This window comes from Pinus tabuliformis, chromosome 6, assembly GCF_031772625.1.
Source record: "Pinus tabuliformis cultivar Carrire ecotype Pingquan chromosome 6, CPIR1, whole genome shotgun sequence".
Lineage (NCBI taxonomy): Eukaryota > Viridiplantae > Streptophyta > Pinopsida > Pinales > Pinaceae > Pinus > Pinus tabuliformis.
The window spans coordinates 1,970,626,131-1,970,770,309 of record NC_142292.1 but is presented as its reverse complement, the minus strand read 5'-3'; the positions used below and the strand labels follow the sequence as shown (position 1 = coordinate 1,970,770,309).

General features: G+C 38.8%; 2 protein-coding genes and 1 pseudogene across 2 annotated transcripts; 2 read left to right on the top strand and 1 right to left on the bottom strand.

Moving 5' to 3' along the window:
* Window positions 1-31,902: 31,902 nt before the first annotated feature.
* LOC149267094 (uncharacterized) lies at window positions 31,903-85,145 on the top strand. Its single transcript, XM_089410188.1, has 3 exons — window positions 31,903-32,029; window positions 83,400-84,718; window positions 84,843-85,145. Exons 1-3 carry the CDS (start codon window positions 31,903-31,905, stop codon window positions 85,035-85,037), a joined length of 1,641 nt encoding a protein of 546 aa, XP_089266314.1. The 3' UTR covers window positions 85,038-85,145.
* Window positions 85,146-100,913: 15,768 nt separating this feature from the next.
* Window positions 100,914-102,071, bottom strand: LOC149267093 (F-box only protein 6-like). The gene has a single exon (XM_089410186.1). The coding sequence runs from the start codon at window positions 102,069-102,071 to the stop codon at window positions 100,914-100,916; it is 1,158 nt and encodes a 385-aa protein (XP_089266312.1).
* A 3,320-nt stretch (window positions 102,072-105,391) lies between these two features.
* Window positions 105,392-105,501, top strand: LOC149267092 (U6 spliceosomal RNA; annotated as a pseudogene).
* Window positions 105,502-144,179: the final 38,678 nt, after the last annotated feature.

Here is a 144,179-nt window from a genome sequence, read left to right as displayed (position 1 = left end):
CTGTAAAATCATCCATATAAACCTCTACACAATCATGGATTAGATTAGAAAAGATTCCTAGTACTGCCCTTTGAAATGTTGCGGGTGCATTACAAAATCCAAAAGGAAGCACTCGGTAAGCAAAAGTTGCCCATGGACAGGTAAATGTGGTCTTATCTTGATCTTCAGGTGCTACCTGAATCTGATTATAGCCACTAAAACCATCCAAAAATGAAAAGTACTTTTTTCCTACTAAAGTATCTAATACCTGATCGATAATGGTAAAGGAAAGTGATCCTTCAGAGTTGCTTTGTTCAATACCCTGTAATCAATGCATACCCTCCATTTACCATTCGTTTTAGGTACTATAACCAAAGGAGAAACCCATCAGCTATCTGAAATTGGATAAATGAAGTTTACATTGAGTAGTTTTTGGAGCTCTTCTTTCACTATCTCCCTAAGGTTTGGATTCATCCTTCTCTGAGGTTGTCTGATTGGTCTACTGTTTTTCTCAATGTAGATATGATGAATGCAAGTCTTAGGCTCAATACCTTTCATATCAGTATACTCCCATGCAAATGAAGTAGAATGTTTTTGCAAGATTTTGGTTAGCTCTCCCTGTTGTGATTTTTCCAAGTTTTTGTTGATATTCAATGTTTTACCTGGAAATATCTCAATGGTGGAACTACCAAACTCTTCCATAGAGTAAAGAGACATTTGTCTAGATGATAGATACTCAATGTCAGAATCTAACTGAAATTGTGTGTGGTCATATTATGAAGATGCTTCAAAGTTTTCTAATGTGTTCAGAATTTGACTATCTTCACTGATTTTAGAAATGGTAAAGACAGGTTGTATAGTATCCTCATCATCAACCTAATCATTATCTCCTACTTCTGTAATTTCTTTTGTTGGAGGATACAGATTGAATTTCTTTGTTGAATTACCATCAGAAATATACATATCCCCAGATCTACAACTGATAAAAGCATCAGCTGTGGCTAGCAAAGGTCTTCCTAAAATGAGTGGGTGTCCTCCTAGATTACTCTTGGGAGTTAAAATCATGAAATATACTGGATATTCCCAAGAATCTAAGGAGACCGAAATGTTTTTTAATACACCATCTAGTTTAATAATTGATCGATCTGCAAGTTGCAGTAAAGTAGGTGTAAAAAGAAGATTAGGAAGTTTTAGCTGTTCCATAGTCTATCTACTTATAATGTTGATAGCAGCCCCTAAATCAATCAAAGTATTTGGAATCTCTACCCCATTGATATGTGTTTTGAAAATTGGACTACCAGGATCTACATACTTCTGCATAGTAATTTTTCCCATCATGATATCTGCAATTTTTCCTACCAGGTGGATTCTTCTTGTATCTCTTGGTTTCCTTCCTAGTCTTTTAAGACTCAACTCCTTTATTGTTTTTGCTAGAATAGAAATCTCTCTAATGGCTTGTAACAATGGAATCTTGAAATAGACATTCTTTAATTCATCTAGAAAATCATAGTCAGGCAACAAGATTTGTTTTTCCACCCCTTTGTCAATTTGTAATATTTCAGGAAAAGGAGGTGTGGATGAAGATGCAGGTTGCTCGACTATAGGAGTTGTGGGGGTTGACTCTTTTTATTTTTCTTTTTGAGTGCTTGGGTTTTGAAGAGGTGCTTTAGAACCTTTATTGGCTTCAAGAGAATCTTCCTCAAAAATGCTTTTCTTTTGAGCATCTATAGAAGGCTTGTCTAAAACTCTACCAGATCTGAGTTGTACATCATTAAGAGGAACAATCATATAGGTAGGAAATTGTTGTCCTTCTACCATGTAAGCATTTTGAGGGTTTTTATTGTTGGGGTTCGGCAATGGCTGGGAAGGTAGTTGATTTGTCTTCTGTTGGAATGGAAGCAAGAGTTGAGAATTTGGATTTTGTTGAGAAGGTTGTTGTTTTTGTGGAAATGGCAATGATAGTTGTGGATTTTGATTTGGAAGTTGTGGAGCTTGTTGATTTTGAAAAGATGGAGGATATTGATAAAATTGAGCAAATCTCCCATAAGGATTTTGCATACCTTGTACCCATGATTGAAAAGGATTTTGACGTTGGGACCAAGGTTGTTGCCAAGGATTCCAATTTGGTGGGGGCTGAAAGTTCATAGAGTTATTAAAACCTAGATTTTGTTGCTCCTGCCAAGGTCTCCTTGCAACAAAACAAAGAGACTCAATTGAATTTGGATCTTCTTGAAAGACAACATTGAGCCCAGGAATTGAAGGACAATCCTTGGTCTCATGGTTTTATGAACAAATCACACATGTTTCTACAACTTTTGCATCCAAGGGACATTTCCTTAGAGCATTTTTCTTCCTACATTTTGGACAAAAGATGGCCAAAGCTTTAGCTTCTGTTTTCTGCTTGTTTTGTATCTTAAGGGTGTCTAGTTGCTCACTAAGACTCCCTAAAATATCAGTTTTGAATTCATCAAGCATGTTTCCAATCTCAGCCCTACTTACTGATCCAGTTGCAGATTTGTTTGCTCTAATGAGAGAAGGATCTCTAGGTCCTTTTCCAGTTTTAGAATTTCCTCTTGAGAGATGGACACATAGCTTTTCTATATCATGAAGTGGAAGTTGAGATATATCTCCTTTTCCCATCATGTTCAAAATATCTATCCATTCATCTCTAATGGCTTTTAATAGAAGGGCTTTCAAGGTTTCCTCATCTAAGTTATTCATTTTTGCTCTTTTCAAGTTGTATTGAAATATTTCAAGTAAATCCTCCAAGTTTTCATCTTCTTTTTGCACCATTTTGAATACCTCATCCTTGTGATTGGTGGGCATACAATAGTCCAGGTATCTATCAAAAAATGTTTGTTTCATATCATTCCAAGTCCTAATGGATTGAGTGACTAATCCCATGAACCATTTCAAAGCAGCTCCCTTTAATGTTGAAGGAAACAATTTGAGTTTTTGAGAGTCTTCCAGATAATCATAAGTTCGACACACGACTTCAAACTCAAATAGAAATGTTTAAGGATCCTCATTTCGTAACCCATGAAAATTTGGGAGGACAGATGGTGAGATGTTTTTCATTGTTGCTCGAGAATCCTCATCAACTATAGGAAATCTGAATGGGTTATCTCCATCCCTATTTCCCCCATTTTTACCTCTACCTCCTCCATTGTTTCCTCTTCCTCCTCTACCTCTACCTCTACCAAATCCGTTTACTACTTCCTTTGCCATGATAGTTTCCTCAGAGACTTCAGAGTCCTCTTTTTCCTCTACTAATGGCGAACGAGGATGAATTTATCCCTCTTCTTCTTCAGGTGATTCTACTTCCTCAATTAGAATGTGTTTTCCTGTAGAAGTAAAGAAAGGGTCTTTTCCTAATTCAGATTTGGTGGATAGTGTGGGAGAGTCTCCTAATTCAACTACTGCCTCTTGAATTCCAGGAATCCTAAGGCTAGGAGTGTGAGTTGGAGATGATGGAGGTGTTTCTTGTATATTCCTTGAAGTAGATGGAGTTGTAAAAATCGAACTCTTGGCCCTAGCTAAAAACCTTCCCCTAGAATCTCTTGCTGTATGCATGTCAATTTTTTTATTTTTCTTCAAGTCGCGCTAATAATTGTCTTTCTGATCTTCCAGGTCACTCTAGGTGCAAGAAGAGAGCATACTCAAGAAATTATTAAACCAATAACTCTCTTTTCTGATCCTCCAGATCACACTAGGTGCAAGAGGAGAGCATACTTTGAGAAGTTTATTAATTTTTACCTTCCTTGAATATTTTTTTTTTTAAGAAATTGGCTACCTAGTTTCACTTCCCCGGCAACGGTGCCAAAATGTTTGGTCAATTTAGTGTGTCCTAAATTGCTATTTAAAATGTCAATCCGAGAGTCGTAAACTGCTGAAGTGAAGTGCACTGTATATGCAAGATAACCAATTTCTTATTTCTTTGTCGTTTTTGAGTTTTTGGTTTGTTTTTGGGTTTATCTTCTGTTGATTCCCTAATGTGAGATGGCAGAATTGAAATTCAAGTATGGATGGCAATGGTGACTTCTACAATGATTTTCCAAACTTTAAAGTTCTCAAAAAGGTTTCAAACTTGCTGTGATGAAATCAATTCCCAAAAGAAAATAAAAATGTACCAAAACAGTGAGCTAGTGACAATGAAGCCCAGTATCCTTACTGCTGTATAAAAAGAAAATAAAAACTGAACTCAAAGCAATTCAAAGACTGTAAGCAAAGCAAACTAAATCACACTACTTCAACTCATATTCTGACCCCTCACCTTTCGACTCGCTCTGGCTATAGGAGGTAATCATAAACAAATTGAGTAATCTGATATCTAAATTGCAGGAAATGAAATTGCATAAAATGAAACTAAGATTAAACTACACATTCATATTTCAATTCTTGAAAATGACATGAGTAATCTAATCACTAACTTGCAGAAAAGTAAACTAACTCATACTACATCAACTAATATTCTGATTCCTCACTATTTGAGTCGCTTGGCTATAGGAGGTAATCATAAACAAATGGAGTAATATGATATCTAAATTGCATGAAAGTAAATGAGCAAAACAGAACTGAAAGAAATGACAATGCTGGAATTAAAACTCAGAATCATAAATCAGTAGAAGGACAAGATGATTTCATGTCATTAGTCATTAAAAACTATGTAAATTGCCCGGGATGTCTACAAGAACCTGAAAGAAAAACATTGATCAGTTAACAATCATGAGAAAGCATAAAAGAAAATATGGACATCAGTTAACATGAATATTAGGACTGTGTAATATATACAAGCAAATGATTATAAAAGCAGTAACATAATGAAAGAAAGCAAGAAACTATACAGTAGATACAGAGCCTTGGTGTACAGGGCCCTCTGCAACCTTGGCCAATCAATACTCAGTCACGAATTGAACTTAAGAATGTTGTCTTCTCGTATATTAAAATGTTGTTATAAGATAAAGATATAGCACGGCACAATGGGCTTGTAAAAACAGTCAAGATTACATATGAAAAGCTAACTATCAAGCGTATGATAACGCGTTATTTATAACTGAGGATGCTATAACTAATTCCTAAATTCTGCGCTGCCAAACAGACACGTGAATGACCACGTCTTGAGATCTAGCATTATGGTAGCTGTGACAATTAAATCTATGGAGTGGTGGCTGTTCGATTTGGTTCACGGATCGATCCACATGTGTTAGCACACCTTCGGAGATTGAGGAACTTGCCACGCAAAACTTCACGTGGTAAAAACAGAGTCGTGCCACTGCAAAACTCTTGGTTTGACCACTGCTTTGACTGCCCTTGACCGTGGCTGTTTGTGAGTGATTTGGCTGAACCAAGGGGACACACTCCATGTACACATCATTTGCAGCTTGCCCATGTGGCCGGATTCTCTAGTGGACACATGTAACATAGTCTTCAACAAAATGGCTGCAGAAACTTGAGCTGACTGCGGAAAGTGACAAGTTTCCGCAGTTGATTGAACAAAAATCTAAATCAAACATCAGTCACAAGACATAGTTAGGAAACCATTTTATAAGCTTTTTTAAACTAATAAGCAATGATTTGACAGCTTGGTGGGTCAAGTAAATGGAAAAGAAGGCTGAAAAGGTGTATAGGGAAGATGCAAGTTTGGGACTCAACACTACCCAATGAAGGGAATTTAAGTACATAAGAGCTGGCTCTTATCAGATCACTCCTTAACCAAGAAGAACCTATAGTGGAGCTAGAGCCGGAACAAGAATATGAGGAAGAATACCAAGTAGAAGAGAACTTGGAATAAGAATCTCAAATCAACGTACTGTGGGATTTCTATACAAATGAGAATGATGATGACCAAGGAGACAATATGGCAGAGATCCACACTAATGAAATCCACACATGAAGAAAATGACCACTTATTGGTGTGATGAAGCCTGTAGATCAGACCAAGAAAGATGCCCGCCCTGTGAAGTCACCAACTCTCAAAGTTCCTGTTGAGAAGGGTAGACCTAGTGGTCAATCCAAGAATACCCCAGTGGCAAACCATCCAGAGAAAGAAAATGCATCTCGCACTGCAACGAAGGTGACTCAAAATGGTAAACTCCCAGCTAAGAATGGGAAAACCAGTATGTCTACTCTGCCCTATTTGGTTTATAACATTGATTACAATATTGCGGATGATCTTAAGAAATCTAAGGCTAATATACACATACTTTGATTTGTTGAAATTAACGCAGCAAAGAGATTTGCTCTTGAAAACTATGAACGAGCGAAATTACAAAACTCCTGCCACCCCAAGTATCCAAACCCAGAAGTCAGTCTCCAGACCTGTTACTACTCCTATCTTAGCCCAAAATCCAGCAGCCATGGAAGCCACCCTATCAAAAATGAATCGAAAACCCTAAGGAAATCAAAATCCATGACTCCCCCTTTCCTTATCACATTTGAAATCTTCAACATGAATGTGAAAAATTGCTTGGTAGACTTAAGTGCCTAGTCCATTGTGATGCCTTACGTTGTTGCTAAAAGACTCCTTGTGATACCTGAGAAAATTGGGACTCGAATCATGCAATTAGACAGGACAAATGTGAAAGTAATTAGGGAATTGAAAGATGTATTGATCTGGATGACTGCTAAACCACAATACACACAAGTCATTGATATAACATAGTCGAGATACCCGAGGCTTATGGAATGCTGCTTAGTAGGGATTGGTTAGCAAAACTGAATGGATACTTCTCAACTGATTGGTCCCATCTCTTGCTGCCTCAGAAGCGAAAGGGTGATATGCTGAGAGTTGATCGTGAAAGGTACATGAAGTATGTAGTGATGGAGCTAAACGGTCCCAACAAACCTGTAATGTTTACCAACTCTATCCTTGGGAATTATAGTTTCAATGTTTGTGCCACAAAAACCTGTTTTGGAGAATTCCATGCAGAAACAGTTGAAGAAACTTTGACATACACACAGTTGGAAGCTCCCTCCCACAATCCAACTGATGAACTATCTTGTATTATAGTAGATGATAGGACTAATTTCTTAGATAGTAGTTCAATTGATGTAGCATTAGATTCTACATTCTGGACACTCTATTTTGATGGCTCTAACTGCCTTGAAGGTGCAGGTGTTGGGAGCATTCTCATTGACCTGCGAGGGAACCAACACTTGATGACCAACTAGTTGGAGTTTTCATGCACCAACAATGCAGCAGAATATGAAGGCTTGCTGCAGGGCTTGAAGAAAGCCATCGATATGAAGGTAGAAAATCTTAAAGTTTTTGGTGACTCACAGATAATCGCAGATCAGGTAAGGAAAAGGATACATTGCAATTCACCACACTTGGTAAGGTACCAACATGAGGCATGGAACTTAATTGACAATTTTGATTCTTTTAATATCACATAAATACCTCGAGGGCAAAACCAAGATGCTGATATGATGGCTAATATGGCTACTAAACTTCTGCCTGATTTTAGATTGAAGAAAAATAAATGTTCTGTTGAATTGATTTTCTGACCATCTGTTCCTGATAACATCTCAAATTGGCAGGTGTTCAAAGATGATGAGAAAATCCTTGAGTTCTTGCACTGTGAGAATATATTCAAGAATGCATTCATTGATAAAAAGGAGCACGACAAGCTTATGAATGAGAGGGAAGGTGAGGAAAAGGATCAGCCCAATGTGATTCCCAAGTCAGTTGTTAAGATGGAGCACTTGTATGACTTGCATGATAAATTCAAGAAGTCGACTAACTAAAAACTGCATAGCTCATCCATGGAGTATGAATCGGTCAACCTTGGGACCAAAGAAGACCCGAAAAATGTTAATCTGGGCTCGGGGTGCTCTCCACAAGAAAAGGTTGCATTTGTCAAGTTGTTTAAAGAATACAAGGACGTATTTGCATGGACATATGAAGACCTAAAGACCTTTTATACCAGTCTTATTCAGCAAGTAATCCCTTTGGAAAAGGAGGCCAGGCCCTACCAACAAAAGTTGCGTAAGATGCATCCAAGCCTAGAACCACTGGTGAAGAAATAATTAAACAAAATGTTGGATACTAAAATCATCTTTCTTGTCAGACACACACACTAGGTAGCTAATCTCATGCCAGTGAGAAAGAAAAATGGAGACATCAGGCTATGTATTAACTTCAGAAACCTGAACAAAGCATCACAAAAGGATAACTATCATGTCCCTTCTATGGAGCACATTCTTCAGTGTGTTGCTAGGATTGAAATGTTGTCCCTATTAGACAGGTTTTCAGGGTACAATCAAGTGTTAGTATCTAATGGGGATCAGCTTAAGACAACCTTCAACACTAAATGCGGCACTTACGCATATAGCAAAATGCCTTTTGGACTCATTAATGCGGGCGCCATATTCCATAGAGATATGGCTATAGCTTTCTGAGGGTTGATTAACAGATCATTAGTGGTTTACATGGATGACATTACAGTGTATTCATATCATGGAAGGGATAATATTTTTCACCTGAAACAAATCTTCAAAAGATGCCGAAGATACGGGATATCATTGAATCCCAAGAAGAGTGTCTTTGCAGACACAAAGGGGAAACTATTGAGTCATATCCTCTCTAAAGAAGGGATTGTTATTGACCCTGAAAGAATAGAGACTATCATGAGAATACAACCCCTTGCAAATAAAAAGGCCTTGCAATCTTTCTTCGGGAAGATCAATTTCATCAGGAAATTTGTCTTAGGTTTCGCTGAAATAGTGCACCCTATGCAGCTAATGATGAAGAAAGACGTTGTGTACAAGTGGAGCAAGGAAGCCAAGAAAGCATTTCGGCGAATCAAGGAAGCCATCACTGAAGCTCCTGCATTGGTCAGCCCCGATTTCGGCAAGGATTTCTTCTTATACACTTTTGCTTTTGATGTTTCATATGCCGCAACACTCACTCAGAAAATAAACGAAGGTAACCAAGTCCCTATTTCTTATATGAGCTCTAATCTCCAAGGGGTAGAACTCAATTACCCAGACATGGAGAAACAGGGCTTTGCAGTTTTCAAGGCCGTAAAACATTTTTGCCCTAATTTACTAAATGCCAGGACCAAAGTGATCGTTCCCCATCCTATTGTAAGAGCTCTCTTCGTGCAGAAGAAAATGGGTGAACGAAGAGGGAATTGGATAACCACCCTTCAAGAGTTTGACCTCGAGATTAAGCTGGCATAGGTAGTTCAATGGGAGGGACTTTGCAGGTTAGTAGCAGAAGCCTTGGCGGATAAAGAAGGAGCGTCCGAAGAACCAGAAATGCAGAGCATGCAATATGCACAAATGGAATTCAGGGAGGAGCCCCTAAGAATTAACGAAGTCCTGATGTATAAGCGAGAAACGTCGGAAGCCTTTTTGGACCCTGAGTCATGGTACCATGGCATACGCTTCTATCTGATACGAGGATCATGCCCTGAACACATGGATGCATCACAAAGGAAAGCACTCAGATTGAAATCCAATCAGTATCATTTGGCCAATAACATATCGTACAGGAAAAATCATGATGGAATCTAGCTGAGGTGTTTGGAAAAGGATGATGCCGACCATGTCTTGAAAGAAATGCATAACGGCTCAGTAGGTGGTCACTATGGCGGAGAGACCACTGCCCATAAATTACTAAGAGCCAGATATTATTGGCCACAGTGTTCAGAGACTCGCATGCCTATGCTTGCAAATGCAAGGGGTGTCAAACCTTCGCAGGACGAGAAAGAAAGCCTATTGTTCCCCTCAGGCCTGTTATGATTTGTCGTCCATTCCAGAAATGGGGCCTAGATGTCATAGGCGAAATCACTCCAAATTATTCGTAGCAACATAAGTACATACTCATAGCGACCAACTACTTCACCACATGGACCAAAGCCATCCCACTTCGGAAGGTGAACGAGGATGATATAATATCGTTATTGAGAAATTCATTATTAACAGGTATGGCATTCCTATTGATAATGCCTCTTTCTTTTCTTCATTGAAATTCACTGAGTTTTCTATTGATAAATCAATCCACATGAGGTATTTTTAAAACTATTACCCCCAGGGAAACGGGGTTGCAGAGTCCTCAAATAAAAACCTTATCCGCATAATCCACAAGTTTGTCACTGATAACCAGTGGAAATGGCACAACGCCCTAACAAATGCCCTTTGGGCCGATAGGGTCACCCCAAAAGTGGCCTTACGAAACTCCCCATACTTCCTCGTCTATGGACAAGAAGCCATCCTGCCTCCCAACGTTACCCTTCCCTCTTTACAGCTCTCCCAAGCTTCAAGAGGAACCCCTTCGGCCCTACTCCAAGAGAGGATCAACCAACTGATGAAGTTGGAAGAATTGAGAGATAAAGCTAGAAATAAATTCAGAAATCACCAAATAATTGTAAAAAAGTGGTTTGATCATCATCTGTCAAGAGTTAAAGATTTCCAAGTAGGGGAGCTAGTCCTGAAATGCGACAAGCTGAGTGAGCCAAAAGGTAAACACACGAAATTCCAACACTTATGGCTGGGCCCATTCCAAGTTGTGGACAAATTTGGTCAAGGAACTTACAGGTTGAAAACTTTACAAGGAAAGACTAAAAAACTCCCTGTTAATGGCCAACATTTGAAGAGATACTTCCAGTAGCCACCACATGGTGGTTACCTCCTTAGTAGGTTAGAAGTCATTTTAGCTTTGTTATTAGTTTAGTTTCACTTCTATCTTTTCCTTTTTGTTTTTCTGCAAAGTTTATTTTCTTGTTGTTTTGGAATTGCAGTCCTTTTTAGCCAACCGATTTCGGTCCTCCCGTCTTGTTTTTCCTTTCTCATATTTTCCCTCATTCACCACCTTCAGCCTTTCCCTTCCTCATTAACCTGCTAATGATTCTGTTGTTTCTAAATCCATCATTACCTTGCAAATCAAACAAATTTTCAATCAGCCCATGAGAACTTGAAAATCAGCTGTGGAGTTCAAACCAAAACCACTCATTGGCATCTGTTGGGAACTGGGTAAGATCTGTTGATAACTTGGATATCTGAAGCATGTAGGGGCATATTTATAAAACAAAATGTGTAACTACAACTGAATTGGCATGGAGGGACGTTGCATTTTGAATAAATCCCACTCAGACCTAGCCTATACTTAGTTGTAAGGTTTGCAGTCATTCTCCATTGGTTCCATCCACCACACTAAATTGTCCAATACTTGTTATCTACAAGTAAATCTCCTTTCATGGGCTAAACTCACTGTCATATACCATGTGGCAAATCCAATTGTGCTCTAGTCCTTGTGCCTAGAACAAGAAGGACTTATTTAAAAGAAAATGAAATATCAAGTCCTTGTGCCAATCTGGAAGGACGGGTTGTTTGGGAAGTTGGTTAGAGTAAGGATTGTTGCTGGGTTCAGAGTACCAATTGATATAGCAAGCCAAACCTTGCTTAAGCAGTTTAAAAATATGGCATGATCCATGACTGCGCCCCATTCAATCAATGAAAATATAGCACTAAAATTCTCATATAAAGTGTAGATAAACATATCTACATCAAGCTTAATGAGCAATAAAGAGTTGAGGTACACACCTAAACAAGTATTGAAAGACCATTGATGGCCCCGAAAGGATATTTGAATGCAGGAAATAGGTAAAGGAAGGTCAATAAATTCCATAAAATCACCATTGGAGAATGCCTGTCAAAACCCTATCTGTAAGTAGAAGCTATTTGTCTTCATCCCACCTGAAGCAATTAATGTTGAAGTGGAACCGATGCCTTTTTATTTGTACATTTTGCATTTCAAGTTTATCTTAACACCTTGATGTTTTATTGATCTGAGGCTTATTTGGAAATAGAGATAACTAGTTCGCCCTGCGGTTCACCATTTGTTGTGGCCACAACTACCACACTATCAAAACTTGCCTTGGCAGCAATTCTGAATGGATCCCTTAAAAGTTGGCCTTCTACCTCTCCGAATGATATGTTTAGTCCCAGAGACTTTTCCTCATTGCTGAGCCAAATTTTCAGTGCTTAATGGTCAAGCCCCCCCTTTTAATCCCTGTTGCATGGTCCATTCATCACCTAGCCTAGCCCTCCATTCATTCCCTCCATCGAAACCTTTTTAGCCCTCAAAACCTTCTATCACATCATTATTCCCATCATAACCCTTTATAGCGGAAATACTTTGCAAAATATGCATAAATCCATTTTTTTTTGGCCTATCACAATTAACACTGGACACTTTTTTCCTTCCGAACCCGACGGCATTATCAACCCAAATTCATAATTTTTGGGTGTGGAACCAGGGCGCAAGTCATTATTGGTCGGGCCCTAGGCCTATGCATATTGTGATATGCGGTATGGCGGACCCGCCGATTTGATTAAACATAATATATATGCCATCGGGTCCGCCCCTCCCTTGTCACAAATTGCTATCGTCGGGGTCTAGCACTCATGTATAAGGTGTGACACCATACGCCGGACCCGCCAATGATTTTAGGCTCGGACATATAAAATTTGAAGTCCAACTATACGTCCCGGGTGCAGGTTTCTCCCGTGTTTCTTGTGTATTTGGTAACATGCTATGGTCGCATTTTTTTATGGAAAATACCATATGGTGGACTCGATAGGGTATAGTTTCCCACGCACAGTATTTCAAGTTCGTGTTTTGGGTTCCGCTCTGTGTTTTGCAAGAATTTGCAATGTAAAGCAGATTTATGTTCACAGGGCTTAATCAGTGCATAAGTTAAAAGGAAGGGGGGATTATTTCACATTTGATGATTTAAATGCGAGATTCGTGTTTTGTAGGCCTGTTTTCCATATGTCTCGCAGTCATAGCTGATATAAATTATTTTGTAGGCAAATTCGAGCAGACTTGGTAACAGATAAAGATGAGTTGTATCTAGATGACACCTTTGCTCCACTGATGTCATCATTGCAAAACACACTCTGCGAAAGGGAAGCCGTACTGCCAAAGTGCATAATGGAGGCACTCCTTCAGTTTAGTAGAAGCCCTCATAACAACATTAGTCCATCAAATGTCATCATTGCCAGATACATCACAAAGCATGCCAGATGTGGGATGATGAGCACAACATCTTCAGTTTCCTTTAGGAAATGACAGAGAATGATAGCTACTCCATACAGGTGCTAAGAAATGATACGCAGTCCTCATCTATTCCAAAGGCATCCATTCATTTCCCTAGGAAGGAGAACGCTCCACCAAGGGTGACCTTGGTGTGTCAGCAATTTCACCAACCGTTCTCATCTGTATACGCTTATTTGTGTAATCAAATGGGGAAAAAGAAAGGTCATGGGAGATCGAGGGTGATTGAGGGCTGCATAAGTATTACCTCCAAATAGGAGAGGGGGGATTTTTGTTTTGGGGAAGAACATCTTTGATTATTGTGAATAAAGAGAGACTGTTTAGCTCAATAAGAAGCTGGTGTTTTAGATTGATTTTCCTCTTTTATCATGTGTTTTGATCAGAATGTTGTCGTTGGTATAAATGCAAATGTATATTTGCTTTTGTGAATATTGATGACTTACAGTTCACGGTTATGCATGGTTATTTGAATATGATTCAATATAATGGTTAAATCATGGAAGGTTACTGACTCAAAACTTTGTTGGACATTAGTTGCAAGCTTCTCTTCTATAAAATGGAATGTGTATTCCTGTATGAATGATTGGATTGTAATTAAGTATTAATACAACCTTGTTCTTATGAGAACCAGTAATTGATTCACTTAGACTTGGTATTCATATATGATGTTCAACCTCCCTGTTGTCATGCCCCTATAGGATAGATTAGGATAGTTAGGACACAGACTAGAGTGGTTAGAAGAGGTGTAGATAGGATTCAATACATAGATATTAGTTGTTTTATTTTGTTTATGTAATTGAAGTATTCTTCTCAGAAGCAATCTTTCAACTCATTTAACAGTTTACGGGGTCCCTTAAGACCCGTTGGAAATAACCATTCCAAACAAAAGCAGATCTAATTGGGCTTACGATCGGGTTAGTTCCCCTTATTGGTATAGGGAACATTCACCATGTCAACACCCTCCATAATAGAAGAACCTTGACACGCATACAACCGAGCACTCACCAGGAAGACTCACTTGTTTTTAGAAGGCACACATGCATTCCTCTGTCTTGCTAACAGTTGGAGCCAAGGAAAATCTTTAAGAAAATGGTAACTGAGTCGATTCTGGATGGGGATCCTATCCCAAACAATGTGAGGTCTAATTGGTATCACATATCGAGGAGACCCCTTGAATGTTAGCAGGTCCAAACTGTCAATATTTATGGCGCTAGAAGGAGGGCAACTAGATTGTTGATCAACATTGCTATTGATGTCAATATGGCAATATTCTTGGATACTGAATGATGATATGAAGCCAAGGAGAAGCAGAGTAGATCTGTGAAGAAATAGGAGAAAGAAGCCAAGGATCAAAGCCATCAGGGAAGCCATTGGAAAGACATTGGAAGCCATTGGAAGTCAAGAATAGGAGCAGTCAAAGAAGAGCTATTGGAAGAGTTCATCGGAAGCAGTTTATTAGAAGCCATCATGAAGCCAAAGCGTAAGAGGAAGAGGTCATTGGAAGCCACGAGAAGCAAAGAGGAACACATCGGTGGAAGTGCATAAACAGAGTTATTGGAGGTCACAAGAAGATAATCCATAGGAGCAACAACAGAGCGGAAGAGTGAGGAGAAGTCACAGGAGCAAGAAGCCAAGGATGAAAGCCATCAAGGAAGCCATCAGAAGTCAAGAACAAGAGCTATCAAAGAAAAGCTATCAGAAGTCAAAGAGAAGCATATCAGAAGCAAGAGAAGCAGTTTATTGGAGCATATCCCATATGCCCAAAGGGAAGCGCTAAAGGGAAGAACAATGACACTTATCACATATACCCAAGAGTAAGTGCTAAAGGAAGAAAACAGTGAAATCAGAGGAGCTTTGCGGACCCGACGACTCTGTTACAATATGCCTCTGTTGAAATATCGCATCCACCACACCACGAGTCTTGAAGCCTTGTTGTTACCCTGAAACCCTAGATTGCGATTTGATATGTGGACCCGACCGCTCCATTAGAATACACTATTATGTTATATCGCGTCCACCTTATTGGAACTTTCACATCGCAATGGAGTTATGGACCCAACAGATATATTGACGATTGTTTAATATTATATCACGTCCATTTCATCAGAAAAATGAATATCAACCATGTTACATCGGTGATGTTAAGAGTTGTGATTGCGGGACCTTCAAAAGTTGCGATTGCGATTGATGACGTGGTTGTGGGACCTCATTGGGTATGGTCTCTCCTATGAAATCCTTCATAAATAATAATTCCATTGGATGAATTTTAAAAAAGGGCCTCTCTGATATAATTTTAATATGAGACATCATAAGTCGACTTCTCTTCCAAATGAATGTATCTTTTGAGTATTAGTGAACTCGAAGAGACATAGGAAGCTGAAGGTCAAGCGAGCGAAGAAGGAAGCCGAAAGGTCCAGCGGAAGAAGAAGTGGAAGCCAAAGGTCGAGTGAGCGAAGAAGGAAGCCGAAAGGTCGAGCGAATGAAGAAAGAAGCCAAAAGCTCCAACGAAAGAGGAAGGAAGCCGAAGGTCGAACAGTTAGTTGACTGGGTTATTTATTGAAATGATCAGACCTGTGTTTCAAAGTGATTTCAGATAACAGTTCAAAAGAACACTCTGCGGATCTAAGAAGATTATCTAAGTATGAACAAGGTAGGGTTGTTTTGTTAATTGAACGCACAATATGAAACTACGACAGTCACTGCTCTAAAGAAGTCATTCTTGAAGCAGTTACTCCTGAAGCAGTTACTGTGACAATAAGAACAGAGGGTCGAAACAAAGTTGTTTTGAAAAGACATTGAGGAAGATTATCTAAATATGAACAGGGCAGGGTTTTTTTCTAATTGAACGCAGAATATGAAACTGTGACAGTCACTCCTCTGAAGAAGTCATTCTTGAAGAAGTTACTCCTGAAGCCTCACTCCTGAAGCAGTTACTATGACAATAAGAACAGAGGGTCGAAACAGAGTTGTTTTGAAAAGACATTGAGGCCTAACGCAGATATCTTGTTGATAAGTATCAGTAGATATTGAAGATCATGATGCATTGTTGAAATCATCATGAGGTAAACTTTGCAAACTTTGTTGGTAAATATGAAGAATTGTGAAGACTCCTTCATATGAAGACGGGTTGTCATTGATGTAGCAATGAAGCTATAGATTGACAGAACACAGTGAAGAAGATTTTGAGAGTAGTGTAATACAATCAAAACATCTCTTGACAAAGCAAAACTATAGGGTTGGAGCCCGTGGGGTTGGTGCCTTAGAATTGGAAGGATTGGTGTCCTTGGAGTTGGTGCTCCTAAATCCAAGGTTGGTGCCTTGACAAGACAAGGTTGGTGCCTTGACAAGACAGGGTTGGTGCCCTGGAGGTTGGAGCCTCACAAAAAGTCCAAGTTGGTGTTTGGAAATAGATTGAAGCCTTTATATATATATATATATATCGTATCTGATTTGTTGTGAAGATTATATTAATAAAGCATTTATTCCTATTGTTCCTTTTGTGTTCTAAATATAAATGATTTAACTGGTAAAAATAACAATTGAAAAGGAATATTGATTCATCCCCCCCTCAGTATTTCCAAAAATTGGTATCAGAGCCAGTACCTTCACTCAAAGCCTAGCAGATTGAAGTTTGATCATTAAAACACAAATGGCGAAGCCAAGGAAGAAAGTCTTCAATCCTATTAAAGATGTGTCTCCCTCAACGATCGAAATTGAAGTCAATCAATTTGTGACAGCTCCATGGTTCACAGGAAACTTTGATATGGGAAGCAAGAATGAGGAATTTCTTAAAGACTCAAGGCATTGAAGTATGGGAATCAGTAATTACTGATAACATGATGAATAGAGAATCCAAGGAGTACAATGCAAAAGCGATGAAGGCAATCTTGAATGGGCTACCTGATTCTATAAAGAACAATTTAGGAAAATGTTCGTCAGTGAAGGGTATATGGGACAAACTTCATGACCTTCACTCAGAAGGAGAATTGACAATGACCACTAGTCAAGAAGATGGAAACTAAGAAGGAAATCCAGAACCCATCATAGAAGCTGAAAATGGGAATGATGACATCAAGGCTAAAGAAGACCTAGAAGATGAAGAGAATGAAAAAGATTTTGTAGAATATCTCCTCACTAAAATTATGGTTGCCATGGAAGAGATTATCAATTTGAAAAAGGAAAACGAGGAACTTAATAAGAAAGCACTAGCTGGTGACCAAGACCAAACAAGGAAGGAATTTGACCTTGTCAAGCTTCAAGTACAAGAAAGAGATGAAGAGCTCGCCAAGCTTAAGAAGGAATTTCATCAAAGCAAAAGAAAGCATCATGAAGAAGTCATGTCCATGACAATTCAATTGGATAAAGCAAAGAAACAGGAAGATATCTTGTCAAGTTAGTTTGAACAAGGGCACAAGAGCTTGAACACACTTGAAGAAGAGATTGGTTAGGACAAGGTAGAAGTCTCCTCTCTCAAATATCAACTACAAGAAGCAAGAAAGTTAGCACAAGGAGTTGAGAAGACAATGGAAGCATTGGTAATCATAGAAGGACAAGTTGATGAAGCAGAAAATGAGAGAAACACCATGATATGTCAACTAAAAGCAAAGGATGGAGAAATATTCAAACTAAAATCTAACGTCAACCTTCTCAAGGTTGAAACATGTAAAGCTACAAGAATCAAGGAAGAAATGGAGAGCAGTCTAGCAAAAGAAAATGAAGAAATATTCAAAACAAATTTAGATATCATCTCCCTTAAAATAGAAGCAAATGAAGTTGCTCGTATCAAGGAAGAAACTGAGAAACAACTTGCTAAGAAGAATAATGATTGTGAAATATTGGGAAGAAGAGATTGTCTCCCTCAGGAAAAAGGTTGAAGGGATGAACAAAATCTTGAAGAGTTCTCAAGCCTTGGATGACAAGCTTAGCCATCAAAGATTCCCATTTGATAAATCGGGTCTTGGCTATGAAGGAGAATCCTGAAGCAAGAAGGATAATGCTTTAAACAAAAAGGATGTGTGGAAGCCAAAAAGAAATGTTGATGCTCCCAGTTCCAGCAAAGCCGAGGAGAAGAGTCAAGGCAACAATGGAAGAAATCCTGCTCCAAGAAGAAATGTAGATGATGTCAAGGATGCGAGAAGCAATGGTTATCATCAAAGGATCTCAAGGCAGAATTACTTCAGAAGTACATCAAGGAAATCTCCATCTCCCATTTACCAAAGTTTATTTCTTGGTTATTGTTATGCTTGTACAAACTTTGGACACATGGCAAAAGATTGTAGGTCATATCATAAAGATAGAAATTATGGTCCCCAACAATCTCCGAGGAACAATTTTGCAAGAAGAATTCATGAATTCTTATTCATGAACAACATAGAATGCTTCAAGTGTCATAACATTGGTCATATGGCACGTAATTGTAACCTAACTTGGGCACCTACTCAAGCTAGAACTATGCCAGATAAGAAAGTTACACTAGTATGGAGAAAAAAGAAAATACAATTCGAAAGTCCCTTGAACTCTCCAGCCAACAACACATGTTGTTGACCTGATCTTTGGCAATTTAAGCATTTGATGGGGAGACTCTGCCAAAAGGAAGATCATGCATACAGTTAGGGGGAGCTTATGATGATTAAGCATTCTTGTAGAAGCCATCTATGAATGGGCCTTATGTAATCCTTGATGAGCTATATTGACAATAATTCTTTGATGGATCATTTTCTCAGGAACACTCCTTTGAAATAACATGAGCTCTTAACTATCCAATGGATTGTTGTTGAAGATGTTTTTCACTTGATCATTAAGAAAAAATTGGAGTAGCAGAGAAGGCCATCTAATGCTAATAAGGAAAAGAACTATGTTGCTACTATTACAGAAGTTGAATGTCTCGACTTAGGGATATGATGTAAGAATAGGTAAATTATGGACACAAATAGAAGCAACATTCAAATAAACAGATACATCTGGGAATGGAGCTTGAAGCAAGAGTAGTTGTCAAGTAGTAGAAAGAATTTAAAAGATAGTCACAGATCGGATATCAAAATCTGCTAGTGGAGATAACTTGCAAGAACACAAAAAAAAGAGGGGGGGCTCATCAAAAGGATTGTAGCAAGGAGAATGTTGTGCAGTCAAATATAACTCAAGTTGATACTAGTCACTTAGCAAAATAGAAACAGTGAGGCACAACCTATCGGTATTTCATCCAAATGCAATGATGTTGAAATGTTGGATGGCAGTGACTTAAGGAGAAGCACAAAGACACAAAGGAACTCGGATCTGAAGAGAGATAGCAGGAAATACAATTTGAGTGGAATTTTCTCTTGATTCGGACTATGAAGGCCTCTTAATTCTGACTGTGGAGACAACATAATATGGATTGAAGCATAAAAACTTGGACTTGAACATTTGATGTGTGGCTATTTGCAATCTGTTTGGATTCACTAAGTTGCAGGAAACGTGGGTAGAGGGTTTGTTTCCGTACGGAAACAAAATGGAAACAGGGAAACCCATACGATATAGCCCAAAAACACGTTTCCAGCCATGCTGGCCCATCTCTCGAGGAGGAAACGTGGCCAGTACGGCCGGAAACACGTTTCTGGGCTATACGACGGCGTTTCCTCTTGTAACTAGACTTTTTCTTATATTTTTATTTTTTATTTTTTCGCTTCTAATTTTTTATTGGGCAACTCAAATATCCTATAGATGCCTCTAGATGTCTCTCAAGTTATAAAATGACTCAGGATGTTTGAGAGTGGTTTTTCCCTCATTGGATTTCATATGGAGAAAGTAAAATTTTAGATCTCACTCAAAATCCAGCAGACTCATCTGTTTTTCAGGATTTCAAGATTGGGGGGTTTGCAATGTTTCCATTGGATTTTGTCATGTATTAGGGTATGGAACTTGTATTTAATCAAGAGAACCAAGCCCTCTATGCATGGGAGACTCCCAATAATCAAGAGCATGTAGGGTAATAGGGTATGAAACTTGTATTTAATCAAAAGCACTAAGGTTGTTCGACTATGTAGGAGGAGACTCCCAATCAAGCACGAGACAAGAAATTAGAAATTTCTCATGGCTAATTTTGGATATTTCTATTTTCATTATGTGATCATTCATGAGTAAATGTGATGTAAATTTAGAGACTTATAGTTTATGCATTAACAATTGACAATTTAATCATAATGTAATAAATTAGAATGTATCATATATGCTTTATGATTGCACATATTTCTTAAATGTCCTAATATATATATATATATATATATATATATATATATATATATATATATATATATATATGTATATATATATATATATATATATGTATATATATATATGTATATATATATATATATATATATATATATATATATATATATATATATATATATATATGTATATATATATATATATATATATATATATATATATATATATATATATATATATATATATATATATATATAGCGTTTCCCCGTTTCCGAAATTTGGGGGGGTCACGTTTTGTACATGTGCTCGCTTCGAAAACTCGTACTTGTTTCCCTGTTTCGTGCAACTTAGGTTTGGAAGCATTGAAGTGGAGCATCTTTAAGCATTGTTGAAGCCATGATAAAGTAGTTTTTTTTTTAGACATGAAGAAGGGATAATGTGCTAGTTGATGATAAGGAATCAATCCTTCTATCTTGAGTAAAGAAAAGAGCACTATGACAGGGGGAGTAACATACCCATGAAGATCTACTATTCATAAAGAACAGAAGCAGTTTGATAGGGGGAGCAGTTCGACAGGGGGAGTCCCTGAGCACTCCTTTGCCGTTGATGTCAAAGGGGGAGAGAAGAAGAATATTTCCATCAATGACAAAGGGGGAGATTGTTGATCTAGATTGTCATTGATGTTAATATGGAAATATTCTTGGATACTAAATGATGATATGAAGCCAAGGATAAGTAGAGCAGATCCGTGAAGAAATGGGAGCAATAAGCCAAGGAGCAAAACAATTAGGGAAGCCATTGAAAAGACATTGGAAGCCATTGGAAGTCAAGAACACGAGTAGTCAAAGAAGAGCTATCGAAAGAGTTCATCATGAAGCAGAAGCATAAGTGGAAGTGGTCATTGGAAGCCACGAGAAGCAAAGAGGAACACATCGGCAGAGGTGCATAAACAGAGTTATCAGAGGTCACAGGAAGATAAGCCACAGGAGCAAAAACTATCGGAAGAGCGGAAGAGTGAAGAGAAGTCACAGGAGCAAGAACCCAAGGACGAAAGCCATCAGGGAAGTCAAGAACAAGAGCTATCAAAGAAAAGCTATCGGAAGTCAAAGAGAAGCATATCGGAAGCAAGAGAAGTAGTTTATCGGAGCATATCCCATATGCCCAAAGGTAAGTGCTAAAGGGAAGAACAGCGACACTTATTACATATACCCGAGTAAGTGCTAAAGGAAGAAAATAGTAAAATCAGAGAAGCTTTACGGACCTGATGGCTCTGTTACAATACGCCTTTATTGAACGCATCCACCTTATCACGAGTCTTGAAGCCTTGTTGTTACCCTGAAACCCCTGATTGCGATTTGATATGCGGACCCGACCGCTCCATTAGAATACACTGTTATGTTATATCACGTCCACCTTATCGGAACTTTCGTGTCACAAGTTATGAAGGCTTGTCACATTAAATCCCCCGACTGCGATATAAGGTTGTGGACCCGACGAGTTTATTAACAACTTCTTAAGATCATATTGCATCTGCCATATCACAAGTCTTATAGGGTTGTCATGGTAAAACCTTCGATCGTGATATTATTACGGACCCGATTGCTCCATTATAACACGCCCTATTGTAATATCGCATCTGTTGTATCAAAACCTTCGCATCGCAAGTCTTAAAGGAATGTCACACTAAAATTGCGATTGCGATAAGACTTGTGGGCCTGACAGAATGCCGATTGCGATGGAGCTATGGACCCAACAGATATATTGACGATTGTTTAATGTTATATTGCGTCCATTTCATTGGCAGTATGAATATCGACCATGTTACATTGGTGATGTTAAGAGTTGTGATTGCAGGACCTCCAAAAGTTGCGATTGCGATTGATGACATGGATGTGGGACCTCATTGGGTACGGTCTCTCCTATGAAATCCTCCATAAACAATAAGTTTATTGGATGAATATTAAAAAAGGGCCTCTCTGATATAATTTTAATATGCGACATCATAAGTCGGCCTCTCTTCCAAAGGAATGTATCTTTTGAGTATTGGTGAACTCGAAGAGACAGAGGAAGCTGAAGATCAGGAAGTCAAAGGTTGAGCGAGCAAAGAAGGAATTCGAAAGGTCCGGCGAAAGAAGAAGTGGAAGCCGAAGGTCGAGCGAGCGAAGAAGGAAGCCGAAAGGTCGAGCGAGTGAAGAAGGAAGCTGAAAGGTCCAGCAGAAGAAGATGGAAGCAGAAGGTCGAATAATCGATTGACTAGGTTATTTATTGAAATGATTGGACCTGTGTTTCAAAGTGATTTCAGATAACAGTTCAAAGGAACGCTCTATGGATCTAAGAAGATTATCTGAGTATGAATAGGGCAGGGTTGTTTTTTAATTGAATGCACAATATGAAACTGTGACAATCACTCCTTTGAAGAATTCATTCTTGAGGAAGTTACTCCCAAAGCCTCACTCCCGAAGATTTTACTATGACAGTACGAACATAGGGTCGAAACAGAGTTGTTTTGAAAAGACATTGAGGCCTAGCGCAGATATCTTGTTGATAAGTATCAATAGATCTTGAAGATCATGATGCATTGTTGAAATCATCATGAGGTAAACTTTGCAGACTTTGTTGGGCAATATGAAGAATTCTGAAGACTCCTTTATATGAAGACAGGTTGTCATTGATGTAGCATTGAAGCTGTAGATTGACAGAACACAGTGAAGAAGATTTTGAGAGCAGTGTAATACAATAAAAACATCTCTTGACAAAGAAAAACTATAGGGTTGAAGCACTTGGGGTTAGTGCCTCAGAATTGGAAGTATTGGTGTCCTTGGAGTTGGTGCTCCTAAATCCAAGGTTGGTGCCTTGACAAGACAGGTTTGGTGCCCTGGAGGTTGGAACCTCACAAAAATTCCAAGTTGGTGCTTGGCAACAGATTGGAGCCTTATATATATATATATATATATTGCATTTGATTTATTGTAAAGATTATATTAATAAAAGCATTTATAACTATTGTTCATTTTGTTTTCTAAATATAAATGAATTCACCAGTAAAAATAACAATTGAAAAGGAATACTGATTCACTCCCCTCTCATTATTTCCAACAATTTTGATGGCTAATAACCTCACCCACCCTCATCATACTTCTTCTGGTGAATGAAGTAATATTCCCGACACCTTCCCTTCTCATATTCTTGAGTTTGGCAGATGTTCCCAACCCAGTATTGGACAAATTTGTGAAATCTCTTATGAGGAGATCTGGGCCATGCAACCTATAACCCATAAGTTTTCAATGATCAGACCCGTGTTTCAAAGTGATTTCAGACAAAAGTTCAAAAGAACACTCTATGGACCTAAGAAGATTATCTGAGTATGAATACGGCAGTGTTGTTTTTTAATTGAAATCCCAATATGAAACTACGACAGTCACTCCTCTGAAGAAGTCATTCTTAAAACAGTTACTCTTGAAGCCTCACTCCTGAAGTAGTTACTGTGACAATAAGAACAAAGGGTCAAAACAGAGTTTTTTTGAAAATACATTGAGGCCTAGCGCAGATATCTTGTTGATTAGTATAAGCAAATCATGAAGATCATGATGCATTTTTGAAATCATCATGAGGTAAACTTTGCACACTTTGTTGGGAAATATGAAGAATTGTGAAGACTCCTTCATATGAAGACGGGTTGTCATTGATGTAGCAATTGAGCTGTAGATTGACATAACACAATGAAGAAGATTTTGAGAGTAGTGTAAACCAATCAAAACATCTCTTGACAAAGAAAAACTATAGGGTCGGAGCCCTTGGGGTTGGTGCCTCAAAATTGGGATTGGTGTCGTTGGAGTTGGTGCTCCTAAATCCAAGGTTGGTGCCTTGACAAGACAGGGTTGGTGCCCTGGAGGTTGGAGCCTCACAAAAAGTTCAAGTTGGTGTTTGGAAACAGATTAGAACCTTATATATATATATATATATATATATATATATATATATATATATATATATATATATATTGTATCTGATTTATTGTAAAGATTATATTAATAAAATCATTTATTCCTATTGTTCATTTTGTTTTCTAAATATAACTGATTTAACTAGTAAAAATAACAATTGAAAAGGAATATTGATTCCCCCCCCCCCAACTCTCAGTATTTCCAACAATTGGAATCAGAACTAGTACCTTCACTCAAGGCCTAACAGCTTGAAGGTTGATCATTAGAACACAAATGGCGAAGCCAAGGAAGAAAGTCTCCAATCCTCTTAAAGATGTGTCTCCCTCAACGATCAAAATTGAAGTCAATCAATTTGTGATGGTTCCATGGCTCAATGGAAACTTTGATATGGGAAGCAAGAATGAGGAATTTCTTAAAGACTCAAGGCATTGAAGTATGGGAATCAGTATAAATAATCCAAGGAGTACAATGCAAAAGTGATGAAGGCAATCTTGAATGGGCTACCTGAGTCTATAAAGAACAATTTAGGAAAATGTTCATCAACGAAGGGTATATGGGACAAACTTCATGACCTTCACTCAAAAGGAGCATTGACCATGACCACTAGTCAAGAAGATGGAAACCAAGAAGGAAATCTAGAACCCATCATAGAAGCTAAAAATGGGAATGATGACATCAAGGCTAAAGAAGACCTAGAAGATGAAGAGAATGAAAAAGATTTTGTAGAATATCTCCTCACTAAACTTATGGCTGCCATGGAAGAGATTATCAATTTGAAAAAGGAAAACAAGGAACTTAATAAGATAGCACTAGCTGGTGACCAAGACCAAACAAGGAAGGAAGTTGACCTTGTCAAGCTTCAAGTACAAGAACGAGATGAAGAGCTCGCCAAGCTTAAGAAGGAATTTCATCAAAGCAAAAGAAAGCATCATGAAGAAGTCATATCCATGACAAATCAATTGGATAAAGCAAAGAAACGGGAAGATATCTTGTCAAGTCAGTTTGAACAAAGGCACATGAGCTTGAACAAACTTGAAGAAGAGATTGGTCAGTACAAGGTAGAAGTCTCCTCTTTCAAATCTCAACTACAAGAAGCAAGAAAGTTAAGGAGCTGAGAAGACAATGGAAGCATTGGTAATCATAGAAGGACAAGTTGATGAAGCAGAAAAGGAGAGAAACACCATGATATGTCAACTAAAAGCAAACGATGGAGAAATCTTCAAACTAAAATCCAACCTTAACCTTCTCAAGGCTGAAACATGTAAACCTACAAGAATCAAGGAAGAAATGGAGAGCAGTCTAGCAAAAGAAAATGAAGAAATATTCAAAATGAAGTCAGTTATCATCTCCCTTAAAATAGAAGCAAATGAAGCTACTCGTATCAAGGAAGAAACTGAGAAACAACTTGCTAAGAAGAATAATGATTGTGAAATATTGGAAGAAGAGATTGTCTCCCTCAGGAAAATGGTTGAAGGATGAACAAAATCTTGAAGAGTTCTCAAGCCTTGGATGACATGCTTAGCCATCAAAGATTCCCATTTGATAGATCGGGTCTTGGCTATGAAGGAGAATCCTCAGGCAAGAATGATAATGCTTCAAACAGAAAGGATGTGAGGAAGCCAGAAAGAAATGTTGATGCTCCCAGTTCCAGCAAAGGCAAGGAGAAGAGTCAAGGCAACAATGGAAGAAATCCCGCTTTAAGAAGAAATATAGATGATGTCAAGGATGTGAGAAGCAATGGTTATCATCAAAGGATCTCAAGGCAGAAAGAATTCAGAAGTACATCAAGGAAATCTCCGTTTCCCATGTACCAAATTTTATTTCTTGGTTATTGTTATGCTTATACAAACTTTGGACACACGGTAAAAGATTGTAGGGCATATCATAAAGATAGATATTATGGTCCCCAACAATCTCTGAGGAACAACTTTGCAAGAATAAGTCATGAATTCTTATTCATGAACAACATAGAATGCTTCAAGTGTCATAACATTGGTCATATGGCACGTAATTGTAACCTGACTTGGGCACCTACTCAAGCTATAACTATGCCAGATAAGAAAGTTACACAAGTATGGAGAAGTAAGAAAATACAATTCGAAAGTCCCTTGAACTCTCCAGCCAAAAACACATGTTGTTGACCTGATCTTCGACAATTTAAGCATTTGATGGGGAGACTCTGCCAAAAGGAAGATCATGCATATAGTTAGGGGGAGCTTATGATGATTAAGCATTCTTGCAGAAGCCATCTATGAATGGGCCTTATGTAATCCTTGATGAGCTATATTGACAATAATTCTTTGATGGATCATTTTCTCAGGAACACTCCTTTGAAAGAACATGATCTCTTAACTATCCAATGGACTGTTGTTGAAGATGTTTTTTCACTTGATCACTAAGCAGAAATTGGAGCAGCAGAGAAGGCCATCTAATGCTAATAAGGAAAAGAACTATGTTGCTACTATTACAGAAGTTGAATGTCTCGACTTAGGGATATGATGTAAGAATAGGTAAATTATGGACACAAATAGAAGCAACCTTCAAACAAATAGATACATCTGGGAATGGAGCTTGAAGCAAGAGTAGTTGCCAATCAGTAGAAAGAATTTAAAAGATAGTCACAGATTGGATATCAAAATCTACTAGTGGAGATAACTTGCAAGAACACAAAAAAAATGGGGGGGGGGGGGGGGCGCTCATCAAAAGGACTGTAGCAAAGAGAATGTTGTGCAATCAAATATAACTCAAGTTGATACTGGTAACTTAGGAAAATAGCAACAGTGAGGTGTAACCTCTCACCATTTCATCCAAATGCAATGATGTTGAAATGTTGGATGGCAATGACTTAAGGAGAAGCACAAGGACACAAAGGAACTCAGATCTTAAGAGAGATAGCAAGAAAGACAATTTTAGTGGAATTTTCTCTTGATTCAGACTATGAAGGCCTCTTAATTCTGACTATGGAGACAACAGAATATGGATTGAAGCATAAAAACTTGGACTTGAACATTTGGTGTGTGGCTATTTGCAATCTATTTGGAAGCATTGAAGTGGAGCATCTTTAAGCATTGTTGAAGCCATGATGAAGTAGTTTTTTTTTAGACATGAAAAATGGATAATGTACTAGTTGATGATAAGGAATAAATCCTTCTATCTTGAGTAAAAAGAAGAGCACTATGATAGGGGGAGTGACATACCCATGAATATCTACTATTCATAAAGAACATAAGCAGTTTGATAGGGGGAGCAGTTCGATAGGGGGAGTCCTTGAGCACTCCTTTCCCATTGATGTCAAAGGGGGAGAGAAGAAGAATATTGCCATTAATGACAAAGGGGGAGATTGTTGATCTAGATTGTCATTGATGTCAATATGGAAATATTCTTGGATATTAAATGATGATATGAAGCCAAGGAGAAGCAGAGCAAATCTGTGAAGAAATAGGAGCAAGAAGCCAAGGAGAAAAGCCATCAGGGAAGCCATTGGAAAGACATTGGAAGCCATTGGAATTCAAGAACATGAGTAGTCAAAGAAGAGCTATCGAAAGAGTTCATTATGAAGCCAAAGCGTAAGTGGAAGTGGTCATTGTAAGCCACGAGAAGCAAAGAGGAATACATCGGCGGAGGTGCATAAACATAGTTATCAGAGGTCATAGGGAGATAAGCCATAGGAGCAACAGCTATCGGAAGAGCAGAAGAGTAAAGAGAAGTCACAGGAGCAAGAACCCAAGGATGAAAGCCATCAGGGAAGCCATCAGAATTCAAGAACATGAGCTATGAAAGAAAAGCTATCGGAAGTCAAAGAGAAGCATATCGGAAGCAAGAGAAGCATTTTATCGGAGCATATCCCATATGCCCAGAGGTAAGTGCTAAGGGGAAGAACAACAAAACTTGTCGCATATACCCAAGAGTAAGTGCTAAAGGAAGAAAATAGTGAAATCGGAGGAGCTTTGTGGACCCGATGGCTCTGTTACAATACGCCTCTATTGAAATATCACATCCACTGCATCACGAGTCTTGAAGCCTTGTTGTTTCCCTGAAACACCCGATTGCGATTTGATATGCAGACCTGGCCACTCCATTAGAATACACGGTTATGTTATATTGCGTTTGCCTTATCAGAACTTTCGTGTCGCAAGTTATGAAGGCTTGTCACGTTGAATCCCCCGACTGCGATATAAGGTTGTGGACCCAATGGGTTTATTAACAACTGCTTAATATCATATCACATCCACCATATCACAAGTCTTATAGGGTTGTCATGGTAAAACCTCCGATTGTGATATTATTACGGACCCGATTGCTCCATTATAACATGCCATATTGTAATATCGCATCCGCTGTATCAGAACCTTCGCATCGCAAGTCTTAAAGTAATGTCACACTAAAACTGCAATTGCAATAAGACTTGTGGGCCTGAAAGATCGTTGATTGCGATGGAGCTACGGACCCCACAGATCTATTGACGACTGTTTAGTATTATATCGCACCCATTTCATCGGCAGTATGAATATCGGCCATGCTACATGGGTGATGTTAAGAGTTGCGATTGCAAGACCTCCGAAAGTTGCGATTGCGATTGGTGACGTGGATGTGGGACCTCATTGGGTATGGTATCTCCTATGAAATCCTCCGTAAATAATAAGTCTATTGGATGAATATTAAAAAAGGACCTCCCTAATATAATTTTAATATGCGACATCATAAGTCGGCCTCTCTTCCAAATGAATGTGTCTTTTGAGTATTGGTGAACTCGAAGAGACAGAGGAAGCCGAAGATCAGGAAGTCAAAGGTCGAGCGAACAAAGAAGGAAGCCGAAAGGTCCGACGGAAGAAGAAGTGGAAGTCAAAGGTCGAGAAAGTGAAGAAGGAAGCCAAAAGGTTGAGCAAGCGAAGAAGGAAGCTGAAAGGTCCAGCGGAAGAAGATGGAAGCCGAAGGTCGAACAGTCGGTTGACTGGGTTATTTATTGAAATGATTGGCCCTGTGTTTCAAAGTGATTTCAGATAACAGTTCAAAACAACGCTCTGTGGATCTAAGAAGATTACCTGAGTATGAATAGGGTAGGGTTGTTTTTTAATTGAATGCACAATATGAAACTATGACAGTCACTCCTCGGAAGAAGTCATTCTTGAAGCAGTTACTCTTGAAGCCTCACTCCCGAAGCAGTTACTGTGACAGTAAGAACATAGGGTCGAAACAGAGTTGTTTTGAAAAGACATTGAGGCCTAGCACAAATATCTTTTTGATAAGTATTAGCAGATCTTGAAGATCATGATGCATTATTGAAATCATCATGAGGTAAACTTTGCAGACTTTGCTGGGCAATATGAAGAATTGTGAAGACTTCTTCATATGAAGACAGGTTTTCATTGATGTAGCATTGAAGCTGTAGATTGATAGAACACAGTGAAGAAGATTTTGAGAGCATTGTAATACAATCAAAACCTCTCTTGACAAAGAAAAACTATAGGGTTGGAGCCCTTGGGGTTGGTGCCTCAGAATTGGAAGGATTGGTGTCCTTGGAGTTGGTGCTCCTAAAACCAAGGTTGGTGCCTTGACAAGACAGGGTTGGTGCTATGAAGGTTGGAGCCTTATATATATGTGTGTGTATATATATATGTATATATATATATATATATATATATATATATATATATATATATATATATATATATATATATATAGATATAGATTGTATTTGATTTATTGTAAATATTATATTAATAAAAGTATTTATTCCTATTGTTCATTTTGTGTTCTAAATATAAATGATTTAATTGGTAAATATAACAATTGAAAAGGAATACTAATTCACCCCCCCCCTCAGTATTTCCAACAATTTTTATGGCTGCTAACCTCACCCACCCTCATCATACTTCTTTTGGTGAATGAAGTAATATTCTCGACACCTTCCCGTCTCATATTCCTGAGTTTGGCAGATCTTCCCAACCCGGTATTGGACAAATTTGTGAAATCTCTTATGAGGAGATCTAGGCTATCCAACCTATAACCCATAAGTTTTCAAAGGTTATTGGATTGATCCGTGGAGTACACAATCTTCCTTATTTTCCAAAGAAGTACGTAACCACTCCTACTGGGATAGTGGTTTCTACAGTCGAAGATTTGGTTCTTGCCACCCTTGAAGAGCTAGTAGAGACTGTGGAAAACACATATAAATCATAACAGCCTCCATATTTTAACAGTGGTGACGGAAAAGGCATTGTACTCTCAAATGACACTTTCCAAGGGTTAGGAGGTTATGAAGAGGAAGAAGAGGATCCATCAAATTCTGATGATGTAGAGGAGCACAAATATGAAGATATTGCAGACCAAGATCTAGATTGGATGTATCGGGGCCCATATGCTCTCTAGGGTGTTTTACACAAGATGTAGAGGCACCCAGAGAAACTGTTAATGAAGTATGACCCTAACAAAGAAGTGAAAGCGGAGGACCATTTGGAAAACTTCTACGTACATCTGTAAATGCTTGAGGTATGTTACGATGATGTTTCATGTAGACTTTTCCCTTGATGGAAGATCATTTGTATGGTACTGCAGTCTTCCTCCAAACTCAATCACTAATTGGAAGGGGTTTAAAAGGTTGTTCCTTGAAACGTTTGTTGACGATAAAACCCTTGCCATGTTATTGAAAGAGCTGGGTAATTTGAAGATGGAGAAGAAAGAGAAAGTTAAATATTTTAACCATAGGTTTAATCGCATATTGAAAAAATTTCCTACAAATACAAAACCTCATGACTCCATCACCATTTATTACTACACTTTTTCCTTACCAACAAGCATCACATATTTTGTGAGTAGAACTGCGAAAGAAATTATGGGAGAAAATTACAAAGAAGTTATTGCATTTGAAACGACTTGTGCGCAATTGTAGTGATTTTTGATGATGAACCATCAAAAGACTCCAAAGACATAGGAAAAAGGTCTCATGCCTCCTCAAATAAGGCCAAGGATAAATAAGCTATCGATCATGAAAGCTTGACCTGGACCATTAAGTCTTTGTCCAATGAGCTGGCAAAGTTAAAACAATGGCCAAGTCAGACCATCGTAACTAGTAAGCCCCTTGAATTCAACTTCCTAAGAAGGGATACCAACACAGGCAACAAAAAAAATAAATAAGACAAGACTGCAGAAAGCTCTAATGTCGTGTTGAACGTTGAAAGTGTGGGCATGGACCAATATTGTTCATTTCATCAAGAGTATCATTTGGAAAAGACATGGCCATAATAGAATCACAGCATGAACGCCCTCGCTCTGCACATCATTGATACAATACTTTCAGATGATCAGACTAAGCCAGTGGAAAAGAAGGAAGAAACAATTGCAGCTGAAGAAACTACGAATGTTGTACATGCAGTGAATACATTAAGTTGCGTATATGTAGCTGAAAAGAAAAATGTTGAAGAACCGCCATTGGATGAGGATTGAGCTCAAATCCAGAATAGTTGATATAAGTTGAGAAGCCAAGGGTCAGTCTTCGAACAAGAGTTGACGAGGCAGAAACTGAAAGAACAGTTGTTAAGGAAGATCACATGACTATCAACACTTAGACGAAGTAAGGAAACATTGATTCAGTGAAAAAAGACTTCTGCTAATAACAAAAGAAAGCCTACCATTTTGGAAGTATCAAATAAGGTTACTCCTCAAGACACTTTGAAATTGCCCACCGTGCTTGATTATAACATAATCGAAGACATGAAGAAAGCTTGTGGTAATATTTCACTCTTCAAAATTACAAGAATCGCGAGCCAGCGGGAACTACTTGTCCACACTCTTGAACAACCTGCCTCAAGTAACAATGCTTCTTCACAGAAGGGATCTGGTAAGTCTTTTGGTCCCCTAGAATCTTTTCTTAATGCGTCAACATTAAATGCTAACACACTCTACCCTAATTTTTTTATTAACATTCGAAATTTTTAATTACAATGTACACAATTGCTTAGTCGACTCCGATGCATATGTAAATGCAACACCACTATTTGTAGCTAAAAAAATCAATGCAAAATGGGATAAGACAAATGAACAAATCATTCAGTTGGATAAGACTCTTTTCCATGCTATTGGGGAACTCATAAATGTGCTTATTCATCTATCATTTGACCAATGCATTCACCAATATATAAACATAGTAATTGTAGACATCCTGGAAGCATACAGTGTATTGCTAAGTAGATACTAGTCCAACAAATTACAAGGGTATTTTGCTACCGATTGGTCACATGTATGGCTTCTGTACAAGGGAAAAACAACCAAATCTGGGTAGATTCAAAACCTCACATGAAGCACAGTATCACACCCTTCGAGGGGAAAAACGAGTTAGTTGCTTTAGCAGATCTAATATTTGGTAATTTCTTCTTGAAGACTAACCTAGGTTTCTACCTAGCTCAGCCTTCCCTAGTCACACCAGGCACACAGTTGGAACTCCTTCCTAGTCCAACTGGCGCAAATGAACTTTTTATAGTAGATAGTAGTGGTGTTGGTACTAGTGTAGGGCGTAGCTCTTGTACATATGATGTTTGGAATTTTTTTTTACAGTTCAAAGACACAAGAGGGCTCTGGAGCTGGTCGTGTTTTAGTAGAACCGTGACAGAGAAAAAACCTACTCTCAAGCTGCTTGGAATTTGAGTGCACTAATAACACGAAGGAATACTAAGCGCTCATCCTAGGCTTATAGAAGACCATTGGCCTCAATTTTAGAGTTCTTGAAGCAATAGGTGATTAAGAGATTGTCGTGCGACAGGTACATAATAATATACATTGTGTATCGCCTAATTTGAAAAGCTATCAACAAGAGGTATGGCATTTAATTTATCAATTCCAAGCTTTTAACATTATATTTGTTCCTAGAATGTGTAATGTAGCTACGAATGCATTAGAAAATGCTCCTACTAGGTTGTCACCGCTTAGGGATGTTTATTTTGTTCAAATTCTTTATAAACCATTTGTCCCTAATAATATCACTAATTTATGCGCTTTTAATGATGAACAACAAATAATACATTTCATGGCGAACACTAATGTATTCACAGATGCAGCCATTGATGAAGATGAGCATGAAAAATCATTGCAAGATACAACTTGCACGAGCAAGGAGAACCCCATGCCGAAGGGCACGGTATCATTAGAGAGTTGTATGACTTGCAAAATCGCTTTAGAGGACCAATCAATGTCAAAACCCACAATTCAACGTTGTTGCATGAGAAAATCAATCTTGGAACTGAAAAGGATTCAAAGTTTATTAATCTTTGTACTTGTTGCACACCACAAGAGCGACAAGCCTTCATCCACATATTCAAGCAATGTCGAGATGTTTTCACATGGACATATGATGAGCTCAAAACTTATGACATGCAAATAATCCAACACATTATCCCAATAAAGGAAGGGGCCAATCCTTTTCAGTAAAAGTTGCGAAAGGTACATCTAGCGCAAGCCCCTGACTCAAAAGGAGTTAAGGAAGTTGTTGGATGCTTAGATCATTTACAAGGTGCAACATTCAACCTGGGTATCTAATCTATTCCCAGTTAAGAGGAAGTCTGCGGAAATACGTTTGTGCATAGATTATGAAATCTCAACTGCGCCTTAGATAAAGACAACTACTCTGTGCCATCTATGGAACAAATATTGTAGACAATATCAGGGTCATAAATGTTCTCTTTTATTCATCGTTATTCTAGATAAAAACAAGTTCTATTCTCGGACCCTGACAGGCTTAAGACTACCTTTCAAACGAAGTGGGGAACATTCGCATTTAGAAGAATAACTTTTGGGCTAGTTGATGTTGGTGTGACCTTTCAATGTGTGCGATGGAAATCCTATTTCATGGATTGATTGGTTAGAGCATAGTGTATTTTGATTATGTCATGATTATTTGAAAGAAGAGATGCAACCACCTACGCCACTTGAAGCAAATCTTAGAGCGATGTTGAAAATATGAGATATCTCTTAATCCCAAAAGGAAAATTTTTGCAGTGTCCGAGGGAAACCTCTTGGGCCATATCATTGCAAAGAGTGGGATCAAAGTGGAGCCTAATAGGGTTAGAGCTATTATGTAGATTCCCATCCTAGTGAACAAGAAATCCATGTAGTCCTTCCTAGGGAAGATCGACTTTCTCCGCAAGTTCATCTTTGATTACGCTCAAATTGTCAAACCTATATAGGAGATGGTAAAGAAGGATGTAATGTACAAGTGGGTTAAAAGGGAAAATGATGCATTTTCTTGTATTAAGCAAGCTATTACAGAAGCACTAGCCTTATACAACCCAAATTTCAACAAATATTTTATGCTATATACCTTCGCTTCTGACACTTCTCTTTCCATTGTGCTTATGCAGAAAGATGTTCAGAATAATGAGCGACCAATATCTTTTATGAGTGATAGCCTACAAGGACCTGAACTTAACTATCCCACCATTAATAAGCAGGCATATGTAGTCTATAAGGTGGTAAAGAACTTCTAGCCCTATCTCTTGAAGAATCATTGTATTATCTTTGTCCCACACCCAGTAGTCATATCGTTGTTTGTCCAACAAGAGTTGGGTGACAGAAGAGTGAAGTGGATGACTGGTTTACAAGAGTATGATCTAGAATTTAAACCACTTCACACCATCAAGGGCCATGATCATTGATCTATTCATCATTGTGATTCCTCTTATATCGGGTCTCCTCCCATCAGTGAAATTTCACAAAGGGTAGGGATCCTTAGCTAAGGTGACAATGGGTTATTGCTTCATTATTTCCCCTTGACCTAGTAGTTTCTCTATAGGATCCCTTCCTAGGACCCGTGCTAGGTAGAGCAGTAACAAGATCAAAACCCTAAATTTGGAAGGGAAGCCCCATATGAAATATCAATTTTCGCTTGATTAACAAGCTTGGTTCACTTAGATTCACAAAATATTAATGTTACCTGATGGTAAAGATGTGACACTGGACATTATGTGTGATTGGTAGGTGGTTTCATCATGGTTTGGCCAAATTAATTGGGGCCTAAGTCCACTAGAGGAACATATGAAACCCTATAGGTGAAGCGTTGAGATCCATGAGATTCTTAACAATTGAAGAGAATCATTCCATTCCATGGGAACCTTCAATACACAATAGTTTGTACTTTGCTCCACATTATTTGTGAGATGATGCACTTTGACTAGCATGACCCAGCCGACTTAGTAGTGCGTTGATGGTTTGGTAAATGATCTTAGGGTCAAATGAGTTTTTCTCACCCTTTGAGACATGGGAAGGCTAGCACCATATTCTGAACCCTCAATGTTGGAGTAGAGTCAATATATTTGATCACCAGGAGACGCTTGAGACCCATTTTGTTCCCCAAACACAAAATTGGGGTCCATGTGATGATTTGCATGGATTCCTAGGAGTCAACCCCTAGAGGATGAATTTTGAAATCTCTTGAGTTAGTTTGGCATCAAGGGATCTCAACGCATGCCTCCATGAGGCCCACACAGTGATGACATTAACATTTAGACCCTACTGTGGATTAAATTTTATGATTTCACATTGGCTATGTGGTTGGCTTGTAATCACACTTAGTTTTTTCCCATGATTTGACAACTAAGAGGGGCTTTAGGCTAAAATTAGAATTGATTAGAAATGTATAGATAGAAGAGACCTCATTTTAGTCTCTCATCATCATCACACTTGGAATTCGACCTCTTAGAGGAATTTTTCACTTGTTCCTTCTTAGCTATTGGAGATCTATTGGATGCACTTTCATATTTGGAAGCTATTTTTTATTGTATTTGGAGCTACTTCTTTGGATAAAGGATGGATATACCACATGTTGGTTTGAATTTCTTATTGTTGAATATTTTCTATCATGAAATTATCTAATGTATGGAATTATTGTTTCTAGGTTATGCTATTTTGTGCCCTAATCGTTGAAAATTAATTTATTGTACAATTTGTAATGAATATTCCTAGTGGAGGAAATCATCAATCTCTTGATCAAACTCCATTTTCTTTTGAAGTGGGTAAATGTTAAAATTTGATACCTAGGGCATCAATTTTTAGCCTCCTTAGAAAGGATCTAGCTTATCTATTTAAGCCTTAACTCCATATGCCTAAAGGATAAGGAACTATTCCAAGTCACTGGTGATCAACCCTAAATTCTCTCCATATTTTTCTCCCCTAAAATTGGTCCTTCTAAGGCTAGGGCAAAAATTTAGGGCTTGTAGCAAAATTTTAGGGAGGAGGAGTTTTAGTGATTTGAGGGCCTAAACATCAAGCTTATGGTATAGGCTACCTATTTTCCAAGGTTGGTGAGAATCCACTCAAATTTCATCTATAAAATCTCTTGCCCTACGTGTTGCTCCAAGCAGGAAACCCTAATTATTTTCCCCTCAACTTGAGGACTTCCTTGAAGGTTGTATGAACCTAGTACTGTTATTTTTTGTAGCGTCGGAGGTGTTCTAGTCTCGAAACATTGTAGAGAGGTTAAAACACATGAGCTCTCCATAACCCAAAAATTGTTTATGGAAATTCCACCTAGAAGTGTCCCAATTAGATTATTAGTTCATTTTGAAATATTTCCTATGTCTAAACATAGGAAATCTGGTTAATTAATCAATATCAATTGAGATAAGGTGAGAATTCTCTAGAAACTCACATGAATCGACTGGGAAATGATTTGGACCCTTGGTTAGGTTTTAATCTTGGTCGTTGGTACTCCAACAGAGGATTATAAGAAGAAGTTGATGGGTAGATGGAGAACACACTTGAGGGTTTCGATTTCTGGTAGTTCGATTTCCAGAGCGCAACAGTAGTTGTTGGAAAGTTGGAGAAGGAAGTAGAAACAGTGAGGGGCAAAGGCAGTGAGTCGGAGGAAGTTCTCCATATCCAGTAAAGTACATCACAAACAAGTAGAAAGAGCCACAATGAGGCTGAAGCAGGGGCTGTGCAGAAGCCTCTAGAGGGAAATTTGATTTAGTTTGAGGAAGAGTTGTTTCAGGCGCTAGTGGTCGAAAGAATTTCCAGAGAGCCAAGCCCGAGGACTCCATACCAGCAGAAATCAGTTAGAAATAGATCAGAGGTAATTTCAAGGCAACATATTTCAGGCCTGCATAGAGGTTGATGCAGGGCCCATGCAGAGGCAGTTGGGAAGCCAATTTGATTGGCTTCATTGAGGCAGGGTATCCTGGGGGGGTGAGGAAAATTACTCACAATAATTTTTCCATTCTTTTTTCTCTGTTTGGATTCCCATTTGGGCATCCATAGATTGCACTCACTTAATAATAAAACCCTCAGTTGCTGCACTGGTTTTCCCAAGTTTGGTTTTTTCAGGGACATTTGTCCAAAAATAACTGTGTTAACTTTTATGTGTGTTTGCTAGAATTTCTCAGTTTCTAGCATTGTTTTCTTCTGCATTTTTATTTGTGAAGGTTGCAATGTGATTTATTTAATATTTATCATTAGCAGACAAATGGTTAAATTAATTAACAATTAGAAAAATAAATTCCAGTTGCTACAATAGGGTTTTAGTATTGATATTTTCACAAGTACTTGTTGAAGTATATCACAAGAAGCCATTTCTTTCGGGCCTTGACCTTGTGAATAACTATTACCATTGAAAAGCCTCAAAACCCAAGGTCTTTGTTTTCTTTTCTTAGGATTTTCTTAGAGATTAATTTTCTTTTTTGAAACCTTGTACCTTTATTGAGCCTCTTTTTTGAATGAGCTCTAGCTTGATTACTTCGTACCCTATACCTAACCTATCTATTCTAAGTATCTCTTTCCTACTCAGACTCCTCCCATTGGTGAAATTATGTAAGGAGTAGGGGATTTTGGCTAAGGTCACATTGGGCCTTTTCCCATTGCTATCCCTTTATCTAGTTTTTGTCTTATAGAGTTTCTCTCTCCAAGGCTTGGTAGATTTTGTGGTAACATAGCCTAGAGAAAAACCTCAAACCAAAGCATATAAAAATAAAGGCAAGCCTTCAACATCCAACTTAGATGATTCTATGTCCCAATTAACTCACCAAAATAAAGAGTTGCAGATATCCATGAGGGAAATGTTGCAAATCCATCAAGATGTTAAAAAAAAAGTAGTTAAAATGGAACATTGTTAACAGTCCTTTCAACCGTGAAATAGTTTCTCTCCTACGATCACCATTAAACCTTCGTACCAAGATCATAAACCTCCTAATCCTTTGGAATCTAACAATGTTGTTGAGTAGTTTAGTCATATTTTTTGTAGGGTATGCAATACTTTCCACTTTGAGTTCACATTCCAAGATTTTCTAGAATCATACAACGTAGGTGTTAAATTTGGACAACTAGGTCCAAACTCCATGTTCTGATGCTCAGATTAAGAGGCTAATATTTTTGTTGGATTCCTCTTTCTGAGAGGTGTAAAATCCATATAAAAATAGTCTTAATCCGATGAGCAGAACTTATATTTTGAATTTATTATTCTTAATAAATTATATGTGCAAAGGTCAGCCAGTTTTGTAATGTAGGCTCACATGCCCAACAGATGTGTCACACACCCTCATTGATGGATATATATATACAGGAAAAGTTGGAGAGAATTTGATCACAACACAACTCACATCTTCCTCTCTCATCCTAAAAAGTACGAGCTACCTGGAGGACGAATTTCAGCCACACGTGGGAAGGATGAAGAGGATTTTTTTTTCTGCTGCTAGGGTTTCGCAGAAGTTTGACCAGCGTTGACTTTGGTCAACGCTTGGTCCAAACAAGCTGAAAACTTGTGGGAGGTTCGATTTTTGAAGGCCATACTACCTGGCACAAAAATCGAGGTCAAAGGGTTGACCGTTTTGCTGCTGCGTTGACTTTTAGCTTGCTGCCCCTACGTTGACTTTTCAGGACAGCGTTGACTTTTGTAGAACTGACTTGGGTTGACTCATCTACTGGTTGGAGGGTTGTTGTGACACATGCTGGGCTGGCTGACCAAAGGAGACTTTGCTGGTTGAAGCATCCTGTTGACCGCCGAAACAAACACATACATTTTTCTTGTTTCTGATTTGTCTTCTGTAAGATCTGCTTATATGTTCTATCTGCATTTTGTTTATCTACTTGTATGATTGTTGTGAGAAAAGTGAAATTGCTCTTAGCATAGAACATCTACAAAACTTTACATGGTATCAGAGCTGAGGTGAAGACAAACTCTATCTATAGCAATCATCATCGAAGGAAATGGATTCCTCTAAGCTTGAATTCAGGGAGAATGACAAGCTGACTGGAAGTGATGACTTCCATGCCTGGAAGATGTTATTAGATCTCAAATTAGAAGATCATGATCTCCTAGATCATGTGACAGGGAAGATTCAAGAACCTCCATCAAATGCCTCTGCTGCTGTTAAACACAAGTATAAGAAGGGAGAAATCAGAGCAAAACTGCTGATCAGGGAATCCATAAATAAGAGTCTGGTTGCCTACATATCTGAACTAGGCACATCCAAGGAGATGTATGACAAACTGATACTTATGTTCCGAGTAAACAATGTGAACCAAGTGCTATTCCTCAAGAACAAGTTGAAGAATATGAAGAAGGGCCGAGACGAGTCTATTCAAACTTTCTTTATGAAGTTGACCGAAACCAGGAACAATCTGCTAGCTATTGGGGAGACAATAGCTGATCGTGAGATGGTTCTCACTGCACTTGGAGGACTTCCATATGAATTGCAAGTATTCACAACTACCATTCTCAACAATAATACCATCCCTAACTTTGATGAGCTTCTGTCTAGATGTATGCAAGAAGAAACAAGGATGAAGGAATTTGATAATGAAAGAAATACTGCCTATGTTGCTCATTCCCGAAAGAAGAACTCTGGTGGTTCCAAGGACAAAGGAAGGACTAAGACTCAAAAGAAGAAGGGTAAATGTTTCACCTGCCATAGGACTGGACACTATGCTAGAGAATGCCCCTTCCAGAAGAATTCTCCCGATAGTGACGACAACAACAACAACCGAAGGAATGGGAATCAAAGAAATGACAAATCCAAAGGAAAGAGGAAGGCTCACTTTGAAGGAAACCATCCACCTTCTAAAAGGACCAGAAATACCAGGTATGAGGAGTCTAATGTTGTTGATAAAAGAAATGAGTATATTCTAATATCTGCTCTCTCAGCTGCATCTCCGCCCGACACTATGGATGTCTGATCGATAGTGGTGCCTCAAGACACATCACCGGATTCAAGGAAGCACTTTCTGACATGGTTGAAAGGGATACTAATCTAGAAATTATCCTTGGGGATAATGCCACTTATCCTGTGAAAGGGACCGGGACTGTGACCCTCCACTTGTCTCAAGGACAAGTCCTCCATCTACAAGATGTACTCTATGTACCCAAATTGAAGAAGAACCTTGTGTCTGTATCTGCCATGGAAGACAAAGGATTCAATGTAACTTTCTCTGATGGAAAGGTACTCATGTGGAAGAAGAGCTTCAAGGAAGCTATCTCAATTGGTCTTAGAGTTGGTACACTCTACCAGGTTGGAGGGAGTCCGTTGGGAGCTATGACTTGTGATACTATCCGTCAAACCGAACTATGGCACCGAAGATTTGGACACCTTCATTACAAGGCTCTTCCCGAAGCAAGGAAGGTGGTGACAGGGATGCCTGATTTTGGAAATAATCATAAAGGTGTATGTAAGGGCTGTGCTGAAGGAAAACATACAAGGGGACCTTTCCCCTCAAGTGTCACAAAGACATCTGAGATATTGCAACTGGTCCATTCTGATCTTTCCGGTATGTTGCCTGTAACATCCCTGGGGGGATGTTCTTACTATATGACATTTACTGATGACTTCTCTCGCAAAACCTGGATATACTTCTTGAAGAAGAAGGATGAGGCTTTCATGTGGTTCCGTACCTTCAAAGCCTTGGTGGAAAATATGAACGGAAAGAAGATCAAGATTTTGAGGACTGACAATGGCACTGAATATGAGTCAAATGAGTTCAAAGACTTTTGCAGAGAAGCTGGAATTAAGAGGGAGACTACCACTGCATATACTCCTGAGCAGAATGGTGTTGCTGAACGCAAGAATAGGACTATTGTGGAAGCTGCCCGTGCCATGCTATGTGACCAGGGTCTTCCAAAGTTTCTGTGGGGAGAAGCTGCAAATACTGCTGTGTACATTCAAAACCGATGCCCTCATTCCGCTTTGGACTCCAAAACTCCCGAAGAGGTTTTCTCTGGTAAGAAACCTGATGTCTCACATTTTAGAATTTTTGGATGTCCTGTCTATTTTCATGTGCCGAAAGAAAAGAGAAGTAAGCTGGATGCTACTGGGAAGAAAGGAATGTTTGTGGGCTACAGTGAGACTTCTAAGGCATTTAGAGTCTATGTACCTGGTCAAAGGGAAGTAGAGATAAGCCATGATGTCACTTTTGACGAAGATGCTTCCCTGAAGAAAGTAGTAGATCTTCCTAGATCTGAAGAAAACCATGAAGAAAGACCTGGAAATCTGGAAGAACCCCAGGATGAGACTATGCCTGATGTTGAAGGGCCAATGGACCCTATTGATCCTTCCCCTTCTCTAGGCAAGAGGCCATCATGGCTCAGGGACACCCTCGAAGATGCTGAGGGTCATGCTGCCCCAAGGGGAACATTCCGAGAAAGCAAGAAGCCGTGTAGATACCAAGGGTATCTAGCTGCCATGAGTACTATTATATATCACTAATCACCACATCTGCTTAGAAAGCGCATCAATTATCGCAAGAGAAGAGCAGCATCAGAGACGGAAAATAAGAGAAGCCCTCGAAATCTTGAAGCATCCTTGTAATCTGAACAGAGACAGCGGTTTGGAGATTAGTGGAAGTTGGCTTCCCCTGATCAGTGATATCAAGAAGCGTCAGCCCAGCTCCAGGTAAGTTGTCTAACAGGTCAGTTTTTTCCCCCCCTTCCCCCTTTTCTATTATGATTAGTCAGTATTTTGTTTCTTAGTAGCATTATTTCCATCAAATCCCTTTAGTATATTAATTTTCTTCATATTGATCCATTAATATAAAAATTATTAGATTAATTATTTATAAATATTAATTATAGAATAATAAAGCATTATATTAAACTATACTAATCTTATTTATATAGACATTAATTTTGATATTATTTAACCTAGACATTAAGACAATTAGTATTAGTGATATTAATATAAGTTTTCATTCTAATATAAATATCTTTATAGGTATTAGCATAGTTTTGACTTTAATTCAAAACAGGTTATATATATTCTATTAAAGCTCTAGTTATTAACATAATTACAAACATGTTTTTAATATAATTTAGACATTAATGTTCGTTTTAATATAGTTTAGATTTTAATATAGAATTTTATTTAGAATTTAGGTTATATTAATAAAAAAAAATTATATAGATATTGATATAGATATTAGTAAAGAGTTTAGGTTTTATAGATATTATTACTATTATATATATTAAGTTTTATAGATATTAATATTAATAAAGTTCTTAGGTTATAAAAAATTTTAATAAAGTTTTTAGGTTATTATTACTATTATATATATTAAGTTTTTATAGATATTAATATTAACTAAGTTTTTAGGTTATATAAAGTTTTTAGCTTTATGGATATTAATTAAATGATTTTAATAAAAATTAAGATTAAATGTATGTTTCATTAAATTGATATTAATATTAAGATCAAGTTTTATAAATATTAAATTTTATAAACATTAGGTTATATAAATATGATTGTTTTATAGATTATAGGTTTTATGTTTTTAATATTAATATATATATTAGGTTTTTAGATATTTATTTTAGATTTTAGGTTATATAAAGATTATGTGTTATAGATATTAATTAAATGATATTAATATAAAAAAATTAAAATTAGATATAAGTTTCATCAAATGATATTAATAAAAAAATTAATAAAAATTAATATAAAAATTAAAATTAAATAATATTTATATTAAAATTATAAATAAAAATTATAATTAAATATAAGCTTCATGATAAATCTTTCTGGCCGACATGTGCTGTTCCGTTAATATTCATTCCCTCATGAGTATTTATTTCTTCCATCTTGCTCTTCTTTTATCATCTTTCTCTTAACCCTGATGATGGATCCCATTTGGGATTTGAAACGTTGGTGTAAAAATTCTCTTACTGTGGATTCTCCGGTCAAAAATTCAAAAAGCACAAACCACAGATCCCTAAAATCCACTATTATACAATCTGAACCTGGATCTTTTGAAGAAGCCATCAAGCATCAAGTCTGGAAGGATGCTATGCATGAAGAATATGAGGCTATTATGAAGAATGATGTCTGGGATGTGGTCCCGAGACCGAAGGACAAATCTGTTGTCACCGCTAAATGGCTCTACAAGATTAAACATGGATCTGATGGGAGTGCTGAAAAGTTTAAGGCAAGATTTGTTGGCCGTGGCTTCTCTCAAAAGGAAGGAATTGACTATGACGATATATTTGCACCTGTGGCTCGATATACCACCATCCGATCCATCATAGCCCTTGCTGCTACGCAAGGATGGAGTCTTCATCAGATGGATGTCAAGACCGCTTTTCTGCATGGTGCAATAAAGGAAGAGGTGTATGTAGAACAACCTCTGGGATTTGAAGTTCAAGATCGAGACACTTATGTCTGCAGGTTGAAGAAAGCCCTCTATGGGTTAAAGCAAGCACCCAGAGCTTGGTATGAGAGGATGGATAGTTACTTGATGAAGCTGGGCTTCACTCGAAGCAATGCTGATCCAAACCTTTACTTTAAGGTTGAGGAAGGAAAGCCTCTCATTCTAGTGCTGTATGTGGACGACCTCTTCCTGACAGGTGATGACCCTCTCATTCATCAATGTAAGAGGGAGTTTGCTGCTGAGTTCGAGATGAAAGACCTAGGACTGATGCACTATTTCCTAGGCCTGGAGGTCTGGCAGAGACATGGAGAGATTTTCCTTTCTCAAGGAAAGTATATTGTGAAGCTTCTGGAAAGATTTGGGATGGTGGACTGTAAGTCCGTGTCGACACCAATGGAACTCAACTTTAAGAAGTTGAGTGGCAGCACTGCAGGGCCTATCTTGGCCAATCCTACTGAGTATCGTCAACTCATAGGAGCTTTGATGTTCTTAGTGAACACCCGTCCGGACATATGTTTTGCAGTGAATACTTTGAGTCAACAGATGGTTGAGCCTCATCATTTTCACTGGGTTGGTGCCAAGAATCTTTTGAGATATCTTCGGGGCACGATAAACCATGGGCTGAGATACACTGCCGGGAGTGTGATACTCCGAGGATATACTGATGCCAATTGGGATGGCAGTGTGGTGGATCGTAAGAGCACATCTGGATGCTGTTTCAATCTTGGTTCTGCTTCGATCTCATGGATGAGCAGGAAGCAGAAGTCGGTGGCTTTAAGCACCGCGGAGGCCGAATACATTGCTGCTAGTATGGCCTGTTGTGAAGCAGTTTGGTTGAGGAAGCTCTTTAGTGAGCTGTTCCAACATGTGCTAGATACCACTGTAATACTCTGTGATAATCAGAGTGGGATTCGTATGACTGAGAATCCTGTGTTCCACGACCGATCCAAGCATATTGATATCAGGTACCACTTTATCCGGGATATGGTACAGCGAGGCGCCGTAAGGCTCGATCATATAGGAACTGATGAGCAGGTCGCGGATATTCTCACTAAGCCCCTGGGGAAGGTCAAGTTCCTAACCTTCCGTGAGAGTCTTGGTGTCATGGAAAGACCCTATGATGTGGGTCCTGTTGGACGATGAGCTCTGGGAGCTCTGGGGGACTTTGGGGATAGCTTCTTGGAGCTATAAGCACTCATAATGCTTCTGCCCCACCCTTGTGATTATTGAGCTGGTTCGCCACTCATTTAATCTGTGCCCCGTATGCATCCTACCCATTGAGTTCAGGGCTCATGGGAAGTACCTCTCATTTGGCCAATGAGGTGTGGAAAAGCTAGAGACTATTAGCAAAGACTGATGGACGCATCAGAGATTGCCGTACTCTCTATCTAGGATGGCATGGTCCAACCACTTGATCTGGGATCAAGATTTGTGAGGTCTGGGACCTCTGGACTGATTATGTCAGTCGGGGAATGATGTCTTTGTGACTGACCCACTTCTGTTCTGAAATAAAGAAGCCAGCAAAGCAAGTTTCGGCGGGATGACTCACGATGTTAGTTGCACTAATAGATGGAGTTCTCCCTAGTTGAGAGGGAGTGTTAAATTTGGACAACTAGGTCCAAACTCCATGTTCTGATGCTCAGATTAAGAGGCTAATATTTTTGTTGGATTCCTCTTTCTGAGAGGTGTAAAATCCATATAAAAATAGTCTTAATCCGATGAGCAGAACTTATATTTTGAATTTATTATTCTTAATAAATTATATGTGCAAAGGTCAGCCAGTTTTGTAATGTAGGCTCACATGCCCAACAGATGTGTCACACACCCTCATTGATGGATATATATATACAGGAAAAGTTGGAGAGAATTTGATCACAACACAACTCACATCTTCCTCTCTCATCCTAAAAAGTATGAGCTACCTGGAGGACGAATTTCAGCCACACGTGGGAAGGACGAAGAGGATTTTTTTTTCTGCTGCTAGGGTTTCGCAGAAGTTTGACCAGCGTTGACTTTGGTCAACGCTTGGTCCAAACAAGCTGAAAACTTGTGGGAGGTTCGATTTTTGAAGGCCATACTACCTGGCACAAAAATCGAGGTCAAAGGGTTGACCGTTTTGCTGCTACGTTGACTTTTAGCTTGCTGCCCTTGCGTTGACTTTTCAGGACAGCGTTGACTTTTGTAGAACTGACTTGGGTTGACTCATCTACTGGTCGGACGGTTGTTGTGACACATGCTGGGCTGGCTGACCAAAGGAGACTTTGCTGGTTGAAGCATCCTGTTGACCGCTGAAACAAACACATACATTTTTCTTGTTTCTGATTTGTCTTCTGTAAGATCTGCTTATATGTTCTATCTGCATTTTGCTTATCTACTTGTATGATTGCTGTGAGAAAAGTGAAATTGCTCTTAGCATAGAACATCTACAAAACTTTACAGTAGGCAAGATCGAAGCATCTATTTTCCTAGATACATGCACTTTGTCCTCTTTTGAGGGTATTAGTGGATAGATAAGGTTGCAAGGGTATTTAGTAGGACCCCTTTAAATGATCAACTAAAACATATGTATGTCGAACATTTCAAAGGAAAAACTTATCAATGCACATATAAAGAAACATCCTAAACCAATCCTTGCTCAATCACCTAACCAATCATCTAGTCAAACATCCTCTTTTTCTAAAGCGGTAGTGGAATCTCTCAACTCTTCACAGTCCACTAAGTTAAATGTAGCTATCACCGTATGGAAAAATGTTTCTAAAGTTTCTATCCATTTGGTTGAAGTTATCAAGATCCCTACCTTTAGAATTCAAATAGGGAAGGCCTTAGGTAATTGATGGAATTTTTCTTGCTAGGGCATCAAAATTATGGTTTCTATAGAAGCTCTTTGGTTGACCTATTGCATTAAGGACTCCATACTCCCAAGGAAAAAGGGACTGGTCCATCTGGTTGGTGATCACATCTTAATTTTGTCCATATTTTCTCTCTCCAAATTCAGCCTTTCAAAGCTAAAATAGGAAACTAGGGCTTCGTGTGAATGCCCAGGCAAGAGGAAGTATGGTGGTTGAAGAGCCTAAACATCAAGAGGATATTATTTTCCACTAAATCTATTATTTTTGTAGGCATCCACTTCAATTTCATCCATAAATTTCCTTTCCCTAGTTTTTTTGCCTAAACGAGAAACCTTAGTTCTCCTTCATTCAACTTAAGGGCTTCCTTGAAGGTTTCATGAGCCTTGGCATTGTTGATATACATTGTAAGAAACATTTCTCCTAGCCTTGACCTTGAGTTACTCCAACACTTGTCAAATTTATCAAATCCTAGGCCTTCTGCCCTTGTTTCTAGGCCTCTTTATTGAAAGTGAATTGCCTTCTTATGAAGGCTTGAGCATATATTGTGTCTCTCTTGAAGAGTTCCTAGCGAGATCATTTCATTAGAGGAAATTTTAGCCTAAAGTTCCCATGAAATTTTCACGTAATTTCCATGTCATAATATGTAAACCAATCAAAATCATTTAAATTTAAAAAGAGGTACATGTAAGTATTTTGGAGGGAAAAGAAGAAAAGCTATTTTTTAATTGTATTTTTGGATTATCTCCTTATAGGTTTACTCAAATTTCAAGTATAGACACTTGTTGGATGCAAAATTAAATTTCGCATCCAACGAGTACCCATTATGTATACTTTTGAGAAGACCCACATTGGTAAAAATTGCAGATACATTAAAAAAGTGTGTCCAACACGCATTTTTAATGTATCTACAATTTTTATCAATGTGAGTCTTCTCAAAAGTATGCATAATGGGTACTCATTCGATGTGAAATTAAATTCCGTATCCAACGAGTGTCTACACTTGAAATTTGAGTAAACCTATAAGGAGATAAGCCAAAATTACAATTAAAAATAAAATAAAATTTCTTTTTGCTCCAAATTTCATGACTCTTATTTTATTATTCTAACTACTATTTTATTATTTTTCCTTAGAAGGCTACTTTTAGGCTGAAATTTCCTCTACTTCTCACATTAACCCTAGAATACCTTATTATAAGTCGTCTCTCTCCTTCTGAGACTCCTCCATTAGTGAAAGCCTGTGAAGAGAAGGGGGTTTTGGATGTGGTGAGAGTGGGCCACCACCCAATTGTTGTTTCTTGGTCTATTTTCTATCTTATAGGGTTTCCCTCTCTAAGGCCTACTAAATTTTGCAGCAAAAGGCCTCTCACAAGCCCGACTATATTTTGAGGCAACAAGCCCCCATATAATTGTTATAGTTTCGTGTGACAATTAATTTTGCATTGGCCATCTAGATGGTGAGAGGTTTCCTTTACCTATCGATGCGCAAGCTTTAAAATTGTTCTAGAAAGATATAAATTAGTGTTATCAGGGGTGCATTTCTCACTGTAACATAGTTTTCATTTTCGCTTGTGTGATTTCATGCTCATTTATTGTGTTGTTATTTAATTTTTGTAGTTAATTGTATTTCACATTGGCTATGTTATTTCATTTTCTAAGATAGTTGTTTGTTCATTTCAATTTTATTTCTATATTAGGGAGGGATAGGACTTCCTTCCAATTCCCTCATAGGATATTGATGTTTTGATAATGATTTTTCAGGTGATAGGTGGAATATTTTGAGGTTCTCACATCCTCTTGGGTAGAGCATATGTTCCGCAGTTGGAGCCAATTATTACCCCTTTGTTAATGGGGGTACATATATTTTTTCATTCCATCATTCACCACCATTGTAAGCTGAAGGCCACATGTTAAAGCCATCTAAAACATGTTGAAAATGCAATAAGAAAATCCTAATCTAATTTTGTCCTTGAATTAAATTAGGAATAAAATTGTAATTCCACATCACAAGACAACTTGTACGAGTTAACTAAATTAAATTGACTTAGTTGTCTCAATTAATTCGAGTTGAGGGTCTAACTTGAGTCATTTAGAGTGTCTCCTACATTATAGGAGCCTTGGTTGACTTTATCTTGAGTTGTAATTAATTAATTCAGTTTAACTAAGTTAAAGTTACTTAAACTAGTTCCAATCGATGGAGGAACTAGTAGGAGGTCAGATAGTGGGATGTTGCTTCATGTTTTCAAACAATTAACTGATTATTCACTCATAAATAACTCATGCGTGTTAGGTTTGAGAGTTACCCAATTGAGATTGGAGTTCAGGGACAATGTACTATCAATTGTATAATCATCTGAATTGTACAGGTGGTGCATGCAGTTAGAGGAAGGCCTATGAGGATTGTGCAATTCCAATTGAGGAATTTCCCTAATTAATAGGGGCTAATTCCCAAGGAAACAATGCAAGGAAATAGGGACTTGGGCAAGCGAGAAATTGGTTAAGTATTGGCCTAGGCTTGTCTAGGAAGCTGTGAGACAAATAGAGATAGTGCAAAGGTTGCTCGGGCTTGAGAAAAGCATTGTAATATTCTCATATTTTTTACTAATGCAAATATATAGATAATAGGGGTTTTTTAGTTGTGGCTTTCCTCGGGAAATCATTATGTAAAGCGTTGATTGAATTCTTTCTCTTGTATGCTTCGTGATTTCGTGATCATTTAATTTTTTCTGTTGCTGAGTAGAGTAGACTCAAGTCTTTTGTTTTAGAAAATTACATAGGTAGTTTGAATATAAAAGGAATTTCTACATGGTATTAGAGCAAAAATCACTCTAGAAGAGGAGAATATGAGTTTTCCTTTTGCAGGTGAAATTGAATTTGCAGTATAATTCTACAGAGCCAACATGATGTCATTCTACGGATTGAGACTCGAATATGCCCTTGAGGGTAGTTCAAACTATATTTCCTGGAAGGATAGGATAGAGGAAATGTTGGAGGACAACGGGCTTAAGGAATTCATATACAAAGATATTCCTAAGCCTCAACTAAACTGATGCTCAAGATCTGGCAGAGTGGAGAAAATGTGTTGCAAAGGGAAGAAGGATCATACTAGAAGGAGTTTGAGATCATATTGTCTCAAACCTCCATGGTAAGGAGACTCCATATGCAATGTGGAAGGCCTTGACAATACTATTTCAAAAGAGCAGTGACCACAGGAAGCTGGCTCATAAACAATGTAATTTTCCTCACTACTATGATCATTATTTGAAGTAAGCTGCTACGAGGAATTACAAAATTGAACAAGCTTTTCCTCTGCCTGAGGGTCATAGAAAATTTCCTCCAATATTTCTTCTTGCTGGGTGGAATCAATTTCATCTTCATCATGATCTGAAACTTGACAAATCTGTTGCTTCTCTACATCAATATCTAAGGATAAAACATGGTTTTCACAAGTAACCTCCTGCTGCTCTTCATACTGTGTTTCATGGAATGTTATACCTTCTCCTTGGTGCTGGACTGCATTGTTATGAAGAGCCTCTAAAATTTCTTCATCCGTATACTCATCATCATCATAACAATCCTTCAAATACTGAATAAGATTTAAAGAATGCCTACAGCAATCTTTAAGCATCAATAAGGAAGGATAACCTTCTTTATACATTTCACAGAATTCATCATGAAAACTAGCAAGCGAATATATTGAACCATTTTCCAGACTTTTATACCAAGACCATGCTTTTCCTTCTAAAGTGGTCATAAACATTTTCATGAGACAATCTTCAGGGAAATGAACCTTAAGACTGCGGACATGCATATGGAATTTAACCAAATGGAGAGCAGCATTATCCTTCTTTCCATCTTTGAATATTGGAAGATCATCTAACCAATCAACCTTTGGCATAGGATTTGGAAAACCAGGGATATGAGACCGATCCATAGGAGCATACCTGGCATTCATTCTTGCAGTAGAATCCATCTTGAAACTTCATCAAGTTATTGATCTTCTAGCAGTGGAGTCACCTTCCAATTTCTTATTTGATGTGTGGAGTCGCCAAGGTAGTTTTGCAGCCTCAAAAGATGTTTGAGCTCCTGCTACCTTTAGAAATTCAATCTTCAAACTTCGGGAATGAGTAATCATCAGGCTCCCGGCAGACGCACCAAAATGTTATCACAAAATCGTGTACTAAGGGCTGCTACTTAGCAAGATCTCATGCAACTATTTCAAACCAGGCTTTAGACTAAGGCTTAGCCTCCTTAGTCAGAGAGGGCTCTCTCACAGATTTTTGATATGAATTAATAACAAGAAAAGATGGCTAACTCTTCAAACAGTACATGAAAATAAGCTGGTTGGAACAACAAAATAACACTTCTTCCATTGGGCTCATGGAGTCAAACACCTCTGCAGTAAACTATTAACTACTCAATCATGGAAGCCAAGGCATATAATGTTTAAACACTCAGAACATTTCTCAAAAAGAACCTCAACTCATAAACATACACAGGAAGTCTGAGCACTAGGTGAATTCAGAGTGATTGCATATCTATTGAGATGTAAAACAGAAAGGATAAAGACAAAACCACATATATTCTGAGCCTTTGAACACAAGATGAATCTTGGGAAGAAAAAGTAATCTTTCTATTACTGTCAAAAGTCTTTTACATTAGCCAATATAAAAAACTCTGTTTTTTTCATAAATCTCCAACCCTACTTACATCAGAGTTTCTCCTATATATAGGAAAACAAAACTAAAACTACCTTGAGTCTCCTCCTCCAGCATGAGGGGAGCTCGATGATCTATCATTAACTAACCTTATCTATTTTTAAACAAACTTATTAAATACATAAGGTATTGTGTTGTAAATACATAGAGTCCTAATCACATTGAAATTCTAACTCTATCTCCTCGTATGCATGATGCCTTTCTTGAGCTTTGACACCTGTACATTTTCTGTTGTGGCCAAGATATGTTGGAGGAGCATTCACTGAACGAGCTGGCCTTGGATATTAGCTGTGTAGATGGCTCATTAATTAGTAAAGATGAGTGCCCTGTTTTCATGGTCCCTGTCTTCCATTATTCTTTACTACTTAAAGACCACGCTCCAAGCTCTTTAATTCTTCAATAACAACGCATAACACCATATGCCTCATGATCTGGATGCCTTGTGGAATGAACAGGTGTACAAACCAAACATTCCGGTAACCCTACCAGAACCCTAGTAATTCGGTCATAAAGTACCTTTAAGAAAACTTTAGCAAAAAACAAAATATTTCACCTTTTCTCCAAAACTTACACCTGTCACTATTTGAATTGCTATGATAGCCTTGTATGTTCTCCCTCCTGTCCTCAAGGCATTCCTTTCAAAATTCGCTGACCTCATCATCAAATTCATTGTTTTCTTATAAAACAACATCTACAGCAGTTTCGTAGCGCGCTACGAAACTGCTGTTTTTGTCAAAACAGAACATATTTATCTTGAAGCGCTTTCTGCTTAAACTCATGATTTCTTCAGACATTTTGTACAGGTGTTAGGGACCTAGATAGTTTCAAAATGATGGAGCTTAAACCAAAATTTATCAAAACTTGAAAAGCACCTTTCCTTTTAAATCAGTGAGCTAGTTTACCTAGCTTCTTCTTCAAACTGCTAACCTCTTTCTTCAAAGCCTTATTTTCTGATCTCAGGCTCATGTTCAGCTTTCTTATGAGTTTAGCTTGCTTGAGGGCTGGAACCGTCCATGAATACACATCTGCCACTGAAACTTTTGTTTTCAATTCTAGTTTGAGATTGAATTATTTAGCTTCAGCTGCTACGAAACTGCTGTTCTGCCTGAAAAATGGGTCTCGGGACAGAGCTCATAACTTCTCACAGAAAACGTATTTGGAAAAAATGAAGGAGGTTTTTGTGAACCTAGCTGTGCTTAACAAAAACCTCTTTTGGTTTTTTAAAACACTACACCAGCTGCCCAGAATCTGTCTTTGAAAAAGAGGTGTAAAACAGGAAATTAAAAACTGCACCTATAGCAGTTTCGTAGCGCAACTTTAGTCACTCATTTCTCCCAGCTCATAATCAATTTGAAGAAACTGAAAGAGGTTTTTCTAGTTCAATATGTTAGGAATAAAAACCTCTTTCAATGTTTGAAAATATTCTTTCAGCCGCGCTAAATACCTCCTGGAAGCTGACTGCTTAAAACAGAGAAATATGCCTGTAACAAACATCACCTACAGCAGTTGTAGCCAGTGTACCAGTATGGAGATCTCCCTTGGGAACATTATTTGTCTGTGCATATTTGCCAGAACTTTCATCTTTGGATGTCTCAGATTCGTTTATATACAAGCTGGGATCTTAAATAGCTTAGTGCATCTGGGATCTTGTTCTGCATCTGTAGAACCAAACATATCTTAAAACATAGTTGTGAAATATGACGACTGTTGGGTTCTTCCAAGTGTTCCAATATAGAAAGAGCTCTCAAGTAATCACTTGCAAAAGTCTGAAAATCCTCTCTTTCCAATGATGTATCTTCTAAGGCACTATTCCACGACTAGCATCTTCTAAATCTTGATATGCTTTCCTTCTTATGATTGACACCTTATTCAAAAGCCACCTTTCTATTAACCTCAGCTGTCATTGACAGTGGAACTGATTGAGGACTTTTATCCTGGTTAACAAGCTTTAAACTCTCACTAGAAGGCAAGCAAGCCTGCAGCCATAACTCAGATGAATTACAAAACTTCACCATCAATTTGCCGAAACAGGCTTTTCTATGCATATATCATATTCCCACATAACTCATAGGAGACAAAAGTGATATGGGTGAGCAATGGTTTCGGACAAATTCCCAATTTCGTAGCGCAGCCAGTGCAAATTATGAATTATGCGCTACGAAACCACCTAAACATTTTGCGCTGCGAAACTGCTAAAAAGGCTTTATGCGCATCAAACTAATGTGAGCGGTTTTGAACTTTTGGCATTGGAATTTTCAGTGATAACAGTGGCTCCACTTGGGATAGTGTGCCCTTGTGGTACACTAAGAACCTGCAGTTCCAGTGCCTTATCCATTTTTGATGAACAAAAATTATTTGACAAACATCTTCTTCAAGCTTCTTGGGCCTTCACCTCGGGCTTAAACCTGATGATCACTGCAGGAGATAGAAGTCTATATCTACCACTACTAAAAAAAAAAAAAAAAAAATTCTCAGTCAACCTTGAGCTTATTTGCATTTATCTTACCTACCTACCCTATCAGCTGCAAGCTCCACTTGTAGCTCAAGCAACATGATATTTCCAATAAAGCCAATCAATTGTCTTTTCTGATATGGGAGGCTCTTGACTGCGTTCAACCTCAACATAACCATGGTAGTGGGATGACCAAATCAACTCATACTATACTTGATCTTCATAATGCAAATGAAAATGAAAGACCGGAGTGCAAAGCTTGTCCATATATTCACTTATAGGGTCCAAGAAGACATGGTTATGTTGATGATCATCATAATATTCCACATCTTTAGACAACTGATTCTCAACCACACAAGGTTCTTTTGATATGCTATCCAACTGCTTTTCTGAATGATGCTCATAAACAATGTAATTTTCCTCACTACTATGATCATTATTTGAAGTAAGCTGCTGCGAGGAATTACAAAATTGAACAAGCTTTTCCTCTACCTGAGGGTCATAGAAAATTTCCTCCAATATTTCTTCTTGCTGGGTGGAATCAATTTCATCTTCATCATGATCTGAAACCTGACAAATCTGTTGCTTCTCTACATCAATATCTAAGGATAAAACATGGTTTTCACAAGTAACCTCCTGCTGCTCTTCATACTGTGTTTCATGGGATGTTATACCTTCTCCTTGGTGCTGGACTGCATTGTTATGAAGAGCCTCTAAAATTTCTTCATCCGTATACTCATCATCATCATAACAATCCTTCAAATACTGAATAAGATTTAAAGAATGCCTACAACAATCTTTAAGCATCAATAAGGAAGGATAACCTTCTTTATACATTTCACAGAATTCATCATGAAAACTAGCAAGCGAATATATTGAACCATTTTCCAGACTTTTATACCAAGACCATGCTTTTCCTTCTAAAGTGGTCATAAACATTTTCATGAGACAATCTTCAGGGAAATGAACCTTAAGACTGCGGACATGCATATGGAATTTAACCAAATGGAGAGCAGCATTATCCTTCTTTTCATCTTTGAATATTGGAAGATCATCTAACCAATCAACCTTTGGCATAGGATTTGGAAAACCAGGGATATGAGACCGATCCATAGGAGCATACCTGGCATTCATTCTTGCAGTAGAATCCATCTTGAAACTTCATCAAGTTACTGATCTTCTAGCAGTGGAGTCACCTTCCAATTTCTTATTTGATGTGTGGAGTCGCCAAGGTAGTTTTGCAGCCTCAAAAGATGTTTGAGCTCCTGCTACCTTCAGAAATTCAATCTTCAAACTTTGGGAATGAGTAATCATCAGGCTCCCGGCAGACGCACCAAAATGTTATCACAAAATCGTGTACTAAGGGCTGCTACTTAGCAAGATCTCATGCAACTATTTCAAACCAGGCTTTAGACTAATGCTTAGCCTCCTTAGTCAGAGAGGGCTCTCTCACAGATTTTTGATATGAATTAATAACAAGAAAAGATGGCTAACTCTTCAAACAGTACATGAAAATAAGCTGGTTGGAACAACAAAATAACACTTCTTCCATTGGGCTCATGGAGTCAAACACCTCTGCAGTAAACTATTAACTACTCAATCATGGAAGCCAAGGCATATAATGTTTAAACACTCAGAACATTTCTCAAAAAGAACCTCAACTCATAAACATACACAGGAATTCTGAGCACTAGGTGAATTCAGAGTGATTGCATATCTATTGAGATGTAAAACAGAAAGGATAAAGACAAAACCACATATATTCTGAGCCTTTGAACACAAGATGAATCTTGGGAAGAAAAAGTAATCTTTCTATTACTGTCAAAAGTCTTTTACATTAGCCAATATAAAAAACTCTGTTTTTTTCATAAATCTCCAACCCTACTTACATCAGAGTTTCTCCTATATATAGGAAAACAAAACTAAAACTACCTTGAGTCTCCTCCTCCAGCATGAGGGGAGCTCGATGATCTATCATTAACTAACCTTATCTATTTTTAAACAAACTTATTAAATACATAAGGTATTGTGCTGTAAATACATAGAGTCCTAATCACATTGAAATTCTAACTCTATCTCCTCCTATGCATGATGCCTTTCTTGAGCTTTGACACCTGTACATTTTCTGTTGTGGCCGAGATATGTTGGAGGAGCATTCACTGAACGAGCTGGCCTTGGATACTAGCTGTGTAGATGGCTCATTAATTAGTAAAGATGAGTGCCCTGTTTTCATGGTCCCTGTCTTCCATTATTCTTTACTACTTAAAGACCACGCTCCAAGCTCTTTAATTCTTCAATAACAACGCATAACACCATATGCCTCATGATCTGGATGCCTTGTGGACTGAACAGGTGTACAAACCAAACATTCCGGTAACCCTACCAGAACCCTAGTAATTCGGTCATAAAGTACCTTTAAGAAAACTTTAGCAAAAAACAAAATATTTCACCTTTTCTCCAAAACTTACACCTGTCACTGTTTGAATTGCTATGATAGCCTTGTATGGTCTCCCTCCTGTCCTCGAGGCATTCCTTTCAAAATTCGCTGACCTCATCATCAAATTCATTGTTTTCTTATAAAACAGCATCTACAGCAGTTTCGTAGCGCGCTACGAAACTGCTGTTTTTGTCAAAACAGAACATATTTATCTTGAAGCGCTTTCTGCTTAAACTCATGATTTCTTCAGACATTTTGTACAGGTGTTAGGGACCTAGATAGTTTCAAAATGATGGAGCTTAAACCAAAATTTATCAAAACTTGAAAAGCACCTTTCCTTTTAAATCAGTGAGCTAGTTTACCTAGCTTCTTCTTCAAACTGCTAACCTCTTTCTTCAAAGCCTTATTTTATGATCTCAGGCTCATGTTCAGATTTCTTATGAGTTTAGCTTGCTTGAGGGCTGGAACCGTCCATGAATACACATCTGCCACTGAAACTTTTGTTTTCAATTCTAGTTTGAGATTGAATTATTTAGCTTCAGCTGCTACGAAACTGTTGTTCTGCCTGAAAAATGGGTCTCGGGACAGAGCTCATAACTTCTCACAGAAAACGTATTTGGAAAAACGGAAGGAGGTTTTTGTGAACCTAGCTGTGCTTAACAAAAACCTCTTTTGGTTTTTTAAAAAACTACTCCAGCTGCCCAGAATCTGTCTTTGAAAAAGAGGTGTAAAACAGGAAATTAAAAACTGCACCTACAGCAGTTTCGTAGCGCAAATTTAGTCACTCGTTTCTCCCAGCTCATAATCAATTTGAAGAAACTGAAAGAGGTTTTTCTAGTTCAGTATGTTAGGAATAAAAACCTCTTTCAATGTTTGAAAATATTCTTTCAGCCGCGCTAAATACCTCCTGGAAGCTGACTGCTTAAAACAGAGAAATATGCCTATAACAAACATCACCTACAGCAGTTGTAGCCAGTGTACCAGTATGGAGATCTCCCTTGGGAACATTATTTGTCTGTGCATATTTGCCAGAACTTTCATCTTTGGATGTCTCAGCTTCGTTTATATACAAGCTGGAATCTTAAATAGCTTAGTGCATCTGGGATCTTGTTCTGCATCTGTAGAACCAAACATATCTTAAAACATAGTTGTGAAATATGACGACTGTTGGGTTCTTCCAAGTGTTCCAATATAGAAAGAGCTCTCAAGTAATCACTTGCAAAAGTCTGAAAATCCTCTCTTTCCAATGATGTATCTTCTAAGGCACTATTCCACGACTAGCATCTTCTAAATCTTGATATGCTTTCCTTCTTATGATTGACACCTTATTCAAAAGCCACCTTTCTATTAACCTCAGCTGTCATTGACAGTGGAACTGATTGAGGACTTTTATCCTGGTTAACAAGCTTTAAACTCTCACTAGAAGGCAAGCAAGCCTGCAGCCATAACTCAGATGAATTACAAAACTTCACCATCAATTTGCCGAAACAGGTTTTTCTATGCATATATCATATTCCCACATAACTCATAGGAGACAAAAGTGATATGGGTGAGCAATGGTTTCGAACAAATTCCCAATTTCGTAGTGCAGCCAGTGCAAATTATGAATTATGCGCTACGAAACCACCTAAACATTTTGCGCTGCGAAACTGCTAAAAAGGCTTTATGCGCATCAAACTAATGTGAGCAGTTTTGAACTTTTGGCATTGGAATTTTCAGTGATAACAGTGGCTCCACTTGGGATAGTGTGCCCTTGTGGTACACTAAGAACCTGCAGTTCCAGTGCCTTATCCATTTTTGATGAACAAAAATTATTTGACAAACATCTTCTTCAAGCTTCTTGGGCCTTCACCTCGGGCTTAAACCTGATGATCACTGCAGGAGATAGAAGTCTATATCTACCACTACTAAAAAAAAAAAAAAAAAAAATCTCAGTCAACCTTGAGCTTATTTGCATTTATCTTACCTACCTACCCTATCAGCTGCAAGCTCCACTTGTAGCTCAAGCAACATGATATTTCTAATAAAGCCAATCAATTGTCTTTTCTGATATGGGAGGCTCTTGACTGCGTTCAACCTCAACATAACCATGGTAGTGGGATGACCAAATCAACTCATAATATACTTGATCTTCATAATGCAAATGAAAATGAAAGACCGGAGTGCAAAGCTTGTCCATATATTCACTTATAGGGTCCAAGAAGACATGGTTATGTTGATGATCATCATAATATTCCACATCTTTAGACAACTGATTCTCAACCACACAAGGTTCTTTTGATATGCTATCCAACTGCTTTTCTGAATGATGCTCATAAACAATGTAATTTTCCTCACTACTATGATCATTATTTGAAGTAAGCTGCTGCGAGGAATTACAAAATTGAACAAGCTTTTCCTCTACCTGAGGGTCATAGAAAATTTCCTCCAATATTTCTTCTTGCTGGGTGGAATCAATTTCATCTTCATCATGATCTGAAACCTGACAAATCTGTTGCTTCTCTACATCAATATCTAAGGATAAAACATGGTTTTCACAAGTAACCTCCTGCTGCTCTTCATACTGTGTTTCATGGGATGTTATACCTTCTCCTTGGTGCTGGACTGCATTGTTATGAAGAGCCTCTAAAATTTCTTCATCCGTATACTCATCATCATCATAACAATCCTTCAAATACTGAATAAGATTTAAAGAATGCCTACAGCAATCTTTAAGCATCAATAAGGAAGGATAACCTTCTTTATACATTTCACAGAATTCATCATGAAAACTAGCAAGCGAATATATTGAACCATTTTCCAGACTTTTATACCAAGACCATGCTTTTCCTTCTAAAGTGGTCATAAACATTTTCATGAGACAATCTTCAGGGAAATGAACCTTAAGACTGCGGACATGCATATGGAATTTAACCAAATGGAGAGCAGCATTATCCTTCTTTTCATCTTTGAATATTGGAAGATCATCTAACCAATCAACCTTTGGCATGGGATTTGGAAAACCAGGGATATGAGACCGATCCATAGGAGCATACCTGGCATTCATTCTTGCAGTAGAATCCATCTTGAAACTTCATCAAGTTACTGATCTTCTAGCAGTGGAGTCACCTTCCAATTTCTTATTTGATGTGTGGAGTCGCCAAGGTAGTTTTGCAACCTCAAAAGATGTTTGAGCTCCTGCTACCTTCAGAAATTCAATCTTCAAACTTCGGGAATGAGTAATCATCAAGCTCCCGGCAGACGCACCAAAATGTTATCACAAAATCGTATACTAAGGGCTGCTACTTAGCAAGATCTCATGCAACTATTTCAAACCAGGCTTTAGACTAAGGCTTAGCCTCCTTAGTCAGAGAGGGCTCTCTCACAGATTTTTGATATGAATTAATAACAAGAAAAGATGGCTAACTCTTCAAACAGTACATGAAAATAAGCTGGTTGGAACAACAAAATAACACTTCTTCCATTGGGCTCATGGAGTCAAACACCTCTGCAGTAAACTATTAACTACTCAATCATGGAAGCCAAGGCATATAATGTTTAAACACTCAGAACATTTCTCAAAAAGAACCTCAACTCATAAACATACACAGGAAGTCTGAGCACTAGGTGAATTCAGAGTGATTGCATATCTATTGAGATGTAAAACAGAAAGGATAAAGACAAAACCACATATATTCTGAGCCTTTGAACACAAGATGAATCTTGGGAAGAAAAAGTAATCTTTCTATTACTGTCAAAAGTCTTTTACATTAGCCAATATAAAAAACTCTGTTTTTTTCATAAATCTCCAACCCTACTTACATCAGAGTTTCTCCTATATATAGGAAAACAAAACTAAAACTACCTTGAGTCTCCTCCTCCAGCATGAGGGGAGCTCGATGATCTATCATTAACTAACCTTATCTATTTTTAAACAAACTTATTAAATACATAAGGTATTGTGCTGTAAATACATAGAGTCCTAATCACATTGAAATTCTAACTCTATCTCCTCGTATGCATGATGCCTTTCTTGAGCTTTGACACCTGTACATTTTCTGTTGTGGCCGAGATATGTTGGAGGAGCATTCACTGAACGAGCTGGCCTTGGATACTAGCTGTGTAGATGGCTCATTAATTAGTAAAGATGAGTGCCCTGTTTTCATGGTCCCTGTCTTCCATTATTCTTTACTACTTAAAGACCATGCTCCAAGCTCTTTAATTCTTCAATAACAACGCATAACACCATATGCCTCATGATCTGGATGCCTTGTGGACTGAACAGGTGTACAAACCAAACATTCCGGTAACCCTACCAGAACCCTAGTAATTCGGTCATAAAGTACCTTTAAGAAAACTTTAGCAAAAAACAAAATATTTCACCTTTTCTCCAAAACTTACACCTGTCACTGTTTGAATTGCTATGATAGCCTTGTATGGTCTCCCTCCTGTCCTCGAGGCATTCCTTTCAAAATTCGCTGACCTCATCATCAAATTCATTGTTTTCTTATAAAACAACATCTACAGCAGTTTCGTAGCGCGCTACGAAACTGCTGTTTTTGTCAAAACAGAACATATTTATCTTGAAGCGCTTTCTGCTTAAACTCATGATTTCTTCAGACATTTTGTACAGGTGTTAGGGACCTAGATAGTTTCAAAATGATGGAGCTTAAACCAAAATTTATCAAAACTTGAAAAGCACCTTTCCTTTTAAATCAGTGAGCTAGTTTACCTAGCTTCTTCTTCAAACTGCTAACCTCTTTCTTCAAAGCCTTATTTTCTGATCTCAGGCTCATGTTCAGCTTTCTTATGAGTTTAGCTTGCTTGAGGGCTGGAACCATCCATGAATACACATCTGCCACTGAAACTTTTGTTTTCAATTCTAGTTTGAGATTGAATTATTTAGCTTCAGCTGCTACGAAACTGTTGTTCTGCCTGAAAAATGGGTCTCGGGACAGAGCTCATAACTTCTCACAGAAAACGTATTTGGAAAAACTGAAGGAGGTTTTTGTGAACCTAGCTGTGCTTAACGAAAACCTCTTTTGGTTTTTTAAAAAACTACTCCAGCTGCCCAGAATCTGTCTTTGCAAAAGAGGTGTAAAACAGGAAATTAAAAACTGCACCTACAGCAGTTTCGTAGCGCAACTTTAGTCACTCGTTTCTCCCATCTCATAATCAATTTGAAGAAACTGAAAGAGGTTTTTCTAGTTCAGTATGTTAGGAATAAAAACCTCTTTAAATGTTTGAAAATATTCTTTCAGCCGCGCTAAATACCTCCTGGAAGCTGACTGCTTAAAACAGAGAAATATGCCTGTAACAAACATCACCTACAGCAGTTGTAGCCAGTGTACCAGTATGGAGATCTCGCTTGGGAACATTATTTGTCTGTGCATATTTGCCAGAACTTTCATCTTTGGATGTCTCAGCTTCGTTTATATAAAAGCTGGGATCTTAAATAGCTTAGTGCATCTGGGATCTTGTTCTGCATCTGTAGAACCAAACATATCTTAAAACATAGTTGTGAAATATGACGACTGTTGGGTTCTTCCAAGTGTTCCAATATAGAAAGAGCTCTCAAGTAATCACTTGCAAAAGTCTAAAAATCCTCTCTTTCCAATGATGTATCTTCTAAGGCACTATTCCACGACTAGCATCTTCTAAATCTTGATATGCTTTCCTTCTTATGATTGACACCTTATTCAAAAGCCACCTTTCTATTAACCTCAGCTGTCATTGACAGTGGAACTGATTGAGGACTTTTATCCTGGTTAACAAGCTTTAAACTCTCACTAGAAGGCAAGCAAGCCTGCAGCCATAACTCAGATGAATTACAAAACTTCACCATCAATTTGCCGAAACAGGTTTTTCTATGCATATATCATATTCCCACATAACTCATAGGAGACAAAAGTGATATGGGTGAGCAATGGTTTCGGACAAATTCCCAATTTCGTAGCGCAGCCAGTGCAAATTATGAATTATGCGCTACGAAACCACCTAAACATTTTGCGCTGCGAAACTGCTAAAAAGGCTTTATGCGCATCAAACTAATGTGAGCGGTTTTGAACTTTTGGCATTGGAATTTTCAGTGATAACAGGGTGTACCTTCCATCTCACAGGATGATAGTAGTTGATAGAGATGTGAAGTTAGATGAAGAGAAAACCATGAGACGTTCCCTTGAGAGGGAGCTTCAGTTACATGTAGATGAGGAGCTTTTAGCTCAAAAGAAAGAACCTCGGGATGATGTGGAGTAGCCACATGTAGAGGAGCCGAGAGTGGAAGCACCCACTCATGCAAAGACTTCCAGATATGGAAGGAAGTGCACAAGAGAGGATGACATATTGATGCATGATGCTAGAGAGAATGTGGGAGCATCCACATCATAGCGTAGGCAGAGGAGGTCATCAGATCTGTACACTGGCTACATGGCTTTGATGAACGAGAGTGTAGAGATTGAGCCATCCTAATTCGAGGAAGAAATGCAGAAACCAATATGGGTTGATTCCATGGTTTAGGAGTGCGTCTCCATTATTAGAAACAGTGTTTGGGAAGTGGTCCCAAGACTAGCTAACAAGTTAGTAGTGACTTTTGGATGGCTTTACAAGGTAAAGAAAGCAATAGATGGGAGTGTGGAGAAACAAAAGGCCATATTTGTGGCCATAGGGTTCTCTCAGGTGGAGGGAATTGATTATGAGGAGACATTTTCTCCAGTAGCAAGGTACTCTTCAATTAGATCTATTCAATCACTTTCAACACAGATGGGATGGAAGATACATTAGATGGATGTGAAGACAACATTTCCCAATGAAGTGATTGAGGAAGATGTGTACATTGAGTAGCCAAAAGGATTTGAGACCTTCAACAGAGAGTTGCATGTGTGCAGAAACAAGCGAGCACTGTATGGATTGAAACAAGCACCCCATGCTTGGTACACTAGGATTGACAACTATTTCACCATGTTGGGCTTCACCAAAAGTGAAGCAGATGCAAACCTTTACCATATTGTGGTTGAAGGTAAATTGTTGATTATAGTATATATGTTGATGATTTAATTCTAACAAGTGATGAGAAGCTAGTAAAATCTTGCAAAGAGAATCTTACAAGAGAATTCGAGATGAAGGACCTGGGTCTGATGAATTATTTCCTTGGTATGGAAGTATGACAAGGAGATGAGGAACTATTTGTCTCTCAGGGAAAGTATGCCAATGATATATTGAAGAAGTTCCACATGGAGAGTAACAAATCCATGGAGACTCCTCTGGTAGGAAATCAGAGGAAGGAAGATGTTATTTTAGGTGAAGTAGTGAGGCTACTATTTACATGCAGCTTATGAGTTCACTTATGTATTTGGTGAACACACGAGCAAACATATGTTTTGCAGTTAATCAGTGTATTCAAGAAATGGTTAATCCAACCAAACTCTATTGGAAGGAAGTTGAACATATGTTGAGATACCTTAGAGGCACCACTCAGTTTATTCTTTGGTACAGACAGACAGAGGGAGTGAAGTTGCAAGGCTTCACAAGATGTGGATTGGCTAGGGAATCCATCCGTTAGGAAGAGCACGCCAGGGGGAATCTTTAGTATTGGGTCAGCAACATTTTCTTGGTACAGTAGGAAGCAGAGATCAGTTGTAGTCAGTTTAGCAGAATTAGAGTACATGGTTGCTAGTCAAGCAACTTATGAAGCTATCTGGATGAGGAAGATCCTTGTTGGGTTATTTGGTCAGCAGATGGATCCTACAGCAATTTATTGTAACAATTAGAATTGTATCAAACACTCTGAAAATCTAGTTTTTCATGATCGGTCCAAGCATATCGACATTCGGTATCACCATCTATGAGATTGTGTGTAGAGGAGAATCTCGTTGCTGGAGTACATTCCTACAGAGGAACATGGTGCAAATATCTCGACTAAGGCACTGTCAAGAGGAAAATTCGAGTTCAATAGAGGCAGGATTGGGGTATTTGATAATCCCTTTCTTGTTGAAAGGGAGTGTTGAAAATGCAACAAGAAAATCCTAATTTAATTTTGTCGTTGGAGATCTAGCATTTTGGGCCCAATTCAAATTGTACAAGTGAAAATCAATGTGGAATTAAGTCAAAAATATCCACTAGGTCAAAACTAGCCTTTAGAAAGGGGTCAAATAGTAATTGCAACTACCTTGGACCGAGAAAGTATGAAAATGGACTAGAAATATAGTTGTTAGAGACGAATAACAACCAAGAGAACCAATTCGAATTTCTAAGAACAAATTGCACCCCCTTGTGTGGACAAATCAAATGGGAAATGGACTGAGCATACTAGACGTTAGGGAAGAGAAGTTGATATCTTGACTTTTGACCATTAAAATCCATTTTCAAAGGGAATTTGTGGCCTCTCTTTGGAAGATTGAGTTAATTCAACCTCCCTTAGGGAATAATTAAATATATTTTGTAATATTTTGAAGGAATTAAAAAATTGCTAATTCCCAATATGTGGAAGAATAACAATATTTTTATTGAAGAGTCTTTCTAGTCATTAACTAGACATTATAGATTTTTCTATAAAAGGATACACTCTCATCCATTGTAATTGTTGTTGTTTAGTTGTGACAAGTGCTAACATTAATAAAGAGCTCATATATTTGCAAACTCTTGTGCTCTTTTGTATAATTGGGGAGTGATTTTTGTTATTGTTACTATTTTGCTATTGTTCCTTTTGTGTTATTGTTATTCAGAATCATTTTTTAATCTAATTCTATATTGTTAACAAGTAATTCTATCCTAAGACTAATGTTCTCTGCTAATGCAGAGATAATATACTGCATGGAAATAAGAAACTAGGGTCTTATTGTTTGTTTGTTTTGTTTTGAAAATTGAATCAATCCAAGGCGTTTTAAATTACTTTAAAAGGAGGATTTACTACTCCAAGGATTTTTTATTTTGTCACAGACAGAGGAAAAAGGTTGGATACACCAAAAGAGGAGGCTACTCCTAAGGAGGGTTGAAAGTTTATATGGTGAATTAAGCAATAGTGGGGGAAATTTCTAGAAGGACCAAGCCCACTCCCTTGAAACCAAAGCAAGTGACTTTATGGGGACATCTACTTCACACTTAGGCAAGAGGTAAAACTCTAAGGCACAAATATAATTTCAACAACAAAAAAATCCAAAAAATATCATATTTCTTTTTTATTTTTTACAAGTAGGGAAGGGTTTGCTTACTTGTTTTTATTTACATATCAATATTCAGCAAGTTATTTATTGGGGAAAACATAGAAAAATTGTCAAATCTAATCTCCATTTTGATACAAGTTCCCATTTCCTCCATTTTATACCTATATCTAGTCTTTTGGTTGCAAATATGGAAGTTAAGAGGATTTTTTGTTTGCTAAACCTGCATTATCTAGCCATCATAAACAACCTCTACATGCCTACAGGATAATACCTACAACTAGAACTTGATATTTTCAGCTCCACGTTGATTAATAGTCACTTTTTAAAAATTATAATCCAGTTTCTTTCATTTTCTAGCTATTGAAATTGTTAAATAAATTTCTAGGTAAATAAACTTAACTCACAAATTTGAGAATCAATTTCCAACTACTTTGAAATTGTATTTTCAGTCAAAATTTAATAGAGGGGAGGCTCCAAAGCCTCTAAGCACCCTTTATCCATCCCACACTTTAGTGTAACTCCCTAGAGGTGTTTTTAACATAGTGGATTGGCTGATAAAATAAAATAGATTATTGTCCCTGTGTTTTAACGCAAAGATTATAGTTTTTCATATAGGACAACAAGTTTTTTCATCCTTAACAACATAACTAGGCATCAAAACTGATAAATAATCAGATAGTTGGTTAGGGTAAAATTAATAGACCATAATTCATAGGTCACATGCCATATTTTTTGACTTATTTTTTTTAATAACATCTGTTGTTATAAACATGCATTGCTTTTACACAAGATAACATATAGATCAAGAACACCTACACCCCATTGACTGCATATAATGAAATGTATAGTTAGGGGGAATTTAGGGACTCCTCCCTTGGATGTTTAAGGGGTGTTGGGAACAAATAATAGGGGTTTGGCCAAGGTGATAATGGGCCCCTGTCTTGCATATTCCCCTAACCTGTGTGTGCCCATTTAGTAAGGTTGTCGAGACCTTAGTAGCCATGCTAGACATATTAATAACAAGGTCACTTTTGTCTAGGTAAATCCTCTCTGCAGACAAAGGCGATCCCTCTAGACCAATGAGTGGGACTAACAATCAAGGTGACAATCTACGAGACACTTTCCTAAATTACAATCGAAATGAGAGAAGAGGAAGGAGACTTACCTCGTTCAGATACTACAACACACTCCTTTTTCGAAGAGCTTGATTGATCACTCCTCAAGTTCAGTCCTTACTGTTTACAGCATTTGAATACCTGCACAGGGTGCCAAAGACACAACCAAGCATACAAGTGCAACAAGCATAATCGAATGTAATCCACTTAACATATCGAGTAGCATTAAGATAAATGATGCATTAAAACAAGCATTTATGGAAAGTGAACCAGTAGTTGTATATATTAAGAAATAAAAGAGGAAGCATACAACCTAGGCCTTGATGTTAGTAAGCCCTCCTTGAGTGAATGTCCAAGTCCAAGCTCAAGCTCTCCAAGCACTCCTTTTCCAAGCCAAAGTGGATAGCATGTAGGCACTATCTCAGCATAAAGGTGAAAATAATTAGAGACAAACCATTTGGGAATGGAAGAGGATGAATATAGGCAGGGAGAGGGAGTTAGGATTTTACCAAATATAGGGGAAGGCCCTCATCTCAAGGAGGAAGTTCATAGGGATAAGATCAAAGGGCAATATTAGGAGAATTCGACCACATCCACAACGAACACTCTAACCCGTCGTTCTGGAAGCCTCTAAATCACGAAGCTTCTTGTCCTCTTTGGGAAAACTTTCCTTTTAGGGATCAGCACGAGTATCCACGTAAAAACCATGCTGGCAGTGTGAGGTTAGTATGGTGCAACCTACCATCAGCACGAGTTGGTAGTGTCACAGTCGTACTGGTCCTGAAATTAGGGTTTTAAAGCTTACTTCTTCAGGGAAGGTTTAAGGCATGTTTTCATCAGTTCTCCAGGGAGGATCTAGACTACATATTAGGATGGGTACACTGCATAATTTCCAAGTTTCGGGAACTTTGGGGTATGATACAGGAAAGTGTAGGAGGCGTGACAAAATATTGTATAACAGATGCCCCCTAAAGCATGAAGGTAGAATAGGGAGTGATCGCTGAGATGCTTTACTAGCTTTTGCAAAGACAAGAACAAACACTATCAGGAGACCTGCAAATCAAGGATGCATATACATATACATATCTAATATCAAAACATGAATCCATGGTAAGGATGCAGCCATCCGGATATGAAGGAAAATTTGAAAAGATCCACGGTACGAGTGCAACCATCAGAATGAAAAGGATCATCTGGAAGTCTAAGATCCAAGGTATGGACACAACCACCTGATATAGAAGGATCATCATCATCATAAATATAAGGTCCCATGGTATGGTCGCAGCCATCCGTATAGAGGAGACATGTATACAATCATGAACAATACATAACTCCTACATAACTTGAGTTACATCAGACAAATCTCAGGGTCTTGCGCTCCATCCCAACCCAGTCAAAGTACGAATTCTAATATGTGAATGAATGTGTCGAAGTCGAACATGCTAGAAAACCACCTGATTACCGGCCAATGAGGTGGACCGTTAAAAGGCATGAGAGAAACCACCTATAACTACAATGGTCCTCAAGGTATGACAGTAGAATCCGTGAAAGTGAAAATGAAGCTAAAGTAAAACACTCATGGAAACATCTAATCGAAGACCAGTGATGAAAACTTGTCATCAGATGCAAAGAACTTGCCATTAAAGCATGTAATCTCTAAGGTACTGAAAGGGATTCTCTAAGTCATCTTCTTGGATAATGAGTTGAAGTCGACAGGAAGTGACATGTCAAAGGAGGGCCATAGTGATTCCCCTATCATTGACACGAAACAAGGAATAAAGTGGAATAAATGAGTATGATCCAGGACTGTGGCAAAAACTCAGACAATGTATAGGTAATAAACTGCAGATAGGACTTCTCTTGAACATATCAGTGACATGACTCCAGAGTGTGGTAGCATTTGACTCAACATAGGACTAAGGGTCATGATGATGAAGTGGAATAGTCAGATGAGAGGCAAAATGGATCACCCAAACCCATAAAAACAAGTGACTGAGTGAGGATATCCCAAACCCGACATGAGAAACAAATGAGTATCATGTTCAAGAGCGATATGCTGCCTATACAAGAGATGTTTGATTTTCATTTTTCCCCACTATTTCTAGCGAGTACACCAATTATTTTTAATGACAAGCTTGAAGGGGATAGCATATGCTTGTCGTATAAGTCCATTCTTCAAATGAATCCATCCTAGTAAGTTTTACGAGTCCTAGGAAGGAGAAACTTGGTCTTGTCATGGTGACAAGTCTTTTGTCTTTTAAATTTTATGAGTCTGACGAAAGAATAACTCGAGGCCTTTTTCATATTTAGAGAGTTTGAAAAAGAGACAAAAAAAGAAAACTCCATCAGGTCCCTTTTCATAATTTGTCTCTCGAACCAGAAAAGGTAGAAAACAATCCCAACCTGAAAAAGGGGTAAATGTATATTGAGATGATGTCTTAATTTAACAAGTTCGAAAAGACAAGCAATCGACAATCTTTTCATAGGACCAAAAAATTTCTCCTATGTGATTTCTTCCGAAAGACTTTGCTTAAATCTTTTCATATTTCGAGAGTCAGAAAAGAGCTTAAAGATGACTCCAAGGGGGTTCCTTTTCCATTTATTTTTAAACGAGTCCAGAAAAGAGATAAAACAAAAACTCGTTGAATTGGTAAAAAATGATCACTGTTACCACCAAAGAGATCTTGTAACTGCACAAAGACAACTAAAAATCACTGATATCGAGAAAAATAATAAAATATTGGCAAAAGTGCATTTAAAACTTATAAATAGACTAGAAGTAAAAACATTTTTCCATTTCACTTGGAGTAAATTGGAGAGTGAATTTTACCACATTTTCCTTGATTCCTCAAGTAAGCAGTGTGGGGGATCCAGGGCACCATTTCATGAACCGTTAGCTCTAGGTAAGATATCGACATTTTCTCTTGCTTTTCATACTTATTTCATGCCATTTCATAGGAATTCTAGCTGGTTAAGGGGCGGATTTTCATTTTTAAAATCAAAGGTGACCAATGCGAGTATGATCATCGGATCCACGTTGATTGCCCCTGAGCCCAAAGGCTCTCGCGCTCCTAGCGTGAAAATAATTTAGATAGTCACGCTAGAAGCAGAGCGGAAAAAAGAATGAAAAATCCTCTCCCTTGATCGGTTGTTTCAATATTTTGATCCATGTAAAGGCATCTAACTAATGTTTATGGGTTGTTTGCAAGAGATTTTGATAGACATGGCCATCGAATGGAAGGAAAGAGGCCACGAGGCAGAAGATCACCAAGCTTCCCAAAGCATTGAGTGTGTCAATGCTTTGAGGGACTGTAGATTACTGAAGTTCTTTCGAACCCCAGGACTCAGAGCTCAAAATGAGCTCTTAGAATATCTCATTGGACTATGGGATGTCAAGCAGTAGATCTTCATCATTGAAGATCAAGAACTAGAGTTGGAAATAGCTAATATCTTTGTCATCAGTGGATTGTCCAGAAGAGGGGACAAGTTCCAACTCTTTGGAGCCCGTACTGGAGGAGAGAGCACCGATACTTTGATCAGAAGGCATTGCCCGGGTGCAGACAAAATTGTGAGCAGGAAGGTGAAGATAACAACCATCGACAACCTTCCCATGAGGATGATTCTACACACCGTTTCCCATATAGTTGGGGTGTAAGTGTTGCATGAGGCAACGAAATCACAATTCCAATACGTAGTGGATTGTCTTGCTCCAATAGTGTTCAACTGGTGCGAAGGATTGTTGGTCAACATGAAGTGACAATTGACCAAAGGCAAGTTGGGAAACTTGAAGCAGTTCGGCTTTAGGTCGATTTTGGTCACTTTCTTTTTGGAGCATGTGCCCCTATTTCAATACCAGTGGGTAGAGGTGGATGATCTAGCTCCATAAGATCTAAGGTTGCTCAGATGGAGTGAGATCATGCCTCGAGAGGAAGGAGGTCAACGGACGCATTTCCCTCCGTCGTTCTTTGGTTGGCTACACCAACCACTGATCGTTGTGGATGATTATGCCTATGTGGGCACGAACTTCAAAGGAGATCCATATCTTCCTCTACCACCGGGTGCATAGTGGACTGATGCGGGTAAAACTTGTTTTTGGAAGTTTTCGAGTTTTATGAATTTTTTTGTTTGAAGTGTATCTGAGAGTTCTACTTGTGATAATTTTGCAAATGTAGGACTGGAAAGGCGTCATGCCATGTCACCAATATCACGATAAGTAGCACATCAAATAGAATATGCTCCATATGAGGAAGGAGCAGATCCTATTGTAGAGATCGAACGAAATATGGAAGTGATTACTCAGGGGATTCCAGAGTATGCGACTATAGATGACGAGCCAATGCGGTACTAGAGGCATACAATAGGAGTTTCTGCGAGATTGCATCGGTTGTTAGGCCAAGTGATCAGGGCGGTCTCATACTATCGCAAGCATCATGTGGGTGAATAGCCTTTTCCTAGTCATGTTTATCTGCACTATTGTAGGCTTTGAAAGCCATGTGTGTCAGCACACTTATCTTTTGTAATTTTGATGACCAAACTTTGACAGACTCGATATATATATATATCTAGATATATATATATATATATATTGTTTACCTATGTGTCCATATATCATGATGATGTGATCGATTTTTTTCATATGTGACGCAAATGTCTATCTAAAACATAATTTGCTAATGCATCCGTTAATGTATTCAAATTTTGTGGAATGTGTTGATATGTGATATAATCAAAATCTATTTCCAGTAATTGAACACGTAGATACATGCGCAAAATTTGTGGATTTCTTAGTGAATAATGACCATTTAATTGTAGCATAACAAGTTGTGAATCTAACTTAACAACCAAATTTCTAATTCCGAGAGAAACTGCGTCTGATAATAGTTCAATAACTGCATTGTACTCGGCAATATTTTTAGTTGTTTGTCCCAGGCAAATACCCAGTAAATTGATCAACTCGTCATCATGGGTGAAGAGTGCCCAAGTTGCGGAGGATAAGTTCTGTGTGCTATGACAAGCACCATAAGCAAAACCAACATAATGGTTTGATGACATCTACAAACCGAGTGGAACATAAGGTAAGTAGAGGAAACACATCTACAAAGCAAACAATCACACCAAAAAATCAAAAAATGCACACTAATGAATTCACACACTAATGTACAAAAGTAATTACACGAAACTCATGCATAATACTTTTTCAGATAAAGTCTGTTTTGGGGTTGTACTAACGCATTACCTTCGTAGTCAACCGGCTCACAGGCACCTTTTTGCAAGACACGTTTAACGATGTATGGCCCATGCCACATACGTTTGAACTTCCCAGCTCCCAACTTATCATTGGCTTGGTCATACAACAAGACAAGTCACCTTCAGCAAAAACTCATGGAGAAATAATTTTATCATAATGAGCTTTAACTCATTTTTCTTGTGCTTCGATGACCATTGCAGCGATACAACGGGTCTCATCAAGCCTCTTGAGATAAAGTAATTGTTCCTCTTTCGGGGAGGTATTGGGGAGTAACTCGATAGCTAGCTTTAATGAAGGAATCTCACACTCGATAGGGAGTGTCACCTCTAAACCATATACCAACTGGAATGGAGTGAAACCAATGGTTATCTTAGCTGAGGTTCGGTAAGCCCAAAGAGTCGAGAACCGCATGAGATGTCAATCCTTTTTATGCTTCCCAATGCTATGTTGAAGTATAGTAATTAAGACTTTATTAATCGCTTCAACTTGGCCATTGGCCTATGGGTAGTAAGGATTTGAGTTGTCATGGCAGAGACCCAATTGAGCAGTAAGCTCTACCATCATGTACTAACGAAAATGTGATCCGTGATCAGTAACAATGACAAAGAAGATCCCTCTAGCCCAATGAGTGGGACTAGCAACCAACGTGACAATCTACGAGACACTTTCCTAAATTACAATCGAAATGGGAGAAGAGGAAGGAGACCTACCTTGTTCTGATCATATAACACACTCCTTTGTTGAAGAGATTGATCGCTCACTCCTTAGGTTCAATCCTTACTATTCACATCATTTGAATACCTGCACAAGGGGCCAAAGACATAACAAAGCATACAAGTGTAACAAGCATAATCGAATGTAAACCACTTAACAGATCAAGGAGCATTAAGATAAATGATGTATTAACACAAGAATTTATGGAAAGTGAACCAACAGTTGTATATATTAAGAAATAAAAGAGGAAGCATACAACCTAGGCCTTGATGTTAGTAAGCCTTCCTTGAGTGAGTGTCCAAGTCCAAGCTCAAGCTCTCCAACCACTCCTTCTCCAAGCCAAACTGAATAGCATGTAGGCACTATCTCAGCATAAGGGTGAAAATAATCAGAGACCAATCATTTGGGAATGGAGGAGGATGAGTATATAGGCAGGGATAGGGAGTTAGGATCTCACCAAAGATAGGGGAAGGCCCTCATCTCAAGGAAGAAGTTCATAGGGATAAGGTCAAATAGCAAAATTGGGAGAATTCGACCACATCCACAACGAACAACCTCCAGCTCGTCGTTCTGGAAGCCTCTAGATCACGAAGCTTCTTGTCCTCTTTGGGAAACTTGCCTTTTAGGGATCAATGCGAGTATCCAAGTAAAAACCATGATGGCAGCGTGAGGCTAGTATGGTGCAACCTGCCATCAGCACGATTTGGCAGTGTCATAGTCGCGTTGGTCCTGAAATTAGGGTTTTGAGCTTACTTCTTCAAGGAAGGCTCAAGGCATGTTTTCATCAGTTCTCTAGGGAGGATATAGACTACATATTAGGATGGGTACACTGCATAATTGCCAATTTTTGAGCACTCCGGGGTATGAAATAGGGAAGTGCAAGAGGCGTGACAAAATACTGTGTAACAGTCACACATTGGAAATTCCTAAGAATCTATTGCACAAATATTTCTATATGGCCTCGAAGTTATCGATACCATTATGGTCATAACTTCAAGGGTCATTACATTCATGGTGACTCTAGAATCCAACATAAAATTATGTAAAATCTAGTTTGTAACTATGAATGAAATGAAAAATGGATAGTTCAATGGATTATTAGCCCCATTACCAATTATGTTTTGTAAGATGATTAGGGAATCTTACCATTCTTCAATGTTAAGGACCAAAGCTTCTTTAATTTCAAAACAAAGTACCTCTATAATCTATTTCTTGATCAATGGATGTTTGACTGATTCCTTTTTGGGCACCAATACCTTCAAATTACTCATCCAAGTTGTTATATCAAGATCGTCCTGAGGTGGGACCAGGGTGTCTTTGGTACTTTTCTTTTGAGGGACCTCAGGTTGATTTTCACCTTCTAGAGGAGTTGAATACTCTGATTGATTTGAGTTCTTTGTCATCCTCCAACTGTAAGCCATTATTTTATACCTATTTGCATACATCTAACATATTTCTTCTAGTGTAGGCATCTCAAAGAATAATTTTGTAGATATGTTTATTCCAATTATTCTTACTTGAAATGGTTGACTTTATTCATAAAAATAAACTCCATTCAATATCATGTTGCAAACATCTAGAAGACGGGTGTTGTTGTCTCTCATACTTTCCTAATATATGGCACAAGTTTATTTAGCATGAAATACCTTACAATCCTTGCAATAATATAAATGGGGGTGTTCCACCATGGTTTTTGGTTCCATAACTTGGATGTCTTAGATTTGTTGGTGGTCCTTTGTATCCATTTCTTGGTGGAAATTTGAATTGTTATTGACCCCTTTCAAGGGAATGAAACCCTTTCTAACTTCTTCCAATACTCATACTAGAGTTGTATATCCCTTTACATGTAGGAGGCCCTTAGGCTTCATACCCACACTGTAGCCTCCACCTAGGCCAAATATTGTTCAATGGATCACCTCCTTCTTTGTGATGCTCCCATAAGCTAGAAGCATTAAGAGACGAGATGATGATAACATTACTTCTAGATCTAGATCAATGTCGACGAGAGGGGCCATTCTCCCTCCCTAGAGACCACGAAGACATTTCCAAACAAGATCCCTTATGAGCAAGTAGATCAAATCACCTACACACACACACACACACACACACACACACACACATATATATATATATATATATATATATATATATATATATATATATATATATATATATATATATATAACTAAATAAATAATAAATAAATAAATAAATTATAATAGACGACCACTAGAACAAGAGACAATATAGACCTTCCCCTATTTATTCTTCATGGCATCATCCTATCGTGAGGTTTCTTCATTCGACCTTGGATATTAGAAGTATTATTTCCCCATGCACATGTCCCTCTCATTGCAGTAATCTGCACTGGGATCTGAGCATCTTTTCATGTTTCTTCATGTTTTCACATATAGAATTCATACTTCTACTTTATTTATTGTTCTGTATATAGGAGACTTCTTAGTAATCCTACTTTGTATTGACATCAGTCTACTCAGTAGTCCTGTTGACCTACTTTTGTGGTCATTTATTGGACATTAATATAATTATCTTATATTATCTAATTTTTTGAATTTTTCAATCAAGAAATATAAGGGAACTAGACCAGATGGAGGAGGTGCCAAAGTTTTTACCTTATTCTTATGCTCAATCTTTGTTCTTGAGGGTATCAAAATATCTAGTCTGCCTATCAAGACCCAAAACTCATCCATACTTTTTGTTTTTTCTTGGCTTCATTCAATCTATTTTGCCTTGCTTCATTAAGGAAGAAACTGAAATTTTCCTTGAAAAACATTCACGTAGTACATCAAGATAGTATCTCTATTTGGTTGATGTGTCTACAGGATTTCTTGCACAAGCTTGTCAAACCTTACATTAAAATCATCAATGGATTCATTTTCTTTTATTTCCATGTTATTTAAAGCATTAACTAAGAAACATAATTTTTTTTTCTCGAGCCATCCATAAAAACAAGTATCATGATATGATTCAAAAGAATCAATGTTATTGTCAGACAAACTAAGAAAATATTTTTAACATCTTTTTTAATGATAGAGAGAAACATTTAAGTGAAAAATCCAAATGAAAGACAACAAGAGAAGTCATATGTTCTAAAAATGCATCACAATTTTCAATTGCTCCAACAACATTATCCCCACTAAAGGTGGGAATTTTTTATAATGAAGCTAGCATGTCATGAGGTTGACCTATAATGTTAGTGAAATTAAAAGGTTTAAAGGAATTAGTCAACCTTGGGGTATCCATTATGTCATGAGTACGTAAATAATGTTCAAACCTTATTCTTAAATCACATAAGGCTTGAAGGCCTTGATTATTTTCTTTCACTACCTTTCTTATTTGATAAACAAGTTCAAGCTTAGGGACTTGAAAAAGAACACCTTGAGGGTTTGTTCTTGTAGCGTATTTCTTCATATTTTGTTGATGTGGAGTCACCATATGAGACATATCAAGTTAGCTTACACAAACACTCGTCAAGACACAATACAAAGTGGAAAAAATTAACCACAAATGTTGTTTAAGAGACCAGGATGAAGAGCTTCTCTGAAATGGTGCCAAAAAAATGTACCTCCTGTATTAGAAGCTTTGGAAAGTTCTATTCAAGGTGCTAAATTGTAAGTGCACAAGAGATACACCCATTATTACCTCAACACACTCTCCTCTCACTTTAGTCCAACTCTTACAATGCCATGGTGGGTATCCCAATATATACACAATTCACCAATTATTTGAGACAACCAATGCCTTTAAACAATCAAAATTATGAAGGTTAGGAGTAATACAAAAGATATTCTAGGTCTAACATATAATATTCTACTGTAGAAAATACAAACAAGCAAACAAAACTTAATGAAAATACTTGATAAAAGGTTATCTTAGAAGCTTGAGAGTGAGGAAAAGGAACAAAATTCGAGATGGTTTACCCGTTTTTACCACTTGATTTGTGACCTAATTGGGACAAGATTGCTTCTATCCTACACTTCCATATCTGTAAAGTAACGCAAAAAACACTAAAAAACATACCTAGAATGATTAATCCTTGGGTGCTTGAGCTCGGGAACTTACACAAGAGTGAAAATACAACCTAAAAATGAATAATATGTAAACAAACAATAAATTATAGCAATCTAATCCATATTTGCATGAATTTGGGGTCTAATCCCTGAGGGGATAAAAATTAAGAAGTGCCCTAATCAATTTAAAAAAAAAAAAAATGCAGCACTTAGGGTAGCTTTAAATACTTCCAAATGTTAGAGATATGCAATGAAAACACTTAAAAATATGAGTAGGGCCTTTAAGAGTTTAGAGAAAACATTTCATGAAGCCCTGGTTAAGGAGCCTCAACAATCTCTGAAGATATTGTTGTAATAAAATTTTGATCAATGAAAACACCTTTAAAATAGTTAAATATATGTCAGATATATATTTAGAACATAAAACAAAAGGGATATTTTTCCTAGACCTTTAATTCTTCAAAATGGCACAAACCCTAAGAAAAGCACCATCATTTAAGAATGTAATCTATCAACTTTTTTATAATCAATAAATAAAATATATTCCATTGTATTACTTTTATTTTTTATGTTTAGATTTTTCCATTTTTCTATTTTTAGGTATTTTCCAAATAATATCAATAAATAAAAGGAAATTGCAAGAATTTTGAAAAAAAGTGGTTAGTTCTTTGATAAGGGATTAGGTGCCTTATCTCCACTAGGACTATGGGAAAAGATGAATGTTCTTTGTAAGTTGTTTGTTCAATATTTTTGGATTATAGAAAAGTGGTAGAACCTGTTACTACACAAACTGGCAGGCCTTGTAAAGAGGCAAGAGCTAGAGAGCACAACAACACTTGGGACAAAGAGCCCACTACCACCACAACCTAAGTCCCTACTCTTCTCATATTTTCACTGACAGGAGGAGTCCTAGTATTACCCACTTGTGAGAGATGTACATCTATGATAGGTTTGAAGTGAGAGAAGGTGGTTCATTCAATAGAAGGGTTCAACAAAAGTATGAGCTTTGGTAGAAGCTAATAAGGACCTTCCAAGAATATCCCCTTTGAAAGATAACTACACGAGACCTAGGGTTGAGATATGTAACGAGATATGAGTGCATCCAAGGTCAAGGTAGATAAGAGAAAAGGTGATGAGTGATTTACTTCAGCAAGTACTAAATAAAATGCCTTCAATGAATCCCCAATTTGAAGGATTACCTTCTAGGGTTCCCTCTTGATGTGATGGCTAAGGCATCAAATTTACGGAGAATCCACAATGAGAGTTCCACTAAAACTTGAGGATCCCTAGAGGAGACATTAAGGAAGAATTCAATCCAAGTGAAATTTAAAATTCCTTCCTCCAAAATATTTCACACCAAACCCTAAAGAAGCCTCTTATCCTTAAAGGGATGAAAATGTAAGGTTTAGAGAGAGAAATTATTTGAGTTTTGATGACCATCAAGGATTCAAGACTAGTGCCTAGCCATTGGGAGGTTAGGAGTCATGAAATATCATGATATGAGCAACTCGTTGTTCAAGGAGACCTAAAGGTTAAGGCTTTTGCTAGCCCTTTAGATATTTATACTTATTTGACACTTGTTAGTAGAGTTTCAAGGATAAAATACAATGATACTCTAGGAACATTCATTCATTCACCATTCAATGAATAACACATGTAAAATTCTCAAGAGTTACAATTTCAACAATATCAAATAAATAGGGCATATTAATAACCATGAGACATTATTCCATGCATTAGACATTAGAAACATTCAGAAATTCATCAATAAAGAGCACATACAAGATAGTGAAGAGTATATCCATCCATAACAATGCCAATTAGAAGCTCCAAAAATGAGACAAGATTATCCAAACATCGAAATTCATCCATAATCCTCCAAAACCATCCAAAAATTGCAAGTTTGAATTCTCTAACTAGGCCAAAAATCCTTGTGATGATGATTTGAGATGAGAATAGGTCTCATTTATTTATACAAGTTCTAAAAGTTCAAAATGCAAATGACAAAGCCCCTCCATGTGCCTAATGTGCTAAGTAACCCACCCATTGTTACAAGCCAATCATGATAGCTTAAAAAAAATATTTCATCTCTCCATGAAGCCCAGGAAGGTTGACATCATGCATGGGTGGAGGCCTAGAGGGGCAACAATGAGACCTCTTGTGCTAAAAATATGGGAGAGGGCCCCAAAAAATTATGATGAAGAGGGTGATGACCTCTATATGCTGCAAAACATCTCCAAACCCCTATTTGGGTGTTGTGGGCTCCAAATGGGTCTCATGGGTCTCCAAGTGGCTCAAGATCAAGTGATACAATGAAATGAAGTCAAGAATGTATTCAGTGCTCTAAGTAAAGAGAGCATGTTGGACAATGTAATGAGAAATCATCAAGATGTCGACTTGTCTGTGAAGAAAAATCAGAGAAAAATTAAGAAGGATGATTCTCATATTCCTATGAGAAAACCCTTTCCAGACATATATGGAAGTTCATAAATAGATTCCTAGTTCAAAAGTTATGGCCTATTGAAGTTCATAGATTTGAAGCCTTAGGAAGGAAGGAATATCGACATATCAGAGATCGGAATGTTACAGGTCTAGTATATTGGCATATCTGAGATCAGAATGTTGGAGGTCCAACATATTGGCATACCATAGATAAGAATGTTATAGGTCCAGCATATCGTAGCATCGACATATTGGAAGTCCAGGATATCGGTGCATCAGAATATCAAAGGTCAGCATAATCTGCATATTGGCATATCGGAGATCAGAATGTCAGAGGTCCAGCATATCGGTGCATTGGAATATCAGAGGTTAGCGTATCGGTGCATTGTCACATCGCGATATCAGAATATCGGAGGATCAGTACATCAGAGCAGGTTGTATTGGAGGTCGGCATATCGATGCATCGACATATCGAAGAACAAGATGTCAGACGTCAGCATATTGGCACTTAGGCATATCAGAGATCTGGATACCGGAATATCGGAGGATTGGAAAAAGTGGAACATTGGAGGTTGGAGCCTTAGCACATCAGAACATCACATATCGGGGATCAAAACATCGAAACTTCTTAAAGTGAGGAATCTTTAAAAGTAGCGATATTTGATAAGTGTCGATAAGCCTTTATAAGCATCGAGGAATGCCAAAAGAAAATTAACAAAGGATTTCAGTGCAAAACCAAAGGGTGATGGACCCTCTTCTCTCTCCTCTAGCAGGACACATGGCAACGTATGATTGGCTCCGATAAGCTACTATGGCATCTAACATCAGCATGACGTGGCAATACAGAAGGACACATGGCATCATATGATTGGCTCCGATAAGCTACAGCGATATCTAACGCCAGCATGATGTGGTAGTATGACAGGACACATGGCAGGCATATTCAACCTTATTGGGTAGTCTAACGGGCCAAAACTAGGTGACACATGTCACGTCTAAGGAGTCGATGTGTGGAGTGATGACATCATAATCAGAGGTTGAAAATGTTAGAACTCTAGAATAGTGGAAGTTTGGAAAAGTTCCGATAAAGGGGGCTTCCAATATTAGGTTGGTATATGGTCGTAAGAGTTCAAAAAACCAAGGGTGCAAAGCAGTTAACAAAGGGAGAATAGCCCCCGACAAGAGTCTGAAGGCCTAGCACCTTAAGGCTAAGCGGTAGGTCACATCTCTCGGTCCTATAATGAGAAATGTTGTGAGGGCTAAGCAGAAGGAGCCAAGATGAAATCGAAACTTGACAAAAGTTACGATACAAAGGGGGCTCGGATATAGCATTAAGTTGATGGTCATTGGCCCATTCAATAAGGGAGCTAAGCACCAAGGGACTGAGGAGTATCAGAACATTGTACCACTATGAAGCAACAATGTGGAATTCCTCGATAAGATAGTATAGAGAGTTAAAGGCGTATGGGTCGGTAGCTGCAAGATTGAATGCAAGACTAGAGGAGTTGGTCTCAGGATTAATGGCAACTTTGAAATATCGTTGGGTCAAGGTAGAAAGGACCACGATCTTTAGGAAAGAGTGTTGGGTCTGCCTTGAGGTGAGACAAGCCATCTCTGTGCTCTGATGCACGTCTCAATGAGTAAGGTAGATGAATGGGTCAGCTACCAAAGAACAAATGCAGATCGACAGAGTTGATTCATGGAGTTTGTTATGAAACCATCTCAAGAAAAGATAGAAAAGAAAGATCAACGCCTTAGAATTCAGCCTCTTCGAGGGGGCAACCTCCTTTACATTACATAAATGAACAATTCTTGGATGATACAAATGACAAAACCTCCTTTCTATATATAGGAGTCTAAGGAGTCACAATATCATCCAGCGGACCTAACAATAATAATATAAAGCCACAAAAATAATAATATAGGGATTCTATGGGGCACAGAAATAACAATATGGGGGTAATAGGGGCACAACAATATAAATAAGGGATATAACTACAATAGTAATGGGGTAATCACTAGTATTATAGGGACCCAACATGCCCCTCTCCTTCAAAAAAGTGTTGTCCTCAACGCTTGAGCAGTTCTGGATACTTCTGCATAAAATTCTCATCCTCGCATGTGGAATCTTCAGCGGATAAGTTCTTCCACTTGATAAGATACTCTGAAATCGATCGATTTCGTAGCTGTCGAGTTCTTGTTTCTGTGACTGCTTCCGGTTCCAATATAATTTTTCCTTCCTCGTCAAGTTCTGGCAATATTGTTTGAACTGGGAGCTTGTCGCCTATAACCTTCTTTAAACATGAAACATGGAAAACTGGGTGCAATCGAGAAGCTGCAGGAAGCTCCAATTTGTATGCCATAGTACCAATCTTTTCCAACACCTTGTACAGACCATAATACTTTGGTGATAATTTATTATCCTTCTTAGCTTGCTTTAGGGACATTTGCTTATATGGTTGTAGCCGTAGGAATACCCAATCACCTACATCAAAACTTCTTTCACTGCGATGTTGATCTGCCTGTTGTTTCATTCTATTTTGTGCCAACACGAGGTTATCCTTTAAGAGTTGGAGGACTTTTTGTTGATGTTCGATGTGATGTTCCACTACCTGAACCTTAGAATTTTCTCTTAAATATGATGTGATTGATGGTGGTTGGTACCCATAAAGTTCCATAAATGGGGTCATTTTTGTTGCTGTATGGAAGGAAGTGTTATACCACCATTCAGCGAGAGGCAACCATTTGACCCATTGTGTCTGTTTATCAGATACAAAGCAACGAAGATATCCTTCCAAACATTTGTTTATTATCTCAGTTTTCCCATCAGATTGAGGATGATAAGATGAGCTATGAGCAGGGTTGCAGGAATCGCCCCCCCCCGGAGGATCCAAACCCGGAACCGCGGATCGGAGCGAACCGTCCCGGAATCCAATTTGGAAGCGCGATTCGGAGGAGGAGGTGGCGCGGTTCCGGAATTTAAATGCGATTCCTGCCTTTTGGGTTGCGGCCACCCTGGAACCGCGGATCGGAGGGCGGTTCGGGCACGGGGTGGCGCCACGCTTCCGGCCCGGAACCGCACGCCACCCGCACGCCACCCAGGCGATTCCGGAAGCAACCCCGCGGCCTCCTTTTTTTTAATTTATTTTTTTTAAATTTGTTTTAATATGTGACTTAACTAGCATGAGGGGGTGGGTTAGGTTAGTTTAGGGTGAGTCTAGGGTGACTTTAGAAAAGAATAAAGCCCCCATTCTCTTCTCATTTTCTCACTTTGAGTTTATGAGAGTTGGAGAAGAGAAGAGAGGAGAGGAGAAGAGAAGAGAGGAAAGGAGAGGAGAAGAGAGGAGAGCTTGGAGGAGTGAAGAAGGAGGAGCTAGGAGAAGGAGGAGGAGCTTGGAGCAAGAGCTTGGAGGACTTCATCTACAAGAGCTAAAGAGGTAAGTTCAAACCCCAAACTCCCTTGTTTTTTTGAAAAAAAAATTGTATTTTTCTCCTCCCTCTCCTACTATTTCCCATTGTTTCTACTTGCTCCTTTATTTACAGGTTGTCCACCACCTATATCCATATTCCAAGATGGTGTTCTTTTGGCTTCTATGTATCATTCCACTCTTGGTTTTAATGATGGCAAGGGTGAGGAATAGAGGGGAAGAGGAAGGGGATGAACTTGGTCCTAATAGTAGTGACCCAATGTATGATGAGGAGGAAGGGTTTGAAGAGGAAGGGGATGAACTTGAAGAGGACACTGAAGCACAAGATGGGAAAGGTACATCAAATCCCTTGTGGAACTATGTGACCAAACTTGAAGGGGGAAAGGGTGGTGGATCTTACAAATGGATGTGCCCTCATGATTGTCATGGAGGAAAACCATATACGGGTTCATATACCCGTCTGAGGAGGCATTTTTGTGGGGTGCTAGAGAGTGATGAAAAAAAGGGTTCTGTGGGGGTAGCCATTTGCCCAAAAATTTCAAGTGAACAAAGACAAAAATACATCAAAATAGAGATGGCTGCACAACAAAAAAACAAGAAACAAAAAACTCATTCAGAATCAAGTGCAACCTCTAAATTTGGTAGTTGCCCATCTCCTTATGGTACTTCTGCAACCTCTGGAGGTAGAAAAACAATAGGGGATTTCCTTAATGTTACTGGGAGGGATGATGTGGATGGAAAGGTAGTCCGTTTTCTTTGTGCTTGCGGTGTACCATTCAATGTGCTTCGCTCTCCCTATTGGCATGACATGGTAAAGGCCATCAATGAAGCCCCAAAAGGATACAAGGCCCCCAACTATGAGAAAGCTAGAACAGTGTTATTAGAAAGAGAAAAAGCTAAGGTTCAAAGAGCTGTGACACGTTTTACACATGAGTGGGTGGATTATGGGGTATCCATTGTATCAGATGGGTGGACAAATATTAGAAACCAACATTTGATAAATGTTCTTGGTGTTTCTTCTAAGGGTGCAGTATTTATTGCATGTCATGACTCCTCCTCCATCAGTGCAACTGCAAAAAACATTGCAGATCTCCTATTGAAATCAATCAAAGATGTTGGTCCGAATAATGTGGTTCAAGTGATCACAGATAATGCAGCAAATTGTAAGGCAGCAGGAAAAATTATTGAGCGTACTCATCCACACATCTTTTGGTCTGGGTGCCTGGTTCACACATTGAACCTTTTGATGCATGATATTGTGAAACACAAAGAATGTGGGTGGATTGCTGAGGTTTACAGGAAAGGGAAGCAGCTCATTAAATTCATCACAGGGCATACAAGGGTAAACTACTTCTATGGCACTTACTCCAAGTTGCAATTGCTTAAAATTGCAAAGACAAGATTTGCTAGTTATTACCTCACCTTTAGGCGGCTAGTGAAGGTGAGACAAGCTTTAACTAATCTGGTGTGTGCTGAAACATGGGATGAAATTAACCAGTGTACAGATGGTGCTACTGCTAATGTAGTCAAGGACACTGTTCTTGACACTTACTTTTGGTCACAGGTTAAATATGTTTTGCAATTCACCAAACCAATTTATTACATGATCAAGTTTGCAGATTCAGATCGACCAGTAATTGGGGAGGTGTATGAGCAAATGGATAGCATGTTGGGGCAGATTAAAGACATTGTTGAGCCTAGAGATACCACCTTGTACAATTATATTCGTGAAGAGGTGGAAAAGCGATGGGATATGCTAAATGTTCCATTGCATGCATTAGCATATGTTTTGACACCTAGGTACTATCATCCATCATGGCTTTCAAAACCAGCACCTGGGGGGGGAAGCAGGAAAAAACCACACCAAGATAAAGAGGTTCACGAAAAATATATGGCTGCATTGAGTAGATTAATCCCTGATAATGAGGAGGCTGCATTGGTACGGAGACAGGTGAGCAACTATACGCTCAACACTGGTCCATTTGGGAGCATGCATTCAATTGAAGATCGAGAGCATTTTTCTGCTCTTGAGTGGTGGAACATGCATGGAGGGCCTACTCCACTTCTACAGAGTTTGGCATTGCGGGTGCTATCACAGGTGGTAAACACTTCTTCTGCAGAGAGGTGTTGGAGCTCTTATTCTTTCATCCACAGTGTTAAAAGGAACAGGTTGAGTTTAGATCGGGCAGAGAGCTTGGTTTATGTTCATTACAACTTGCGATTGTTGTCCCATTACTGTGAAGATGCAAAGTCTAATAAAGACTTGTTGACTTGGGACAAGCATCCAGAGGAGCCCAATTTGGAGGATGGAGTGTTGCAACTAGAGCAATTAGAGGATGCTCTTATCCAGGTATGTCCATTGTGGTATGAATTTTCCAATTTTCCCTTATAAAGCATTTCTCTAATTCATGTTTTTAATTTTTTTGTTAACTAGTGTTTTTTTTTTTTTGCATGAATTTTTTGAGCGATTCTAGGATGATGATGACCGTGTTGATATGCCACCACCCCCACCCCCATCTGGTCCTAGGTTCCATGGTTCAACACCAACAGCAGGGGGTTCTTCTTCATCAGTTCCAGTGCCACGACTTACACAGGGACCATCTTCTTCATTGCCACCACGTGGAGGCACGCCATCACGTTCTATTCGTGGTGGAAGGAGGAGAGATTAGTAGATATATTCACAATCTACTTCTTTTTGTCATAGTCTATAGATTACTCATTAGACTTGTAGACTTGTGAATTTGAATTTTGAACCTTTTTGGCTTGGCGGTGACCAAGTGACATATTTTGTAAACATTATTATTTGAATTTTGGACATGACAAATGTTGACAGTTGCTCACTTGCTAGATAAATCATAATATGCTCTATGTTTTATGTTTTATAATATGCTTAAATGTTTTATGTTTTATAATATGCTTAAAAATTTGATGTATGTTTGTAATAGCTAGAATATAGATGATTGTTGTACATACTAGTAACTACAATGGAATCATGGATGCCATATCTATCTTGATTTATGCAAAAATATGCATGTTTTCATGTCTTCTACAATTAATTTGGTATTTGGGATGTTTGTTTTGAGTATAAATGCAAAAAAATATATAAAAATATATATATATATAGCAGACGCTTCCGCGGACGCTTCGCTCCCTAGATTTTTAGAAAATGACGCTTCCGCGCTTCGCGCTTCGCTTCGCTCAGATTCGTGCAAGATTGGCTATGAGCTAACTGAGTACCAAGACAAGAAAATAATTCTGTCCAAAAATTTCCAGTGAAAATGGGATCTCTGTCACTTACAATAATCTTTGGGTTTCCATGTAGCTTTTGAACTGTTTCCATAAATGCAGTAGAAACTGTACTGGCTTTAAATGGATGTGATAATGCACAAAAGTGTGCATACTTGGTAAGTTTGTCAACTACCACCATGATGACACTCTTTCCCTCAGACTTGGGTAAACCTGTGATAAAATCCATTGAAACCTCCTCCCAACGTTGGCTTGGAATGGATAAAGGTTGTAATAGACCCGGTGTCTTAATTGTTTCAACTTTATTTTGTTGGCAAACCAAACATTCCGCCACAAACTTTTGAATATCTGATTTAAGGCCATCCCAAAAAAATTCCTTCTTAACCCTGTGGTAAGTTTTTAAAAATCCTGAGTGCCCTCCTAAGGGAGAAGTGTGCAATTCCATAAGAATCTTTTGTTTTAGCTGGGAATTCTTACAGAGGTATAAGCGATCTTTGTACCATAACGAATCATTTTGCCAGCTAAATGTATCAGAAGTACTGGAATCTTGTTGTAGCTTTCGAATAAGTGCCCACACTTTTCGTCATTCTTCCATTCCTCCCTTGCTTCGTTTATCCAATCTGGTTGGATAATAGAAATGGCACACAACAATGCTTCCACATCCTCATCCTTTCTTGAGAGTGCATCTGCCACCACATTTTGCTTCCCTTTTTTGTAGATGATTTCAAAGTCATAACCCAACATCTTTGTGACCCACTTTTGTTGCTCTTCAGAGGATAATCTTTGTTCTAAAAAGTATTTAAGGCTATCATGATCCGTTTTTACCTTGAAGTGTCTTCCCATTAGGTAGGGTCGCCATTTCTTAAGTGCATGGAGTATTGCCAACATTTCCTTCTCATAAATAGCTTTGCTTAAAAACTTTCCCTTGATTGGACGACTTTCAAAAGCAATGGGTCTTTCATCTTGCATTAGAACAACACCAATTCCATTTCCTGAAGCATCACATTCCACAATAAAGGTTTTTGTGAAGTCCGGTGTAGCTAAGACCGGTGCTTGGCACATTGCCTCTTTAAGATGTTTAAAGGCCTTTGTTGCTTCCGGAGTCCATGAAAATGAATCTTTCTTCAATAATGTTGTTAGAGGTGCTGCTATTCTCCCATAATTCTTAACAAACTTGCGATAATACCCTGTCAACCCAAGAAATCCTCGCAGATGCTTTATGGATGTGGGGATTTTCCATTCCTTAATGGCTTTAATTTTGCTAGGGTCTACCTTAACTCCTTCATGAGATACAATATGACCCAAATATTCCACCTCCTGGACTCCAAAGAAACATTTGGATCTTTTTGCATATAATTGTTTCTCCTCCAATAGTTGTAGCACCTTGTCAACATGTTCAACATGATCCTTCCAAGACTTGCTGTAGATTAGTATATCATCAAAAAATACTAACACAAATTTTCTAAGGAATGGTTTGAAAATTGAATTCATCAAACCTTGAAATGTTGAAGGTGCATTGGTAAGGCCAAAAGGCATGACCAAAAATTCATAATGACCCTCATGAGTTCTAAATGCCGTTTTCGGAATGTCTTCAATCTTCATTCTGATTTGATGATATCCCGAACGAAGATCCAACTTGGTGAAGTAAATTGATCCATGCAATTCATCCAGTAATTCATCAATGACAGGAATGGGGAACTTATCTTTAATAGTGAGCTTGTTGAGCTCCCTATAATCTGGACACATGCGCCATGATCCATCCTTCTTGTGCACCAATACTACTGGAGCTGAGAAAGAACTTTGACTCGGTTGAATTATACCAGCCTCTAGCATTTCTGCAACCATACGTTCAATTTCACTTTTTTGGACATATGGATATCTGTACGGCCTGATGTTTGGAGGAACACTTCCTGGAATCAGATGAATAGCATGATCATGATCACGCATAGGTGGGAGACCTTTGGGAGTCTCAAATACCTTGGAATGATTGTCCAGGACTTTTTGGAGATCTGGAGAAATAGATGATTCCAATGTGGAAACATCTAGCGAACATAATTGTGCAATTACACCTCTTTGCTCCTTTTTTAGAAGCTTTGTCATGCCATTAGAGCTGATTATCTTTCCTGGTTTCCCTGCAATACCCCTTAATTCAACTTCCTTTCCTTCCACAGAAAATTTCATGAAAAGTTCTTGAAAATTAAAAGCTATTGTACCCAAGGATTGTAGCCATTGGACTCCTAGTACAACATCAGCACCTCCCATTGGAATGGAAAGCATTGGGCTAGTCAATACATATTCTCCCATGGATAGCTTGATATTATGGCACTTTCCAGAACAATTTATTGTTCCTCCATTTGCAATCATCACTTGACACTCTGGTGCTGGATATAGGAAGCAATTCAATTCTTTTGCTACCCTACAATGAATAAAATTGTGGGTGCTTCCTGAATCAATCAACACTATTACCTTTTTCTTCTTGATTTGTCCTTCTATCTTGATGGTTTGAGGAGTGGTAATTCCCGCCAATGCATTACAAGATATGGTCGGATTTATTTGTTCTTCATCTAGGCTTTGTTCCTGGAATATATCCTCTTCTTTTGACCTTTCTTGCTCCTTTTCTTCTTCCTCTTCACAATCTATGTAGAATAATTTCTTCTCAGCACACTTATGACCTTTTGTGTATTTGCTATCACAATTGTAACAAAGCCCTTTTGCTCTTTTTTCTTCCAATTGTTGTGGTGTCAACCTTGTAGGTTGTGGAAGACTATGGGCAACAACACTTCCGTCTTTATAGTTGTGAATGGTATGCTTCCTAGTTGCCATAATTTTGCTTTCCATTTTTCTTGCTAACCTGAATGCCTTCTCTAATGAATCAGGTTCCCAAAGGCGCACATCATGTTGGATATTATCCTTTAAAGACCCTATGAACACATCAATCCTATGCTCCTCTGGAATATCTTTTACCCTTATGTTCAATTTTTGGAACTCCTCAATGTGCTCCATTATTGAACCCTTTTGTTTGAGACTTATCAATTGGCTAAAAAAAGTGTTGCTTTTTGTATCCTCATAATGTGCTATCAATTCTTCCGTAAAAATTGCCCAAGTGATAAATTGTTTACGAGAACAAAGCCATTGATACCATACAAACTGATTTGGTTCCAAATATAAAGTTGCCATACGTACCTTTTGTGTGTTTTGCACATTATTGAGATCGAAGAATTGCTCCATCTGTAATATCCATGTGGCGGGATCCTTGCCATCAAACTTCCTCATATCGATTTTTGGAACATGGTGAGTCTTCGATCCAACATTAGAGTCTATGGAATCATGATTAACATTTCTTTTGTTCTCATCATGAGTTTCCTTTAGTACTCTTTCACCCTTAGTGACCATTTCTTGTAGCAACTTATTCATATTTATCTTCAATTCTTCCATCTTATCATCCATGCCATCAATTTTAGCGTCCATGCCATTCACCTTAGCTTCCATGCCATCCATCTTAGCTTCTACACCTTTCTTTAAACCGTCCATCTTAGCTTCTACATCTTTCCTTAAACCATCCATTTTAGATTTTGTTGCTTTCTGTGCAAGTGACACTCGTTGCACTTGTTCTTGTAATTTTGATATATCATATAGCATTTCTTCTTCTTCTTCATGAGTCATGCTAGAGCTTTCAGGTTCCTTACTAGGTGTTTGCATTTTCTTTCCTCGGGGCATCAGTTACCGATAATAATTTTCTAATATGCCCTTTGAATTCCTTCAAAATAAATTTTCAAACCAAGCTTAAGCAAAAATTAAAGAAAATATACACACCTTTTTTCACTTTGTAGGAGCTCGATATTGCCTCTGATGTATCTCTGTACTTTCTAATCATCTAGTTCTAAATTTGTGACCTGTAGTATCCCTCTGTGTCCTCTTTCCAATGCCACAAGTCTGACCCAAATTGGATTCTCCAAGGAAGAGTTATGCGAAATCTCCCACAGTGACTTGATTATAGACTAGTTCAGTAGAGCGAACTTGTACGACGTGCCACGAGTCACTGTTTCAACCTTTGGATCTGAAAAACATCCAAAAGAAACTACAGTCCGTCCTCTTTCTGTACCTTCTTACGAAACTTCAATCCGATCCCCAGAGAGAAAGTTATGACGATTTTCCCCAGGTCACCTGTTTTGAATGTAATTCAGGAGTCTGCAAAAAGGCCAACTTCCTCAGATCATATCTCCGCAAATATCGTGCGAAACGCTCTGAAATTCGGACCCAAGGTTCAGCGCAATTTCTTCTCAAATGGGTTTTTTTTGCGACTTTTGAAACGTCAGATAAAAAAAGTTATAGCGAAAATTCCACGATGACCTGTTTGGAGCAGCGAAACCCTAGAATCCAAAGCTCTGATACCAAATGTTATGAAACCAGCTCAAGAAAAGATAGAAAAGAAAGATCAACGCCTTAGAATTCAGCCTCTTCGAGGGGGAAACCTCCTTTACATTACATAAATGAACAATTCTTGGATGATACAAATGACAAAACCTCCTTTCTATATATAGGAGTCTAAGGAGTCACAATATCATCCAGCCGACCTAACAATAATAATATAAAGCCACAAAAATAATAATAGAGGGATTCTATGGGGCACAGAAATAAAAATATGGGGGTAATAGGGGCACAACAATATAAATAAGGGGTATAACTACAATAGTAATGGGGTAATCACTAGTATTATAGGGACCCAACAAAGTTAGATGGATCTGTAGAAAACTCTGACACAAGGAAACAAGGACAATGGTCCATAAAGAAGCCATCCCAAAGTACAACCAAGTTGTGAAAAACCATGAATAAGCATGGAGAGCCTCGGTGATAGGAGAGTTGTTCACAAAGAGGATTGTGCCTGGTTGGAGTGTGCAGGTGGACTGAGAATTCATTCTCAGTATGGAGAAACTGTCAAGTGCCCATTCTCATGGTTAATGTAGTGGAAGAGACCAAGTCAGGCATAATAGCAAAATGGAAGAGCCATGTCGAGGTACACTCCCGCAGTGTGAACACATGATAGGAGTGTCAGCATCAATTGGTGGGCAACAAAGGAACAAAACCCATGAGCTCAGATGAGCAATGTGGGGAAAGAAGCATTGTTTTTAGAGAGCTAAGTGGAAAAGATATGTGTGTGTGCATTGTTGTGTGAGGCTAAGTGAGCCTGTTTTGTGGAGAAAGGTCAAGAGTTCCTATGGAGAGGTAAGAGACCCCAAAAGAAGTCGCGCTATTGTGTGAGAAAGGTCGAAGATTCTTGTGCAGAGAAAGAAGGTCGAGTGAACTAGTGTTATGGTGTGTAAGGCTGAGAGGGCCTGATGAATAAAATAGGTTGAGATCTGATTGTATGTTGATGAAGAGCAGAGAACAAAGAACTGTGTGGACTATAATGAGTGACTGATGTTGAGAAGATCATTGTGCTACTACAGGTGAGAAAAGTGAGAAGAGAACATAGCTGAGATGAGGCAGAGTGGTTGCTAATTAGATAGAACATTCAGTTCCTATTTGAGTGTGAGTTGGAGCCTAGATATAGTAAGTTGGTGCTTCCATCTCTAGTGGGTGCTTGAGAAGGCTTAGGGGTTGGTGCCTCCTGCAAGTTGGTGCTTGCATAAATCCAAGGAGTTGCAAGTTGGTGAAACAAATACGTGAAGTTGGTGCTTCACATGGTGCTTCTAGTAAGCTGGACGGGGATCTACAAAAAGAGGGAGTTGGTGCTAGCAAACAATCAAAGGAATTTGGTGCTTCCTGTGAGTGGGTGCTCACAAAATAGATTGATGTAATAGAGTAGGTGCTCTTATTTTACATCAATAACAACAACAAGCTTTGATGTTTTTTTCCTGAGAGGGTTTCCACGTAAAACCTTGTGTCTCATGTGTATGATGCTCATGGTGTGTGTTTGTATGTTGATTTGATATTGCTGCCATATTACACGTTGCTGCTAATTATATGGATGCTTGCCAAGTTTGAATAAGAAAAGCAAATTGGCATAAAATTTTTAAAATTAGTCTTAATATTGATTCACCTACCCCCCCACCCCCTCTGTATTATCATTGTTTCCAATAATTGGTATCAGAGCCACATTCCTTTAGGAATAGCTTAATCACTAGAATGTAGATCAAAGGGAAACAATGGCTAATCGAGCTTGGCTAACAACATAAGGAGTTTCATTTTTAAATAGATTATACCATGAGCTCTGGTATGAACTTTGGAAGGTTAGAATGGTGGCCTATTTGATGTCCTTGGATGGTGATATATGGCTCTCCGTATTGAATGGAGAAAAGAGCTAGCATAATGAAGAAGCCCAAAACATTATCATGAAAGGGCTATCTAAGATGGATGTTGATAAAGTGAGGCATTGTGAGTCAGCAAAGGAAGTGTTGGACAAACTGCAATGTCTGTATGGTGGAGACAGCCATGTGGCTCAAGAAGAGGTCGAGGAGCCCTACTGCTCTAGCAATGAACCAGAACATGGAGAAGTTGCTACTCATCACACTCTTGTTGATGATGAAGAAGTCTCAAAAGAAAGATCATGCTGCTCAGAAGGTATGCTTTTGCTTTGTGATAAATGTAAAGAAATAGGTCCTTCATTATATAGATGTTCATGTGAATCACTTGAAGATAGAGAGAGCCATGCATCTAGTAGTTTTAATGAAGATAGACCCATTTTAGTAGCAATAGCAAATTAGGGATCCTCAGAAGGAGAAGAGAGTATATCCTGTGGAGAGAATAAGGGTATCACTAAAAGTGATGAAGAAGGGATAACCCTTAGACCTATGGAAGACTCCATGTACATAGAGATGGGCTTAGATCTCTGTGATAACTCAGCTAGTACCTCTGATAGTAAAGAAAAGGATCTAGATGAAAGGATCTTTTTTAGAAAGAAGATGATCTCTGCTCTAAAGGAGATCAAGGACCTATCAAAGGCAAATCTCAAGCAAGAGGAGCAACTGAAAATTTATGAGCTTGAGAATGAAAGGTTGAGCAAAACATTAGTTGATTTAAATGCTCAACAAGAAGATGCTAGCATAATGAATGGAAAGTTAACCAATGAGTTGGGTGAGAAAGAAGCTTACTGTGGGAGACTACAAAATGAGGTAGTCTCATTGAGACATGAATTAGAAAAGTCAAAGATAGAGTTGTCTCAATCTCATAAGCTTGAGGGGAGCACAAAGACCTTGGATGAGATTCTTGTTAAGAGAAGATCCCTTCTCATCAAGGTTGGTTTGGGTTTCAAGGGAAAACCAAGTTCCAATATTGTTAAGGCTAAAGGGTCAACTTCCCATGTAAAGGGAGTTCAATATTCCAACAACAACAAAGAAACAAAGGTTGTTGACAATAGTATCAGCATGGAAAGCAGCAGCAACGAGAGAAGGAAAGGAAACAATAGAAGGCTAAGAAGCACCAGTCGGTAGCGCAGAAAAAGAGGGCTAGGCAGCTGCAAGAAATAGTGCATGGAAGCAATGCAAGCTGTCATGGAAGACACATGAAGAGCCAACAGAGGACCCTTCCTTCTCAATGACAGAGCCTTCAAAGAAAAGGTAACCTCTGCCAACAGAAGCCTTTTTATGGGTATTGCTTTTATTGCAATAATTTTGGATATAAAGCCATAGACTATAGATGGCATGCAAGGAAACAAGATGTGTCGGGTAGCAGCAAAATGAGAATTCACAAAAAATCTAGGAGAAGACACGTTGGCTGCGATAGGAGTTTTGACAAAAGCATCATCAAGAAGAGTAACTCCTCTACCCCATTCTTAGGCCAAATCAAATGCTACAATTGTGGCAAATTTGGGCACAAGGAAGCTTGTTGTAGGCATGGGAAGTCGAAGCACACATTCCAGGTCATGCGATGAAATGAAGTCAAGAATGTCTTAAGTGCTTTGAGTAAAGAGAACATGTTGGACAATGGTAGGAAAAATCATCAAGGTGCCAACTTGTCTCTAAAGAAAAATTAGAGAAAAATTAAGAAGGATGATTATCATATTCCTGTGAGAAAACCCTTTCTAGACACCTTTTATAATGAACACAAGCTTCAGGTAAAGAAAGGAAGCAACAATAACCAAATTACCATTATCTTGCAAACAAAGCGAAATGGTAGCAAGATAGTTTGGTCTAAGAAGGTGGAATTGAAGGAGAAGATTCATATATCCATGTGTAGCCGAGAAGCAGCCCAAACATGTGCAAAGAAGAAGTTGGAGAGAAATGATTTTATTTAGGATTCGTCCATTGAAGGCCTGGAAGAAGAAGGAGGATGATCTGCTCAAGGGGAGTAAATCCTTTGTTTCTCTTTAGCGAAGGAAGAGAATGGCCTCAAGGGAGGCCGAATAAGTCAGATGCTAGAAGAGAAAAGGAATGAACAAAAAGGTGCATCTGATTGATGAATGTATGGTTGTGATTTCTTGCCAATTACAAGAATAAATTGGTTTATTTTGAATATATCAACATAGAAAAAGAGGAGTGAAACCAGCATGAAGAGTACACAACACTATCTTATGTTGTGGGAAGAAGAGGGGTTGCAATGGAAGTGTGGAATGACAGGAATCTCACAGTCAAGTCAGGTCCAGAGGATCAGTCCCCATGCAGAGGCAAGAAAGAAGATGCAGGAGATCAAAGAGAATTGGCTCGGGGGGAGTTTCTTTGATAAGCAGCAATAGGCAACAATTGGTAGCCTCAGAAAGGAAGATTGATGAGCAGATGAAAGGTTTGCATCTTGGGTGAAATACCCTTATTTCATTTAAGTTGTGAGTTTGATTATGCATAATAGTCTTCTATTCATGAAACACAATTGGTGAAAGCTTTTCATGTCCCCTAACCCTCAATTGGTATCACTATGTCAATTGATAGTTTGGGTTCATGTGGAGTAACCTTGTGTGCAAATGGATATTTCTTTCTGAAAGAAAGTATTAGAGTTTGCTTGGTAGTGTATCCAATTTGCATCATTTCCTTTGGTGCAATTGGTATTAGTTGAGAAGCAATCCCTATTGTGTAAGTATGATCTCAAGGGGAGAAGTGGAGATGCTAAAATGAAGTGAGCATAGTCTCAGAGACAATAGTAGTAGTGAAGTTTGAGCATAAATGCATCATCATTAATTGGTATTTGCAGCAGTAACAATACCATGAGTAGTTTAATTAGTATCATTTTTTTTTAAATTTGGTATAGAAGATGCGTTAGTGGAGAGAGTACTCAGCTAGAAACCATAAGGTGTCCAAACCTAGAGGCATTCAAAGCAAATGCAGTATATGTCCAAGGGGAGCATATCACATATGCTCAGTTTATGGAACAACAACATCGAAAGTCCAGGAAGAGATGTTTGTGAAGCAGACTGCACATCTCAATAATTAGACCTTGGTCTTCACAGCCAGTGATTGCATGGGGAGAAAAAGACAACTTGTAGCCCCTTGCCATTGATGTCAAAGGGGGAGAGAATTTGTGGAGAAGTTGTGATGGCCTGTGCAGAAGAAAGTAGGCCATTGGTGTCTCATGCAATGAGATGTGTGGAAGCAGCATGAGGTTTGGCCATCAAATGAAGATAAGGATGAAGTGTTGCCATCAATGCCAAAGGGGGAGATTGTTGGACAATTGACATTGTCTGGATGGCCAGTGGCCTAGTGAAGATATCTGCAAGTGTGTTAGCATTGATGTCAACAGTCATGCTAGGAGATGTGTTGGACAGTTGGCATTGAGGTCAACCAGACTAGCATAGATATTTGTCGTAGTAGATGATTTGCAGTGATGGCCCAAGAGAAATCCCATGGTTTCTGTAGGCTTCATGTAGAGAATCATCATAGTAGCAGGCTTATTAGAGAATCCATAAAATGATGATTATAATGATGGACCAAATGAAATTCCATGGTAGTCGTAGGCTATATGTCGAGATTTTGGAGCCATTGTAGAGGTAGAAGATGGGCTCAAAGCCTACATTGGACCCTCTCACATATTTTAGTCCTATGATGAGAAATGTTGTGAGGGCTAAGCAGAAGGAGCCAAGATGAAATCAGAACTTCACAGAAGTTACGATACAAAGGGGACTCTAATATGGCATTAAGTTGATGGTCACTGGCCCAGTCATATGAGACAGTAATTGCTCAATGGAGATGAGCGCCAAGGCACTAAGGAGTATCAAAACATTGCACCACTATGACACAACGATGTGGAATTTCTATGATAAGACAATACAGAGAGTTAAAGGCATATGGGTCGGCAGTTGCAAAATTGAATGCAGGACTAGAGGAGTTGGTCTCAGGATTGATGACAACTTTCAAATATCACTAGGTCAAGGTAGCAAGGACCATGATCTTTAGGAAAGAGTGTTGGGTTTGCCTTGAGGTGAGACAACCCATCTTTGTGCTCTGATGCACGTCTCAATAACTTAGATAGATGAATGGGTCAGCTACCGAAGAACAAATGTAGATCAGCGGAGTTGATTGATGGAGTCAGATGGATCTGCAAAAAACTCTGAGACAAGGAAACAAGGACAATGGTCCATAAAGAAGCCATCCCAAAGTACAACCAAGTTGTGTGAAACCATGAATAAGCATGGAGAGCCTCGGTGATAGGAGAGTTGTTCATAGAGAGGACTGTGCCTGGTTGGAGTGTGTAGGTGGATTGAGAATTCATTCTCAGTATGGAGAAACTATCAAGTGCCCATTCTCATGCTTAATGCAATGACAGAGACCAAGTCAGACGCAACAACAGAATGGAAGAGTCATGCTGAGGTACACTCACGCAGTGTGAATACAGGACAGGAGTGGCAACATCGATTAGTGGGCAGCAGAGGAACAAAACCCAAGAGCTCAGATGAGAAATGTGGGGAAAGCAGCATTGTTGCTAGAGAGCTAAGTGGAAAAGCTTTGTGTGTGTGCGTTGTTGTGTGAGGCTAAGTGAGCATGTTTTGTAGAGAAAGATCGAGAGTTCCTATGCAGAGGTAAGAGACCCCGAGAGAAGTTGTGTTGCTGTGTGAGAAAGGTCGAAGGTGCATGTGCAGAGAAAGAAGGTTGAGTGAACTAGTGCTATGGTGTGTAAGGTTGAGAGGGCCTGATGAATAAAAGAGGACGAGAGCTTACTGTATATTAATGAAGAGCAGAGAATAGAGAGGTGCATGGACTGTGATGAGTGAATATATTTGAGCAAATCAGTTTGCTGTTGTAGAGTGAGAAGAGTGAGCAGAGAACAGAGCTGAGATCAGACAAAGTGGTTGCTAATTACAGAGAACATTCAGTTCTTATTTGAGTGTGGTTTGGAGCCTACATACAGGAAGTTGGTGCTTCCATCTCTAGTGGGTGCTTGAGAAGGCTTGGGGGTTGGTGCCTCCCATAAGTTGGTGCTTGCAACAAATCTGTGAAGTTGGTGCTTCACATGGTGCTTCCGGTAAGATGGAATGGACCTACAAAAAGAGGGATTTGGTGCTTCCTACTAGTGGGTGCTAGCAAACAATTAAAGGGAGTTGATGCTTCCTATGAGTTGGTGTTCACAAAACAGATTGATGTAATAGAGTAGGTCTTCTTATTTTACATCAATAACAACAAAAAGCTTTGGTGGTTTTTCCCAAGAGGGTTTCCACATAAAACCTTGTGTCTCATGTGTATGATGCTCATGGTGTATGCTTGTATGTTGATTTGATATTGCTGCCATATTACATGTTGCTGCTGATTATATGAATGGTTGCCAAGTTTGAATAAGAAAAGAAAATTGGCATAAAAAGTTTAAAATTAGCCTTAATACTGATTCACCCCCCTCTCAGTATTATCATTGTTTCCAACAATTTTCAGTCATTTAGTGTCAATTTATTTGTTGTTTAATATTTTGCTGCTACATCATACAAAAAAATAACAAAACAACCCGATATATTAGCTCCTCCACTCATTCTCGACCCCATTTAAGGCACTGGTCTTACTTGGAGTTACTTGGGGTTACTATTGGGAATCCTCCCTTGACCTTTTAGGAGGTAGTTAGGTCTAAAGACTGGGGGCTTGGGCCGAGGTGATGGGGGTTCCCTGGCTTGTGTGTGCCCATCCGACAAGGTTACAATACCTTAGCAACCTTGTTAATTGGATCAGTAATGATGCATGTTTCTTTTGTGGCATTTGGCGAGCAATCACATAATCATTTATTTTCTAACTCTAGCAATTATTACTATCACCCTCTCCCAATGAGAATAAGAGAGGAACCATCATCCTTAATTTTCCAACATTTGTGGATCTACCATTAGCGAAACTATGCCTCAATGAATAAATCGAGTTTGATTTGTTCCTCATGACAACACTAATAGAAAATGTAATGCAACAATAATGACATATTGTCTCCTTTGATGGATTCCAATACCAAACCACTCTTGTAACAAAGTTCGAGTCTACTAAGCTTTGATTCACCATTTAGGTCACTCTTTTTAGAGAGTCCAAGCTAATCTCGCTCTAATACCATATTAAAAATAACTACATAACTTAGAGAAATAATTAACCGGAAATAAGAACAAAAACACATACATCACGCACACAATATTAACACACAATTTACCTTGGAAAACCCTTGCGGGAAAAATTAGTTAAAGATATCTTTGTTCTCTTGACCAAATCTAGCCATGTAAGCCTTCACTAGTCACCTTCGAGGCCATTACAATCATCTATAATGTGAGAAGCCCAAGTTCATGTGACAATGGGATAGATATTTTATAATGGATATGGATTTATTTGATATAAAACACCACATCTACAAGGAAGTTGGAAAGACTTGTATTCAAGTCAATGTTTAATATTTTTTAGCTTAGGAATTTCAATGTGTAGGAAATAGTTGTTTTCAATATAGTTAACTTGTACATTGTAACCCACTAACACCTAACTCTAAACTCGCTAACTCTCTAATTCCTTCATCATATTTAACCACCAAGCCATTAAACCCTTAGTCTCTCGCATACTAATCCCATAAATTTAAGCATGAACCACTAAGCCACTATGCCCAAACCATTACCATGAACCCCTTAATACCAAACCCATTACCTTTTAAATCAATAACCCAATCACTAATATATTAAAACTCTCACCATTGACCTACTAACCAACACACTTTTTAATGATTGATCCACAAACTCACAATTCCTTTAGGCATTGTCTAGCGAGGCCACAATTTCACCCAAATGATGAATTTCTCGCTAGAAAGAAAAAATCTTTCAAAAATCTATGTGAGTGTTTAAATCATTTTTTTATGGTAGAAATGGATTTAGCACCATCAGAAGCATTCAAGGTTTTCTGCTAGATTTTCTAAAAATCATGTCCGAATTTCTATTATTTTCCAAATAAAATTATGACTTATTTAAACTACATCAGTCCCTAATTATTGATCAACTAACCAATATGTCCTAATCATTAATCCATTTATTATTCTAATAATTAACCATAATTAATTATAATAAAACATAATAGTCTACTATAAATATTAATGATGATGCTACTAACCTATGAATATATAACCTACTAACTCCGTAAAGCATTAACATACTAACTAATCGCTGAAAAAATGGGTTTTCATGTTGTACGTCACCTATATATAAAATGAATCTGGCTTTTCTCAATACAAAGCGTCAGGAGTACAAGAAATGGCCAAAGGCATTCCTGTGGGAGCAACTGAATGCACAACAGGCTGCCCATGTGCAGCGAATACAAGAAATTGTTAGATAAATCATCGGTAAGAATGATCTAAATCTCCTTGCAGAACATGAGAAGGAGGTCCGGAGAAGGAGGTCAAGAGCCAAACAGCACAAGGAAGCACAATGTGAAGCATATAGTTAGTTAATATATGCTTTTTCGTTTATTCCTAGGAGAACAATTTGTCTGTCTATACAAAAACACAGAAAATTAGAGACAACAGTGATATTTCTGAAACAAATCTGATTTATCATGGTTTGAACCAGGTGCTCCGCACCTTCTATCTATTGGAATTTTTAAAAAGTTTTGCCTCCAGGATAGGCCAAGGCTTTTTTAGGAAGTGATGCAAAGTATCTGTTTCTGTAAAAAAAATAAAAAAATCAAGCTCGTAGTGTCACATCAAAATCAATCATGGTTAAGAAAGCATAAACGAGAATTGACAGAATAATGGAATACTGTAGGGGCATTGGGAAATGGCAAGATGAGAAAAAGTAAGCTTTGAATAGTCCAAGTAGATTATTGTATATAGACGTGGTTTAATGAGGTTATAATTTGGTTGGAATTTGTTATGAAAATTTTCAAAAAATTTAACTGAATGTGTGAATCTCTTTGTTTTTTTTATAGTGGAAAGTTTTGTTTTTTATGATGGAAATAGATTTAGCACCATTAAAAATGCCGGGCCACCCAAAATACTGAAGTTTGAAGTTTGACAGTTGTAACACATCAAAAAATTTCTGGCCGGAATCATTTTTTTAAAGTGAAAATAGATTCAGCAACATCAAAAACCCTGGGCTACCCCAAACCCTAAATTTTGACACTGTAACCCAGATTGCCCAAAAAAATTGCAAGATTTTCTCAAAATTATGCTAGAATTTCCATTATTGTCTGGGTGAAACCATGGCCTCATTAGACTATGGCATTGTGGATATTACACAGTGCACTTCTATGGCTTCCGCTTTTTTATTTGGCTCTGGATTTTAAATCAAGCTTGCAACGGAGTTCTTCCAAAAGGGTTGGATTTTCCATTCTGGATAGTTTAACATTGTGCCAAGTAAGTGTGCAATAGAGTTCTTCCAAAAGGGTTGGGTCATCCATTCTTGGATGGTTTAACATCGTGCCCAGTTCTCTCCAAGATTCAGATTTTAAATGCAGGTTCTATTGTTTATCCAGTGCAGCTTCAATCTGATCTCTAGAAAGCAAATCAATCTGATCTCTAGAAAGCAAATCAGTCCAACCATTAGGAGGCCAAATTTTGTTACAGGGCAGAAATATATATGGGAGAACTTCATATCATGCCATTGTAAAGATGGCTAGAATATCATGCATAAAAGCTTTAAAAGCCACTTCCAAACCACAACAGGGGGATTGGCTCTGGCCACCCCAGTTTTGTAATAAATTTTTTAAATCAGTAATAAGTATTAAGAACATCTTTTAATTACCAAAATAAAACAAGTTCGTATCACTATTGATATCAAAGAACATTGCAGAGCAAGGCAACTTTAAGTTCGTATCACTATTGATATCAAAGAACATTGCAGAGCAAGGCAACTTTGCAGAGAAAAATATAGATCTAAATATGAGAGAAATCATGTTTAAAACGTTACAAGGTGGTGATGTAAAAGGAAAAGAAATTCATACCAGGCTTCACAGAACCCTCATGTCTGGCCTTGGTTCAAAGGCCATAACACTGCCTGCCAATACCTTGCGACCAGTTTCCTCATCTAAATGACAGCTGGGAAGACTGCTCCATGTCTTTTCACCAACATTGTAAACAACCACCTCTATCACTAGAGGATCTTCATTACTTACAAAGCAGGCACGATCCCCAACTCCTACGCAACACATAAATGGCAATTCAGCAAAAAATATAGTCCTGTTAACACCCTCACATAAGGGTGGAGGCATTCTGGTAATTTCCTTCCACCCTGATGATGAGGAAGATGAGGACTCCACCTTCACCTTCTCAAACTCCCATATGATCAATTCCTGTAGGAGCTGCTCCCCTGCTTTGACTATGCCCCTTGACAACAGAAGTCGCGATCCACAGGCTACCAGATAGGGGCAAGTTTTCTTTCCATTAGCCATCTCTGGCAAAGGTGTAGAGAAAGAAGTCCCCTCTCTGATGTTGAAGCCCAGAACGTTCCAATCATAATCAACAGTACTCATCAAGCAGTACATGAAACCGCCACAGAAAACCATTTCGGTCCCCCGACCCATCGTTATGGCATTCTCCTTTGGCACTTGCATTGCAATTCTCCATGCCTTGTCCTTGGAATCATATATTTCTATTAAATGCGCATTCAGAAGACTTGATATGCCCACCACTACTACCTTGTATGTGTCAGAGCTTTCGCCCTCCTCTGCCATGATCCCTGCGACATCAATTGTTGTGCATTTAATAGAGGGGAGTTCTAGCAAAGTTCTTGTAAGAGGATTGCATACAAATAAAAATGGTGCAGTTATTAGCAAGAACAAGCCTGCGGCTGATCCCAAGATTTGGTTTTCTCCATTATTTGCATTTTCAATGAAGATGGAGGAGGTCGTCTTCCAGGTTCGTGTGAAGAAGCAGTATGCCAAACCATCGGAGTTGACAGGGTGCACAACGAGCCATGGGTTCATGTTAGCAGGCTTCTTTCTCCATACATTTGTTATGAAATTGTGTGATGACAGGAGATTATTCCACTGCTTCGAGACGCTACGAAATCTGCACACACATTCCACTGGCAGCCACGACAGTATTTCTTCTTTTAAATGATCATACAGATCAGCATAGATTCTTGAGCGTTTTTTCGACTGCGCCATTTTCAAACAAGGCTCGACACTCGTAGAGACGGCAAAATTGGAATCTAAGGCGTTGAAGCGAGTTGTACAGAAAAAACTTAGCAAGGGTTTTAATAAAACTTAGCAAGGGTTTTAGTAAAAGGAGGAAAAGGATAATAAGAGTGTATATTTGTAGAAGCTAGGGCTTTAGCAAACCAATCACACTTAGATTTATCTTTATACTAATAACAGATACATCTTAAATTTCTGATGTTATAGAATCACCTATAATCATGATAAGAAATAAAATGCAGTATAAATATATTTTTTCCATATTGAATATAATAGGAAAAAAAATATTAAAATATAAACTTTTGGAGTGTAAAATATTAAGTTTTAGATGGATTTAAATTAATTTATTTTATTAGTAAATTTGTTTTAACATTAAATGATCCAACGTGAAGGGTTTGTTTTTTGAAAATATATATATATATATATATATATATAGATATATATTAATAGTAAAAATTTGTTAGTTTATTTTTCTAATGATTTGGGATTTCCCGCATCAAAGTGGTTTATTTTTCTAATGATTTGAGATTTCCCGCATCAAAGTGGTTTGGAATGCAGAAATTTGAAGATTTACGGCTCTAATGATTTAGGCCTTCCCATGGTTGTCAACTTAAGATGGATTGTAACCAATGATTTTTTATTTTTCATTTTTTTCTAATTATTATTAAATATATTATAAATTATAAACTAAATAAATGTTGTTGTTGTCTCTTTTTTCACATTTTAGCTTAAATTGTATCATTCTATATCCATTTTTCACTTCTTATCAATCAAACCCCTATAAGAGGAATTGACTACCTTGAGTTGCAAGTTTTTTTTCACCATTTAATATGAACTTTACCTTCTAAGTATAGTTTTATAAAGATATGGATATGCCAAATATCTCTCTTTATTTAAAAGTGTTTCTATTTATTATGAATATGGTATTCTTTTCTTTTTTACCATTTTATATAGAAGTTTTCTTATTATGTACAATTCTTACAAACATCTTTGTGGTATAGATATAAGCCTTTTGGATTAATCACAATGTTAGGATTTGGTCAAAGTTTCGAGCCAACTAATGTGAGCAACTAATGTGGTTTATCCTCAGGACAAGGTGAGAAATCCACCCAGGGTTGGCGGTTAAAAATTAGTTGTTGGTAAATTAGTTAATAGGTAAAGAAAATACTTAGTTAGCAACTAATGTGGTTCATGCTCAGGACAAAGTGAGAAATCCATCAATCAAAAGGAATAAATAGTACCTATTAACAAATTTACGAACAATTAATTTTTAAAGGCCAACTTTGGGCAATGATGCATCCTTACTATTTATTCCTTCTAATCGATGGATTTCTCACCTTGTCATGAGGATGAACCACATTAGTTGGTTCGAAACGTTGACCAAATCCTAACAATGTGATTAATCCAAGAGACTTATATCTACATTATGGATCACAAAAGTCTTAGATCTAACATCTTTGTGGTATTTAGGAAAAGAGGGATATTTCGATTTGTATGTATATGTGCGCAACATATAGTATTATTAATATTAATTGTTATAAATATTATAGATTTTTTTTCAAATCCCATATATATTAGATTATAAAAGTTACTCTTGATGCAATAAATTAAATGTTTATGAAAAAAGAAGTTGATGGCTTTAGTCAATCATTATTAGTGTATAGTATTTGGTAGATAGAGCTAAGAAGGCACATTACATTACACATCTACTTACATCATAAGAGATGAAGATTGTAGCTTAACATTGGACTTTAGCTTGCAAAGAGGGAACTCATCATCCCAGTGGCTTAAGGGGATTTGAAGGTGTACCATGTGTTACCAATTCCCTTTTAGACAAAGTTTTAGGGGTTGCCTCAAAAGATCACACCATATTCATGTGGATTTGAGGTCAAGGTACTACTCTATTTTAAGACATTTTCATTGTGACTTGCTACTTTCTCTACCTTTATTGAACTTCGTAGTCCAAGTTATTTCCTATGGGATCTATTCCTTGACTTGTACCCATACATTTCTCACTCCATTTTGGGTGATGTTATCCTTATGGAGCATTATAGTGCTTGCACCAGGTACTTATTAATTCACGATAGCTTTGAGGATGCCCTTTTCTTAAGGAGACCAACAATAGAATGGTGGGTTTTCAAAAGGTTTGAGATGATGGTTTTGGGCCATGTTGCCGCAAAATCTATCAACTAAGTGTGAAAACCTTGTTAAGCACTCTAGGTTAAGGGCAACAATGGGATCAACCACCATTGTCACATTAGAAACTATTCCCTATTTTTCTTTGGATGAATATTATCCCACAAGGAAGGCTTCTGTTAATTTTAGATAACAATGGTATGTTCTATGCTTAAGACAATTTACTTCAATTTTCCTTTCTCATCCCAATTACAAATTCCAATTATATCTAGTAGAAATCACATTAACGTATAAACATTGATAGTAAATGCAGATAGAACATAAAATCATATACATAAGACAAGCCAAGACAAGAGGACACAAGATATGGTGGATGTCAGGGACAAACCCCAATGTGGGGAACCCTTTGATCAAATCTTCTTATTATTCTTCAATAGTTCAACAGAGAGAGAGAGAGAGCACAAATATAATCCCAAAACAGATCTTCCAAATCAGTAGTCAAATCAACGCTAACTAGAAAGTCAACAGTGGTCAAAGCTACCCCAAAATGTCCTCCAATCAGTAGTTCAATTTGACCTTCAAATCAGCTCAAATGCTCCTAGGTTTTGGAGGGAGAGGAGAAATTCATCATTAGTGTTGAATATATCCGCAGGTCAATGCTCCTAAAAAGGTGGTCAACATCTTGGCTTTGGTGCCCAAAATGATCATTAAGTGGGGCTAGATGTCCTTTATGAAGTTTTGGAGAAATCTCTTCCAATCCCTCAAGGGATGGTAGGTGCACCTAGGGTAAGCATTTTAAACATACCCTCAAAATCAAGTGAGATCATCGTCATAGGCTAAGCTACCTTGTTTGAGGTCATGTTTGAATTCGAGAACCTTGAAATTAAAAAAAAATGACAATAAGAATCTATATGTTAAAATTCGACTTGAAGTTATATATATATATATATATATATATATATATATATATATATATATATATATATATATATATATATACCTAACATTCATAATGTAATAAAAATATTAAATAACTAATATTAATTATATATTATAATTCAAATGATTAACTTTTCTAACTTAATTCTATAAATATATTAAAATTTATATATTATTATATATAATCTACAGTGATGAATAAATAAATTATATAAATCTAAATTATGATTATATAAAAATTTAAATTAGGATGGCATACAAAGAATATTAGCATGGCCCCTATGCAAGGATGATATGCACAATTCAAGAAATGATTCAATTCTTTTGCACATAGAATACAATTGGCACTATGTATGACATTTGTGCATTTTTGTTGTTAATTTCTAAAGTTTTCCATGTAATGGGCACCCACAGTGGATCTGAACACTAGCAGTGATATTTCACACAATCATTTGGATTCGAGAAAGTGACATACACATTGTGTATCCTTAAAAACATTTGGGTGTTCATATTTTTATCGTGAGGAGAAGCCATGTGATCAAGATGGAACTCCCTGGCTAGCCTTCTATAAGCCCTTTTTCTATCTTTTGTAGTTGTGTTGGGGTTTATTTCTAGTACTTCATACAAATTCTTTGATTTCATGTGGTCATACACTGAAATGGCCTATGCATACGCCTGGATCACAATTGGTATAAAAGAGAAACAAGGTGGCATACACGCATGAGTAGAGTATGATTTGTTGTGAGTTCACCCCAATTAGCATAATTCTAAACTATATATAAATTTGAAAATAACCTCAATTGCATGGTCTTGGGAGTGGGGCAGCTGGAACCTTAGCTGCTATGGATCCATGGTTCCAAACCTCCACGTCCATGATGCTTGTGGCCTTTGACCTGTTACTTGGTATTTTTTTTCATTTCCTTACATGCTCTCTATGTTTGGTGTTTTTGTGGTGGGTTTCAGGTTTATGTGGGGCTTGGGGTTCTGCTTCCCTCTCTACGTGGGTTTTGAGTTTCTATGGCACTCAAGGTTTCACCGCTTCTCCTCATTGTTGTTTCCTACTCCTGGTCAATCGCTTTGCTCATTAGGCTTTGGGATTTTCATTGACATCGTGTTAGTTTCATGTCTCGTGCTTGCCACCTGAGGGATATACCTGTTAAAAATAACAACAATAAATTCCAATTTAATTTTTCCTTGCGTTAAATTGTGAATTAAATCGAAATTCTATTCTCATAGCAACTTGTAATTGTTAATTAAGTTAAACTGACTTAATTGAATTAGGAAATTTGAGTTGGAAGTCTATCTGGAGTCATGTAGAGTGATTCCTAAATTTTAGGGGCCTAGGTTGAGTTCTTTTGAGTTGTAATTAGATAACTCAGTCTAACTGAGTTATAGTCAGTTAAACTAGTTCTAATTGTTAGAGGAACTAGTAGAGGTCTAGTAGTGGAGTAATGCATGAGTGCATCACCAATACCACACCAGTTAACTAAATATTCACTCACAAATAATTCATGCATGTCAGTTTAGATGAAGACCCGGTTGAGATTAGAGTTCAGGGACAATGTACTATCAGTTGTATAATTTTCTGAATTTTATAGATGGTGCATGCAATCAGTTGAGGACCTATGTTTGGATTGTGTAGTTATGGAGAGTGGATTTTCCAATTAAATATGGGCTAATTACTATAGGAATTGCAAAAGAAAGTAGGGGGTTAGCAGGCAACAGAATTGGCTAAGTGTTGGCTTGAGCTGGCTTGTGAGGTAGAGAGTTAGATTGTGCTAGTGCAAGAATTGTTCAGGACAAACAAGCATTGTATTTTCTTCTTAGACCTTCTGGTTAATGCAATATAGATAGTTGGGGGTTTTAAGCCCTCAGGAGGAGCGGCAGGTGAGGCTCTTGCGTCACAATTCGAACTAGACTTTAACCTAATTGCATGTATGGTGTCATCAATGATGGGTAGTATACGATACCTGGACAGTGGAGCTTCTTTCCAAATGACTGGTAACAAAGAGTTCTTCAGTAAATTGGAGGAGAAGGATCTCTAAATGCATATCAATATGGGTGATGATGGGAGGTATAATGCTATCGGGCTTGGTACAACTACCTTTCAGAGGGAGTCAGGTTCTCCCCTCACTTTGCGACATGTTATGTATGTTCTTGGTTTGAAGAAGAACTTGGTATTTGTTGCCATGTTGGAGGATAGAGGCTATGTTGTGATATTTAGTAAGGGAAAGACGTTCTTTCATCACATAGCCATGGGACAGGTAAAGAGGACAGGGTTTTGAGTGAAGAATATATTTAAGTTGGAAGTAGAAGATTATTCTGCCTTGAGGATGAAAGCAGAGAGGGTGCAGAGCCGAGACAATGTGATTTTTGGCACAAGAGGTCGGGTCGCTTGCGTCATGGTGCTTTAAAATTCATGCAAAAAATTTCTACCGGTCTTCCCAAATGTACACTAGAGCCAGTTGACACATGCAAAGGGTGTACTTTAGGAAAATACACCAAATCTTCCTTTCACGACAAATACAATCAAGCATAGGTGATCCTCGGCCCATTCAGATGTGTGTGGTCCGTTCTTGACAACATCCACAACCAAGAACATGTATTATGTTATATTTGTTGATGATTTTTCTTGTATATGTTGGATCTTCTTCATGTAGAAGAAAGATCATACTTTTGCAAAGTTTTTTGAATTTAAAGCATTGGCCGAGAAAAATATTGGAAGGAAGGTTAAATCTCTCAGGAGTGATAACAGTGGAGAGTATGTGTCGAATGATTTTAAAAACTTATGTGTGGTAGAAGGCATTCGGCAAGAGTTGATAGCACCTCATAACCCACAACAGAATGTGATGGATGAAAGGAAGAATAGAAGCATAGTAGGGGCACCACGGGTGATGTTTCATGATCAGGGCCTACCACTACACTTGTGGGTCGAGGCATGAAACACAACTGTTTATTTGTAGAATAGAAGCCCTCATCGAATTCTTGGGATGAGTACACCAGAAGAGGCTTTTTCAAGGAAGAAACCAGATGTGGGTCACTTCAGGATTTTTGGTTCATCAATATACTGCCATGTAACCAAAGATGAATGGAATAAGCTTGATCCAACAACAAAGTTGCAGATTTTTGTGGGGTACACTGATACGCCTTACAACTATCTGGTGTACTTACCGACCAACAAGATGACAATGGTTCGCAGGGATGTGAAATTTGATGAAGAGAAGGCCATGAGATGTTCCCTTGAGAGGGAGCTTCAGGTGCATGTGGTTGAGGAGCTTTGAGTTCCTAAGGAGGAACCTTAGATTGATGTGGAGCAGCCACTTGTAGAGGGTAAGGGAGTGGAGACACCTACTCATGGAGAGCCTTCCATAAATGGATAAATTGCACTAGAGAGGCTGACAAGTTATTGCACGATGAGAGACAGAATGTGGCATCACCCACATCATAACACAGGTAGAGGAGGTCACCAGAGAGGTACATTGGATACATGGCTCTTATGAGATGATGTATTGAGACAAAGCCATCCTCTTTTGAGGAAGAAGTGCAACAACTAGTTTGGGTTGATGCCATGGTTGAGGAGTATGAATCCATTGTCAGGAATAGTGTTTGGGATGTGATCCCAAGACCGGCGGACAAGTCAGTGGTGAGTTCTCGATGGATTTACATGGTAAAGCAAGCAGCGGATGGTAGTGTGGCGAAACACAAGGCCAGGTTTGTGGCCCGAGGATTTTCTCAGGTGGAGGGGATTGATTACGATGAGACTTTTTCTCCTGTTGCAAGGTACTGGTCAATCAAATCCATTTTGGTACTGTCAGCGCAGATGGGATGGAAGATACATCATATGGATCTAAAGACAACCTTCCTTAATGGCATAATTGAGGAAGAGGTGTATGTTGAGTATCCTGAAGGTTTTGATACCTTTGACTGAGAGTCGAATGTGTGTCGACTCAAGTGAGCATTGTATGGGTTGAAACAAGCACCTCATGCTTGGTACACCAGGATCGATAGCTACTTCACTGGCATGGGCTTCACAAAAAGTGAAGCAGATGTGAACCTTTACCATATTGTGGTTGAAGGTAAATTGTTGATTATTGTTTTATATTTCGACAATATGATTATGACTAGTGATGATAATTTGATCAAGTCTTGCAAAGAGGACCTTGCAAGAGAGTTCGAAATGAAGGACTTGGGGCTCATGCACTACTTTCTAGGCATGGAATTATGGTAAGGTGATGAGGAACTTTTTGTCTCTTAGGGAAAGTATGCCAACGAGATACTGAAAAGGTTCCACATGGAGAGAAGTAAATTCATGGAGACTCCTCTAGTAGGTAACTAGAGGAAGGAGGATGTTACTTTTGGTGAAGTAATGGAAGCTACTATTTACAGACAGCTTGTGGGTTCACTCATGTATTTAGTGAACACACAACTAGACATATGCTATGCAGTTAACCAACTTATTCAAGCGATGGTTAAGCCAACCAAGCTTTATTAGAAGGAAACCAAGTATGTGTTAGATACGCCAGATGCACTAATCAGTATGGTTTATGGTACAGACGGATAGAGAGAGTGAAGCTTCAAGGCTTCACCGATGCAGATTGGGCAGGGAGTCCATCTGATAGGAAGAGAAATTCAGGAGGGATCTTTAGTATTGGGTCAGTGGTCGTTTCTTGGTACAACATGAAACAAATATCAGTTGCGCTCAGTTCAGCAGAGGCAGAGTACATGGTTGCTAGTCAAGTAGCTTGTGAGGTTATCTAGATGAGTAAGATTCTTGTTGGTTAGTTTGGTCAGTAGATGGACCCAACTATGATTTACTGTGACAATTAGAGTTGTATCAAACTCTTTGAAAATCTAGGTTTTCATGATCGGTCCAAGCATATTGATATACGGTATCATCATCTTTGAGATTATGTGCAGAGGAGGATTATGTTGTTGGAGTACATTCCCAAAGAGGAGCAGGATGCAAATATTTTGACAAAGGCATTGTCAAGATGCAAATTTGAGTTTCACAGAGACAAGATCGGGGTAGCTAATAATCCCTTTCTTGTTGAGAGGAAGTGTTAAAAATAGCAACAAGAAATTCTAATTTAATTTGTACTTGAATTAAATTGTGAATTAAATCGAAATTTTATTCTCATAGCAACTTGTAATAGTTAATTCAGTTAAATTGGCTTAATTGACTTAGGAAATTCGAGATGGAAGTCTATCTAGAGTCATGTAGAGTGATCCCTAAATTTTAGGGGCCCATGTTGAGTTCTTTGGAGTTGTAATTAGATAACTCAGTCTAATTGAGTTATAGTTATTTAAACTAGTTCTAACTGTTGGAGGAACTAGTAGAGATCTAGTAGTGGAGTATTGCACCAGTGCATCACTAGTACCACACCAGTTAACTGAAGATTCACTCACAAATAATTCACACATGTTAGTTTAGATTAAGGCCCGGTTGAGATTAGAGTTTAGGGACAATGTACTATCAGTTGTATAATTTTTTGAATTTTACAGATGGTGCATTCAATCAGTTAAGGACTTATGTTTGGATTGCGCAGTTATGGAGAGTGGATTTCCAAATTAAATATGGGCTAATTCCTCTAGGAATTGTGCAAGGAAGTAGGGGCTTGGCAGGAAGTAGAATAGGATAAGTGTTGGCTTGATCTAGCTTGTGAGGCAGAGAGTTAGATTGTGCTAGTGCAGGAAATGTTCAGGATGAACAAACATTATATTTTCTTCTCAGATCTTTTGGTTAATGTAATATAGGTAGTCGGGGTTTTTAGCAGTTTCTTTCCCCAGAGAAATATTGTGTTATATTTGATTGATATTCTTCATTTTCTTCTTATTGTTTTCATCAATCAATTTTGGTTTCCGTTGAAGAGTAGAGTAGATTATTGTCTTGTGTTTTATCATATCACATAAGTTGTTGAATCTATAGTAAAAATCTACAATACCTCTATCAGGTGTTTCTGTAAGCTTCTCCTTGTTCTCATGGCTCAATTTTCTTGTAGCTTGTCACGGGCTAGATTATGTGGCTTCAAGGGAGGCATGTGCCCTATCACTCGGTTTCATCCTTGTTTTTGTCAGCTACTCTATTTTGGGTTTTAATTTGCAAGCCTTGTTGACTTTGTATGATGCTCCCTTCGAGGTTTTTCAACTGGCATGCATGCCTGGTTTTTGTTATTTCACATTGGGCATGCATGCTTGGTTTTTTTTATTTTATTTCATAGTCTTGTAGCCTAGGGTTTGTTGTCCCATGGTTTTTTTTTAAATATAAATCTTTATTCTTGTCTTTGGAGGGTGAATATTTCATTGGTATGCACTTGGTGCATATGCAAAATAAAGGCCTGTTAGAGCATCTCCAAGATTTTCTTGCCGGTCAGAGTATCTTTCGGTTTAGTTTCTTTCTGGTCAGAGTATCTTTTGACATATTCCATAGTAATGTGTGGTTGCCCGTTTCGGCTTATCTGGTGCTCCCCACAAGGTTCTTTGAAGGGTCTGCATGCCCTGTTTCTTGTTTTTTTTTTAGTGTGGTGCCTTAGGGCTTGTTGTCCCTAGGTTATCTGCATGATTATGAATATTAATCATATATAACACGGGGAATATAATACCACATATGTTATATGCATGCTATATTTAAACAAATTTTTATTTAATAGAAAGTTGTTGGTTTTTGCCTTTTGAAAAAAGAAAAAAAATATATATTATTATCTAACTATTGTAATAAATAAATAAGTTGTATTAATTTAAATTATTATTATTATTAAAAATATTTTAAGTTCTTTCAATAACACACACACACACACAAATGCACACATTTCACTTTGAACTACACATAATGGAGGCTTCAAGAATTGATGTCTCTATTTAAAAAATAGAAAAATATTAAACCCTCATTGAACCCATTTGAATATTGATTTCAGGTTCACATATGTTTTCATTTTAAAATTGGACAACAAATTTAAATGAGAAAATTTTAAATAAGATTAAACCTTGATTGAATCCATTTGAATATTATTTTTAGGTTCATGTTTATGTTCAATTTGAATTTTTCCAATGAATTTAAATGAACAAATTTAATTTGGTTTTAGGTTTGGCAAATTTCAAATGTCAACGTTAAAATTCGTCGAACTCGGTAACTTAGGTAATATGTAAAATAACCATAAGAGTATCAAAATGGCCCATATCTAATGCAAAAGGCACCAAAGTACTCACACAAGCATCATCTTCAATTTTTTTTTCCTAACTTTTGATTTGTAAATAAGTTACCATGCTTAGATATGGGAGGGTTATGCAAAGGCTCTATTATGTGCTTCCAACCCTTAGGGAAGGAACAAGTCCTATGCTGACACATCAATTAGTAGGTGCAAGTGGTTAATGATAAATTAGGGGTTTACTTCATGTATGATGCCAAAATATTTTTACAATCTATTAAATTCTATTATTCTTGAGCATTATAATATGAAAAGGGAGTAGTCATGGGACCTAAGCTACCCCTTTCCTTGGCCTATTTTTACCACCTCCCTTATGCGCCTTTTCCTTTCATTAATTTTCGTCTTCTTGCATAGCTTGGTTACAAACTCTCATTCATGCATTACTTACCCTATTGCTGCTCCATTTAGTGGGTTTTTGAAGATTTGTACAACGTTTTATGGTTAGCACACATAGGACAAAGACCCACTGCCATGTCAGCCTAAGTCCCCACTTTTTAAGCCCAAAATCCTACCACAAGGCTACGGGAGGCTTCTCGTGAGATGCTTCAACCAAATCGCTATAAGACCAATGCCTTATAATGGGGTCTAATCGCCGAAGGGAAGATTTTCATATTGTTGTCCTACTATATTAATGTTAAAAATATATAATATACTTTTAACTAAACCAACATATGAGTACAATAAAACTTGATGAAAATTTTCAAATAAATAACATAAACTAATGTACTTGAAATATACTAACCATAAAATAAATTTTATTTTATGATACAATAATTATTTAGAAGAATTGTTGAACAATAATGCTTTTTTTCCTATTTAACAAGGTTGCAAATCAATAAATAAATCTCTAACAACAAGCAAAGATATTCAAAATTGCTTTAGATATGGAATGTGAGCAACCAATTTGATGTATTTTAAATATCTTAACCAGTTAGAGAAGTTATTCAATGATTGAACACACAATTTTGGGGCTCATTTATAAAATTCCTTGTTTCCATATTTTTATCAGGGTTTTAATTTTGTAGAAAATGAATAAATCAATAAGTAAGCCTCTTTAAAAACCACCCAAAAGTGTTTGAACACTTACTAGTTCTTAAATATAGGGGTCGAGAGGATAAAATAATAAAGGATGGTTAATTTATACCACCTTTAAGCCTTGAACCTTTAATAAAAATTGAATTTCTAGCAACCTGGAAAATCAAATTTAGAGGTCGTTGGGTCAAAACATTTGAATATTCACCCAAAAAATTATTCTAGATACTATTAATAATTTTAAAGGCTAAAATAAATCACTTTAAGCTATATATGTAAAATAGAAACTAATAAACCCCCAATCGTTGTAACAACTCTGGTTAAAAATCCATGTAATAAAGTTAATAAAGGCAAAATAATACCAAGGTCATGGGACATGTATTCCAAGTTGACTGTTGGGCAATAACATAGTGATGGGTGATCACTTATCATTAATTAATGGCTATGGAAATTGGTAAATGCATTGGCAAAGGAAAAGAGACATTAAATGACATTTTATTTATGAAATAAAGGAAAATAGGGGAAATGGAAGGTGAAAGGTCACATAATTGCATGAGAGAAAAATTGAAGGAAAATAGAGGAAATTGAAGAAAATAGAGACCTTAATTGTAAAAAGGCTTCTGAGGATCAGTCCATAGATTTTTGTCAATTTTAGCTTGGATCTCTCTCTTTATTCTCTCTCTCATACTCTTACACACTTAGAGTTTTCCTGGAGCATTATTGGAGCACGTTGGATTTGGAGAAAGAAGGAAAAGGAAAGCAAGAAAGCATAAGGGGCCAGCGGAATCAACAAATATGGTTGGATTGCTTTGTAGGTACCAAGTTGCATGTATGATTTCCTTGCTAGTTTTGACGTGCATGGTATATGCATGAAGTTATTTGGTTATGATCTTTCATTGGCATGGATGATTGCCTTGATTGATAGCGGTTTTTCCTAGCCTTGCCATTTGATCTTGGATAACCATGGTGTTGTGGGCTTTCCTTCTTTTTTTTTATCTTATTGGTGTTCTTGTTCCTTATGCCTATGGGTTGAGTTATTAGTTCCTAGAGCCATGGTTGGACAAACACTCTGGAAGCCCTAAAACAACTTGGGTTGAGTTACTAGTCTTGGATCCTTGGTTGGAAAAATGATCTGGAGCCCTTAGTGGGTTGAGTTACTAGTCCTAGAGCCTTGGTTGGACAAACACTCTGGAGCCTTGCAACAGTTGTGGGTTGAGTTACTAGTCCTAGAGCCGGGTTGGAACAAACATTGTGGAGGCTTGGATTGCTTGGGTAGAGACTGATATGGTGATGGTTAGTGATGTTTGTTGAAAATAGCAACAAGAAATGCTAAATATAGAAGTGCTAAAAATAGCACTGCCATAAATAGCATTTCGGGATACCTTCCTATTTTAGTTAGTCCCTGAACTAAAATAGTGAAGTAAAATTCGAATTTGATCTTAGCAGCTGTTTGTAAATTAATTAATTAATTCATCTTGAGTTAATTAGTTAAGGAAAAATAAACATGAAGTCTATGTGAGGACATGCAACAATTATTCCTTTGATTAAGGGATTTATCCATTAGTTAAAGAGATAAGAGTGAGTTGTAATTTTTAGTTGTAATTAGTTAGCTTAGTTAACTGAGTTAAATCTATTTAGATTAGTTCCAACAGTTGGAGGAATTGATTGTGAGTTCAGTTAATTAATGCTTGCATGCATGTAACTGCTGCACTTCAAATAACTGAATATTCTCTCATAAATAACTCATGCATGTCAGTTCTGTCAGAGACCCAGTTGAGATCAGATGGAGGGACAATGTACTATCAGTTTCAAGAATATTCTATTGTGAATATCTCTTGCATGCAGAAGGAATTTATTCCTTGGAGATTACGCAGTTACTTCTTCAGTTTAGTGAGTGTGATGAGGCCAATTCACACATGTGACATCATTGGACCCCAAGAAAAATTGCACAAGGAAATAGGAGGCTTGGAGGGTTGTGGATGGACATATGTGTTGTCTATTCAGTCTGTGAGCTGTATTCTGAGGTTATACCGAGAGTTGGTTGGCTTCCAAGCTAAGGCTTTGTGTAATCTAAGATATTTTCCACTTGTATGATAATACAGAGAGTGGGGTTTTAGGTTGTTGCTTTCCCCAAAGTTTATCATCTGTGTTCATGTGTGTTTGCTTCTCTTCTCAGTTATATTTGTTCAGTGTTTGATATTGCTCATGTTCGATTAAGCTTCCACAAAGTTTGATTGTAGAACTAGATCTAGTATACTGCTTTAGAACATTGTATTATCAGTTGATCTACAGGTGAAATTTCTACAATGTTAGGTCGTGAGGTGGAATCACTAGTTGAGGGTTGAGGTGGTTTTGCCTCTAGAAGCCCTGGTTTGGTTTTGTTTGGTTTATTCCATTAGATCCCACATTCATGCTTGGAATATGGCACGGGGCTGATTGGTTGAAAGAGATATTTGGTTCAACGCAATCTATGGTTGGGTGGTACGTGGAAGTCCCCAACTTGGTTGGAATTTGCATATGCTAATAAGAACTCTCTTCCTCTTGTATTTTGTGAGTAAATGTACTTGTTAATTTGTGGCTTTGATGGCTATTTTATCATGATGTATATGTTGTTCATCTGTTGGATATATGTTGGTTATATGATGTATAATGCCCATGGTCCTTAATGTGTTTTGACTAGTAAATGAAAGGTTATTTAATGCATGGCCTAATAGATGTTATTGCAACTATTACGAGAGGGCATTAGACCTTCTTGATAATTCTCAGATAAGTATCAAACCCCTATGTTCAGATGCACATTCATGACCTGTAGATTACATGTTTTCAATTGTTTGACAAAATGACTGTCATGGTTAAGCCTGGTTAGATCAAATACTTACTCAATTTTTGTGTTAAAGGCTTTGTCTTTATGTCATTTATGATTTCTGAAAGTCTCATTAAGTTCTGGGAAATGGTTGGGTGTTAGGCCTTGAAAAGGTGGCTCATATCTCGGGGTCACAAGATAAGAACTAGGAAATATAGACTACAGTAGCTGGGAGGAAAGGTTATTAGAGCGAATGGAGAGTTATAGTCACTAGATTTCCTTTTCATTAGAGAAAATTGGGCTCTAGATCAGTGAAAAATAAAGTTAACTCAGGGTTTGGGCACTTAGAGTTGTTGTTTATCTCTCTTGGAGCACCTTAGGGAAGTTAGTAAAGTTTCAGATTGTTGATTCCACTTCCTTAAATTTACTTAGGGAGTTTAATCATGCCATAGTAGTCCCCAACTCATGTTTACCCTGGTAGGTTGGTGAAACTAGGTAGATATGGGAGGGGTGGTTACAAGGTGGTATCAGAGCTCCCAAGTTCAACACTTGGGTTGGGTGGGTGGAATGTGTTTGTCATGCCTGCATGTAGGTTGTATATGTGCTTTTTAGGTATGCATGGTTATGGTCATTGTTGTAGTTGTGTTGTCATGTGGAAGTGATGATGTTGATGTTGAGATGATTGATATGATGATTACATTATATGAATGCCTATGTTGTGCTAATCCGAATCAATCTTGCAGACAATGTAGCCTCCCCTAAATTTCACTAAGGTACATTTGATTGTGGTTATATTTGGTTTTATATAACATAGTAGGTTTGCAGGAAGTAGAGGATCAAATATGAATAGAAGAATGGTGGATGGAAATTTACGTGATTCTCCCTACAGATCAGATGAGAAACATGGTGATGAGTACTCCCATCACATGGTAGATATATTAAGAAGTTTGAAAGAAAATATTAGGAGTTGTAAGAAAGATAACGATAGGATCATTCAGTCACAAGAGAGACATTCTAGGGTACAGGAGAAGCAAGTAGAGGTTAATGCAGTTATGATTCAGAGCCTATCAAACTTGTAGAGACAGGGACCACTTAGGAGCAGTGATGGATAGGAGGAAAGGACAAATGACTTATATGGCAGTAGGTCTCAATCAGTGTTAGGTCCCTATAATACTAGTGCATTCCCTTATTATTATTGTCATTATAGCCCTTATTGTTATTGTTGTGCCCTTACGTTATTATTGTTATGCCGACTCTGATTATATTGTGACCTCTTAGACTCCTATATATAGAAAGGAGGTCTTGTCATTTGTAGTATTAAAATTATTCGTTTATGTAATGTAAAGGAGGTTTCCCCCTTTAAGAGGCTACTTTTGAAGTTCGTTGATCTATCTCTTCTATTTTGTGAGTTGGTTGCATAACAATTGGTATCAGAGCTTTAGATTTTAGGGTTTTGCTTCTTTAAACAAGTCATCGTGGAATTTTCACTATAATTTTTTTTCTACAAAGTTTCAGAACCTAAAATTAAAACCCATTTGAGACGAAATTGTGATGAACCTCATGACCAAATTTCAGATATTTTCTTGCTATATTTTTGGATATTCAAACTGAGGAATTTAAGGTTTTTGTAGGCTCCTGAATTCGATCTCAAACTGGTCACCTTGGAAAAATCATCATAAATTTCTCTCTGAGCATTGGATTCAAATTTCATAAATGTGATAGAAAGAGGATGGACTGTAGTTTGTTCGGTATCATTTTCAGAGCCAAAGGTCGAAACAGTGACATGTGGCACATCATACAAGTTTGATCTACTGAACTAGTCTATAATTAGGTCATTGCGGGAGATTGGGCATAACTCTTTCTTGGAGAATCCAATCGTGATTAGACTTGTGGGGTTGGAAAGAGGAATCAGAGGGTATCATAGGCCGAAATTTCTAAACTTGGATATTGGAAATTACAGAGTTATAGGTGTTTAAGTGATTCAAAGGGCATTGTGAAGCATAATTATTGTTCATTGATGAACCAAAGAAAGAAAATGGAAACACCTAGTAAGCAACTTGAAATATCTACTATGACACATGAAGAAGAGGAAGAAATGCAACATGATATAAAAAAATTACGAGACCAAGTGCAACAAATTTCTCTCTCACAAAAAGCAATTGAAGCCAAGATGGATGGTTTAAAGAATGGAATGGAAGCTAAGATGGATGGTATAGAAGCAAAACTTAAAGGAAACATGGAATATTTGAAGATAGATTTGGAAAATTTGTTACAATAAATGCTTACTAATGGCGAAAGGGTAGTAAAGGAAAGTCATGATGAGAACAAAAGAAAAATTACTCATAATTTCATAGACTCTAATGTTGGATTGAAGACCCACCATGTTCCAAAGATCGATATGAGGAAGTTTGATTGCAAGGATCTTGTAACATGGATACTATAGATGGAGCAATATTTTGATCTCCATAATGTGCCAAGCACACAAAAGGTATGCATCGCAACTTTATATTTGGAACCCAATTAGTGTGTATGGTATCAATGACTTTGCTCTCGTAAACAAACTGTCACTTGGGCAATTTTTTACGGAAGAAATGATAACACATTATAAGGATACAAAAATCAACACTTTTTTTAGCCAATTGATAAATCTCAAACAAAATGGTTCAATGGTGGAGCACATTGAGGATTTCCAAAAATTGAATATAAGGGTAAAAGATACTAGAGGAGCATAGGATTGATGTGTTCATCGAGACTTTAAAGAATCACATCCAATATGAGCTTCAACTTTGGGAACCTGATTCATTGGAGAATGCATTCAAGTTGGCAAGAAAAATAGAAAGAAAAATTATGGCAACAAGGAAGCCTACCACTCACAAGTATAAAGATGGAAGTGTTGTTGCCCCTAGCCTTCCACAACCTATAAGGTTGACACCACAACAATTGGAAGAAAAAAGAGAAAAAGGGCTTTGTTACAGTTGTGATAAAAAATACACTAAAGGTCATAAGTATGCTAAGAAGAAATTATTTTACATAGATTGTGAAGAGGAGGAAGAAAAGGAACAGGAAACATCAAAAGAAGAGGATATACACTAGGAACAAACTCTAGAGAAAAAATAAATGAATATGACCATATCTTGTAATGCATTGGTTGGAATTACCACTCCTCAAACTATTAAGATAGAATGATATATCAAGAAGAAAAAGGTAATAGTGTTGATTGATTCGGGCAATACCCATAATTTTATTCATTGTAAGATAGCCAAGGAATTGAATTGCTTCCTATATCTAGCACCAGAGTGTCAAGTGATGGTTGCAAGTGGAGGAACCATAAATTGATCTAGAAAGTGCCATAATATCAAGCTATCAATGGGAGAATATGTATTGAATAACCCAATGCTTTCCATTCCAATGGGTGGTGTTGATGTTGCATTAGGAGTCCAATGGCTACAATCCTTGGGTACAATAGCTTTTAATTTTCAAGAACTTTTCATGAAATTTTCTTCAGAAGGAAAGGAAGTTGAATTCAGGGGTATCGTAGTGAAATCAGAAAAGATAATCATCTTTAATGGAATGAAAAAGATTCTAAAGAAATAATAACGAGGCATAATTGCACAATTATGTTCGCTAGAGGTTCCCACATCGAAATCATCTATTTCTCCAGATCTCCAAAAATTCTTGGACAATCATTCCAAGTTATTTGAGACTCCAAAAGGCCTCCCACCTATTCGTGATCATGATCATGCTATTCATTTGATTCTAGGAAGTGTTCCTCCAAACATTAGGCCTTACAAATATCCTTATGCCCAAGAGAGTGAAATTGAACGTATGGTTGCAGAAATGCTAGAGGCTGGTATAATTCAACCTAGTCAAAGTTATTTCTCTACTCCGGTAGTATTGGTGCACAAGAAGGGTGGATCATGGTGCATGTGTCCAGATTATAGGGAGCTCAATAAGCTCACTATTAAAGATAAATTTTCCATTCTTGTCATTGATGAATTATTGGATGAATTGCATGGAGCAATTTACTTCACCAAGTTGGACCTTCATTTAGGATATCATCAAATCAGAATGAATACATTCCAAAAACAACATTTAGAACTCATGAGGGCCATTATGAATTTTTGGTCATTCCTTTTGGCCTTAACAATGCACCTTCTACATTTCAAGGTTCGATGAATTCCATTTTCAAACCCTTCCTTAGAAAATTTATGTTAGTATTTTTTGATGATATACTAATCTACAAAAAGTCTTGGAAGGACCATGTTCAACATGTTGATAGAGTGCTCAAACTATTGGAGGAGAAACAATTATATGCAAAAACCTCCAAATGTTTCTTTGGAGTACAAGAGGTGGAATATTTGGATCATATTGTATCTCATGAAGGTGTTAAGGTAGACCTTAGCAAAACTAAAGCCATTAAGGAATGGAAAATCCCCACATCCATAAAGCATCTGCGAGGATTTATTGGGTTGACAGGGTATTATGGCAAGTTTGTTAAGAATTATGGGAGAATAGCAGCACCTCTAACAACATTACTGAAGAAAGATGCATTTTCTTGGACTCTAGAAGCAACGAAGGCCTTTTAACATCTTAAAGAGGCAATGTGCCAAGCACTGGTCTTAGCTACACCAGACTTCACAAAAACCCTTATTACAGAATGTGATGTCTTAGGAAATGGAATTGGTGTTGTTTTAATGCAAGAAGAAAGACCCATTGCTTTCGAAAGTTGTCCAATCAAAGGAAAGGATTTACAAAAATCTATTTATGAGAAGGAAATGTTGGCAATACTACGTGCACTTAAGAAATAACGACCTTACCTAATGGGAAGACACTTCAAGGTAAAAATAGATCATGATAGTATTAAATACTTTTTATAACAAAGATTATCTTTAGAAGACCAGCAAAAATGGGTCACAAAGATGTTGGGTTATGACTTTGAAATCATCTACCAAAAAGGGAAGCAAAATGTTGTTGCATATGGACTCTCAAGAAAGGATGAGGATGTGGAAGCATTTCTTTGTGCCATTTCTATTGTCCAACCAGATTGGATAAACAAAGCAAGGGATGAATGGAAGAATGACGAGGAAGTGTGGCCACTCATTCTAAAGTTGCAGCAAGAATTCCCAACTCAAATAAAAGATTCTTCTGGAATTTCACACCTCTCCCTTAGGAGGGCATTCAGGATTTTTAAAAACTTACCACATGGTTAATAAGGATTTTTTTTGGGATGAACTTAAATATGATATTCAAAAGTTTGTGGCGAAATGTTTGGTTTTCCAACAAAATAAAGTTGAGACAATTAAGACCCCAGGTCTATTACAACCTTTATTAATTCCAAGTCAATGTTGGGAGGAGGTTTCAATGGATTTTATCATAGGTTTACCCAATTCCGAAGGAAAGGGTGTCATCATGGTGGTAGTTGATAAACTTACCAAGTATGCACACTTTTTTGCATTATCTCATCCATTTAAAGCCAATACAGTTGCTAGTGCATTTATGGAAACAATTCAAAAGCTACATGGAAACCCAAATATTATTGTAAGCGACAGAGATCCTATTTTCACTGGAAATTTTTGGAAAAAATTATTTTCTTGTTTGGGTACTCAGTTAGCTCATAGCTCATCTTATCATCCTCAATCTGATGGGAAAACTGAGATAGTGAACAAATGTTTGGAAGGATATCTTCCTTGCTTTGTATCTGATAAATAGACACAATGGGTCAAATGGTTACCTCTGGCTGAATGGTGGTATAACACTTCCTTCGATACTGCAACAAAAATGACCCCATTTATGGCACATTATAGATATCATCCACCATCCATCACATCATATTTAAGAAAAAAATTAAGATTCAAGTAGTGGAAGATCACATCAAGCATCAACAAAAAGTTCTCCAACTCTTTAAGGATAACCTCACTTTGGCGTAGAATAGGATGAAACAATAGGAAGATCAACATCGCAGTGAAAGAAGTTTTAATGTAGGTGATTGGGTATTTCTACGACTACAACCATACAAAAAAATGTCCCTCAAGCAAGCTAAGAAGGATAATAAATTATCACCAAAGTATTATGGTCCATACAAGGTGTTGTAAAATATTGGTACTATGGCATACAAATTGGAACTTCTTGCATCTTCCCGAGTACATCCAGTTTTCCATGTGATGAGCCCCAATTTTTGGTAACAATTTGGGCTCATTTGGCCTACTTACCTTGCTCAACCCTTCATTTTTTATCACTTATGCATCATTTCTTAGTATATTCGTGTTATTTGTAGGAAGAAGGGCAGTCATGATGTCTATGTGGCTAATACATGATGATTTCAAGTTTTTAGACATTAAATGGAGCAAAGACCACGCAGATGGAGACAAGGAGATAGCCAAGGTGGCATTGCGGGTTTATAGGGAGGTTGTCCACAGCCTTGAATGACCTCCCTCGTGATCTCCACCCCAACTCCGAGCTCCAACAGCTATCACCACCGAGCTAGAAGGCAGCCAACGGATTCGACAGGAACAACAGTTTACTTTTAGTTGGACAGCCAAGCCCCACTAATTGAGGAGGCCAGCTCGGCCCTCATCATGTATAAATATTGAGGCTGTAGCCTTCGATAAGGACTCTTGAACCTTTGTTGTAGATTTTGAATCACGAGCTGTAGCTCTGTTTTTGCTCTTTGTAAGCCAATTTTGGCATGTTGTTAGACTCATGATTATGATCTTTTAATAAAAGGCAGGCAGATTTCGATTCAATTCTGAGTTCTTAGAGGAGCTATAGCTCTCAGGTTAGGGCCCAACCTGAGAGCAATAGACCTCCTTTTCTTTGTATTGTTACTTGTCTTTCCTTTCAGCACTTCATTTCTTTGCTTTGACATGCATTTGGAAAACACAGTCTGCTGATTCAATTTTCTTGATGTGATTAAGTAGGATTAGTTTATGGATAAAGTGCTTTCAGCAGTTTAGATTAGAATAGGAGGATTAGAATTCATCAGAGTTCCAAGAAAAGGTTGATTGTGCGCTCACTGCCACCTCTGTTTAGAGATTGGGAGTGTAGACCGTGCCAACCACCAAAAAAACACAGTCTTATATGTTCATGCAAGCTTTAAAGTCATATTTCCATTGGTAGAAGCATCCATGCAGTTAGATCTTGAGCAATAGCCCTTTGTTTCAGCTCCATGCACGATTTCTCTCTTAACTTACATCGCTGTTCTTTGATTTTTAATGAAACAGATAGAATAGGATGATGAATTCTCGGTTTTGTGCAAGACAGAGGTGATTTGTTTTATTTACACTGCGCAACACCACTTCAACACTTCCTTACCCTCCTCAGTCATCCCTAAGCCATCTCCTTACCTCGCAGCTAGATCCTTTGCCCACCAACTCTTCTATTATCCACGTTGCCTCATCTTTTCGGCCTTCCATTGCCTCTACCCTTCCATCGACCAACCAGCTTTATACACTCTCTCTCCAGCTCATCTCTCTGTCCCTGAGCCATCACAAGCTCCCCTTTCATCCTGCCTATCCACCCATACAGCTCCTTCACTCCTCCATCACCCAAAACCCCGACTGTAGAACATCCTGTAGAAGTTAGCAGACTTCCTGTAGAAATCCCGAGCTTCCTGTAGGATCCCCTGCAGACATCCTGTAGAAGCCTGCAAACACGGTTGCCAAGCACCTGAACGTTGGGAACTTCTGTGGAATGATGTTAGGGATCCCCTGGAACCTCTCAGAGTCCTCCTGACCTTTCCCAAACCTTCCTCCCTTTTGAACCACCCCTGCACAGTCAATATCCAGTAAGAAGCACAATCATAATAACTCCAACCACTTGAGAAAAAATATAAAAACATGTTCTCTTCAATGGAAGTAGTTTAAATTCATGCATCTCATATCACTAGAAGTAATGGCATCATTGTTAGGAGTTGCATTCCCATCATTGCATTGTAAGGATTAAGCTGGTCAGATTAGGGTTTACTAGGGTTTCCATGTTTAGTTGGCTTTCAGTTCATTCTTGCAAAGTAGGTTAATTTCCTTTGAGATAGCCTTCGTTCATCATTTAGAAAGCTTCTTCTGAGAACATATAGAAGTTGGCTTGAGCCCTAGCGAACTTGTGCCAGTTGACCAAGTGACAGCTGCGACAAGAGCTAGTACTTGTGCATACAGCACCGTCGCTTCCAAGTTTGTTACGAACTACCGGGTTGATAAAATTAGAGAAGGAAGCTCCAGGAGTTGTAGCATTATTGCTACAATACTAGAGCTCACCATCTTTTTGGCGCCATTGCCGGGGAAGCGTCAGAGTATTAGTAGTTGTTGCTTTTCTTCTGTTTTCTTACTCTCGCCTTCTACCAAGTAGTTTATTTCATTTCCATTCTGCAAAAGTAGCATAGACATTTCCTGCTTTCATAGATTAGCATTTCAATTCCACAATTTCAATTTTGCAAGCATAGATTAGCCTTTCAATTCTGCAAGCGTAGACTAGCATTTTCATTCCTGCAATTTCATTTGAGCAAAGTAGATTAGTTCTTTTTTGCTTTCAATTCCATTCTGCATTTTATTTCAGCAAGATAGTTAGTTGTAGATCAATATGTTTCAGTTTTGCAGGTACCCAAAGAAAAACAAAAGCAATCAAAAAAAAAAAAGTCTTTCCATTTCATGCCTCGTAGGAATCGAGATAAAATAGGCAAATTCTTACCCAACACCCCCACCACATCACTGAGTCACCCTTCTCTCTTCTTCGGTGATAGTGATCCAGAAGAACCTATAGGTGAACCTCCTAAGATATACGAAGATCCTATAGCAGAAGAAGAATTAGAGACCATCCCATCTGAAGCTATGGCTGACAATAGAGGAGAAGATGAGAGAATAGAAGGTGCCTTCCCCATCCGAGAAACCAATGGAGACTTGAAAATGAAAAACATTAGTCCCTCCGCTCTACCTCACATCCATGGACTAACTACTGAAGATCTGGATACCTTCCTGTTTGAGTTTGCTGTCCTTTGTAGAACCTATGACTATACTGAAGATGAGCAGAAGCTGAAACTCTTCCCTTCAACTCTTAAGGATGCAGCATTACGTTGGTTCATGGGCTTACCTGGGAATAGTATCACCACTTGGGCTCAGATGCAGCAAGCTTTCAATACCAAGTACCAGGACTACTATAGGTCCAAGGAAACCAAGGGAGAGATCTTTCGGATGACCATGGGAAATGATGAGTCCTTAGAGGATTATGAGGAGAGGTTCCAACTTAGCTATAAGCGGGCCAGGTGCACACTTGACCCTGAATCCCTCAAGTTGGTCCTGCTCCGAGGAGTCCCTGAAGACCTCTTAGATACCCTTCACATGTTAGCTGGGGGAGATATTTACCAACTGCCTTATGAGGACATCAAGACTGTGTTTAGAAACCACTCCAGGGCAGCCTGGAAACGAGGTAGAGGAAACCTCCTCTCAGCTGGTATCCCTTTCTCCAAGCATGAGTTTGCAAATCAATTAGAAGATCTTAAGAGCGAAGTGAGACAGACCATTTCCATGCAACTGGACACATTCAGGATCCAGCAGAAGAAGGAAGAAGCTGAGAGAGCCTTGGCTATCTTCTGCCCTAGATGTACAAGGAGACACCCTAAGAACGAATGCCCATTGCATTCGGTTGAAGTGTGTTTCGTTTGTGAGGAGGACCATCCCACAAATCAATGTCCAACCTTACCTGGGCTTAAAGCCATGTACCAAGGGACAAAAGCTCCCACTGAACCTCTCTATTTCCTCAACCAAAGGAGGCCACAAGGACCTAGACCTTACCAGCAGGGGATGCAAGGGGCACCTCAAGCTTATTACAGCCCCAACCAATCAACTCCTATGCCTTCCTGGGGCCCCCTGCTCATCCTTCTTGGTCTATGCCCCCTCCATGGTCTTATCCACCTCAGTACCCTACTCAGCCCACTACTCATTCATATCACTCACATGCCCAGCCACAACCTCAGTGGAATGCACCTCAGTCGGGGTCGAGGCCCCAGTACAACACTCCTCCCGCCATTTTTCCTCCACTGCCAGTTCAACCTCAACCATTACCTCCTGCTCCTCCAAGGCAACCTCAAATGCCTACTCAACCGAACCCGAACCCCAACAATAGACAGGCCCAGCAGGTATACACTGGGGAAACATCATGCCCTACCTATGCTGTGGAGATCCAGGAGATCAATCTTTGATCTGGAAAGACTCTTCCGGATCGCCAACCTCCTCCCCCAGAGGATGAGGAGGACAAATAGGAAAGTGAACCAAAGGCTATTCCACCCTTTCCTGAGAGACTAACAACCACCACACAACCCAACCCAGAGGAGGATGAGCTTCTGGGAGAGCTCAAGCAGTTGTGTGTGAAAATACCACTTCTCCAAGCCATCAAGGATGTGCCAATATACAACAAACTGGTTAAGGAAAAGTGTTTCAAACACCCAGGCAGGCGAAAGAGAGATGCTTCAACCATCAATGTCTTAGGACAACTGTCTGACCTTATGTTAGGACAAGTCATCTGCCCAAAGTATCTAGATCCTAGGAGTCCTGTAGTAGATGTCCACATCAATGGCACCATCATACCTCACACCTTGATTGATTTAGGGGCTGCCATTAATGTGATGACCAGGGATATCATGCTCAAACTCAATCTTCAGGGTTCCTTGAGGAAGACCTCGACAGTCCTGCAACTAGCAGATCGCTCCACTGTGACTCCCGAAGGGATTTTGGAGGATGTCTTGGTCTCTGTCGACTCTTGGGAATACCCTGCAGATTTCTCGGTTCTGCAACCCAAGGCAAAGCTTACTGGATATCCTCTTATTTTGGGAAGGCCTTGGTTAGCCACTGCAGATGCTTACATAAGTTGTCGTGCAGGAAACATGACCATCAAAAATGGTCCTATGTCCAAGCAGCTAGTCCTATACCCTCCTGCCCAACCCTCCTTAGAGCATGACTTACCACTATGGTTGGAGGAAGGGGAAGAGGATGAGGTGTACTCAGCACCTTTGTGCACCCTAGATACCACTAGAAGAGACCCCCCAACCGAGGATGACTTGATCGAGACCTTGATCCAGAATCCACCTTCCAGTGCACTATCCTTAGAGAAATTGGTGGAGGATGCCCAAGCCAGCACCTTATTGGACCTTTGTGCCACCAACCCTATCACTTCCAGAGTCAAGAATGTGGAGTTCAGCCCTGAGAGAACGTTAAAGATAAGCTCCTCCCTATCTCCTTCCCAGGAAAAGGAGCTGTGTAGCCTGTTGGCCAGCCATCTAGATGCTTTTGCTTGGAGCTATAAGGAGATGAAAGGAGTCCATCCTTCGGTCTGTACCCATCACATATACATCAAAGAGGATTGTAAGCCGGTTAGGGAACCTCAGAGGAGAATGAATCCAGCCCTTAAGGACATTGTCAAGGAAGAATTGCAAAAACTCCTGGATGCCGGATTCATTTACCCCATCTCAGATAGTGAATGGGTGTCCCCTCTGGCGTTGGTTCCCAAGAAAAATGGAAAATGGAGAATCTGTGTGGACTATCAAGAACTGAACAAAGCTACCAAGAAAGACCATTTCCCTCTACCTTTCATAGATCAAGTGTTGGATGGACTAGCAGGAAAGAAGTTCTTCTCTTTCCTGGACGGGTTTAGTGGGTACAACCAAATCCAAATCAGCCCGGAAGACCAAGATAAGACCACCTTCACTTGTCCTTGGGGTACCTTTGCCTACCGAGTTCTTCCCTTTGGGCTATGCAATGCTCCTGCCACCTTCCAGAGAGCTGTCCTGAGCATCTTCTCGGAGCTGGTCCATGATGCGGTGGAAATCTATATGGATGACTTCACCCCTTATGGGTCCAACTTCCAGGAAGCATTGTCCAATCTGGGAAAGGTCCTAACCAAATGCATTGATATGAAACTGTCCCTTAGTCCCGAAAAATGTGAATTCCTGATGACTGAAGGGACCGTGCTAGGCCATACCATTTCTTGCCAAGGGTTACAGGTGGATCCTAACAAAATTGCTCTCATCAAGAAGGTTCCACCTCCCCAAAAGGTAAGGGATGTGCGGAGTTTCTTAGGATTAGCAGGGTATTACAGGAGATTCATTAAAGACTTCAACAAGCTAGCCTCGCCATTGTTTGGCTTGTTGGCAAAAGATGAGGAGTTTAAATGGACTGACGATTGTCAGAGGGCTTTGAATGAATTAAAGGACAAGTTGGTGTCAGCCCCAATCTTGAGAGGGCCAAATTGGGCCCTACCTTTCCACATCCACACTAATGCCTCGAACAAAGCCATAGGGGCAGCTTTAGGACAAGTCGAACAAAAACTTCCATATGCCATTTACTTTGTTAGCAAAAACTTGTCCAAAGCTGAACTGAATTACACTGTAACCGAGAAAGAATTCTTGGCTGTGGTCCATGCACTGAACAAGTTCCGACATTATATTACTGGCTATCAAACCTTTGTACATACGGATCATGTTGCGATTAGATATTTAATGAATAAACCAGATGTGAATGCTCGTATTATTAGATGGTTACTTTTGTTGCAGCAGTTTGATTTTACCATTGTTGACAAACCAGATAAAGAAAATGTCGTTGCTGACTTTTTATCTAGATTGGATTTGTCTGCAGATGAGGATGGAACAGTGGATGACCAGATGCCCGACGAACATCTGTTTGCTATCTCAGTACTCTCTCCATGGTTTGTTGATATAGCAAACTACCTTGTTTCGGCACAGTTCCCTCCGCACCTATCTTCAAGAGAGAAGAGCAGAATCATTAGAAAAAGTGCCTCATTTACTTGGATCGGGGGAAATCTGTTCAAGCTTGGCCCTGATCAGATCTTAAGGCATTGTGTAAGGGAGGAGGAAGTCTTTGATATCCTCCTCACCTGTCATGATGGGCCTTGTGGAGGACATTTTGCAGCAAAGAGGACTGCCTTAAAAATCATGCAGGTGGGCTACTATTGGCCCACACTTCATCAAGATGTTAGAAGGTATATCAGCCGATGTGACCAATGCCAAAGAATGGGAAAACCGACTCAAAGGGATGAGATGTCTCTCCAACCTCAAGTGACTCTTGAGCCATTTGAGAAGTGGGGTATGGATTTTGTGGGTCCAATCAACCCTCCTTCGAGGCAAAGGTCTTACATCATTGTGTGTACTGACTACCTGACAAAGTGGGAAGAGACTAAAGCAATCAAAGCAGCAACAGAAGAAAAGGTGGCCGAGTTCTTAAGAGAAAACATCTTCTACAAGTTTGGCTACCCAAGAGAGCTGGTCACCGATCAGGGGAGCCAGTTCACATCCAACCTAATTGAAGACCTACTAGCTCATCACAGAATCAAGCATAGGACTTCCACCCCCTATCATCCACAGGCAAATGGGCAAGTGGAAGTCACCAACAAAGCATTAGAAGGGATTATGACTAAGGTGGTGAGTAGCAGTAGGAAAGATTGGGTAGATCACCTGGTTGAGGCCACATGGGCTTACAACACCACCTGGAAGACCACCACTGGCTTCACACCTTATGAGCTGGTCTATGGGAAGAAAGCTTTGTTGTCCATTGAATTTGAATACAACACTTTGAGGATGGCAGCTCAGCTGGACCTAGATCTGAGCCATGCACAACAAGAAAGGTTATTGCAGCTGAATGGACTGGACGAGCACCGAATGCAGGCCCTCCTTCACTCGGAAGTGGTTCAACTTCAGAGAAAGGTGTGGCATGACCAACACCTCAATGACAAGCAATTCTAGCCAGGAGATTGGGCACTGTTGTATGAATCTAGGTACAAAGATTTCAAGGGGAAGCTGAGAACCAGATGGCTGGGACCATATGCAGTGGAAAAATGTCATGACAATGGATCTGTTCTTATCCGGACCATTGATGAGGAAGCCATCCCCATGCTTGTCAACGGGCATTGATTGAAGATCTACAGGAAACCTCTCTCCAGACAAGAGTTCATCAAAACTATGGAGAAATCAGTGTTGGTCATAGAGAAGGGTTCTGCCTCTGCTTTGGGCATACCCTGAAAAATCTAAAAATAAATAAATAAATAAATAAATAATAAAGATCCTTGGGTGAAAACCTTTCTGAGGCTCCCAAGGCAGGTGGTAGGGGTGAAAACCTCATTGAGGCGCCCCTATCGTCTTTCAAAAAAAAAAGAGATTTGAAACAAGATCCTTGAGTGAAAACCTCTCTGAGGCGCTTAAGGCAGATGGCAAGGGTGAAAACCTCATTGAGGCGCCCCTGCTATCTCTCAAAAAAAAAAGGAAAAAGAAAAAGAAAAAAAACAATAAGCAAAAAAAGGGCAAGGACAGCAAGTTCATAATGTGAAAGTGCATGCAGGTTGCAGGTGTTCTATGGAGGAGAGGAGACCTCTCAACTCAAAGCCAAGGATCCTTATCATGCTGCCAGGAGACCTCACCAGCACCTCCTCCAAGAATACTCATTTTCTCCAAGGTATGTGCACAATTTCATCACGGCTTGAGTCTTCTACAGGAAGATGCAGACTTTCTACAGGAAGGTGCAGACTTTCTACAGGAAACACAAACTTTCTACAGGAAGTTCTGTATTTCTACAGGAAACTTCCTGTAGAAGTTCGGGACGGCCCAGAATTCATTTTATGAGGAGATCTAATGACCAAGGATCGGTTTGGACGCATGCAAGCTACTGTTGTCACCCTTATACACTGTTGTCACCTCTTTCTACCATCCTTGTCGACATGCAATGAAGCTACCTGCACCATCAAAGCAGATCAGTGAGTGTTATAGACATTTTTGTGCCTCGCAGCATGGAGCATGAAATGTCAATAATTACAGGGATCCTCAGTCCCTAAACATGTTGTTCTTACCCCTAGAAGAACAAGGTCAGCAAACCACAGCACTTCCCATCAGTTCTCCACCTGAAAACACTCAAAAACAGGCTATTTTTGGATCATGTCAGCTGCTCCACTGAGCAACTGCGCTGAATGTCAACTGCTCCTCCTTGTACCTGCGCTGAAAGTCAACTCCAATGAAGGCTACCTGCGCTGGGCGAGATTGGCCAAGTGGCACAGTCATTCTGCAAGGTGTCAACTGCCCAGGAAGCTTCCAAACTGACACTTGGTTCAAGGAATTCGCCCTGTGATGAGTAAGAGGTACTTGATCTCCATGTGTAAGCAAGGATCTCCAAGTGGACTTAAGAACTGAAGATTAACTGAAGAGGGAAAGGACACAAGGCAGCTTTATGTCAGTCTCAAGCTGACTCATCCTTTCTTCTTCTATCCTATATATAGAGCTCTTCTATGAGGTCTAAGGAGGCGGGAATTTTGTGCAAAGCAAGGAAGTGCTGTTGGTTTACAGTTAGAGCTATTGGGTGATTGCTTTTATAGAGGAGAAGAGGAGATTTCTTGCTGCTGGGGAGGTGCTGCTGGATTGGAGCCATTTATGGTTGTAACCTTCTCAGAACCTTTTTCTTCTATCAATAAAGCTTTGATGTTCTCCTATATACTTGTATTGCAATGATGTATTGTTTTTATCTGTATATTTGATTCATTCTAATCCATGCATCAGTTATGAGTACATGTTTCCTGTAGTTTCCCTCTCCTGTTTTTGCAGGATCTTTGTGTAGCTGGGCCGGCAAAAGGAGCAAGGAGCTGGGAACAAGAGGCAAAGAGAGAAGACATGATCGACAAAAGCGAAAGACATCGGTTGGTCAATCTTTTCTTCCTTCTCTGTACTTTCATAAAGGAAAACTATCAAAGCTTTACTTTCAGTTGTTGCTAAGGAACTATCACCCTTAGAGTCGGGATAGGGTCATTCCGAGTCGGATACTTTTCCCCACAACAAACTGGCAACTCCGCTGGGGAGCCTAGTATCTTGTTGGTGTTTGTAGTATCTTTGCTATTCATTTCCTGAAGAAAAGAGTACCAAGTCGAAAAGCTTTTGACTATATCAAAAGCGAAGTAGAGGGGCTGCTACTCTTGCTCATTTTCTGAGCAGATTCATGATTTGAAGAGCTGATCTACAAAAGACTCTTGTGCTCTTTGTGATAGCTTTTCATCCTCTTGATCATCCCTTAGCTTGTACTTGACCTATAGCTTTTTATTTAAGCAAAAACAGTGAATTTTTGAGCTTTTTATGACCCGGAAACCCTTGTAAACGCAACTCTCGTGTCTCAGTGCAGGCTGTCCAAAGGCAGTCTGCATTTCAGCGCAGGTACTCCCTTCGGGAACTGCGCTGAGAGTCAGTTTGACAGACCAGAGCCTGCGCTGAACCAGTTAGGCTATGTCTTCCTGAGGTTTCCCACTGAGTCTTGGCCCTGTTTTCACTATTATTTTGCTGCTGATTGCTTGTCATTTGTACTTGCTGTAAACCAACTTTCCTTGACATTATTCCGCCTCAGTTGTGTGATGAAACTGTGATTGTTCTTTCAGTATTTCTTGTTTCAGTTACAGTTTCCCATTGTGAAAAGCAAACCAGTATAGCTGTGGCCTCTTAGATCCTGAACTGTAAAAGTGTCTTTGTGATCTTAAGAGCTAGTTTTATTACTGTTCATGGCTGTTTGAGTTTGTTTGCTTTTCATTTTATGGTTTGAATTCATACATTTTTAGTGTCGAAACAAGTACCTGTAAAGCGTCTTTTGATTTTAGACAAAACTTGTTTGTTTACGCTTCAAATTGAATTCGAAAATTATACGACAGTTTCCTTTTGTCTACATCAACATTAAAGGAAAAGAAAAGAAATACATGCATCTTGCATTTGCATTTTTTGATAAGTTTGCGTGATTAATCTAGGGGAAAGTGCATTAGTTTGTGCTTTGTGCTCTGTGTGGAAAGATAATGTTTTTCTCTCCCCTCAGTAGTTAGGATTTTCAAAGCTAAAAAGATTGTAAAGCTTGCTTATCATTTTAGCTGCATTTAGGAATTTGTACCAATACATCTCGTGGTGATCCTGAAAGACAAACTGCTAAACAAGATCAACTTAAAATATATTGAATGAATCTAAAAACGCTTTGTAACATAACGCTCACAATAGAGGTCTAGGTAGAGATGTGTTCCGGCGTCGTTAAACGTAGTGACTGTCGATCTCTACGAAGGTGGGTGATTCCTCCTGAGGGACGATAGCGCTAATACGGACTTGTTCTCCCGCGTACCGTCGCGTATATTGGGAGACCCCTATAGGCATTTATCCTTTATCCTTAGGAAGCCGTGTCGGCCGCCCTACTGATCGCGATGCAGTGAACACAGCATTCACGAAGATCGACCACCCGTACCGTAAAACGTATTCTGTGGTTTCGCGAAAGGTTTGGCACACCCTCTGCCTAGATCTCCAGAGCAGTTTCTTTTGGCCTTTTTCAAACTCTATAACTGAAAAAGTCCAACCGAGCATTTGTCACTTCGGGCTCGTTAATACATCGAAGGTGACTAGAGTCATCTTTAGCTTTTTCTCGACTCTTAAAACATGAAAAAGCAAAGTTGTGTCTAAAAGCGTCTAATAAAATTCATTCAATACGGAAACATAATTCCCCTTTTTGTATTTTAGTTGATCAAGTAATCCGCAACCGTGGAGGAAAGTCAATTAAAACTCCGTCGTTCGAGGAGACTCGCGAGTCAACCGTCTTTGTCTCTGGAATCGAGAATAGTACGGACGAAGCGAACTCGCTTGACCGGGTCAAAATCTCCCATTAAAGTTAGAACAACAGTTCCGACAACCTCTGAGATTCTGGTCACTCCTAATATTTCTGGAATCCCTGCCTCTATTGAAGAAGTTCAACAGCAACAGAGGGACAGTTGTACTGATCCTAGTCTGAAGACAAGTACTTGCATAACTGAACCAGTTCCATCTGAAACCGGTCCACAGAGTCTTGTTGCTCAAACAACTGTCGCTGTCGAAGCAACCCCTTCTTCGGCACCAGAAATCTTTTACGGACCTGACGGTCTTCCTCTTCCTCCTGGTCTGATTGCAATAGAGGAAATCGTAGAGGACCAGCAAGCAAATACTCCAACTCATTTTGGAGTAGGTGCCACTCTTTTTCCTTTTGCATCAGAAGTTTGTCCATCGCCACTGAAAGTTCCTGTAGAATCGTTAGGCAGTTTATTGGATAGACTTAAAATGTCTGAGCAGCCGTCGACATCTAGGACTATGCCAAATGACACAGCGACAGCAGAAACTCCTGCTGTCACTCCAACGATGTTTGCCGGCATACCAGCTGTCCCGACTAGCTCTCATCAGCTAGAAGGAGTCCACCCAGGGACTATTACGACAACTTGGTCTGTTCCAGTTTGTTCTTCCGGTATAATACTCGGTAATTCTTATGTTGAAACTAGACAAATTGATCCCTTTGGAAATCAGTTTGGGCCATCCAGTCCTCAAAGGCAATCTATACCCTTGAGTTCCGGATTGTTACCATATGGGGGGCAATATGCCCTTTCACTTCCCCTTTCGGGGGGATACCCATACGGCAGTTTTCAACAACATTCAGGTTTGACTGAAGTAACGACGAGTGGTTGGGTACCTATGTTACCCCAAAAACCAAGAGTTGTATATTCCATGCAACAGTGTGTACCTATGTCTAGTATCCCGACGACGCCAGCGATTGTAACCGTGTCGCAAGTTCAATCGATGCCTGTTGTATGTCAACCCCAAGTTGTAATGCAACACCCCATTGAACCTGCAACACAACCACAATCGCCAACTGCCGGGACGACACAGACACAAACAGGAACCATAACCCCGCATCTTGGTCGGTCGGTTAGTATCGCACAGCAAAACATGGCTTCGCAACTATGGATGGTGCAATACCAACAACCTCAGTTTCAACAGGTGTACTAGGGATCTGAACAACAGATCTTTGCGAATAGTGGGCAACCCTATATTCAGAATGGGTTAAATCAACCACTTTACAGTGGCCAAGCCCACCAGCCATATCAGTCATATCAACATCATTTGCATTATGCTGGTATGCAAAGGCCTACTGCTCAGGCGATTCCATCGTATCCTGGGTACGCCTCGCCAAACCTGAGTCAGCAGTTGCCATTCGAGGCAACTCTAGAATTACCAGATTTACATTGATTGACGAACGATCCAATCGCCTATGCCCATTGGTGGCCAGCGATTCCTCACAAACTTCCTTCGGACATTCCTAAATTCAATGGAAATCCTGGCGAAGACCCGTCGAATCATGTGATGACATTCCATCTGTGGTGTTCATCGAATACCTTGAATGATGATTCGATAAGGCTTCGCCTTTTCCAGAGGACATTGACTGGTCTGGCGGCTAAATGGTATATTGAATTACCCAGAGCCTCTTTCGACAATTTTAGTTCCCTAGCCACGACTTTCTTAACACACTTTCAGTTACCTATAAGGTACGAAACTGGAACAGAGATCTTGACCAATTTCAAGCAGACAACGGCCACACATATATCAGATCATATACATGAGTGGCGTCGTCGTCGCAGGATGGTAAAGACCTATGTTCCAGATCAGCTATTAGCTGAGTGGTTTATAAAGTCGCTTCTTCCTGCTATAACAGAAGATGTGGCCAAGGGAGGAGTCGTAACAGAGGATCAGGTTATTGCTCGTGCTCAATATTTGGACTTAGTATATACTCAGTCGGGCACGCTCTACGATAAGATACCTGACGCCCCCAGACCGGAATTTTCAATCCCTCCTCCTCCCGGATCGAATAGTGACTCTCATGCCGGTGATGGCGTGATTGGAACTGCAAACGCTAAGTCGACAAAGGATTCAAATAAGAAAGCCCGAAAGACTTCGAATCAAAAAGCAAATCAAGAGATTCTTGCTTCGGAGGTAAATGCTGTATCTACGGATAAAGGCAAAAACTCCAATCAACCAGGAAGCAAGAAGAAACAAAACAAAGGGAAGAAGAAGAAACAGGGTGAGTCATCCCCTCAAAAAACTCCTTCAAACCCTCCTGGGCAAGGGAAACAAATTTATCCATGTCAGATATGCGATGAAAAGGATCATTCGACAAAGAACTGTCTGTTCAAAGCTGAGTTAAAGAGGTTCTTTAAAAGTTCCCAAACTTCAGCCGTGTTGACTGATCCATTTCCCACCCCAGGTCAAAATATGGTTGATAGTGGAAATGCTTCCCCGTCACAAGTGCTTATGTTGTCGGTTTCTAAGCAAAATGATGCTTTGATCTCGACCAGGAATAAAGATTATGGGAATCCGCCGGTGTCGAACGACAAAGGGAAAGATCAACCCAGTAGTTCGACAACAACTTCGACAGAAGCTGTACCCCCCCTCACGCATGAATTAACAATAAAGCCACCTAAGGGAGTAGTACACAAGTCGACATTTAATCCTCGCGCCAGAGCGGCGCAACATTATAACATAGTGGAAGATTTGGCCCAATCGCCATCTGCTATGTCGACTCTTGAGGTACTGCAAAATTGTCCATCCCAAAGGCAGGCATTGTTATCAGCAATTGGTGGAGTGGATCCTAAAGATTCCAATCTTGTATCCTTTGATCACAGAGGATATGATCCTCGGTTACCAGCGCAACTAGCTTTCCTTATTCAAGTGAAAGCACTCAACAAAACTGTTCATAGAACGATTATTGATGAGGGAGCATCGACATGTATCATGTCGATGAGTTGCTGGAAAACTCTTGGATCTCCAACCTTGTCGCGATCTTCGACGACATTGAAAGCATTTGACGGTAGGACGTACACTCCGTACGGTATCCTAAATAACTTTAAAGTTGAACTAGGAGGAAAAAAAGTGGAAATTGATGTTGAAGTCATTGATGGCAATCTTGACTATAACATCCTACTGGGAAGACCATGGATATATGCCATGGCAGCTGTAGTGTCGACATATTTTAGGAAGATCGCATTCCCGTTTGAAGGAGGGATTACGATCGTCGACCAACAGAATTTCCTCCCTAATGGTTCACAAGTTACTGGAAGCATTCCCATGATCCATGGGAGCGACCATTCAGTGCAAGATATCGGAGTAGGCTTGCTAAAAGATCCCACAATGATGGGAACTTTCGCGTTGCCACCTCCTTTCCATGTAGGGGATATCCCGTTTGTAGCAACATGCAACATGGTATCTTCTTCGAAGGTCGCAGGAGACAAAGTCGTCATGGATTATCAAGTGGTTTTGCCACCTAGCCCTATAGAAATATTGTAGCAATCAATGTTTCAGGCATGGGAGGCGAGCCCAAATCAACGCTCGTCAAGCGTTTGGGTAGATAGGTCGGGAGAATATGGTACCCCATTAGATCCATGGTCAAAAGTTCATGGGACTGACGAAGGAATCTTACAATCAATGGTGATTGAGGGGGCACCATGGAATGATCACCACCATCGTTCCCTTCTTCCAGAGTGTGAAGAAGAAACTCAACACGACCTATATCACCCTTCAGTGTTTGAATTCCTAACAAATACTGTAAATACGGTGGATTCAGAGCGAAACCTATCCAATATTGAAGAGACCGTAGCCATAAACATCTCGACAAAACCTGATGTTGTAGAGAATATTCATGTCGGCAAAAGTTGTTCCCCTTCAGAACTGGAAATATATGGTGCTCTCTTTCGCGAATTTAGAGATGTCTTTGCATGGTCATATGATGAAATGCCAGGCATTGACTCGAGCATAGTTGAACATGAGATTAAAATGTATCCTGATGTCAAACCAGTAAGACAACGGCTTCGGCAGGTGCACCCCAAGAAAGCCGCTACCATTAAGGCAGAAGTTGAAAAACTTCTCCATGCTGGATTCATCTACCCGGTTCCTCTAACCGATTGGGTATCGAATATTGTCCCTGTTATGAAAAAACAAGGGACGATAAGAGTGTGCGTCGACTATAGGGATGTAAACCAAGCTTGTCCAAAAGACAACTACCCTACACCCTTCATCGACCAGATAATTGATGAATGCGCCGGATGTGAAATCTTTTCCTTTATGGATGGATTTTCTGGGTATAATCAAATAAATATCCATCCACAGGACCAGTCTAAGACTGCATTTATTTGTCCGTGGGGCACATTCGCTTATCGAAAATTACCCTTTGGTTTGAAGAACGCAGGGGCAACGTTTCAGAGGGCAATGAATTATGCCTTCCATGACATCAAGAACATCGTTCAACCTTACCTCGACGATCTTCCGGCTCATTCGCGGAAGCGGACTGATCATCCACGGCATTTGAGAGCAATATTTCTACGTTGCCGACACTACAAGATAAGACTCAATCCGCACAAGTGTGTGTTTTGCGTCGGTTCTGGTCGTTTACTTGGCTTTGTAGTCTCTAAGGATGGGATTCGTCTCGACCCCTGTAAGGTTCAGGCAATCATTAATTTGCCTCCACCTTCAAATTTGCTTCAGATTCAGAAACTCCAAGGGAAAGCAAACTTTCTGAGGAGGTTCATTCCAAATTACGCAGAACTTGCCAAAGGTTATACTCGTCTTTTGAAAAAAGATGTACCTTTTGTCTGGGACCAGGTTGCGCAAGCTTCCTTTGACGCTCTGAAAGATTCCCTAGTAAGAGCGTCATTAATGTACGCCCCGGACTATCAAAGAGATTTTAACCTGTATCTAGCTGCAGCAGATACGACCATTGCGATGGTCTTAGTGCAAGAAGTCGATGGAATTGAACATCCTATTTATTATTTAAGTAAAAACTTAAATGAGACAGAAAGTAAATATTCCTATGTTGAAAAACTAGCGCTTGCTGCTGTTCAAGCAATTCAAAGGTTTCGACATTATGTCCTCTTTAGGAAAACTACCATTCTGTCAGATTGCAACCCCATGACGTATATACTGTCGCGACAGTTGCTTGGGGGCAAATATTCAAAATGGATAGCGATCCTTCAAGAGTTTGATTTGGATTTTGTAAAATCCAAATCGAAGAAAGCTCTAGTTTTCGCGGAATTATTATGCGATCTCCCATCGTCGTCCAACGATGAAACATCAGAAGAGTCAATCGTGGATGAAAATTTGTTTCTAATATCAGTAAGCGATGAGTGGTATGGAGACATCATTTTTTATCTCCAAACCCAAAAATTTAGGCCTAATACCTCACACTCGGAACAGAAGCGTGTACGATACCAATCTAAAGACTACATGATCGTCGGTGATACACTTTACCGTCGTGGTGTCGATACGGTTCTGAGGAGGTGCCTTACCCATGAGGAGGCCGAGAAAGCCCTGAATGATTGTCATTCAGGCGCGTGCGGGGGGCATCAATCTGGATATGCAACAGCACAAAGAATCTTACGAGCAGGATATTTCTGGCCAACTATGTTTAAAGATTGCATAATAGCTGTCAGAAGTTGCCATGCGTGTCAGATCTTTGATAGAAAAACCAGGAGACCGCCCGCACCTTTGCAGCCTATAGTTGCTGTTGGGCCTTTCGCCAAGTGGGGCATCGATTTCATGCAATGTAACCCCACCTCGACCGGGGGGCATGGGTATATTATAGTCGCTGTTGACTATTTTACCAAATGGGCCGAGGCGATGCCTACATTGGATAACACTGGTGAAACAGCTGCCCTTTTTTTTTTTTTTTTTAATCATGTAGTCGCCAGGTTCGGCGTTCCGCAGGCTATAGTGACAGATCATGGATCACATTTTCGCAATCACATGATGGTTGAATTAGCTGCCAAACTAGGGCTATCTCACGACAGCTCTACCCCATATTATCCACAAGCCAACGGACAAGTTGAGGCAATCAACAAGGTCCTGAAGCGTATGTTGCAAAGGATGATCGGGGTTCACAAAAGAAGATGGCACCTACTCCTGTACTCAGCATTGTGGGCTTACCGAACCTCGGTAAAGAACGCCACTGGGTTCACACCATTCCAATTGGTGTATGGCCTGGAGGCAGTCTTACCGATCCAGTGCGAAATTTCGTCTCTTAAACTCGCAATTGACCTCCTCCCCGGAACCTCAGAAGAAGAGGCTCGTTTCTTGGAATTGATCCAGTTGGATGAAAACCGTTGTGATGCCGCTTTGGCGAACGAAGCCCATAAGAAACGAGTCAAGGCACAGTTCGACAAGAACGTCAAACCTCGTATCTTCTCTGAAGGTGACTTGGTTTTGCTTTACGACCAAGAATCCGACAAATTAGGAGCAAGAAAATTTAAGTCCTTATGGATGGGTCCCTATATTGTTAAAAGGGTGTTAGCAAAAGGAGCCTACGAGTTAATGGATTATGACGGGATACCACTGGCGCAACCCCGCAATGGGTTGTACCTCAAGCGTTACTATGCCTGAATAGTAACCTGAGTGCTTTTGTTGTATTTTGTTTTCGCTAAAGTGTTTGTTTCGGTTTAGTAATCCACCCTTCTCGTTTGTTGCAGATGTCGATTTTTTCTGAGACATATGTAGGATATGCCGACGGAGCGAGTCGTAGTTCGCGGAATTTGTCCTCCGCAGCCTGGGCCATTTTTGATCCAAGCGGCGAGTTAGTGAGTTTCAGAGGTGTGTGTATTGGGCAGTCAACGAACAACATCGCTGAGTATAGCGCGTTGATTGAACTCCTCTCTGATACCATCGCTCATGGTATACGCCGACTAATTGTTAGGCTAGACTCACAGCTTGTGATACTACAACTCACTGGTATATATTCAGTCTGCAATCCAGCTATTTATCGAATGTTTCTAAGGGTTAAGATTTTGGAAAGAGAGTTTGATTCAATTCAATACCAACATATTTCCAGAAACTTGAACACATTAACAGATTCATTAGCAAACTATGTATTAGATAGACATTTACGACATATATAAAAAGAGATGCATCGGTGCTATGCAAGTGGATCACAAATAAACCAGAATAAACCCCGAAAATCAAAATATATAAAGCTGTTTATAGTTTGTACATGATGTGCTGTAATCAAAACAAAATTGGTCGTATGACCTAGAACTCAAAAAGATGCTAGGGGGCACCCTAGCCTAGTGGTGCTCATGATAGTACGTCACGGTCTGTGCAATCATGCGCAAGAGACGAGTCCATCGTCTAGGCACACCAATAGTGTGCCGCTGCAACTGTAAAGGTAACTCGTCAATCTGTACATCCGGAAGACCACGAGTAAGGCTCTCAACCTGCTCCTGCACAGCTGCAAGTATCTCAGTATCACCAAGGTCGAGAATAACAACTCTCGTAGCAGGCTCTGCTGCTGGGGCAGCAGCTGGCGATCGTGGACGGGCTGCTGGACGAACAGGACCAACATCTACATGCACCCAAGAGTTTGATCAGTTTTGCACAGTAACATCATGAGTAAAAACAATAAACAGTGATATGGTCAGAGATTTTACCGATAGCACCCCATTGCTCGCCATCCAGTAGCACCAAGTCCGGATCACCTCGGTAGTCCATACCCACATATGGATACTCAGAAAACGCCATCTCCTGGCGCTCGAACCACCTAAAGAAGGCCTCAGTGAAAGTAATCTGAGGTTGACCAGCATGTCGGGACATGTGGTCAACCCACCTCTGCATGCGTGGCTCGGTCGGAGAAGGCAAGTCAAGTATGATGTACTGAGGCTGCATCAATGGGATTTTCTCCAAGGCGAAGGCAGTCAGAATAGAACCAAATCCAAAGTTCTTCAGCCTCCCGTCCTTTACCTTGGTCAATTGACTGTTCATCTGAACAAGTACTGCATCACACCAGTTAAACACTTTCGGTTGGAGACACTCCAAGGCGTGCTGCATGTAAGATCTGTTGGCAACATGTAAAGCTGCGCTACCGGCCATCCTACCAATGGTAAACAGAATGGACCTAAGAGACCTGTCAGTGATGTCACGGATATTGATCTTGCCGTCTTTTCTCGGCTGTGAACCTTCCCGGCAATACTGACGAATATAGTCTCTGGTGGAATTAGTCCCTCGAGCCGTACCTGACAAAGAAACGGGGGCACCCCGCCTTGACAGCCCAGTCAAGAAGTACATGTCCTCTATGGTCAAGGGGATGGTTTTCCCCCTAATCTGGAATACTTGGTTAACAGGATCCCAAGCATCAAGCATATACTGCAGTAAAGAAATCTGTGCTCTCATGCTAGAGATACGGAAGAACTTCAGTAGGCCACAGTTCCGAAGCGCGTTCACCGTGACCGGGTCATGGAGTGCAACCATGTCCTCTGCTTCATGTTCTCGTTCTCGCCATGTAAGGGACATTTTGTTCAAAGTTCCCTGCAAGCAAACAAGAGAAGGAGTAAGTTCCTAATTTTGATGAAAAAACTGGCGAAAAATCATCGAAAATCACATGCAGGATCAGTTTTTCTAGGCCCAGCGCAGGCATAGAGTCTCTCCCTTGCGCTGAGGTGCAGTCTGCCTTAAGACAAACTGACATACAGTGCAGGTTTCTAAAGGAGAACTTGCGCTGATGCCAGGGCACCTTGATGAAACCCCTGAGGCTCAGAAACCCTGAAAAATGTGCATGAAACTAAAAAAAGGAAACCATGAAAGTGAAGGGCTAAGGTTTAGCTCCTACCTGGTCCAAACGGTGCCGAAAATCGTCCACAGAATCTCCCGGAATCAGCTGGTGAAAATCAAGGAAGAAGAGGCACCTCCAGAGCTCCAACAAGCAAAATGCAAATGAAATGGTAAATGAGAGGTAAAAACACCTTTTTATGACTTTTTACACAGTTTAAAGTTAAATATTAGGGTTATAATCTCATTTTCATGCAAATATTGTCCATTTCTAACAAAGTTTGTTGCAGCAATTGAAGGTGAAGTACTACATTTGAAAAGAGAAAAGCTAGTAAAAGTAAAAAATCAAATCTAACCATGAATCGAGCAGTTTTACCGCGGAATTTATGCTCGTTAAAAAATAGAAAAGCGTGAGCAAAAGTTTCCACCAGAGTTCAAGCTCAGTAAAAAATGAACCTATCCCGGTAAATAACCATTGCGATCGTAAAATTATCAGCCTTAAAAACCTTGGTCGTGTTTTCATCCATCACCTCCACCGTCATTTAGCCGGTCGTTCACCCCCATATGATTGTTTACCCATTTTGAGGAACAGCTGCGAAGAGTGATTTCACCCAGCCATCCTTGTGACACTGCCGTGATTGGAAATTCCAACTTGTACCTAGAATCTGCTGCTGCCCTGTTAATCACTCGTTCCTCAAAAGACGAGTCTTCTTTGAGCTCTTTTCACTGACTCGTAAAATATGAAAAGTTTGCCGAGTTCTGGCCTTCCAGCTCGTTAAAGCGACCGAAAGAGCTATCCCTCCTCTAGATTTTAATCTTTTTGGACTTGAGGGATTATTGCACAAAAAGATCGAGCGCTTGTTTTGTTCGGCTCGTTAAAAGCAATCGAAAATTCATCCCTTCTGTATTGTTTTATACTTTTTCGGACTTAAGGGATTAGATGACGAAAAAGGAATTTTGGAGTTGACTTTATGTACCTTTTCAGACTCTCTAAAAATGAAAAGGACCGAGTTTTCCTTGTCGTTAGACTCGTTAAAATGATTAAATAGCGACAAACTTGTCTTTAGACGAGAACGAGTTTCCCTATCGCTAAGCTCGTTAAATCATAGCGATGGGCTTGCCCGAAGGGCAGGTTATAGAACAAGCATATGTTATCCTCCTCAAGCTTGACAAAAATAAAGAGGTACTGGTCAGAAATGACTGGGGAAAAATTGGGAGAACATCAAAGCTTAACGGTAGCAAGTCGCTCTTGAACATGACACTTTTCTTCCGTACCACATCGGGTTGGGTTGTTTCATTCACCGGTCTCATCACCATGGTCTTCGCCAAACCATCCACATTTTGGGGTAATGCTACCGATCCATCGCATCAGTGTCGTTATATGTTCAAGAGAGGTCATTCTGAAAGTGTCAACCGTGTCCCATCCACTGCCATACATTATCCTTCATCCATTCATGATCGCCACCCTGAATCATATGTCACAGTTTGTTTTCACCTCCATTAAAATCATTAGCTCCGTTCTGTGTCATTGATGTGGGATTCATTAAGGCCCCCCTTTGACGGATCGCTTCTTGTCGACTTCAACTCATTATCCAAGAAGT

Bases quoted from the DNA above. Each gene is read 5' to 3' on its own strand.
- LOC149267094 (XM_089410188.1), top strand. From the start codon at position 31,903: ATGAAGAAAGCTTGTGGTAATATTTCACTCTTCAAAATTACAAGAATC. The intron at 32,030-83,399 runs GTAAGTCTTTTG...CTAAGGGTGCAG, and splicing joins TTCTTCACAGAAGGGATCTG to TATTTATTGCATGTCATGAC. The intron at 84,719-84,842 runs GTATGTCCATTG...GAGCGATTCTAG, and splicing joins TAGAGGATGCTCTTATCCAG to GATGATGATGACCGTGTTGA.
- LOC149267093 (XM_089410186.1), bottom strand. From the start codon at position 102,071: ATGGCGCAGTCGAAAAAACGCTCAAGAATCTATGCTGATCTGTATGAT.